Here is a 144179-nt window from a genome sequence, read left to right as displayed (position 1 = left end):
AACCTGTAAACCCTTATATTGATGCCTCAACTCTTCAATCCACCATTCAAGGATCCTGACACACTGTCCGGAAGGCACTACACAGCCATATGCCCAAGACATGTTCTCCAAGGAGTCCTTTCCTTCCTGTCAACTATCATCAAGTCTGTGACTTTGACCATTGACCATTGCCTTTAAATCATCTCTATTGTTCACGTGTCTAAATATTATTCACTCTCTCCTTATTTCACTTCCCTGAATACGTTTATTCTTTAAGATGAAGCTAAAGTCTCACGCTTTCAATGGAGAACCACCAGATAATCCTGTTCCAAACACACTGGTTAGCCTGGAAACACTTGCAGAGAAGAGGCTGATATACTTTTGATGTTTCATATTTTGTTTCCCTCGTAAGTTTTAATAATAACCTTCTCTACTGTGTTCTAGATAGTCTTCTAGAAGCTGCATTTATAATGGTAAACAAAACTTATGTGGCTCCTTACTTCATTGGGCTTCTGGTCACAACTTAATATACTAGATAGTTTTCTAGTGTATGAAACAGATTTATTTGATTCCAAATAAGTTGAAAGCAAACAAGAAAGAAATCTTCCAGATTATCGACTCCATTTCCACTGGAAGTTCTTGAAGATTCTTGAAGTTCAAGGGCAGTCCTCAGACTTGAATTATTCTTTATATAATAACAATCCATTTGAGAAAATCACATTCTGTGCCGGCAACCTCAACCTGCAAAATAATGGGAAAAGAACAACAGGTAATGTAATAGAAAATTCTTCTATGGGATGTTTTCATGACAACTATGCACCTGAAAAGTAAACTTCTAGTTTCTAGTTTGAATTCATTATTTTGATTAATTTTTACGTAATTAATGATATAACATTAAAGCAATAACAGCTGCCAAATTTATGACAAATTTCAGCTACTCATCTTAGCCACAAAAAGTTTTTAGCTTTTAATATAATTTGAATTATGTGTACAAGGGAACTTTTTGAAAAGTAAACTGAAGATGGTTTATGACTGTTAGTAGTCTTTCTCAAAAAAAAGAAAAAGAAAAAAGCAACAACCACCACTTGACTGTAGTTAAGCCACATAAAACTCTAATCTAAATTAGGAGTCAGCTGGTACTTTTCCAGTGGAAATGGAGTTGATAATCTGGAAGATTTCCTTCTTGTTTGGTTTCTATGATTGTGCAGCCAAGTCCCAAAAGCTGTAATTTTAAGAACATTCGAAAAGCCTTTCTGACCTGAATGTCAGAAACTAGTCAAGCAAATAAATGTAACAAAAGGAAGCTGAGCGAAGAGGGAAAAAAACGGAATAGAAACTATTTTTAAATAATGTGAATGTATAAGAGAACATTTGAAGTATGTGTATCTTCTTTGACATGCTTCCTAGCAATGGAATACAGTTTGAAATGTATAGTTTTTGTAATTATTTATGTTCTTCCTAAGTCTATCAATATTAGTTAGCTAGGAATTTATAAATAATTCAAATAATGTTGGTATTGAGACGATGCACAAGATGAAATCAAATGATACTTAAATTGAGACACCCTGTTCAACTTTTGATTGACATTTGATTACCAGCAGGTGGATATATCTGTCCTCCCTGGTGTCAAAACTCAGGTCATGTTTAAAAAAATCAGGTCATGTGTCTTGTCCTTTAAAAACTTGTCAGTTTTTTAGAACTTAGCACATTCTCAAAGGTCCTGTAAAATATGTATCATACAAGTATATATACAATCAAATATTAACCTGCTGATGTAAGATTTCTGATATAAGTATTGCCAATAAAATGAGCGATGGCTATCACTGATAACACATATATTACATGTATGAATAAAAATTCTTATGAATGTCACATTGTCATGTCATGTATATAAGATATACATAATACACACAGAAGAAAGAGTTTACCATTTATATTCTCATAGCAGCAACAGAAAGAGGAAGCAATGCTTCTATGAACTTGAATATTAGCACACAACATTCAGTATAGCATTGCATCAAACTCTGTCATGAATCATCTGGCAACACTACTGATCAGGTGACATGTAAGTAAAACCTAATATAATGACAATAATGTGTTTCTATAATGGGCACATAATAAGTAGTTTGGATAAGAATCAAGTCTTTATTTTTTGGTCTTACCTTACAATATTTTACAGTTGCAAAATGAGGAAAGAAAATGATCAATTCAATAACATGTGAGGGCATTAATTTCACAAACGCAATCGAGTTAAAGAATTACATCCAACATGACCCAGGTGAGTTCTGTGGCTATATGATCTTATTAGCATCCTCTCTAATTGAAAAATACACATGACACGTTTTATGAATTTTAACACTTTTTCCTACATCATAAATAAAACTTGCAACATTGACAGAATTTCCATTTATCAGCTACTAGGTAGAGGATCTAGTCTATGGGTCTCTGTTTCTGGGATGTAAAATGGAAATAATAATAGCATGACTTCCTGGAGTCACCATTGATGAACAGCACCCAGGAAGTGCTTAGAGTGGGATCTGGCCTATAAGAAACAAAATCAGTAAATGTTAGAAGTTGAATTGTTGATGCAAGAAAATGAAACTCAATATATTCATGATTGTCTTGCATGAAGCAACTAATGCTTCAATCACATACGGTGAAATTCTTTCTTTGCCCAACCTATTAAAGAGAGCAATTTAATTACTCTGTAGACATTTATTTTCCTTATATGTTCCCAAAATGCACTCTTTGACCTAAAACACAAATCCTGTAGACTGTGTGTTTTCAATATTTAGCATACTACTAGAAAACTAACACGAAAACCATGATAACATACAAGTGTATCTTCTTTACTCTAGAATCAACTTGATCGTGTCTGAGAGTCTCTAATTAGGTAAATGCGAAGTATGTGAATGTTAATTTATACTTTGAGAATAAAGTACCATTTCAAGGATTGTCAAGATTTAACTTGAATACAGCTTTTTATGCCTTTATTCACTTATATTTTGTCTAAAACAAATGATAAGCATAACATCAAGCGTGTCACATGAATTTTTATTCTTTAGCTAGGAAAATACAATGTTTCGGTCTACAAAATGTTTTTTAATTAAATTATTGCTGTCAAATGTACATATTTTAAAATATTTTAATGCTTATTCACTTTTTGAGATACAGAGACAAAGTGTGAGCAGGACAGGGGCAGAGAGAGAGGGAGACACAGAATCCGAAGTAGGTTCCAGCCTCTGAGCTGTCAGCACAGAGCCTGATGTGGGGCTGGAACTCACGAACCATGAGATCATGAGCTGACCAAAAGTTGGACTCTTAACCGACTGAGACACCCAGGCGCCGCATAAATATTTTTATTATTTTTCTTGGCTAAAGCCTCATTGTTGGCCATCTGCTTCATCTCCAACCAGATGTTATTTTGAAGATACCCCATGTATCTTAGTAGGTAAAAACTCACATGTAGGAAACAAAACCCTACCTAAATTTATTGTTAAGACACAGTCCTTTATTCACTATTTCATGTATTATAGGACGCCACCACTTAAGACTTTGTTGCCAGTAATAAGCTAGGGAGAGTATCAGAAAAACTATCTGTCTTGTGGCCCCCAAAATGGCCAGAAAACTTTTTTTCTTTTTCTTTTTCTTTTTCTTTTTTTTCTTTTTCTTTTTCTTTTTATAAATGATTAAGTTTGACAAGGACAGGCGTAGTTACAACATATTATACCATGTACAAGATCACCTTCTGTCAATAATACATAAAGTAATAATTATAGCAATGTATTACTGTTTCTACCATATAATAATAATAATAATAATAATAACATTTATGGGAGAAGAAGGATATAGCTATATAAGAGCAATACCTCATTAGAATTAAGTTAATATAAATCTGACATCAATTCTGATAAGATGTATATGGTAAACCCTAGATTAACCACAAGGAATAACTCAGAAAATACAGTGAAGAAGTCATTAAAGGAGCTAAATCGTAACACTAGAAAATATTCATTTAATGAAAAGGAGGGCAATAGAGGAGGGATAGAGAAACCAAAAATACATAAGCATATAGAAAACAAAAAGTAAAATGGCAATCATAATCCAGTTGTATCTATAACATTCTATGTGAATGGACTAAGCAATCCAATCAAAGGCATCATTTATTGGACTAGACAAAAATCGAGATGCTGTGTGTATGGGAGGGGGCGTCTAGAAGAGGTACAGTATAGATTCAAAAATACAAATAGGTTATAAGAGTAAAAGTATAGAGTAAAAATAAAAGTATAGAAAAAGCCATGCAAGTAGAAATATAAGAAAACTGGAGGAGTTACATTAGTATAAGACAGAATAAATTTAAAAACAAAACATATATATATTATTGAATACTATAGTATATATAGTATTGAAGATAGGAAGGGATGTTAAATAATGATAAAAGACATAAACAGGCACCCAACAACATTACCCAAAAACACATGAAGCAAGAACTGGATGGACTAAAGGGAGAAAAAAAATTTTAACCATAATATTTTGAGACTTCAATACACTATTTTCAGTTATGACAGGAAAAGAAGACAGATGATCAATAGGAAAACAGAAGACTTAAGCAATATAACTCGGCTAGACCTAAAAGATATCTATAGAACACTCAACCAAACAGGAGAATACACACTGTCGGCAACTTTTGGGAGGAAGAAATAAATCTTCCCTGGAAAAGAATAAAGCCGATATACAAAGGGAAAGAGACTGGAAATATATTGGGGGAAAGGAGAAAGATTTCCATAATGGCCACTGGTTTGAGGATTTTCAAGGACAGATGCTCCTGTCTTTTCTGTACATTGTTATTTTAATCTATATAGTATCCATTTTACTTAGGCTAGTTCCAGTCAAGTTTCCATCCCTTACTAACAAATAATTCCCGATGTTTCTCTTGGTAATCAAAATCTATTGGTGGGCCCTCCATAATGGTTTAGTGATTGAATTCACAAATAAGAAACAAGGAAATAAATGAATACTCTAAAGCTAGTTGGCAAGCTAAATGAAAATAATTTGATACAATTAGATAGTAAATGACACCAAAATAATTTAAGACAACTTTAGAACTTTTTAGTAAGCATCAAAAGACTGGCCAAAGAAATTTTGAGTGCCATATGCAATGGGCATTGAGCGTCAGTGTACGAGCCCTGACTGATAAAAATCAGTGTTACTGGAAAGAAAGGAGATTTTGTAGGAACACTTGCAAGGGCTGAGGTAGGAAAGACCACAAGCATTTGGGAAAACGTTTACTTGTGAGAACCAGAAGCATGTTAGGGCTTTGGCCCTTGGGAGGGTCAGAGGTCACACAGTGGTTAAAGGTAGTGAAAACAGAGAAATATTGCATGGCTTAAAAACAACACTATAGGTAACGGCATCAGGGAGGAGGAGGAGAATGGCCAAAGATAGTATCTTTCATGGGGGCCAGACATGAAAAAGACTCCGATAAAGATGTATCCCAATGAAGTTTCAACTAACAGCTAGAAACATGTGGCAACAAGCTGCCTGGCAGAGTGTCAGTAGCTATTGACACAGCTTATTGACAATAAGGTAACTGGGGAGTTTAAGATCAGAAAGGAAGATTGGAATAACAAGCTTATAAACCAGAGGGAAACCAAAAGGAAGATCTACAACCTGAGGGTAAACAACATCAAGTATAAGTACGTACAAGCAAGGAGAGAAAGATGTAACGTGAAGAAGGAACAGAGTACTGCCAACGCAGAAGACAACACACTTTTGAAATAAATATATTGAAGGAAATGGAAGGAAAACATAGAAAATGTCTGTTCTGGGCTTTCAGTAAAATTTCACTGAATTATAAAATGGATATGAGCTGCAAGGTGATAAATTCAAATCCAGAGGAAACAAAAACCATGTAAATAACTATGAATGATTTTAAAATATCCATAGGACAGAAGAAATGTGTAGGAAAACAAGAATGCAACTATGTAGCTGAAATCTTCATTAGAACAAAGAGCAGAATAAAAATGACAGACCATGTGATCATTAATGTATAAAACAAGATGCTTGAACAGGAAGAAAAGAACATCATGAAGAAGTTGAACAAAGTATCAACGACTTAGAAGACATAACAAAGACAATTTTTAGCTAAATAACATGCTATAAATAGCAAACAAACAATGAAAAACACAACTGAACACAACCAGAACTAGATAAAGACCAGGAGACTTGATATTAAAATGGCTAATTGGATATTTATAATATTTAATGAAAAGATGCCAATCCTTGGACATTTGTTGAGTTTTCTTTTCCTTTTGCTTTTTTAATTCAAGAGTAAAGAAAGAAAAATTAGCCTATTTTTTTTTTCTTGGGAATTCCTTAAGATTACTTAGGAGAAAACAATGATCAGTAACTATTTCTCTTGATTTGTTTTCTGTTCTTCCTTTGTCAGTAAAATTAATCACTTGTTTTGTTTGTTGCCAGTTTGTTGTCCAGATTATGTAATCTTTACATTTCGATTTGGGGTTCTGACATTTGATTTAAACTTACTATTAGATTTAAAACATCTTAATTATAGGTTTCCTGCTTTTGAATATATCAATAGTCACTTCTCTATCTTAGTTTCATTTCTGTTGCTGGACGTGAATATTATCTTTAGGACGGCTGCTCATTCATCGGAAACTTCATGCTAATATGGCAATTCTTCTATGATTTCTTCAGCATGCTATAGGCCTACACATGGAATTGTCTGTTATGAAAACACTTTGAGCCATAAACAACAAAAACAGTACATATTTTTTCATTCACTAAAAGAAAAATTATATTAAGCTTATACAGAAAAGATCTTGTTTTACATGTTATTACCACTTCTCACTTTCTTTTTTTTTTTTTTAATTTTTTTTCAACGTTTTTTATTTATTTTTGGGACAGAGAGAGACAGAGCATGAACAGGGGAGGGGCAGAGAGAGAAGGAGACACAGCATCGGAAACAGGCTCCAGGCTCTGAGCCATCAGCCCAGAGCCTGACGCGGGACTCGAACTCACGGACCGCGAGATCGTGACCTGGCTGAAGTCGGATGCTTAACCGACTGCGCCACCCAGGCGCCCCACCACTTCTCACTTTCTTGATAAAAGTTAATTATTTTACACAATGGACTCAGTCTGCTCACAGATTTTGGTGCAATTTTTTAGAACAACAATGGCATATTTACTATGTATATAAAGTATGTGTATAAATTACTATGTATACAGAGCACATTTGTAATTTATATAGATTTTATATTTTAATGTAACAGGTTTTACAAAATGTGGATATATTATTTTTATTTTCTTTTAGTTAAATATTATATTTTCTTCTCTTACTCCTTAAATAGTCATATGACTTGAGGTGATTTTTAGCGTCCCTTTAATTAAATTCTTTATTTTAATAAATTATTTTTTTTAGTTAATTATTTTCAGGGTAACTCTCCATCTCTGTTTCTGTCGAAGGCGAGACAAACCTTCCCTAACTTTCTTCAACGTGTCACTTCCATCAGATAAGAGCATCACTAATCATTCTATACACCAATTCCAACTTCACAATTTAATTGAGTATTGTGTCCCAATTATTCAAAACATTCTTCCCAAATATGCCTGAAAGAAGAGAGTAATACTCAACTCTCTGAGCCCCGAACGAATTATCCCATGATTTTGATGCCCACAAAGGTATAAAACCTGTACCGTTGAAACACATGGTCCTCTATTGGTCTATGCGTTTGGAACTCTATGGAGAAGCGTGCTTCACTAAGTCCAAGCAGTGTGGGACCCTGGAGGTGGAAACATTCCCTTCCTTTGGTGCTCCACCTGCTGGACTGTAATTGTGGGCATCCACTTGTTCACTTACTTTCGGTGGAGCAAAGCCTACCATGAATGTGTCCAGGGGCGTCTGGGGAAGAGTGCAGATGGAGAAGGCGAGGGAATAGAGAGTCGCCTGTCTGAGACACCACGCGGTCTTCAGCCTGCAGAGAAGTGCAGATGGAAGAGACAGGGATCATTTTTGAGAAGCTGGTGACACTCCAAGCGCGAGCTAGGCAGACATCCAAGACAAATCTGCAAACATCGGAAAGCGTCTGTGGGTGCAGTGGTCTGGTGATCCCCTCCAGTGGCTTGTTCGTGGACTCCTAAGAAAAGACCGAAGCTGATGTGCATGCGCTGTTTTGTTCCTGAGCACATGCCAGACTGCCTCTATGTAATGTTAAAGTGAGTCAGAAAGACACAGAGTCAGCGATTAGGGGGGACGGTGGTTTGCAGGTTTATAACTACAGTGGAGGGGGATATGGACCCAGAAGATACATGCATTTTAAAGCTAATGATTAATCAAGACATTGATGTTTTAAGGCAAGTAATGGATGTTAATATGAATACAAGGGGTAGGAGAAAACAAATCACAGAATGATAAGTTGAGGACTGTAAAACTCTAGTTTACAAATTAAAAAAAAAGTTTCAGGAGCAACTATATGTTGTTATCCTTTGTACTAAGTGCATTTTTAGAAGAAAGAAAAAAAATGTATGAATCAAATGTTAACCATCTACAGTTTGGAAGGAGTGGACCAACTATTTACTCTCTTGAATCCAAAAAAAAGTTTTGGAGGCAATAATATTTTACCCTTGAGAATCTCCATTCCAGGCTTGCGCACACACTCAACTTGGTATGTTTTTGTTTATTAACAATCTAATTCCCAACAGGTGTAACTTGTGACTTTTATATTCTTCCTAGTTATTAAAGATTCCCTTCATTTTATTTTTTTTTTTCCTTTTGGCTTTTCTAAGTAGACTAATGGAAAGCATTCATGGCAGCAAAAATTCTATGGGGATATTCAGAGTGTTTGAATAACATATGGTGTGTTCGGATATATGAAATGAATCGAAATGTTTGCAAGGATATTTGTGTTTCAGAATTTCAGATGATACCAGAGTTTATCCAAATTCATGTCACATGAATAGATATTATATATTTCAAAGGTTTGCAGAATACACATTACAAAAATTTAGAAAAGATATTCCAGTTTTAGAGGAATGTAATTTACATGATAGTGGGTAACAAATCAACCATAAAATACCAGGCTGTCCAGCCAGGTGGGAAAATTTCCGGTATTATACAGAATGCATCATGACATTTGTGACTTGTAACAGAATAATATTTTCTGTTCAGACCAACTATAAAACTTTTGTTCAGTACTGGGATTTCCTGAACCTGAAGCAGTCTGGTAGAGACTCACTAATATGATATGAAGGGCACCCAGAGAAAGACAATGCTGATTGGAACAGTAGCTTCAAGCAAAGATACGCCAATGGAGGGGAATAACCAGGCTGACGAAGTGCAGAATTTAGTGGAAGAAGGCAAATTTCAGTTAGTCCCTCTCCAAGGGACTTGCTTAGTCTTACTGAGTCTTCGAAGAGCCTAAAATTCTCTTTAATTATTATGAAACGGCACAAGAGATAAGAATATTCCAAAGAAGATAGCAAAGAAAGTCCTAGAAGAAGAGAACTATCAAAGACTTTTCTTCGTTTCAGTCTTTGATAAGGAGACCATGAATTCTCAAGTGTACATAGATTAGAGTAAAAGAATGAGAAAAAATAGATGTATTATGTACTATACTTATAATTATACTTATTCAATAAGTGCCATAATGAGGTTTTAGCTATTTTGAATTGATTCTCTTATTGCTATTGTGGTTTAGATACAAATCATGTCAAGGTAATTTTAAATGAGATGTTTGGACCAGAACCAGAAGGGGTTTGGTGGTCTATGAAGTATACAAATGGCTCTGGGGTCAAGAGTATGGATTTCAAAGTGCAGTCTGTCAAATGATACTGTTTATTATGAGTAAACAAGTAGCTAATGCTTTCACCTTTACTCCATGTTATTCTGTGAGATTAAAATAATATCCCTCTCACCTTCTTGGAAAGATATTCTGTACCAGTAATAATTTTAAATCGTTGTAAACCAAGGGTATCATTTGAAAATGTTTTACATGTATGTATAAAATAAATTTCCCACTTTCGAAAACCCATCTTGTCTTAGCATTTTGTATTCCAGATAAGTACCCTTCCTCTTTGCTTGTATTCTTTAAATATCTATACACTGTTGACAGTGGCTGGTTAACCTTTGCTTACTGTTTTAAGCATGTTTATTTCTATAATATTGTTTCATAAATCAATATCTCCTGCTATTGATTCTGTTAAATTTCCTAAATTCCCTATAGTTTATCTATGTCTCTCTTATCACAAGATTTCTTATTGTCCAGCTGTGTCCCTTGGTTGTTGCCAAAGAGACATAGGTCTGTAAACCTCATCAGATTAATTTGTTAGTAGTTTCCTTATTTTTTATATCCTAGACTACTTTGCAATATGCTCACATGGTTTAAATTTTATAAATTTTGTTTAATGTTTATTTATTTTAGAAAGAGAGACAGACAGACAGACAGCGAGTGGGGGAGGTGCAGAGAGAGAGGGAGACACAGAATCTGAAGCAGGCTCCAGGCTCTGAGCTGTCAGCACAGAGCCTGACACAGGGCCCGAACTCACAGACTGCAAGATCATGACCTCAGCTGAAGTGGATACTTAACTGACTGAGCCACCCAGGCGCCCCACATGGTTTCAATTTTCAAAGAATAATGAAAGAGAAACAAATTGTGTTTTAAAATATAATTTTACTTGTAGATAATGAGGATAATTGGATCGTGGATAATAGTTTAATATTAATTTCCCATTTTCTGTAGTTAGGTAAACAATTACATTTTCTAGGAACTCAATTTACATAAATTTTGCTAATTGTATTTCATTTTTTCTGAAAAGCTTAAAACAGATTTTTATTTTATCAAATACTGATTTAATTTCTCAAACACAAGTTTATTTGAAAATATTAAAAAAAATTTAATGTTTATTCATCTTTTGAGAGAGAGAGGAAGAGAGAGAGAGCGCACAAGCAGGGGAGGGGCAGAGAGAGAGGGAGACACAGAATCCAAAGCAGGCTCCAGGATCTGAACTGTCAACAGAGAGCCCGGTGCAGGGTTTGAACGCATGAACTATGAGATCATGAGCTGAAGTTGGACATTTAACCGACTGAGCCACCCAGGCGCCTCTATTTGAAAATATTTTAATAACCCTCAGGATAACTTTGTTTTGCCTTTACTGGAAATATTGATATATTTTTTTCTCCTGGTCCATAATTAAGTAATTTGCTGTATGTCAGCACTGTTTTTCTTCATGTGTTAACACGCAGATCATTCTACTCTGACAATTTCTAAATTTTCTGAGTGGTGTCATCACTCAATAAATTTGTTACAAAGTTAATTTATTTTAATTTTATACCTTATCTTTTTATCAAGAGCCCTACAATTAAGCTTATTTTTCTATTTCTATGTATTATGTTAACTAGCAAAAAATATTTCTAGTTTGTTAGATATGATGTCTTAAGTTATATTTCTTATACTTTTTTTTTTTTACTTTAAACTGTTTACACTGTTTTCCTTTTACATATTGCATATGTTTGGTGATATCCACAACAGACTTTTGACACCACCTATTATCTAAAATGCTCATTTTTTATTTCCTTTTCATTATAACAAAGCCATGTTTGGGTTTCCTTTTGTTTAAATGGTTTACATTTCCAAAGTCTCTACCAGGTGTGAATGTGTGGATGTTCACTTTTTCATCGTTCTGTCCCCAATGAGCTGTGCATTGCCAAATCCCAGAACCATCTATTTCAAAGCTTCTTTTTTTCTTATTCCCAAATTCTGCCCTTTTATATGCCAAAGTCAGGCAGCATTAAGAAACAAAAACTCTGTTTATTTCCAATTACTGTTAAGTTTAATTGCCGTGTGTACGTGGCCTTATTTTTCATATTAAGCTAACCTGGAATTATCTTTCCTACAAAGGAATCCTGAGAAATCACTTATTGTCAAAAAGCCATACTATCTCTCAACCTCTGGCTGATCGCATGATAACACGAAGCTGAATCCCCATTATGGGAGATCCAAATTCATACAGATTTGATTCTGATTTTTTTTTTTTTTGTTTTCTAAGCAGGGCTGTGCTATGGAACATTTAAACTTCATGTTTTGCCATTATCGTTTGTATGTTTCTCAGTTTGTCCCTTCTGTTTGTAAATGTTGCTCTTGTAGATTGCCAGAGTCTAGCTATATATAATACCTATTTTTTTTTTATTTATGTATAAATGACATGCAACTGTGAATTACAAGACTGCAGGAATGGAATAATAATGAACTCATTTGCAGTGAGGTGGACTCATTATCATGCCAGCTGCTGATACTTTCCCACCCAGTATTCTTCCCGGCAAACAAGGTCCCAGGGGAAAAGTCTTCCGTCTGGCTAAAGAAAACCACCCTCCGCTCTGAAAGCCTCTTCAAAAATCTGGTATTCGTTGCTTTAATAGTAATAATGTTTTTAATCCCATGCTCGCGTTTCAGATGGTAGCTGGTTCTCTACTGGATTCAATATATACACACGCACCTCAATATATTTATTATAATGTTGCTTAATCTTAGGTTAAATATTGCATGTGAATGACACAGGAAACAAAATTTCCCAAGAGATGCACATAAGTGTGTACACTTGCCATGTAAAATATAAACTATTTAACTTCAGAATGTAATAACTTATACAGTGGATTGGTAAATTTAGATCTGTATGGATATATTGTATGCGTATACTTTGGATGCATGTATGTTCTCGGGTATATGCTGACATTGCAAAAACCATTGCACTCTGCAGGGAGCGTCATAAGAAAATGGCAATCTTTTTTGTTCTTTTTGTAGAATTCCAATTCCGTTAAGTCTTAGAGAACACTCACTTTAAACCTCTGAATAAGAAATCCTTGCCAAGTAAGGATACGAATATCCTGAGAACACCATGTAAATAACTCAATTTTTTTTCCTTTAGATTTAATTTCAATAGGTGTGTTCTTGAATATGCTTGGCATTACATGAAGGGAGCTCTGCCTTTAATTTTCAATAGCCTATGGGAAAACGAAACTGGGGGGCTTTCATGTGTCTTTATGTTCTGTATTACCCAGTGATTATCACCAGCACAAGCTGCTGTTTTGTGGCATGTTAAACTCTTTCATTCCTCAAAATTCTCTCCAAAATAAATTTGCCACCTACACTATAAAATATTTTTGAATACATGAAAAAGATGTGTTTATAGCAAAGTGCCTCAGCTCTTCTATTTTGTATGAACCTTACAAAAGTGTTGTTCTGGTTCTTTCTAGTCCTTTTTCTCTCTTGGCACAGTGCTCCATAATATCTAAGGAAATAAGAGATATGTCTAAAATAAGATAAGAGTTTTTAAAGTTTTTCTATCTCTAGATAAACAAAAGCCAATATTGTGAACAATTGATGACACATTGAGGAAAATAATAGTGTAGCCATTGTACAGAATCGAAAGTAATGTGGTTGTTGAAATTTGCCCTACTACACTAAGATGTTTTTCTTCAATTCACTGGCTTTGGTAGGAAATACTGTCATGCATTTAACACACTTCAAAATGCTATTTGGATAATGGGAAACTATAGTAGAAAGAGTGTCAATGATTTTTAATTCTTACTAATACATCCCAGCATTCTCAATTACATACAAATCAATTAACTTCTCTGTGGTACGAGCACTTGCCTCAGGATATAAGATACAAAATGCACAGATTACAAATCAAAAGCAGGTGCATTTGTTTCTTGAGCTGCACATTCCAGAGCATATCAATATTTTAAACACATGATTAAATTTTAATATTTCACCCCCTTTGTTGGAGTCCTAGAAAACAACCTACGAAAGGGGTTGAGGGAAGAGAATGTATACGCACGGATAGCGAGAACTGGCACCGATGAACGGTCGTTGGCACTTTTATGTAATAATCTATTTGAGTGAAACAAGTCTATCTTCATACATACTATTTCCTTCTCAGGCCATACCAAAAAAAAAAAAAAAAAAAAAAAAAGCACTGATTTCCTCGGAGAATAAAATCAATGTACACAGAATAATCACATTTGCCCCATAAGAAGCAAACTATTTTTAAATAATTAGCTCAAACCATATGGCGGTGTGGTGTGAGTGATACCTGTGGCTGTGCCAGTTGTAAGATGCCCGTGCCAATCTGTAGGAGATAATTTAGCAGTAGGAGCATCTGGATCCTTGGCAACTCTTGAGGCATTTATTTGGCACCCATTAGTTACCTCCAGGTTGATCGCTTGATAATACATTTTAAAAGGTCTATGGATTATTTGGCTACCATTTAACCTGTGTTTACCCTTTTTTTCCTTTTTAATCAAAGTTGCCTTTATCAGGTCAAATGCAGTGTGTGTGTGTGTGTGTGTGTGTGTGTGTGTGTGTGCATGCGTGTGCACGCACATGCACGTGTGCACACACAGGCACGCAGGCATGTAAGTGCCTCTGAGTTTTAGTTAAAGTCTGAAATGCGAAAAATATCTGGAGATCATATTGTTATAGAAAACTCTTCCCCAAATCTGTAACTTTATGGAACACAATCCCAAGGGATGATATTACAGATACCTTTAAAAAATTGGTCAACAATACAGCATTGGATATACATCAGATAACAAATACATTGTTGAAGTTTCTCACTATCAAACTTGGGTAGAAAAAAAGTAAATGAAATAGAAGACCGCAGTCTAGATTCCTGAGTGATACATGGGTTCTACGTCTTATAACTGAGCAGACACGGATAAAAGTAGTTCAGTGGTGAGACAGTCCAAGTGGGGTAAAGCAACTATTGGAACGGATGAATCTTTTCAGTTATATGGGCATGGTTCATTTTCTTATAAAACTTTTCCGAAGACTCATACTTAAAGCAAGGTATAGAATGTGACTTTTTAGTACAGAAGTACTAATTTCAGTCTTTGTAGAAGAAGTTTGCTCTTTGGAGATTGTCTCTAAAAAATATGATTAAGCATTTGGCAGTCAACAAATTCCACCATACTTTCTGTTTATATTCATATATACTTATTCTCATGTGAATGTGTGTGTATTTAGATGTGTATATACGAATTAGATGGAATCATAGGGCTATTTCTTTACCCCACCCTCTCCACATGCACATTGCATTAAAGCCTCTCCGCTAAAGGTAAAATTTTCTTCCTCAGCCTTGAACTTGATTATCAGCCCCTGACGTACATTGGCCAAAGGAATGTTTGCAAACCTAATGCTAGTTGAAATCTGAAATATACTTTTGCAGTGAAATCTCTCTTTTGCGCCACGGTTGTTGCCACAAAGAGAGCTTCACCTGGGCCACAAGTGAAATGTAGTAGGTCAGTCCACAAGCCCACAGCCAACTCCAAGCTGCAGGAACATGGAGGCCTCAGACAACAAGAAGATCCTCAGGAAGAAAATGACTATTGTCATATGTCGCTGAGAGGTTTGGTTTTGGTTTGGGTTTTGGGTTTCGATTTTTGGTTTTTGTTTGTTTGTTTTGTTTTTGGCTACACAGCAATTGCTGACTGATATAATGCACTTTACATTTTTAACACATTTTCTACATGCTTACAAGCAACGTGGTATATTCTTAAACATAAATCACTATAGTCAATGCTCCATATTAATATTATAAATGTCATTTCAACCTAACAATTTTCTATCATATGTGCATACACTTGGAGTTGGGAAGAACTTCTTTCTCAGGAAAAGGAAAATTTAAGTCACAGCAGGAAGGAAACTTTAAGCAACGAGAGAAAATATATCGTGTACGTGTCTTCCATTTTCTTACAGTGGAAGGAAATTTTCTTACGATAGAAGAATCACAGAAAATCAACTGCTTTAAAATACGTGTGATATACATAAAAAGCACACAGAAAAAGAAAGTGGTATGCATGAAATGGTAAAAAGTTAATATAATATAAAGTTTTATGTATAACTAAGAGCAAATAAATGAAAATTAGTAGAGAACCTGAGTTAGCAATTCATGAAAAAGGAAATACAAACGGTCAAAAACTATGAAATTACAATTGGGCCTCACTGATAAAAAAGAGAAAATATGGCTTGTTTCACCAGCCATATTGGCATTAACAAGAGCACATATAATTGGTCACATTTTTTTTGGTAGCAAACACCTAGGGCATGGGCTATGCAGAGTGTAAAAGGTTGTCGAATCTCTGGAAGTGGGATGTTCTTAAATTGGGAAACTTAAGCACATGAAAGTGTTTCTCACAGTACCAATTCCTTCTTACTGTATCTATCATCTATCTATCTATCTATCTATCTATCTATCATCTATCTGTGTGTGTGTGTGTGTGTGTGTGTGTGTGTGTGTGTGTATGGTGAGGTGGATATATAAATATATATGGAGAAAAGGTGAAATACAAAATACATTTCTATCTCCTGGAGAGTTGGGTGGCCTAAAAAAATGATTGCAACATTATTCATTCTTCTTGCCTTTGTGGATTTCATTATTCAAATCCCATTCATCTTGCAAACCCTAGTTCCATGACTCTTCTTCAATCCCACTTCCTTGTGATGCCCCTTGTTTACTTCAGCTTCTTCTCTCTTTTTCTTGTTTCAAAATGTGTTGTAAATATTGTCAGAAACATCGAACCGAATGCTCAAGAATCCTCTCATCAACATTATCGCCATCTCATCTCCTGAATTGACAAAAGCTGGGGTCAACTCTCGCTTCATTCCTCTGATCGATCACAGAGCAAAGCACATGGGCAAGTATAGAAAAGGCATTTGGAAATATTTTATAATGTTTGCGTGATTTATTTGTATTGCTACTCAGATCAGTCAAGAAGCTCATTAAAAAAATCTTTTCTTAAAGACTTCCTCAATTTTTCCTTCAACATGATGTTAAAACATTTGGAAGCATTGTTGGAGCAAATAATACAATAGAAATATAAAATTAGAAAATCTAGTATTTCCAATGGCTTCTCAAGTTAACTGCTAGGCTTGGGGACATGAAATGCACAAACTATAAAGACAAATGTTATTTTTGTTACATTAAATCTTATTTGTCATCTATCTGCCACATCAAAATGCTGTTTTGACTATCAATTGTTTAGCATGATATAATGTTACATGAAAATTTCCTCTGAGCTTTATTTATTCCAGGAAAGATTCTAGTTCAAAAGACAATTTAAGGAAGGAGATACTTACCACCTTCCTCCTAACACTAAAAAAAGAGCATCCTATTATATACATTAATAGACAATCACAATACTTAGTACAACTATAAACACTTGGTTCTTAACATCTCATTTACCCTGTGTCTATGTTCTTATCAGTTTCTCTTTTATTGAATTACGAGAAGAGTCAAGGTTCACTTTCTGCACTGCCCCTCCCACATTTCTCAAGATGTGTTCCCCATTACCCATTGCCTTATAATGGCACAAAGTCCAAAGGAGGTTATTACGTACATTAACTTAATTATCATAACACACTTAAGAGGATGCTCCTATTTTTATACTGTTTTTATGAATGGCAAAGTTGGGATATGGTTAGGTTAAATAATATATCCAAGTTATACTTCAAAAGTTGAATAACCAGGAGTTTTACCAAATTCATCTAATTCCAAAATTCAACTGTCTTATGAAACTTCCCTTTGAGAATAACTTCTCCTCACTCCTAACCCAACAATCTCAAGGCAAACTGAAACATGTGTGTGCACACACAGAATCACAAACACACACTAACAGGCACATAAAGGATAAAACTTGACCCAAAACATGATCGATATTTCTTTCTTTTTTTTAAGTTTATTTACTTATTTTGAGAGAGATAGAGAGAAGGGAAGGGTCAGAGAGAGGGTGAGAGAGAGGATCCCAAGCAGTCTCCATGCTGCCAGAGCAGAGCCCCCGCTCAAACCCACACACTGGGAGATCATGACCTGAGCTGAAACCAAGAGTCAAACATTTAACCACCAGAGCCACCCAGGTGCCCCAACATGATTGGAATTTCTTACAGTAGATTATATTTAAATTCACAACCCTGTTCATAACCTTGGATACACATTAAACTCGCCTCAAGAACTTTGATGAAGTACCTCCATCTGGTCCCTACAGAAATCAAATCACACACACACACACACACACACACACACACACACACTCAATCCTTGAGTAGTACAACCAGCTTTGAGAAGCAGTGACTGCTACACAGTGACTCCATTTATGCCACAGGATGCTTTTCTAGGAATAACTTGCCGAACAGAGTTTTATTTTTTAAATAGAAAATATCTGACCTGGGACACCAGGGTGGCTCAGTCAGTTAAGCGTCCAATTTTGGCTCAGGTCATGATCTCCTGGTTGGCATGTTGGAGCCCCACGTTGGGCTCTGTGCTGACAGCTCAGAGCCTGGAGCCTGCATCAGAATCTGTCTCCCTCTCTCTCTGCCCCTCCCCCTCTCATTCTCTCTCTCTCTCTCTCTCTCTCTCAAAAATAAACATTAAATTTTTTTTAAATAAAAAAAAATATCTGACCCATAATCTAAAAGAGTTTTGTCTCCTTTTCTCATGAGATTCAATTAGCTAATCTGTTATAAAGGAAGCCATCTTTAACAGGAAATGTTCTCTTTGCTGTGACTCTCAGAATTTTTGGATCAAGGTTCTTCTGAACTTTACAACATTTTATGTTAATCCACTTTGTCTAAATGTTATTTCTTGCCTGGCTTGGAATCCAGCATGGGGGAGCCCTAACCCCCTTCTCATGCAGCCCTTCACAGATCTACCTGTTAAGTACACAGCTAAGACTAGTGTTAATGGATTACCAGAACTATACTGAGTCTCAAAGATCTCTTTACTCAGGACCACGTTCTTCACGAGTGCTATCCACTTCTGCCATGAAAGTGCCCAGGCTGCCCTCCTCACTGCCCCTGCCTGGTTTAACTCCTGCATCCAGTGCATAATAGGAACTTAGCACATGTTTGTTGAACAAGTGATAAAAACTTAGACATGTGGGGGTTTGTCTGTTCCTGTTCATCCTGAACTATCCTGTTTAGCCATTATCTGTTTTCAGTCATATTTGTAATTAGTAGCTCAAGTTGGAATTGTAAGCAAAATAATGACATAGGAATTCATTAGAAGCACCATCCAATGGGGGTGTTTTACAAATCCTTCTAAGTGTACCTGAAAAAAATGCAGAGAATTCGTGCACTATGTGGATTAGGGCAGGCTGCTACTCTTTTTAGAGTTTTGGAGAGAAAAAAAAAGTTGTATTCGGATCATCATATTGATTTTTCCAGCTTAAATGTTGTTTGCTTTCATCCCTGCTTAAAGACTTTATTTTCTTTCTCTTTAAATATCTGTATCGGATCATTTTCATTTTTCCCATGGTCTTAAAAAAAAAAAACCCTCACAAATATTCAAAACAACATACCATGTCCTATTAGAGCCTGCTCCATATTGACTATAGTATCTTTTTCAAATTGCTTATCGAATTTTGATTCACATTCAAACTGTTTAAAAGTGTTTAATCCAATTATTTTCCCTCTTGCCTCCCTCTTCCCCTTTTTCCTTCTTTCCCTTTCCTTCCTTCCTTTTTATTTCTTCCTGTGTTTCGTTTGCCTGTGTGTCTGATCAATGATTGTGTCCAATCTCTTGAACACATATTACATAATTAATCCATGGATTTACTGAAACAACACTTATTTAAGGAAGCACCATCCACAACAAACCGCATTAGGTAACAGAGCAATGCTGCTATCATATAAAGCATGATGGGAGTAAAGAGCAAAACAGCGTGAAGTAAGACCAGACTAAATAAGTTATTTTTGTTCCTGCACCTGTTCTTTCAACAGCAGTCATCCTTTTAAAACTTAACCTTGTTGCAAATGTACATTTTAATATATATTCTTATGGCCTTGACTGCCACTCTTGCCTACAGAGTTAGAAACAATATATCCATCTACCGATGACCCACAGTCCTTTCTCATAGCAACAAAATAACTGAAAACAAAATCAGTAAAGCACAACCCCAGGCTATATATGCCCCCAGAATCTATATTGATATATTTTTACGTGGATGGACTTAATTCATTTCTAGTAAATTTAAATTTTTATTTCATGGATTGCTGTAATTAGCCAGAGGTACATTTCACATTCCAGTTCTTTCCAGCAGTTAATGCTGCCTAAAGCAGCTTAAATCTTTCCCTTACTGTTTCTTGTTCCCCCAGCTGCTCAGCTAGCCCGCCCATGTGTGATTCAGTAGTCATTTGTATTATCTGAGTATTAAGATCTAATCAAATGGCTGCTGATTGATATTATCAGTGTATCTCTTTATGACTGGTGGATAAAAGAACAAATAATTTTTTTTCTAATTAACATTCTAGAACTAATCACTAGACTATCTATGGAGGTTTTCCCAGGGTGGTTCTTTCTAGTTTATTTTCTTTTTAGACACTTATTGATGAAGCTAAAGTCTCTAAACTCTCTCAGTTACTATAGAATGCTGGGGTTTCTTTTTAAGCACTCTGCGGTCTCTGAAGTATCAACTCGGTAATACTCAGTAACATCGAAGGATATAATTCTCCCCCAGAGTGGGATGGCCTCTTAACTTGTTCTCAACTCCATTTTTGTGGGGTTCCTATTTTCTTCTTTCAAAATCTTTGATTTCCCCTTTAGGGTGTTGTCTAAGCCTGCCTGTCTCCCAGCCTCCCTCCTGTGATCACTTTCACTTCCTTTCATCTCATCTATCTCTTCTTTTCCTTCCATGTTTTTCTCCCTTTTATCTTTTGTATTGTTTTCCTCTTATTTTTAAGGCTCCTTTGTTTTCCTCCCCATTTTCCCTTTGCCTTCTCCTCCTCCTCCTCCTCCTCTTCCTTCTTCTTCTTCTTCTTCTTCTTCATCCCTCCTCCTCCTCCTCTTCCTCCTCCTCCTCTTCCTCCTCTTCCTCCTTCTCCTCCTCCTCCTCCTCCTCCTCCTCTTCCTCCTTCTCCTCCTCCTCCTCTTCCTCCTTCTCCTCCTCCTCCTCCTCCTCCTCCTCCTCGTTAACCTTTTCAGAGTGTTCCCTTCAGCTGGTCATGGATATTTGCATTGTGGCCTTTTTCTGTTCCTGGAAGTGTGATCTCTGGCTTCAGAGTTGGCCTTGGCCTTCTTTCTATTCTTCTCATTCTCTTGTGCTCTGATTCTCTCACTTCCTTGAATTCCCCTCTTTCCTCATTTTCCCTCCCCCCAAAACATGCATTCTCCAGTTGTGTTTTTTTCTGTGCCATTGAGTGGCATATATAAGGGCTGTTATGAGACAGAGAATTGTTAGTACTTTAAAACATGTAATTAGATACACAGCTCCATACCTGTGGGGCTTTGAGAAACATTAACAAGCAGGAAAGGCAGTGTTGTGGGACTTAGATCGAAACCGAGAGCAAATAAACCATACATGGGGAAAAAATATTTCACAGGATCACCAATAACCCTTCTCCAAATGCCCAAATTACATAAATTTAGGGGAGACCCCTTGTATAGCAGCCCTGAGATGATCATTTTAAATGTCACTGTACAATAGGATAATCACATTAAAAAGTTATAGAGCCAACATAGAGACATCCTGCTTACTAAAAGACAAAGATATTCATATCTTTAATTAATTAATGCAATTAATAATAATCAGCAGGCTCTAGGAGCTCTGGATTGCTCTAAAATACAGAGGCATGCTTCAGGACAGCCTAGCAGTTGTTAAACAGTGAATAATTCACGGCTGGCTGATAAGCAGCGCCTACTCCCCGGAGTAAGCTACCACCTCCCCAGTCCACGTGGACCACCGCATACCCTCCCATCAGCCAACAGCTAAGGAACTGACACTTGGGTCAGAGAGATCCAATCAGAGATCGGAAAGAGCCTCCATACACCTGCTACTATGCCCATTCTGAGCATCTATTCCAGATATATTGCTATGTTGAATTTTACCCTAGAAAACTGGAAATAAAAACATTATCCTATGAGACACAAAGCGGTGCGTGTAGCCAGCGCACCTCACATCCGACTATGCGCAAGTTATGCGAAAGTACAGAGCTAATGGTCATAAAAATATAACCTGTGCCTTGTTCTTTGCTCATACATCATTTCATTTCGTTCTGGAAGGAATCGTCCAGCGCGCCTGGTTTTGAGCTACACAGGTCTGATTGGGATGTGGTGGAAGGTGCCTGCTCCTTTTTGCTCCCGCTCTGCTCATTTACATGATCACTTCATTGAACAATGGATTGTGCAGGGGTGTTCCCAGCTTTTAAAAAGTGTGAAGTCTCCAGGCATAGCTTCCTTCTTCCTCCCAATATTCTGTTTTACATGTGGATGGCTGTCACCAGCCGATGATAATAGCTCAGATTTCTAAAGGCAATAGGACCCATAGACATTAAAAATAGGGGCGCCTGGGTGGCGCAGTCGGTGAAGCGTCCGACTTCAGCCAGGTCAAGATCTCGCGGTCCGTGAGTTCGAGCCCCGCGTCAGGCTCTGGGCTGATGGCTCGGAGCCTGGAGCCTGTTTCCGATTCTGTGTCTCCCTCTCTCTCTGCCCCTCCCCTGTTCATGCTCTGTCTCTCTCTGTCCCAAAAAAATAAATAAACGTTGAAAAAAAAATTTTTTTAAATAAAAAGTAAATAAAAATAAATAAAAATGGGGGGCTCGTGGGTGACTCAATCGGTTAAGTGCCCAAGTCTTGATTTCTGCTTAGGTCATGATCTCACCATGGGTGAGATTGAGCCCCACCTCGACCCTGCGCTGTCAGCATCGAGCCTGCTGGGGATTGTCTCTCTCTCCCTCTCCCTGCCCTTCCCCTGCTCACTCTCTCCCTCTAAATAAATAAATAAACAAATGGATAAACATTAAAAAAAGAGATATAAAAGTGGGTAGCTGGAATATCAGCTATGTACGTACTCTCCATCTGGGTGCGATAAATCGTTCCCTTTAAACATGAAAATAAAACCATTAGATTTTAAATGTGAAAGTGCATTAATAAACAGTCTAAATGAACAACTTTCAGATGAAATTTCTAAAAATAAATCAAAACTAGATGTCACAGGACTCACTATTAACTAAACAAGCTGGCTTTAAATTTTTCCTAAAGAAAATATGTCGTCTATTTTTATATATTTTTGTCCTTCACAAAGAGATATCAACAGAAAACTCATATGCTAACATTTGTTGTACGCAGACTCCAAATAACTATCTACCCTTCAGACTGGCATTCACAGTCTTACACAGTGTGTCCCCAAACTCTCTGAGCTCCATACAAATACTCTACCTAAAGCTCACATTTGGCTTATTCTCAAACGTTTGCCATACTTTGATTCTTTATTAATGCATTCCACGAGACCCGGAATGTAATTTTCTTCTATCTGTCCATCCAAATCTTCCTCATTCATCAACACTCAGTTTGAATGTCACTTCTCCTCAGAGCCTTCATCCTTCCTTGTAGAGCAGACAGACCTGCCTCTTCTAAACTTACTCTGCATTTAGTGCCCACCTCCCTTCAGGTACTTATCACAGTCAGCCGGGCATTGTTGTTAATTGAGTCTATTTCAAATCTTCCCTTCTAAACTGTGACCACTTGGAGACCAAGAATTAAGTCATTACTCATTTGTACAAGGTAGCAGTGAATAGCATAATGCCATGTTCAGAGGAGGAACTTAATAAATAATTAATGAACACATAGCATCAACAGTATAACTTGGCAGGTCAAGAGCACCAATCTTTTGTTTGTGTATTTATTTGGTTTCACACACACACACAAAAACACACACACACACACAAACAGCCTAAAATATTTTCTCTATTGGACTAGAGCTTAGACCTTGGCATACCTAATTGCTCTGCTCACCACAAGTGGCCTTGAATAGGATGATATTAAACATTGACTGTGAAAGATAACAAAAGATTCATAGTAAACCAAAGGGGAAATTGGACAAAAAAAAAAAAAAAAAAATTAAGGCAGTATTAAGGCATTCAGATAAGCACATTGTAAAATATTACTTTATTTTTTCCTCCCATTTTCGAGCTCATTGCATTAAACTTTAAGAGGAATATTGGCTGATTTTGCAATACAGAATGAAATATTTCACAGATTTAATTATGCATCACCAGCTTCAGGGTCCTTTAGGTTTTTTATCAGAAGAGATAATACATTTATGAAAAGTGAATTATTTTGGTCAAAATTTTATGAAGTTACCTGAGGTCCCCTTTCCCTCAAATCTAATTTTATGGTGTATTATCGATATATCTTATGCTATCCTAAAAATTAGGACCGCATTTTATGCAAGAAAGAACAGATAGGTGGAATATAAGAAAACAAGGTTTTGTTATAAAAATATTGATTTTATATTTAAATATATCAATAACTTCAATATCAGTCTTGATCAAGTCACAGGAAATTTGGGACATCATAGTATGTCATCACTGCAGTGTTTCACAAAAGACATGAGCTATTTCATATAGGAAATGGCATAATAGTTGGAGCCTCTTGTTTTAATTCTTGTTTCTGCTTGACTCGTTACTTCCATTCCAGGTTGGTTAGATTTTTTTTCCTTGATTTCACTACCAGTGGTCAGTCTTTCTCTCCCTATCTTCCATATTCGTGTATTACATATGGAATGAAATATATAATACATAATGCATGTGGAATTATATACAGAATCAATAAATGTACATATTGGATATATACATGTGTATAGGTGTATATGAATGTGTACATAAATATATATACATATATATATACGTATTTTTATGCAATAACAAAATCCTACAAATCCTTGAACAATCTATAATTGGGGTTTCTTCAAAGGTATGAGATGTTAACTGAAGACCCTCAATATTTATTTTATATGTACATTACACATAAATCTTATATATGTGTATTATATATATTACACATGCATTATATATATTATATATTTATCTATATGTGGAAGAAATGTTGATTGCATATAGAATATATATGTATATACATATAAGAATACATATGGAATGTATATTCTATAAATGTATATCGAATATATAGATAGAATAAATGCCATTTGGATGTCTTCTGTTAACATCCTATACCCTTGAGGAAAACCCATTTATAAGATGCTCAAGGATTTTTAGGATTTTGTCAATTATATCGTATAAAATTTTTGTGTATATATATATATGTACATATGTATATGTATATATATGTACATATGTGTGTATATATATATTATATGTGTGTATATATACACACACACACCCATATATGGACATAAATATGTGTTTATTTACCCCTATGTTCAAATGTTACATTTTAATATTTATCTGACAAAAAATGGTCTCTGTGCTTATATTTTTTTCCCAATTTACTTGCCCTTACTATCCAGGAAAAAAATGCACCATTTTCTATAATTAGGCAAAGGGTCAATGAGTTCATATTTAACACAGTTTGAACACCATCTCTCTTGGGTTGAAAATGTTTACAGTAAGCAACACTGAGTTTAAGCTCTAAAAAGAGTGTTTTAACTGGTAACTGAGTGAAATCAAGAATTATCTACAAACCCAGTATTATTAAAAATTCCATACCCACAAGCAATTCCTGAAGGAGAAATAAATAGATAAATAAACAAACAAACACCCTGACCTGAGCCCAAGAAAACTTCTGCACAAAGACAGGAGAGCAAATGCAGAGAGAGATGGTGATTTTGATGGCAGAGCATGAATGAAGCGTGTGCTAGAAAACATCTGTTTTGCATTCAGTTGAAATTGCTGAAATGTGCTCTTAGGAAACAAAAGATGAAAACGAGAGGATTCATGATTCTTTTGTCTTCTACCCAGACAAGTAAGCTTACTGAGTTTCAACATGACAGAATTGTAAGGAAAATAAAGTTGTTTAAATATAATAGAATTGCAAGGAAAATAAAGATAAAACTGTAGAATTAGAATTTGTGTTTGAATGTAAATTGAATGGAAAATTGATACCAAAGAGAAAATTAAATTAGTGATGTGAAGAACAAACTTGAGACAGCTCTTCCCAGAATTCACTGGACCAAAATATGGAAGGCGTGGGGGACGCAGGTGGAGATGTACATATAATGAAGAGACAGCAGGATGATAATTCATGAAGATGAGTCCAATAAAAAAAGAAAAATAATGGCAGTGTATTTAGAGATTATGGCAATAAGAACCAAAATTTTGTTTGAGAAAGTAGAAACAATAAAAAAAAGTAATATAAACGTCTCCATTTCCCTATGTGTATATTTTGGATGTTATTAAAAGAAGTTTCAAATGCATTTTTTAAAAAAATTAACTTGAATTAGAAATAAAAAGAATATATATATATATAAATATATATATATATAAATTCCTTGTAGAGTAAAATAAAGAAAATATAGCCCATATAAGGATGATAGGAAACAAAGAATAAGTCCATGTCAGAAGCCATTAAAAGATTTATTTAATTTTTTTTTAATTCTTTATTTTTGAGACAGAGACAGCAAGACAGAGTGTGAGTGGGGGAGGAACAGAGAGAGAGGGAGACACAGATTCCGAAGCAGGATCCAGGCTCTGGGCTGTCGGTACAGAGCCCGGAACCTGCTTCGGATTCTGTGTCTCCCTCTCTCTCTGCCCCTCCCCCATTCATGCTCTGTCTCTCTCTGTCAAAAATAAACATTAAAAAAATTTTTTAAGATGACTGTACAGTTTATGGTTAATTTACCATAAGGAGAAAAAACACACAAAATTCTTTATGGGAATTTTGATTTCTGACTTTTTCCAGTGGTGGGTTCACAAATCATGAGGCAGTTGGCAATGCAAAAGATACATCTTCGATAGAAAGGTTTTTTTTGTTTTGTTTTGTTTTGTTTTGTTTTGTTTTGTTTTGTTTTGTTTTTAAGTGTCCGGGAGAGTTTCGCCAACTTTGAAGTTCCAAGAAACAGTCCACACTAAACCATCTTCACTTCTGACACCAATCGCCGTTCAGGAGGTTCCCCAAATGGCTCTTGGGGTTAACAATTCCCTAGGACGCGTAGACCTCACTGCAAGTGGTTTTACTTGTGGCTGTGGCTTATCATAGGGAAAGAATAAAGATTAAAATAAATGCAGGGAAGAAGAAAGCCAGGAGAATACCAAATGTACAGCTTCAGGCCCTGCTCTGTCTGTGCAACAATATGCATGGCAGTACTTGTCGTCCAGGGTATTTATAGCGCTCCATAAGGTAGGCATGAGGGTCTGTCCACGTGGCAGCTGTCTCTAGAAGTTGGCTTCTACCACGTGACTCAAAGCCCCAGCCCACATCCCTTTGTTGGTGCTGCCCTGAGCCTCACTGTAAAGCACACTGCTACTGTCTGGCTGGTTCATGGCCCCCAGGCAGACAAAGCCACTCCAGCCAGGCATGACATTCGAGCACTTAGAGATGCTCTCCCAGAAGCCAAAGGCAGTGGCCAGACGTCTTTGGTACAAGGTTAAATTCCTGACTACGTGGTATTTTCATTCATCAAAATAAAGTTTATGTGGAAAATTGATGTTAGAAATTTTGCTGCTGTCCATAATGTAGCTAGTTGCAACGTAAGTTTCAGGGATTAAATTCTGAATGGTTCTCTCAGTTGTGGTTGTTTTTTTGTTTTTTGTTTTTTTTTTAATATTCAGAGGATTCTTAGGAGCGATTAAATCATCATAACTAGCATGTAACACAGTGTCTTTGAACTGGGACTTCAATTATCATAGAAATGAAAGAATATTAACATCAGAAATATACCCAGTTTCAAGCAATTATTCCATAGCTAAGGCTCAATGCATTTTAAACCACTCCCCTTTTAAAAATTCTGGAGTAGAAAATGTCCTTAAAACATTCTTTCAAAGATGCTCTAAAATTAAAATGGCCCATCTTAAAAAATCACTTTTTAAAAATCGTTCTTCTCCTTCTGGGACCTGATGAGCCAAGTTGTTATTTTTTTTTCCTCCCCCTCAGAGGGGAGGGACACTTTGTGACTAAGTTGTAAACCATTAACAGTATAGTATGGTAATTGAAGGGCTGACACAGTCTTAACTGTGATGGTGAAATCTACATCACTTTACTCCTAGCTGTTACAGGGATATACACCCAAGTACTAAAGACATTATCTGATATTTTGGCAAATAAGGAGGGGCAGTAATCTTGTTTAAACCAGTACAAGCGGATTCTCTCCGAGGTACCTCTAGCTGTGCGCAAACGTTCTGTGTGTCTGCGTATGCATATTCTATCCATTTTAAAGAAAACAGCAATGTTTTATTCTTTCTTTAGACTTCAGAATTGGCTTCACAGAAAACTCAGATGTGCTTCCCCCTCATATAGTCAGAAGGAACCAACTCAATCTTTAAAAAGAACTGTGAATATCAAGATATAAAACAAGCAACCAAACATTACAGAATAATTCCAACATTTTCGTTTCAAACCGTGGTATACTATATACAGTATACTATACTCGTACAAGACGCAGGTGGCATTCTATCTATGTGCATATCGCACACAAGTGGCATTTTATTTCCACTATAAATATGTTAGCATATATATGTATATACATTCTTCATCTAACTTGTATTTGTTATTTCTATTCGCTCTCTGTGACCACCACTTTGTTAGCCCTTTAGAAGACGGAGGCCGTGAGTTAATCGTCTGTGTATTCTGTACGGGGAGAATTGGTCTTTATAAACGTCCATGAATAATGTTCCTAAAATATTATTATTAACTTAACAAATTTATAGCATGGGTATAATAATACGTTAACTTGTTTTTTCTCCCGATTTTTTAGTGAGTGAACTTTTTACATAGTTTGACATCTTGGTTCTGTTTGTACCATCAGAACTACGGATTGCTTGTTACATTTTAGACTCTCACGCCGTTTTTGATGGCCACGAATACCTAGCGGTATCAGCAGAAAATGTCCAAGTATTAGGCCTTTTAAGTGCTTAATAATCAAAAGAGAGGAAAGTGCAATGTGGACAAAATTATCTTCAAAACCCGCCCTCTGTTCTACAGAGAATGTAAATTTCAAAAATGTGACTGCCCAAACATCTGCTCCGTAAGCAGCTGAGGCTGGCCAGGGTTCTTACAGGCCTCTAGCTGCCAAAAGTGGCCTATGAGGGGGTGCTAACGGCTGGCTCCCAAAATGGAACGGATCAGAAAGGAGGCCAGAGTATGCAGGTTCATGAAAAGCAGCAGCGCCGGGGAGAAAAGGATGCCAAGTTCTCTCAGAAATCACTTACATATGTCCATTTCCTTTGTAACTGCAGTATGGTTTATTCCATTTCAGAGGGCAAATTAAGCCGCAAGAGAGGGTTAGAGATAATACTTCCTCTCCATGGAAAATAAAATTAGGTACAGATGGTGAGGATCCGCTCGTCTTCTATTACCTGGAGTTGTAAAGGTGGTAGTTTGTCACTGAGTCACCCGATTTGGCTGAAGTCCTACAAATCACAGTGGGTGGTTTTAATGTTGTAGGCAATTACTCTTCCCAGCCTCTAATCCCTCAAACGATTTCTGGAGGAAAAAAAAAAAAAAAATGTCATTCTTACAGCAAGAAAGTGAAATTGTGCTGACTCAAGTTTAAGAGATGAAATAGAAATTATTCATTCAAAATACCATTCGACATTTAAAAAAAAAATAGTATAGAAAAGGGGGGGGAACTCAACGTTTTTACTCAATCTATAAAACTCCAGTAGATGTTTTCATTACATGGGTAGAGGATTGGTAGTTCACTCCATGGTGAGGACTGAAGAATAAATGTCGTGTCTTATGTCATAGACACTTGCCTTCAGAAGAAGCAGTGAAGAAGGTTGGGATGTGTTATTTTCTCTTTCTTCACATTTCACTTATCCTTAAATATAAAATAAAATATTTCATCATGAAAAATTTCAAAAATACAAGACAACAAGGAATATCAGACACACTTGTAACTACCATTTATTAAACGATGCTATAATGGATGGGTGTGGTGTGAGTTCACATTCATATATAGGAAAATCTTCATGTGTACGTCCTATTAACGTATTGTTATATCCACTAAATATAAATAATATTGTTTGCATTTTTACATAAAATACATTGTAATATGTCATAAAACAGTATTTTTACAAATAGTTAACTAGATCTTCTTTTGCCCATTGATTTTTGTTGATATCTTCATCATATTCTAAGTGCCTATACCTATAAGGCTTTTTTTCTTTCTTCTTTATAAATTTTATGTCTCTCCTATGCCACATAGTGTTTGAACTACTGGCTTTGTAATAAACTTTATCTAACATGGCAAGTTTTGACCATGATTTTTCTTGATGAAACTTGTCTCTTGATCATTTCCTCTTCTATGCAAACTTTTGGATCGGCTGGCCTGATTGCACTGCAATTATGAGATATTTGGGGGGAAAAAAGTGATTCTCTTTGTGATTTGGGATTTATGGATATTTGTATTTTTACTTAAATTTTTACATGTTTATTTAATAAAATGAATTTTTTTTTTACAAAACTGGAACGATTTTGTGAAATTTATCCCAATGATTGTTTTGTCACTATTAGAGATTGATTGATTGATTGATTGATTGATTGAGTTAGTAAAGCTCCATGCCCAGTGTGGGGCTTGAACTCACCACCCTGAGATCAAGAGTTGCATGCTCTACTGACTGAGTCAGCCAGGTGCCCCTAGAAATGTATTTTTAAATAATATTCCATAACTTTTTCTAGTATATAAATTTCTAATGGTTATCATATATTGACTCTTTATACCCAACAAGCTTACTGGTCATGTTTATTGTCTTTAGAGTTTCTCTGATGTTGTATGCTACAACAGATCACATCATAGAAGTTCCGTGACTATTTTATTTCCTTTATTGTACATTTTATATATTTTTTCATATCTTATTTAGTTGAATTGGTTTTCCAGTACAATGCAGAAAAGTGACAGTGACAGTAGACATTGCCTTTGAATGGAATATTTTGTCATTTCACCAAGTTCTAATATCTGCACTGTAAGATTCTGCTAAGTTTTATTTGGCAAGACTTTGGATGGATCCATTTTCCTGTATTTTATTTTCCCCTTTTGATCCTTCTTGTTTGGACATTATACACTCTATTTACCATTAAAACTTTTAACAACCACTCTTGGCCTAATAATATTTAATGTTTTCAAGAGCTCTGAAGTTTTTCCTTCACATGATATTTAAATGTGATCTTTGGTTTCCTGATTCATCTAGGATTTTAGCTCCCCTTTTATAACTAAATTACCATTATCTTTATATTGACTTTTGTGGTTGATGTTTATTTAAATTTAACATGAAATTTACCAATTTATTTGTTCAGTATCATGTCTTTGATCCCTACCTTTTTAATTAGAAGTTTGGTTTCCTTCTTATTAACTACATCCCTTATAACTCATTAAATTGATGTGGCCACTGTGGAAAACAGTATGAGGTTTCCTAAAAAAAAAAAAAAAAAAAAAAAAAGAAGAAGAAAGAAACAAAAACTTGGGGCACCTGGGTGGCTCAGTCGGTTGGGCTTTTGACTTCAGCTCAGGTCATGACCTCGTGGCTCATGAGTTCCAGCCCTGCATTGAGCTCACTGTTGTCAACACAGAGCCTGCTTCAGATCTTCTGTCCCCCCTCTCTGCCCCTTCCCCACTTGCACTCTCTCTCAAAAAATAAAGACATCTGAAAAAAAAACCTAAAAATAAAGCTATCATATGATCCAACAATTCTACTGCTGGATATCTATCCAAAGAAAATGAAAACACCGAATCAAAAAGATGAAAACACCTTAGATGGTGCATACATTTGGAGAAGACAGTATGATATTAATATATGTACTAATTGTTCCTTGAATGTTATTAAAATCAATGCAAATAGCCTTCTCATTAATTTTATGGAAAAAAATAAGTCTTCAAATCTAGATTAATCCACGAAAATCACCCCAACTATAGCTGATACACTTTTACCTTTATAGAGTTTCAATTTCCAGTGAATTATGAATGTGTTCTTAAGAGGGAGGTTAAATTAGATTCTTCCAGAAGACTTAATACAAAATGCACCTAGAAATCAAAAGAAATAACCCATCCCCTGCCCCTTTAACTACAAACCTCATTGGGGACAAAAGTACTCACATCTGCAGTTAAATGCAACTGTGTCAAGGAGAGAAATCTTCCCTCTCCAGGATCTTTAGCAGGGCCACAGACTCACGTAGCCACTGATATTGGCAAGTACATTTAGGAATATTCTGGATTTAGGAATATATTAACTAGAAAACAGAAAAAACTAATTATCTAGTGGTTTGTAACTGTTCAGACGCTAACCACTGACTTGCAATTTATTTTATTTTTTAAGTTTATTTATTTATTTTGAGAGAGACAGAGTGAGAGAGAGAAGAGGAGGAATAGAGAGAGACAGAATCCAAGCAGGCTCCACATTGTCAGTGAGGAGCCTGACGCTGGGTTTGAGTTCATGAACCTTGAGATCATGACTTGAGCCAAGATCAAGAGTCAGACACTTAACCGACTGAGCTACCCAGGTGCCCCTGACTTGGGATTTATCGATAAGTGTGTAATTGAAGATTCTGAAAATTGTGTGAATTTGGGCAAGATCCTGATAAATGACCTTTTATTTTAATTACAAAGGGATTCATTTAGAGGTCATTTATCCCAAGACATTCACTATTTGGGGGGCAATGAAGCCCAAAAGTTCCTCCAAATCACAGTTGGCTGATGACAAAGCTGGGACAGAACCCACGTCTCCTTCACCCTATGTCTCCGTATCTTGAAAGATAATCTAAAGGTAATAACAATAAGCATCAAAAGTGATCATCTGGGGCTCAGAAATTTGGCAGAATATTTCAGAAATGAATCCAAACTCTCAAGTGCCAAATTATTTAGGAAGCAACTTAAAGTTTAGCACAGAATGCTTAGAAATGCGATTTTCTTAGAAAATCGCAGTAGTTCCCTATTACAATGACTTACCATGACATTGCGAAGTGAAATCTATTTCTAATGCATGCGAATTTGCATATGCAGTGGCTCTCCCACCATGGCCCATTTTATTGAGTTTTTGCATACAGAGGTAAAATTCTGAATTGTCATGTATTTGAGGCTAAAAATTAATGACTTTGGTTTAATTGCAAAGTAGGCTAGTGAGGACAGGAATTGAAATCTTTATCTATGACACTGATTTTTTTTTCCCTCTGAGTTTCAAAAAGCAATAACCTACCTTCATCTATATGCACTCTGTCAGTTACTGATGACTATTCAGTAGAAATGCTACAGAGTCATATTGTGAATGGAGTCCTCTTTCCTAAAATTTGTCTCCCTAACTTTATTCACCACCGACCAACGTTTCTTTTTGTTTCCTAACATGATAGTAGGTGCTTAAAGTGTCTTACTTGCTCCATGGAACTGTGATGTATTCAGTAATCTCTACAGTGGTTATAAATGATGAGGGAAAGACACTGGTGGAATATTTGAAATGTAAATTATAAATATGTAGTCCTTACAGAAACACAATCCCAAACAAATGCATGAATACTGAAAGTAAAATATACACAGTGACTTTTACAAGATGAATTTTGCTACATGATAAACTTAAAAAAAAAAAAAAAGGATACTCTCAAGACATTTCTTTTCTCAAACGATCTTTATGTATCTGCTAAGAACACTGTGATTTGAAGGTCATGAAGGTGGTTTGGTGAAGCCTGTCAAGATAACAGTATCTAATTCCACACTCTGAGTATAATAGGCTCTAAATGAGCCAGTTCTTTGCAGGATAAGGACCTCCAAATCTTTAAATCTTGTCCAGCATCCTTTGATGTTGCCCTGAGACTTTTCCTACCATAGCTAGTGTCCTGAAGGAAATATAATGCTATCTTTTAAAGTTTTTATTGTATTTTATTTTGAGAGAGAGAGAGAGAGAGAGAGAGAGAGAGGGAGAAGGAGAGGTGGGGGAGGGGCTGAGAGAGGGAGAGAGAGACTCCTAGGCAGGCTCCCCAGTGGAGGCTCAAACTCATGAACCGTGAGATCATACCAAAGTCCAATGCTTAACCGACTGAGCCACCCAGGCATCCCGGCATGGACATGTTATCGATGTCAGCGCACATCAAGGTAGCTGGCTACAGACAGCATATAACACAGGTATCACAAACACTTGAAAATAATAGCTAATTAAACATGAGCAGATTTGAGTTTTATATTATAAATCTTTACCTCCCTGATCGCAAAGTCCAATAAGCATACTCTGGAGAGAACCAAAATCTTCTCTGACTAAATAAAGTTTGGAGCAGATTCTGTCACAAGTTTGATTTGGGGATCCTGTTTGAAAAAATCTAAATATGTAAGAAAGTATCTTCTTTTCAATATAAACTTTATAGTAAATGACTATGGGTCAATCATTTTTTTTTTAATTTTTGCTGTGAATATTTGCCAGCGTAATACCTGGGGTGTCTTACAGGAAAAATTGGAGCGTGTTGTATTCCAGAAAATCTAAAGTAGCATCAGATTTCTTAGCATCAAGGATGAGAAAAAATGTTCAGAATCTAATTTTATAATACAAGTTATAAACCTTTTTTTGTTGTTATGCTGTCTTCTTGTATATGGATTAAGGTATACTGATTAATCTTTGTTGGCGGTCGTGTATTGTTTTGTTCTCCATTTCATTTCCAAAATCATTTTTTCCTGTATTCCCATTTCATATTCATTATTACAGATTTATTTTAACATTAACAGTTAATTTGGTCTATCCTAATATTTCACTGGCATTTTATATAATATTAGACTTTTTGCCTGATGGCTTAGCTCAAACTTTGTAGAGAATTTGTTTAAGTATGTAAACCTTCAGAAATATGTATAAGATTTCTCATTTTGTAAACTTAATCAAATGCAAATCAAATAAGTTTACCATTACACATTTTAAAAATTCTAAGTTTAAATTCAGAAAGTCTTTGAAAATAAAGCCCAGAATAGCATGTGTTGGCATTTATCGGTATCAATCTTTAAATTAGCAGGTGTCATTTTCACCTGAGTACTGAATACTGGACACTTGAATGTTCCTTGACTTGGAATCCCATGAAAATCTGGTTTGCTAACCTGCAAATACAACTACATATTGTTTTGTGTGTATGTGTGTGTGTTTGTGTGTGTGTGTGTGTGTGTGTGTGTGAGAGAGAGAGAGAGAGAGACAAAGAGAAAGAGAGACAGAGACAGAGACAGAGAGAGCAGCAAGAGACAGACAGACAGAGACAGAAACAAAGAAAGACTGGCTTTCACAGTTACCTCTATAGGGCAAGAATTCTACCCAGATTTCTTTCCTGCATGGACCGAAGGGTGGCCATTCTGGAGACAAGCTCACTGAAAGAGAGATGTCAGAAGGACTGAGTGCAGAGGTGACTTGTGCGCTTTTTTTCCCTATTTCACTGATAATATTATTCCTCCTCCCTCATGAGGATTACATACCAGCTTCCCAACTACTCAAAACTTCTCACTGTAGGAATAAAAATAAGAAGGCAAGAAAAGGACAAAGATCGCTCCTCCTACATAAGCTGTATGCTGTTTATACAGTTTCTATAAACTTTATTATAACACTGGAGCCTGATTTATAACCAAACGTCTGTGCTTCTTAGTCCACTATAACTGTCTCACTAGCAACATCAAGGGTCTGTCCCAAGACTCAATTGCACACTTTAAGATTCCATCCTCCCCAGAGCAAGTAGCACAACGACACCACATACACGACATATGCTGGAATTGATAATCCCTCTGACATATCTTTTTTCACCCTAAACACAGAATCTGTTGACATGGAAGATGAGAAAAAGAAATATTGACAAGGTCATTCATCTTCTTCTCCCGTTGAATCTGAGTTTACTAGCAACAGATGCAGAGATTTCCAGTTGATAGAAAGTAGTGCCCATGATGCTTTCAGTTTCCGAAACACAGCTCAGCTGTCATGATGAAACATTATAGATGGAAGTGTTTACATTAAAATCATATGGAAAACGTTTTCAGTGAAAGGAGAAAAATATACTAGGAAGTAAGATTCATCATGATCAAAAACCTGTATAAGCAATCAGCACATACCAGGAAATAGGATAGAACCGAAAAGTATATTTAATCTATTTTCCCAAATGTGACCAGTTAATCTGTACAGAGGGGAAGTTGTACTTCACTTTGTACAAGTGGCTTTTTTCTCAGTTCTCTTTCTCCTTACTCTTGATTCATTTCACTAATGTCCATTATGAGGAGAGGAAATTAAAGGACCTAGACTATTGCAAAGGTTTGACATTCAATAAATCATATTTCTGAAAATATGCCATGTTTTATTCATTAATACAAGCATTCACATGGCACACTGGGAAGTCTCCTCTGTGGGATTTTTGACCTCAAACACTAGTAAAGAATAACCACATTGGTATTTGTTCAAACATTTGCCTAGAATTATTAGATTTCCTAATTGAGTGTCTGGCTTTTTAAAATAACTGTGAAAACAAGTCAGATGATTAAGGGTAAAGTCGAATCTTTACAGAAAAGCGATGGAGAAAGATTTACAATAATGTTTACTCACTGGTTGATTATTAAGGGGGATTGTATGATTTTTGACCACAATTTATGTGATAAAAATAAGGGATCAAGAATCACGTCACTAGAAACTTCACAGACGTTTAAGAGAATACTCAAATTAAGCTATATACAAAAAATGAAACTTAGGTTAGATAATAACATACGATACTCTTCTAGATAGGAAAATAAGATATTCTTCTGTGTGATATTTTTCCTTGGCAAGATCCACAATGCGGGCAACTCATTTCAATAATGGAGAGCAGAGCATGGTAAGTTTCACAAAGTTCGTTAAGGGTTTTCATCAAGGGCAAGAATCTCCCTTTGAGGGTAGAAAACTGAAGTCCAGGTTGGTTCAGTGACTTCCTCAATGTCTAGGACCAGTTAGTAGCAGAGCCAAGAGCACACCTCGGTTCTCCTGATGCCGGCCCTGGTCAGTAATGGTCCCAGCCCTGGCTGTTTTCTTGAGCCAGCCTGAGCATGTACGCACACCTTCAAGGCCATGATTAGTCATGATCATTCAGAATGGATTGTCATGCTTAAAACAAACACATTTTAAATTGTGTTCCAAGCATGCGACTTCCCTGTGATTCCAGCAAAAACCTCCGTTTTCCATCCTGAGAATCACTTACTGAATTCTTCAGGTTTGAACCACAGGCACCCTGGCGCACCAGCATTTCTATGTGGAGGGAGGGTTTTAGGGCCCGTGAGCTGCAAGTGATGCCTGCGGTTCAAACAGACACCGTGGTGGGGAATACGGCAACTTTTCATATTAAACAATGTGTGTAGCCGTGGTGTGGTTGGGGACTGTGGCAATTCAACGAGTCCAACCAGCTCCTTGCTGCTGACTCTTCGGTGAGTCCTTTCTGGCTGGTTGAAGTCAGTACTGTGTGGAAATACTGTCAGAGCCCTTATCTGCCCTGCCCCTCCCGTGTCTCCTCTACTCAACCTCTGTTATGCCACTCTTGACTCGACTCTCCTCCTGATAGTCAGACACACACACACATGCATGTGCACACACATATATACATGCACGTACACACACGTGCACACAGGCAGTGCACACAGACTCACACCCATACACACATGCGTGCACGCATACACACATACGTGCACACACGTATGCATGTGCATACACATGCGTGCATATACACATGAGTGCACACACACTCACACACATGCACACAGACACGTGCACACAGACTCACGCCCACACACGCCCACATACACGCACACACTCACACACATATACACATAGACGCCGTCTCTTTCACAGAGCTTTACGCACCTCTTTTTCGGGGGTCAAAAGGCTACCATTCTCTCTTTACCTCTCTCTGAGCCAAACTGTCTATGTGAGGAGTGTGCAATTTTTACACTAGTTGCATTTCAAGGATATGTGAAATCTTCCACAGAGCCTGGCATCAGATCAGCAGCAAGGCTACTTTGTTGGCAGCTTGTTCATGATGATTGATCTTAAGGAGAATCTCCTTTCATCAGCTGGGATCATTTGGCTGATTTATTATGATGGCTCATCACCTTGGAAGTTTCCTTAAAGGACCTTTCCGTGTGACATGTAATCTCCATCAGCAAATACCCTTACATGACATCTGCAGTTTGATACATACCTGGAATATAAACTGTTTTCAGGTTTTCGTTCATGTTCTGCATGGCACACATGGCCGTCTTAGCATTTATTGCTTGGCCATTTTTTCCTCCCTCAGTGCCGTGGGCCTGTCTAGGCAACGTGGCCCGATCAGGTGACTTTTCTAACACGGCTCAGATGAGATCTGTTGCATACTGTTTTCAAGGCTTTCTCATGGCTGGAGTGCATCCAAAATGATGCAGAAAATATGAAACTCTACAAAAAATCAGATAAATGGAGTAAATGGACCGATCTTAAGAAAAAACATTTCATCTCCCTCATGCACCAGCCATTCTAACAAGTCTGTCTAGACTATTCTGTCAATTAAACAATCTTAACATTTTATGTATTGTGCTACAGAGTTTCATATAAAGCAAGAATTAAGAAATAGATTTGTCCTTATCTGTTTTTACTTTTTGCTATCAAAATACAGAAATTAATTTTAAATAAGTGTTTGTAAAAGTTATTATTTTTAAATAATAAGATCTTATAAAAGGCTGGTACATTAAAACAATTAACAAAGAACTTTTTAGCAAAAAGAATTCCTAGGAGTCTATTCTTGTCACATGGATGGAGAGAGTGAAGACCTGAATAAGTTCACACAGGTACAGAACCATAAGTGCAATGCACATATCTTCACTTACAAGGTTTAAATAATTTAATAAACTGTACCATGGATAATATATGCATGTATGCAGTATATGCATAGACACATACACATATACTATGCATAGTATATATAATATAACATATATTATAATACATAATATCAATTATTTGTAATATAATATACAATCATGCTATATATACCATTATATGTGTATATTATATATATTCAGAATATATAACATATGCTATATTTTATATATTCAGATACCAGATATCTATAGTATATCTAATGTATTATGATATATAATACAAATTATATATATATATATATATTATGTGCATGTAATGTAATATATAATGTGATAAGTGTATGTGGGTATATATATATTACCCTGTATAAACACATTATACTTTAGACATAGGTTTATTCTCATGTAAAATATTAACATTGTAAATATATAAGAATATATTATAGATATTGATTAGATATATTTTTGTATAGATTGAATGTATTTCCATCGTACTTATACTCTGTGCAACATGAATGCGTTCGGAAAGGAAGCCCAAAATACTGTGGATAAGCACTATGTGAATAAGATATCTACCTCACCTCATTCTTCATTGTTATTTCTATTAAACATACAAGTTTATGAAGTTGCTCGGACTATTGGCTAATGATTAACAAAAAGTAATAATACATTATAGGAATACAGACATTACTTAATAGCTTCATTTCCTCAAATTTTAATTTTGTATTTTAAGTCATTTTAATCTAATTCTTGTATTCAACTGCACTTTAATTGCAAAGTTACCCTCGATTTCATCTCTAGCTACATTTGCTCTGCTAATAAATTTCAGGAATTGGAGCACCTCTATGTAGGGAATTAGCTGTTTAAAATTGATTTTGTAAATTTGATTTAAAATACCAATTGGCTCAACATATAATTCAATTAAAGACAATGCAAAAAAATATCATTCACTATTGACATTCATGGACCATATTTTTCACAAAAGAATGAGGAACAAAAAAAACTTTGGTCACTCTTTTGAAAACCAAGAAAATACTCCACTTTTTCTCCACACTTTCCAGACTATTCTATTATCTAACATTGAAGAAAATAGGGAGTCATTTTTAGGCAACCAGAATATGTAGTCTGTAAGGGAATTTTGTGAAGAGCCAAATCAAATATATTTAAATTTGGAAGAACAAACCCATATCATTAAATGCAAGAATTTGATATCATGGAGAAACATTCTAGAAGAAGGGTCAGGGCACTTTGGTGCTACTCTTAATCTTGAAATTACAAAAAAAAAGTGTGTGTAGTTTCTTTCACATTCTTTTTTGATGTATTTATGTTAAGATTCCATGACAAAAAGAGCTGAACAAACACACCAACTGAGAGTTATTTTATATTTGTTTTTTTTCCCATGATACAAATTATAGTCTCAAAGACATATAAAATATTGAAAGTAAGGAAATGTTTCACAACCAGGAACTTTATTAATATCCCCTTGTAAAAAAAGGATTTCATGAAATTTTAGTAGATATAGCTGTTCTACTTTTTGGAAGTTGTGGTTAAAACTAATTTCAAGATTATTTTTAAAGTACAACAAAATTCTGCCTTTGATAATATATAATCATAAATTCCAGCATCTAATAAAAATTGCTATACATTTCCAAAAAGAGAAAACTCTGCTCTATGACCATGATAAAAATGTTAAGAAATAGAAACAGAAACAGAAAATGATAGAAACATGTTTTTAGAGAGACAAGAGACAAGAGACAATGCCCTTTTAAGAGACAAGGGCAGTTAAGTACCAATTATAAATATACTCAATTTTTCCAGTATGTTAAAAGAAATCATGAACATAGTTAGAAGTGGAAATGAAGTTGGCAAAGACTTCTCGATAGAAAAAGAAAGAAAAACAAAAAAGAACAATTACAGGTAAAGCAGGTTTCATCGAATTTAAAAATGTCATTCTTCGAAAAACCATTCACAAATGACTAGGTGTTTGTAATATTACTTAATTCATAGTTTCAATATTAGAATACTGTAGAGTATGTTAACGATTGGCCTTTTTAAATTTATTTTTCTTCTCTAATTTTAGCTAACAAAGCCATTTGATCTTTGTAAAACTCAAGATTAATATGAGCTTAAATTTTGCTTCTCATCTGGCAACCTCTCTGTATTTTCATCTGTAGAAGTGATTTGCAGAGTTGATGCATTTCTAAGTTTTCTCCTATTTATACCATTTTTTTGGACTGAAAGTTCTTAAGTGTAGGATCTTTATACACCGAACACCAGAGCACATGGAGATTTCAATAGCCAAAATGCACAGCTTCCAAATGGTATCTTTCTGCCCTGCCCACAGAACTCAATTGGTCAGATTTTCCTCTCGAATTTCTTGTTTCACTCCAGCAGTTCAATCTTATTTCCTGCTTAATTGCTATTCGGAGTGTCATGTTCTCAAAGACAAAAGGTGAACAGAGAGTCATCATCTGGCATCAGCATTTTGGCTGATGGTAAAATCCATGGTCATGAAGTGGAGAAACGTGTCCAAAGTTGCACTTGACTCTACTAGATTCTTGGGAGTGCCTGAAAAATGTGGGGCAGGGAATTTGAAAGCACAGAGTACCTCTGACCTAAATGCAGATCGTACTGTTCTTAGATTCTGAGCAACCTCATTTAGCTAGACTCTCCTTTATTTAATTCTTCCCTGATTCTGGTGATAGGACAACTTAAATCCTGGTTTCTGATTTTCTCTCATGAGTTGCTCTCATGCATTTTTCTGTGTGGCAGATGGGAAGGGTGTGGACAAGATGAAAAGACCTTTGAATGGGGCTGCTGACCAGACATCATTTTTCCGTTAGAGGTTCCATCATTTTTTACTTACTTTAAGTATTTGTGCCTTTTTTTTTTAAGTTTAGTGTGGCATTATCTTTGATAATTCTGTATGCCGTCAAGCTATCCTTCAAACTTTTTGCTATTTGTTTCAAGTGTATCACCTACTAATCTGGTTCGTGGCTTTTCAGTTTTCTGACATAATAGTAAAAGGAATTCTCACCTGGAAAAGGATCACTATATGGTTCAATAATGATGAAATTACATTATGAAAAGTTTCACGTGTACATATTGTTTTATTAAATTAGATGGGCTTGTAACTGCTAATACATTCTGAATACAGTATCTCAAAGAAATGTCTTGCCTTGAAGCTTTGAGCTGAGTATGTATAATTTTTTTGATCAGTTTGCACAACAATTACATTGGGCGTATAATTTTGGATACTGGACTTCACTATAAATCAGAAAATAGTGAATATTCTGCTGGAACATTCGGGGCACCATGCAGCACTTAATATGTCCCAGGAAAATTTGACAGGAGAGAACACCGGATTTTGTTGAGTCTTATTTGAATTGATTTTATGCAAAAGCTCATGATTGTTTTTTTTCCTTCTAATTATTTGTTTAGATGAGCTCAGTCAAGTTTATTACAACCAAAGCAATTGCATCAACAAAAATAAAATGATCGTGCTGATACAAATTTTGTTTCTTTGAGCGACCATATGATATTAAAAATGTTTTCAAGACTCTCTTTGTCTCTGGTGACTTGTGAGGGTCTCCATTTTACATCATTCCTAACAAAAGTGAATTTTATTCAAAATAGACAAAAAGAGGGGTGCCTGGGTGGCTCAGTCGGTTAAGTGTCCGACTTCGGCTCAGGTCATGATCTCGCGGTTCGTGAATTCAAGCCCCGCATCAGGCTCTGTGCTGACCGCTCAGAGCCTGGAGCCTCTTTCAGATTCTGTGTCCCCCTCTCTCTCTGACCCTCCCCTGTTCATGCTCTGTCTCTCTGTCTCAAAAATAAATAAACGTTAAAAAATTCTAAAAACAAAATAGACAAAAAGTGAAAATTGTTGTCATGACCCTCTCAGAATCATAAAATTGAGATAAATTGCAAAATTCTTCAGTTTCTTACTCAACATAACTTTCTAAATTGAAAACTCGTTCTGAGCTTTGCAGGGAATTTCTCAGGTTCCCCAACAAGGAAGAACTATGGTAACTGGCCATGCATTCACGTGCACAGCGCCCCCTTGAGGAAAGAAGGACCCCCGCTGGAAAGGCCCATCACTGCCTGCAATGCTGTATCTTGGCCCTTTTTATGTACTCTTTTTAAGTTTATTTATTTATTTTGAGAGAGAGAGAGAGAGAGCAGGGGAGGCACAGACAGAAAGGGAGAGAAAGAATCCCAAGCAGGCTCTAGGCTGTCAGTGCAGAGCCCGATGTGGGGCTTGACCTCTCAAACCATGAGATCATGACCTGAGCTGAAACCAGTAGTCCAATGCGTAAGGGACCGAGCCACCCAAGTGGCCCCTCGGCCCTTTTTAAACAATAACTGGCTTTTCCACAGGGGTGATTTCAACTTTCTGATTTTTATGAAGCTGGGATTTTGAACGCTGCTCTCCATTACCCAGTTTGGTGGTTTGATTTTACGTATTAGCCTGTGCGTGCACCTGCGAATACCTATGACGCACAAGAATGACTAATGCAATTTGTTTAGGGGATGACTCTGATAGCTTTCAAGTCTTGCACGCAGAACAGACTGCAAGCCACACATCAGTTTACAAACCTTTAGCCTTGAGTTAGATGCTTCATTTATAACACTGGCTACTCTGCCAAATAGTACTGTGGCTCTGATCCAGATAACTGACTGGGGACCCTGCATAGGGCCGTGGATGTCTGGCTCACACAGAAACGATATCCAAAGCATTCAAAAGCAAAATCCAAAAGCAGTAGTCCAATGCCCGGTTCTGTTGGTGTTAATCAAGTGTTTCCTTGTTCACTGTTTCACGTAATGTGCACAAAAGTTCTTACTGGGACATCAGAGCCATCTGATAGTCCTATTTTATTTGACTAGCTACTTCACGGTCCCCTTCTCATTCAGCCAGTTAGCGCTACCTTCTAGTCCCAATTTAGAACATTAATCAGAATTTCTTATTCTCCTAGGGGCACCTGGCTGGCTCAGTCAGGAAGAATGTGTGACTCCTGATCTCAGGGTCATGAGTTCAAGCCCCGCATTGGGTGTAGAGATTACTTTTAAATAAATAAATAAATAAATAAATAAATAAATAAATAAAATAAACTTACATGTTTTTTCTTACTCTCCTAAAGCCACCCAGAGCTATTCAAACTTATTACTAAGGCAAAGTTTATTTTTAGTCAATTTTCCTCATATCTTAGTCTGTCCTTCAATCGTCAGCTCTAGCAGAATTCCAAAGACAATTTGCAGTAAACATTTTATTTTTTTAAAATGTTTATTTATTTATTTTAAGGGAGAGAGCAAAAGAGAGGGAGAGAGAGAGAGAGAGAGATCACAGTGGGGGGGGGGGGCAGACACAAAAGGAGAGAGAATCCCAAGCAGGCTCTGCACTGTCAGCACAGAGCTGGATGCAGGGTTTGACTCTTCCCTCCAAGAGATCACTACTCGAGCCAAAATCAGGAGTCAAAGGCTTAACCGACAGAGCCACCCAGGCGCCTTGCATTGAGCATTTTAAAGTCAAGGCATTTTAATAAGTCTACTTACTCATCAAATTTCTCATCCTAAACTTTTGCAAAAGGAAGGGTTATCTCACGATTCTCAGAAAGAAGTGACGGAAACACAAAGTCACGGGCACTGGGCGTTTTGGCCTAAATCTGTACCTGGTACAAAACAGAACGACATACTTATCTCTGTTTACCTAGAATCAGAAAATGTTACTTAGATGTTCACTTAAATAACATTTTGATAACTTAACTGTGAGTACTTAATAAGAATTAAATTTCCACCCTTAATAATTTAAAATATCACACTCGGAATTTTCACTTTTGTAACTTCTATTAATTATCGACAATTCATTGAATACAAGATTTTTAATATTTAGCTCACAAATTTTAAATAGTGCTCATAAATAGGGATATTAGATAAGAAGATGCATATAATTTCCCAAGCATAGAATTAAGGACCACAGTACTTTTAATTAGCATCTGCCTTTTTAGAAATAAGAGAAAAATATACTAATGTGCTTCTCATTGACCTGATCTTTCTCAGTCTATGAAAGCTTATCACACTTAGAATTCAGTAAAACATTTGTCTCTGAAAAGACTTGAGAACAATGCATCTTCTCCTTAGCGAAACGAATGATAGGTGAAAATGTCAGTTAAATGTCTTTTATTACTGTAATTAGAATTAATTCTCAACAATGAAACAGATTGTACACACACTAATGTAATTCTGTATTGATTTTCACTATTAGTTATGTTTCCTCTATTACAAGAATTGCTTTTAACTTTATTTGGATGAATATACCTAATGCAGGGTAACTAGGGCCTCCTAAAACAAATATCAGCAGATTAGAAAGCAAATGTAACCACTTTAAATTGAATTTATGTAATGGCACTTAACATTTTATTCATATAATACTTTATCCACGTGCATTAATTTAAAATTCCTACCATAAATCCTAAAATTACAAATTACCTTTAGCCTTAAAGGCAGAGATAAAAAGAAATATATTGCCTAATACCGATTATGGGACAGGAATAAAGTACACATACTCACACGCCTTATGTCAAACTTCCCACTAGTGGTTAAAAATAAATCAATTAAATAACAAGATTCTTTTCAGCTTCCAGGACGCATGTTGCTATCCCTAATCACCCAATCTAATGTGGTTCCTCAAACTCAGTCCTCTCAGTTTTGTCTAGACTCTCCTGCCACATATTAAACCTCACTTTGAATACAAACTTCTCGCTTGGTTTAAAATCCTAGGCTATTTAATCATGGTTGTGTCTCTTTCTTCCTCAATGGTGCTTTATGTTCTATGCAGGCCAGGACCATCCTCATACACTGGTTTTGTAGTGAAACTGCAGGTAATTTCATGTTCTTAAACCAACATGTAAGTGAGTTTTTAACAACCCTAGTGTCTGAAATACCCATCAACAGGATGGCAGTAAGGTTATCTGAGCATGGTCATTACATCAAGTACTTTACCAATTTTATTTTTTTTTAATGTTTGTTTTTGAGACAGAGAAAGAGAAGGAGAGAGAGTGTAGGAAAGGGGCAGAGCGAGGGGGAGACACAGAATCTGAAGCAGTCTCCAGGCTCTGAGCTGTCAGCACAGAGCCCGACGCGGGGCTTGAACACACGAGCTGTGAGATCATGACCTGAGCCGAAGTCAGACACTTAACCGACTGAGCCACTCGGGCGCCCCAATTTCTTAATTCTCTTTTTTATCACTTTCAGTTTCTACTTCGGTTTTGTCTTTATCCTAAGTGTTGATCCCGAGAGTTAGTGTCATTTTTGGAGAATTTGTCGTTTTTCCTGAATACGTGTGCTGCTTTTTTGCAACAAGAAGCTAAGTTCCTAAGATCCAGGGTTTGTTGTTGTTGTGGTTGTTTGTTTTGGTTTAAAAGAGTTCTCTTCTCCACAATGAACCTGATTCTTCTATTAAATCTTTGCAAGTGGGTATTTTATAATAAGAAATGGCTCTTAGTCCATTGTTTAATTCTGCTAGCGTTTTTCTTTTGCTAAACTCTTAATTATATTTAACCGACTACCACATTACTCATAAAGAATAAAATAACAACATAATGAATATACTGCACTTTTGCTTTAGAGTCAGCAGGATGCTAACGTAATAAACTGATCATCTAATTCTATAAACACGTGTTTATAAGGTGACTTAAGCCACTTATGCGCAAACTTATGTTGTTAGCACAATTAAGGATTTGGTGTTTTCCATTAGATGGGAATGGATTTGTCTGACTGAAGATGCCACTTTGCATTTGTATAAACAGCAGCGTATCTTGAGGGAATACAGCAAATTTCCACATGTTATACTGAAGTGAAGTAAAATTGTATATTTTCTGTAGTTGTTTTCTAATGTTACTTATAAGAACAAGCTGCAGGTGAGTATGTCCTAATCATGTTGCTGAGCTACAATTTATAGAAAAAGCAACTTTCCAATGAGAGGACGTAGTCTACATAATAGTAAGAGAAAATGAACTTCAGCTCAGGAAAACTATTCCATCTTTAATTGAGGCATTGGCAGCTCAAAATATGCTGTGCTATTTAGGCTTATTCTTCCTTAATAATGTCTTATTAATCTTCGATTCTCGATTTTTATCACCTATAACAGAGAGTTGTACTTATTTGCAGACACGTGAATATTTGTTAATATGAACAAAATTAAAATAGAAAAGTGTCTAAAAGTTTCAGAATAGGGCAATAATACGAATTATCTATATCAGATTGTTAAGGATCTTGAGTATCTTAAAATGTACGTAAAAGCCACATTAACTTTTTCAGGCCCCACAATTATGCAAAACTTTACTGACAAATACTATTTATGGTAAATAATATGGCACGGTATGGAAAACAATATTCTGATGTCAATTAATATGAGCTACATTTCGAACATCTTTTAAAGGGGAACAAATGCAAGTCACTGGCTGAGAAGGCCATCAGATAAAATGTTGATATTTTCTGGCAGATCTCAATTGACTAGGTGACCAAAGGAATATGGGTTATCTTTTCTTGACTAATTTAGGTTGCAGCCAGTAAGGAATCACACAGGAATAATTTGGGTAAGAATGCACTTTGCCTTCCTATTTTTTAATATAAAAGTAATGTAGAGTTATTATGGATAATAATGGATAAGCAAAAAAGGAAAAAAGAAAGGAGAAAGAGAAAGCGCGAGTGGGGGAGAAAGAGAAGAGCCACTAAATTCTCTACCATTGAGGAAATAAGTGTGAGCTTCTTAGGATGCATCCTTCCCAATATTATCTGTGTATATGAAGATGTGCGCATTTGGGTACATAAGTCTGTCTTTAGTGTCCTGGTCAGACACACAGCTCCGAACGCGCCTGTGGACATCTGCGCTGCCAGGAATATGTCAGAGCTTTGTCAGACCCTCCTGTGAACATCGCATTTCCTAGTTCTTTAAGGTTTTTTGGTGAGTCCCATAGTAGTTCCAACTGGGAACACCACCCGAGGCAGCGGTGATGTTCAGCAAATTCCCACTGATTGTTTTCTACAAAAGTCCTAGGGCCATAGCTGATCACACCAAGGAAGTTCTGAGTCAGGTCAGCTAAGGCAAACCTTGATAATAGAGCTTTCCTGTGAGATGCCAGATGGGTCAAATGGTGACAATTATCTTGGGGTGGTGCTTTCAGAGGCTCCAAGCCCATTCTTCCCCTACTGGGGCGCTAGGCTGCTGGTTTTCACGGCCTCTGTGGCTGTGAGGCTGTTGCTTTTCAACGCTATCTCAGAAAGGGAGAAGGGCATGAGATAAAAATGAGTCAAAATGCCACAAAGCTCACTGTTCCAAAGAATTTCGGCAGTATTTCTAGAATAAAGGTTCCCCCTACTGTTAGTTTTCAAAGTTCAGAATGCATTGATTTTGAGGATTTTTGCCAGAGCTCACACTCTGTTCATGGAGGGATACGTTTGCAGAGGTCCATACTCTGCCGTCCTTGAGAGGTTTCTTATCTCTCAGTATGATTTAAGGATGTGAAGTCGTCCTGACACCAAAACGTTTAAGAATGGAGGTCATAGATGAATACAGAGACGGCAAGGAAATTTTGTCCCCAGACAATCCTGGCAATACCATTTGGTGGCTGTTGTTCTCTTCTCTCAGCAAAATGATATGCTTCCTTTAACGTCCAATGCATCCACTGATTCAATAATAAAACTCGCAAATGCAAAGACATGTGAAAACACATCAAGGTACAACCCTCTCTAAATACATAAATAAAAAGACCGTTGCAATTTGATCTATTGCTTTGGATTATTTTTAGAGTACAGTACGCATATTGATTTCCATTATGATTATCCAAAAAAGAACACTCATAAGTCCTGATATAAATAATAATCTAAAATAGATCTTATTTCATATTCTACTGTAAACTATCATTTCAACGAGGATTACTTTCAAAGACGAGTTGATTTGTTTAACTTGAAAAAAACTCAGGAGAAACACTGAGGATTTGGTATAGATGCTAAAATTTAATTTGTTTGAATTCTGTGTGTGCCATCGTTAAGCTCGGCATCAGTAGATACTGACAACAGTCCTTCATTATGTTATTGCAAATAACATTCCCTACTATGTATTCCTTCCATATATGAACATTTGTGTGGGAATATTTAAGCTAAACAGAACATGAAACTTAATACTAATATGGACATTTGATGCTCTTTTATCATGCATGTAAATACAAATTGTACCTAATGATTCATTCAGTAAAACATATTTGGTATAATATGTTATGTTCATATACAGTATTTTATCAACAAGAAAAATAAGTCTCTGATGTGATCTGAAATGAGGTATGACCCTGCATGTCTTTTAAAAGCTACTGTGACTGTATTTTAAAACAAATTTAAGCACTATTGTGACCAGAACATGTTGTGTTGAAAAAGAATCCATCTGACAAATCACTGGAACACAAACAAGAAATAAACACGTGTCTGGAGCAGGCAGCTCTCAGTAATGAGCTTATGACAGTAGGGAGGCTTAATAGACTACTAATTACCAGGGTACGTGATGTCACAGCCCCTACTGAGAGGAGTTCCTGGCACTGTACCTTAATAATCATACCTGTGGACTCTGCGTATTCTCTGACATCATGACAACTGTAGCCACAGCTTTTCCAATGAAGCCTTTCTCTGATGTGGCGGTGTTCACGGAGAACTTAGTAACACCAAAGGACTGAAGTCAGCTCCGATTCGCATAGCCTTCCTGAAGCAACTCCATTGGGATGGTCTCCAGAAACCAAAGATCTTGTATTTTAATATAAAGAGTAACATATAATACATGTATCCCATCTCCCGGAGGCCTAGTAGCATTCTTTTCTCACACTTTGTCAGCTTTCAAGAGGAAATATGGTTTATCACAACATGAAATAAATGGCATAGGAGGAGGCCACAGTGAAATCACTGGCACACCAGCTCAGGAAATCACAACAGAGGGTATCCTGGCTGAAAAATGTTTATAGTCATTGAAGCCTTGTCATTCCTTTGTCCAGAGTATAGAATAGAGCCCTTAAGCTAGTTGACATTAGTTACAGTATATGCTAGACCTGAGAATATGGGGATAACATAACCAACTTATTAAAGTTGATTATATATACATATATAAACATACATATATGTATATACATATAGATATAATCTATATGTGTGTATATGCACACATTTATATATATAATTTTAAGCTAATTCTACAAAGCATATAAGATTTATAATGTATTTTAACACATATGTTATTTTCAACAGAGTATGCATGTGCATTAATGTAACATCAAATTATTAGAGAAATTATTTTTTCAGTGTTGGCACAAGGTAAATTATATCTATATCTATATCTATATCTATATCTATATCTATATCTATATCTATATATGTATCCATATGTATATATAGATATGGCTAATTACATAACTGTAAGTGCAACTATATATAGTTATTTCGTTAAGGCCCAACCCAACATTTCACAAACATTACATCTATACATCTTGCCAAGGGGTTTAAGTCTTTCAAAGCACAATCTCATACTTAAGTATCTGTTAGGATGCCAAGAAACGAACCAGCAAGTGAATAAATCACCCAAATCCTCAAAAATAATACTAACAACCATCAAAGTGATAAGACTTTAAATAGATGACCAGGGAAACAACATTTAGACAAAAACATATAATCTATGTGAAGAAAAGCATGGTAAAGTTATTTCCTATAACTCAATAAAAATAGACAAAGAGTATAATGAATATTTTGTTAATGGAAAAGAATGGTCCATAAAAATAAAAATATTCAATACTAATGGTATTCAAAAATCACAAATGAAAACTATTCCAAAGTAACATGCTGTGTAATTTTTTAAATTTTATTTTAATAATTAGTGCTGGTGATGCTATAAGGAAAGAGACATTTTTTAATGTTATTTGGGAGCATGTAAATTGATACATTTCTTGAAAGAAGTTTGACTATGCCCATCAGAGGTCCATAAAGTATTATTACAATTTGATCTAGCAGTTCTATTTTTAGAAAGGTTCCTAATCAGAAAATGTATTAAGATAAATGTGAATAAGGGTTTTTCATGGTTTTAAAATAAAAAGAAATTTAGAAAGATATAGTCAGAAATATAGAATATGTTTAATGTATTTTGAAGTCACTTATGAGACTCTTAAATAATTTTAAAGATAATATAGATGCATATTTAAAATTGAAATATATTATGTTAAGTAATGGTGTAGATATATCATTGATTGAAAAATGTTTTCAGTGAATGAAAATAGTAAATTTTATAAATACTTAAGTGTGCGTGTGTGTGTGTGTGTGTGTTGTGTGTGTGTGTGTGGTTTTCTACATAAAAGCCCAGGAAATAGAGTTGTAGATCAAAATTTTCTCATTATCTTCCTGAGTGAAGACTTGAAGCAATGATTATAGTCTTTTTTTTTAATTTTTTTGAATATTTTCTGAAAGGAAAATTAACTAATTACTTAATTAGATAAAAATTAGAAATAATTGAGATCAGTTCAGATATCAGTTTATCATAATTCACTACCATGATCTTGTTAATAATTAGTCTTTGGCTACAGTGAAGGATGATGATCTCAAAATGTTATAATAATTTGATTCCATTCTTTTTAATCTAAGTTACTTTATATTTCATTATTTATTCAAAAAGGCTTATTAAAATTTTCTATTACATAGAATTTAAGGAGAGAATTTGATTTTACCCCTGTTTCTAGAAGAACATGTGAATGAGTATCTGCATATTTATTTTCTGCTGCTGTGTAGTAAAATATGACAAGTGTAGCAGCTTTAGACAATGCACATTTACCACCTCAGTTTCTGGGATTAGGAGTGTGAGCACAGCTTAACTGGCCCTTCCGTTCAGGAGCTCATTAGGTTTCAACCACAATGTTGGCCAGAACTGTGATGTCCTCTGAGTCTTGGAATTCACTTCTAAAAACTGACGAGTTATTGGTGAAATTCAGTTCTTTGACGTAGTAGGACTGAGGCCTCAGTTCCTGGAGATTGCTTGATATTCAACAACGGGGGACTCTCTTCTTAACATGTGAGTTTGCTTCTTCAAGGCCAATAGGAGCGAGTCTCTGTTGCTTCCTGCTTTTGATCCCAAGAGGTTCCATTAACTGATTAGGTCAGGAGTCCCCAAGCTAATCTCCCTTATCAGTTACCTTCAAGCCAATTAACTAAGGATTTTAATTATGTCTGTAAATCCCTTCATTCTTGCCATATAACATTACCTAACCAAGAAAGTACCACATTATACTGGTTTGAAGCAAATCGTAGGTACTGCCTACACACCAGAAGAATCCAGTACAATATTATGACTCAATGGGGATTATCTCAGGGTATGCCATAAAATATATATGGTACTTAAAAGACATTCATAAAATTCTCAGTGAGTATCCCTGTTGTCCCCATCTGCTGAAATTGACTACTTGATATATTTTATCCACTAGTTTCTATAAAATTTCTATAAAAGTTCTCTGATATTTTAATAGAATCACAATATTTATGGAGTACTCTTGATGTAAAATTTTAAAACACCTTCAAAAGTCTCATAGCAACTTCATGAGTTATCTGTTTTTATTCACTTACACAAATGACTTAACTGACCACAGTGCGAAAACTTAAATGCTTCATTTAGGTCTATGAAAAGTATTCGAAGAAACCGACGTTGAGCTCCAATGTGTTTGGATGAAGCAACACCGTTATGATTCAAGATAATTATGGATGCCAAAAGACTATGCTACATTGCACTTGAACATCAATTATCTTTATTTATAAATAATAAACTCTGTTAAATGTTACTTTACCACCGTATCTACATTCCAGCTGATAGACATTAGTGAGAATCATAAAAGTTGGTTTTAGAAAGCTTCATGCCAAGGAAATTCAACCATAGGAAAATTGTTTTACAAGTTAACAGAACCCTTTTAGCTTCAACCTACACCTGAAGTGGAGATTCTCATTTTATAAAAACTATCCATTTTCAGAACTTCAGGAGTAATTGATTTCAAATGCATTAAATTACGAAATGCATACTTTGTAACAAAAGCCCAAAAGTCATTGATAAAAGCACTCCTCAACCATTCAGTTTTTCATTATAAAGTGTTTAATTTGTGTCAAGCACACTATAAAGTACTAGAGATTCAGAGATGAGGGTTTCTGCTGCTAATAATTCGGATCAAGTCCTTTATTAGAACCAACTTTCACAAGGAAAACAATAAAACTGCAGGCAAATAGTCTTAATGACCTAAATGCATAGAAGAGCTGTCAGGATAATGGAAAACTGGTCGGACAAATTCTCAGGAAAGTCCTAAAGGAAGAGATGTAGGCAAAATCCTTGAGCATAAAAATGTTTTTGTCCTCTTAGCCCTGATAAGTCAGCAAAGGTAGGTCTTGGTTCAGAAGTCTCATGGAGTGGGCAGAAAGAGAGTGATAATTTAACTCTACGATGGAAATTGTATATGAACTCCTCGCCATATTAAGCTGAGGACTCAAAGGGCTTTCCTCTCCAGGTAACAGTGAGCTACATGTAATTCACTTTCATAATCCCTGATCTCCACAAATCTCAAAGGAATTGGGGGATTTATTTTTTACCTGAGACTGAGTTAAGCAGAAGAAAAAATCAAAATGACAAAATAATAGTAAAACCAATAACGAAATTTATTCATAATAGCCAACACAATATCGAAGAAAAGTTAGAGGACTGACACTCCCCTTACTTCAATTCTTACTAGGAAGCTACAGTTATTAAGATACTGTGGTATTAGTAAAAGAATAGACAAAGAAATAAATGGGATACAATAGAGATCCCAGAAACAGAGCCACATTAACATAGCCAACTAATCTTAGATAAAGGAAAAGGCAATACAATAGAGCAGACATTTTTCCCATAAATCGTGCGGAGCAACTGGGCATCCACATGCAAGAAAAAAAAAAGAATCTAGACACTGACGTTACAGTCCTCACAAGACTAAATGTCAAATCAAAACTATAAAACTTCTAGAAAGCAACATAAGAAAAAAGATCTTAACTGAGCATGATGATGACTTTTTAGATCTAACACCCACTACAGAACTAGGAAACAAATAATTGGTAAGCTAGACTTCATTAAAATTAAAACTTTCTGTTCTTTGAAAGGCAATGTCAAGAAGATGAGAAGATAAGAGACACATTGAGAGAAAACATTTGCAAAGAAAAAATCTGATAAAGGACAATTATCCAAAATACACAAAGAACTCCCAAAACTCAACAATTATGAAATGAGTAACCTGACTGAAGAATGAGCCGAAGACCTGAACAGACCTCACCAAAGAAGATACAGTGATGACAAATGAGCACGTGAAAAGATGTTCCACAAGATATATCATCAGGGAATTGGAAATTTTAAAAAATGATAGATCATTTCATACCTGTGTGATTGGCCAAAATCTAGAGCACTGACAACACAGTGTCATGGAAGAAATTCATTTATTAAGAAAATAGAGCAGGAGTGCCTGGGTGGCTTAGTTGGTTGAGCATCCAACTCTTGATTTTGGCTCAGGTCATGATCCCAGGGTCATAGGATCGAACCCTGCATCAGACTGCATGCTGAGTCCCATTTGCACACTCTCTCTCTAAAATAATTTTTTTAAAGAAATTAGACTATAATAAATAGCAAATACATTATCTTTAAGAGGTTTTGTGAGATATAAGGACTTGAAGACATCTGAATATTCATGGAAAATGTTTTACATAATAAACACAGTGCATTTCCTTCCAAGCTTTCCTTCTGCCTAGGAAACAATCTGCATTTCCACTCCCATTCCCCCATCTTACCTGTATGATGCCAGATTCTTTTCCAAGCCTTGATTAAATACTATTTATTCACAGAGAATTTACCTGAATCCAGACACTTGGTTGAGTTGCCACCTTCTACACACTTATGGCAACACGTAGTTGTTTTTTTGTTGTAAAAGTTAATCACAACTTTCAGAATTATATGTATGCTTACTTATGGTAACAGGGCCCTCTTTTCTTCTTTTCTCTACCTTCTGATACATTTTTTTTCTCACTTCACGAACTCTCTCAGGAGTCCCTTTAAGTCCTGACTGCCACAAAATCCCATGAGAGAGAGAGAGAGAGCACCTGAGTGGGAGAGAGGGGCAGAGGGAGAAAGAATCTTAAGCAGGCTCCACACTCAGCACAGAGCCTGACTCGAGGCTCAATCCCATGACCCTAGGACCATGACCTGAGCCGAAATCAAGAGTTGAATGCTCAACTGACTGAGCCACCCATGCGCCCTCAGACTTGAGGCTGGGATAGGCTTCTCCTTGCTTCATGGCCTCATCTCCTTCAAATCTTTGCTTATATATTATCTTTACCACCTAGACATTCTGCATTCTTCCTATAGGAGAATCTACGTGGGAATCTAAGTGTTAGTCAAAACAATACATGTTGTTCCCTACAAATTAGAATTCAGGAATTTGATCAGATAATTTTAATTGTGAATGGAATTAAACTAAGGTATTCATCCAGTTATTTTTATCTTTTGTGTTAGTTGTACCTCCCCCCCCCAAAAAAAAACCCCTGGATGGTTATGTTAAACTGGACATTTTTTATGAAAACTGCTGAATTTTCTGAGTCTCATTGACATTAATTTTAGGGCAAAAAATGAGTTTCCAATTCTACCTCAGAAAATAACTATCAAGGTTTGATTTAGAATGTCTGCTACCTGTACAGTCTAGTAAAGATTTTAAAATATGGCTATGACTTGAAACAGATAATATTGTTCTCAGTATACTTATACTGACAAATTCATAAGTCATTCTAAAATAGTCTGCATCAAATATCTGAATACAGAAAGCGCTCACTAATGCAACTTTCTTCTGTCATAATGCCCCTGATTCACCTCTCACTTTGTATATTTTATACTCCCCATTTTCAACAAATGGAAGTGAGCTTGATTAAACAGATTTATCAACTTAAAAGATACCTGGTAGTAGTCAGTAGCAATGTTTTTCATTTTCTAGCCTACGTTTAAAACGCAAATGGTGTAATTTACTGGATAAACGTATAAAACGTGCTCCATATTTTGTGTTATGGCCTTAAAAGCTTTTTGAAAATAAATATTAATATTGAGTAAGCATTTCCTCCCTGTTTTAAGTAAAATTTATATTTAGGAACTTCACGGAATCAATTCATAGCAATGGAAGAACAGCGGGGAAAGCGGAAAGCTAAATAAATTATACGCAAATTGTAGAAAGCCACTGAGGAAGTGAAATAGCATTGCCATTCACATTTAATGCTTTCTTTATCAGGGTATATAAATTGTACCTCTAATAGTTTGACTGTACACTTGACTCACTTTAGCCCATCTACAGGCCATTTCTCGAAAGCAAGAAAGTTGTTTAAGACTGTTGAAGACTTAAGGTGCATGCAGAACATCTGAAGTCAAAAGATAGTCAAAGAAATTGATCAAATACATAGTTTGCCCAGCCTACTGTTCTAGCTGCTGGCAACTAGGTAGTTGTAAGTGTAAGTCAAAACCCTTCCAAGCTAGATGTCCACCACTGTGGGTACTCACACGGTATTTTTATCAAATCGCATTTCACTCGTCCTTTGAATGGGATGATTGATTGATTGTTCACAGCTTGCATGACTGTGCTGCCCTAGATTCATCTTGACTCTCCACACTCCAAACGGAGTTTGCATCATTGACTTTCTGCCAGCCATTTGGCTGCCAGGACACAGAGTGACATTTAATGATCTTTCAACATGGCAATATCACATTCATCACTCTTGATCACTTGTGACAGACCTAAATTCAAATGCAAACATGAAATGGAGACTGACTTCAACCCAAACCGGGATATGCTTGTGAATTGACATCTATCAACACAGACTGACAGGATACATGGAAGAGGACATAATCTGTTGCTTGTACAATAATTAAAAAATACTAGTTGTGAGACTATCCTGAGAAGTCAAGGATATTTTAATTTCATGAAGCAATAGTTCTTATAAAAAGCTTTGAGGTGCAAATAGTGTTATCTCAACTGTCATATCAACTAACATCAAATAATCTATAACTTGGAAAAGATAATTTACTTTTAATGTAATCTTCTGCCTTATAAACTAAATATCATAATATCCATGCACGCTCCTCAGAGGGTTCTTAAGGAGAGAGGGGGGAATTATAACAATCATATAGAAGAAAAGAAAAATCAGGATAATTATACATTTTTCTAAGCTCCTTTTTCCTCTGACTTGGCTTACCCCGCTCTAGGCACTCTTAGATTTTACACTGCAGTATTTTGTTTTGTTTTCTAAATGAAATATCCCCCTGATGCTTGCATTCTCCAAATATCCACTGACGTTTGGGAATAATAGAATATTGGTAATGTATTTTAGTACTGCTTAAAAAGTAGTTGTTAAAATGTATACAAATAAAGATAAGAAACGTGTGCAAGGAATTCCTATTTTTGCAGCCCCTCACCTATTCTCACTCAGTAAAACTTCACTTCCTTTCTAGAAACTAAGAGAATCTTTGTTAAAAGCAATATCAACAACAACTAAATCGCCAATTTAAAAAAATCGCTGTTTAATCATTTCAGTTAAATGAAGATAAAATTACTTCAAAATAAAATGTTGACACTAACTTCATGAAATCAGCAACTATGTATTTTCCTATATACTTCTATATCCACAGAAATTGATGAGGAATAAATAAATACAGAAGTATATTGAATATCATAAAACTATCATAAAACTGTTAATTTCATAATGAAGGACAGTAGCTTTTCTTATATGTTGCAATATAAAAAAAAAAGCCCTCTTATTATACTACGAACCCTCTAAAGTATATCTCTAAAAAAAAAATTCTCTGGCCTAATCTTCCTGTACTTTAGGCCTATGGCAACTTCTGCCTTTTGCCCTAACTTTGATAACTGGAGTACCTAATTTAATCTTTTGTTCCACTGTCAAATTCTGTAAGAATAGAGAACTATGCTTTGTATGTAAGGTAGGGCCAATTACAGAATTTATCATACTGTAAGTGCTCAGTGAATAATTATTGAGTGAAATCAATGCCCTAAAAGCATTTAGCCTCAGGAACCACAGAATGCTTATGGTGTTATACTTCCAAAGTGGCTGCTAGGGGAACCCCACCAAGTTCCCTCTTACCAGCAAGGGCATCTGTCCCTCAGCCTGTTGGTGTTAACTGTGAAAAATTCACAGCTGCCTCCTTTCCCAGAGAATTTTCTTCAGCCAAAGAGAGCAAGCTCACTCAGGGAACCATCCCTCTCCACCTGGAGTGGACTTTGGATACAAGATGCAGGCTCTTTGCCTCAAGGCAGGACCAACTCTGTGGAGGAATTTCCAGAGTCCCATTTCTCACTGGGAGTACTCCCCCAATAAATCACTCGAACAGGGAATTCCCATCTTGCACTCTGTTTCTAGGGAAGCTGATATAAGGCACTCGGTGCTGTAAGTGCTCCTAGAAAACAGACTCAAAGGATAATGTCCTGGATCATCATCACTTGCCAGCTAATCACAAGGACTCCCCCCTCTCTGGTGGTAGGTGGGTAATGAACGTCTATGGCGTCCATAGCAATGTGATTCCAATGTGTTTGAATTTGGATTGGATACAGGTGCCAGTCTCAGAAACTTGAGAAGTATGGAAGAAATAGCAACTGTAGAACCGGATGGCTATTTCTCAGCATGACTTATTCATTTAAGAGTAGAAATAACAACCTTCAATAATCAGATTAGCAATTGAAAGCCAAGTGTGAGAGACAGACTTCACGGTATTTATATAGATCCTCATCTCTGTTCGAAAACAGAGAAAGCCCAGGACCGGGTACAGCATTTAATTCTGAGAGTGGCAAACATTCAGGGAAGTCTCACACATTCAAGTCTCTTTGACAAGGAAGGAGCCGGGCCCTTCACGATGGTATGAGAATATCTTGGTAGATGCATTTGAGAATGTTGAATCCTTCACATCTCCTGTACCATTTGAATCTCCAAATATGGTCCATCCTCCCTTGTAAAAACAGAGAGACACTCTTGCTGAAAGAAAAAGCAGAACATTTAAACTAGGAAGATACTTTACAAGAAAATTCTTTTCCACCACAGAGTTTGTCCTCTCTCCCCCTGACCATGATAGAGTAATTTGGATCAAATTGTAGCATAACTGTCCTGGGGAAATGGCAAAACTATAAATGGAGAAGAAAGATTGTATATTAAAGGTGCTGATACTGTGAATAACACGCACTAGTGAATGTGTCTGAGAATGAATCCTGTGGTTGTTAGAACAAGAAAGGGGGAATATAAAATTGTAAGGAAGAGTTTATACAGGAACGTTATACAGGATCCAACACATTGGCGAGGACCCAGTTGACAATTTTATTATGCTTGGCTCTTGCAAGCTTAGAAAAAGTGACAAAAGTGATGGTTAATAATAAATGGAGGACAGACGCCAGAACTGTCATAACAAGCTAGCAAAATGGTTCAAGAGTCTCAGAGAAATCAGTGTGTTAGAATCAATCCATCATAAATCCAACTTAGAACATGGTTCTAAGTGGACTCTGCGTGGGCTCTGAGCAGCTTCCAATAACCAGTGGGTAAATGCAATGGGAAGAGAGATTCTAAAATACCAGAAAATCTCAGTAGTAGCTGTTTCTTTATTTTTTATTTAAAAAATTTTTTTGTTTAATTTTTGAGAGACAGAGACAGAGCACGAGAGAGGGAGGGGCAGAGAGGGAGACACAGGATTGGAAGCAGGCTCCAGGCTCTGAGCTGTCAGCACAGAGCCCGACGCAGGGCTCAAACCCATGCACTGTGAGATCATGACCTGAGATGAAGTTGGGGGCTTAACCGACTGAGCCACCCAGGTGCCCCAGTGGTAGCTATTTCATCCGCATGGAAAAAAATTCAGTTGAGTAAATTTAAGGATGAAACTGGCTTTATCCAACAATTCCTGAATTGGTCGTCATCTCACGTAACAACAGAAAAAAAAGCCCTGTCAAGCTGCAAAAATGGAATAGTTTTTATTTTTTTATTTTTATTTTTTAATTTTTTTTTCAACGTTTATTTATTTTGGGGACAGAGAGAGACAGAGCATGAACGGGGGAGGGGCAGAGAGAGAGGGAGACACAGAATCGGAAGCAGGCTCCAGGCTCCGAGCCATCAGCCCAGAGCCTGACGCGGGGCTCGAACTCACGGACCGCGAGATCGTGACCTGAGCTGAAGTCGGACGCTTAACCGACTGCGCCACCCAGGCGCCCCAAGGAATTTCTTGGAATTTCTATTTAAAAATAGAAAGTGAGCAGAAAAGAAGAAAATCATTAGTAGAGAATACACCGTTTGAGGCAAAATCAACTTCCTAAGGGGAAAAGAAGGGGATCTACTGGGTGGATTATCTCACTAGTGCTGACCAGGTAACTTAACGTTGACTAATAAAGTATTACATTCCTGGAAGGTTGAAACTACAGTTAGGTTAGGTACTAAGTCTTAGGTGGCCCGTGTGTAGTTTAGTACAAGTGATTCCATTCGGGGCCTCCCGTATCCCCAGTAGCAACAGGAACAGTAAGATCCTGGAAGAGCGGAAGCCAGTTGGCAGCATTTAACCATCAGAAACAAGGTGAGTATGACGGTGTTAGCCGGAAACAAGCTTGGAATGTCAATCAGGGATATGACCAGCGAGTGTCTGTAAAGATGGGATTATAGGGGCACCTGGGTGGCTCAGTGGGCTGAGCGTCTGACTTTGGCTCAGGTCGTGATCTCGCGGTTTGTGAGTGCGAGCCCCGCGTTGGGCTCTGGGCTGACAGCTCAGAGCCTGGAGCCTGCTTCGGATTCTGTGTCTCGCTCTTTCTCTGTCCCTCCCCTGCTCACGCTCTGTCTCTCTCTGTCTGAAAAATGAATAAAGCATTAAAAATAATAATAATTAAAAAAAAGATGGGATTGTTGCACTGCGTGTCTCTGAGAGCTGCACTGATGGACAGTGAAAAATATTTAATGCATCATTAGAAGAGATTAAGAGTGAAGATGCTGAGGCCAACATTTTACCCATTTCTAGATCTAAGTCAGTTCCATGGATGGAGAGGTCCGATCCCCATTAGATGGCCCTTGTAACACTAGAAGAAAGTTACCTTTCCAGGTGTTATCTTCCCAGTCTTCCAAGAAACCTATGATCATTTTCTGGGGTAACCATACACTGGGCAAGTCGGCTGTCAAGTTCGAGGGCAGTGGGATATAGGGCAAACATGAGGCTCGAACAGTAATTGGAGTTTTAACCCAGAACCATCCCCAAATCTGCCTATTGCGTACATGGAGCACCCCATAGTCATTTCTTCAGATGACAGATAAATGACTTACATGGACATTCTTGGTTGTTTATAACACTCTCAATAAGACAAGAGCTACTATAATGGGACAATACATGTGGAAGCGTCTGAAACTGCCCCTTCCCCACTCTCGAGATAATACATAAAAAGCAATAATGTATCCCAAGGGAATGACCCAAGTAGATACCCACACTAAGAGATTCAAAGGATGTACTTAATGTAGAAGTCTGGCCACATGCGTAACTGGGTAGGTCGTGCCAGGTAATGGGAGACTACCGCAAATTACACCAAGTAGCTAAGGTATTTTTAAAACACCTCTTGTGATTTTTGATATGGCTCTGCCCCACGAAAGTTATGTTTCAACAATTAAAGCAAACTAAAGATGTCTCAAGATACACAAAAGCTAGAAGAGCTCATCGCCAGCAGACTCACACTGTAGAAAATGTAAAAGAAAATCCTCCAGGCAAATGGCTGTTAACGAGACTCAGTGTGCTGATAATTTTGCAATACGTACAAATATTGAATCATTGTGTTGTGCACCCTGAAACTAATGTAATATGTCCTTTATATCCCAATTTAAAAAAAGCATGATACTTAAATATCAATATAAGTAGAATTAGCTCTTATTATCAAATAAATGATCAGCATTACCTGACTACAAACTTAATTTTGACCAGAAAAACAATAGCTGGCTTTATTTGTATATTAAAATTGAAGAATCCTTGTATTCATTGTTATGGGATAGCTAGGAAAATATTTTACCTAGTTGGTGAGATTATTGCTGTGATTCTGCATGGAAATGTGATTATATTAATAATTTATGTAGAAGCTAATACGTCATTTGTGAACATTATAAACTGATACTACTAAATAGTCTTGAGAAATAAGCCTACATCTTTATATAACTATTCTTGAAGGGCAGATACTGAGGTTTTCTGAAATATTGTAGCATATTGCAGCAAGAACATCTAACTTAGCATATGAACCCAATGGTATAGATTCGCTCAAGGACTCTTGCTGTGAAAAGTAATTGAAAATATTGTCAATTCTCCCACTTGGACAAGACATGTAATTTTAGACCAACCTCCAATATTTTCACAGTTACTGGTTCATTCTTTATTCCACTCATTTAATGTGAGAATTTGACAAATATGATTTTTTCCTATCCAAAGTCATTGCTTGAATCAGTCTTCTCATTCGATCAGTATACATGTCAAAGACAAATATTAATTTACACATCACCACAAGCTAAAATATTGAGTAGGAAATAACATGATCAATGTAAAAATATTGCGTACACTATATTTAAAAAATTGAATCAACTGAGATCAAACACGGAATTCACCACTCACTCTCGGCACAGGTACAAAGTATTTGAAACACTTCTCTGCTTATCAAGACATGCTTGACTTTGAAGAAACCTAAGCCATTCGATTTTTATTAAAAGCCTTATAACACTCCCCCCCCCCCACACACACATATCTTCCCATGTTAACAAATAAGGGCAATAGATGTGAAATATCAACTGTTACCTATCTGTTTGAATTAATTACCTTGGACTAGTAAGGATGTAATTTCTTGTAATTTTATTTGCCATAAGCTCTTTTGATTTGGTCCTGTCAGTGATGATTGCAATTCACTGAAGACCGTTTGTTTGCATCCCTTATTTAAAACGGAAAACAAAATAAAAACATTCTGCTATGCCTCTACTTTTGCTTGATTTGGGGACAAAAAGTGTAGAAGATACACTGAACTTAAAATAATCAATCCTATCCAAGAAAAGACCGAAGTCTGATTTAGGGAGCAAACACTTCAATAAGTGCTGCTTTGATCAATTATGTGTCAGAAGACAGTTAGATAAAGAGTAACGGAACTTGAGTGAAATAGCAAATTCTGTTCTGAGGATTCATGTCATAATTTAGAAAGGAGGTACTAATTACTCTGGTCTTGTTAGCACTTATCCCCAGAGCCAGAAAAATATCGTTACGTGTTACATGTTCAGTCCACACAGTGGATGATTCTCCTGGTTCCTAGTCACGTCTTGCCTGATTTGCTGCAATAGCTCTTCCCCCATCTTACTCCCATTTATTCTACTCTCTCCCAAACAGCTGTATCATTTTTCCAAAACTATGTGAGGTTGTATCATTCTTCTACTTAAATATAAATGGCTTCTGGTTAAACCTCGACAACCCCCCAGCGATCGTTCATGGTCTATGAGACTTTCCATGACCTGGAGCCCCCCTACCTGGTTTTCCAATCTCCTCTCATGCTATTATCCATTATGCCCCAGCCATTCTGGACTTTTCTGAGATACTTTAACACACATTATCGAGACTTATAAAAACTTTAATATTTTCTTTCCTTTTTCCCTGGGCTAGTTTGCTTCCAAACGTTTGTGTGACTCATTTCTTCTCAACATTTAAGATATTCGTCAACTGTCACCTGATCACCTGTTTGGAATGCCTCTTTTGTGGCCTTCAGTCCCTCTCCCTTATCCTACTTTGTTTTTATGACACTTATAGCTAATTTTAAGTTATGTTATCATTTATTCATATTGTTTATTATATATATTCCTTATGTTTTGTTCTCTGCCATATCCCCAGCACTTAGAACTATGGCTGGCAATACATATTTGTTTTATTTAAAATTTTTCAAGCTTTTATTTTATTTTTTTCGAGAGAGAGCATGTGAGCAAGTGGGGGCAGGGCAGAGACACAGGGAGACACAGAATCCAAAGCAGGTTCCAGGCTCTGAGCTGTCATCTCAGAGCCCAACGTGGGGCTCAAACCATGAACTGTGAGATCATGACTTGAGCTGAAGTCAGGAGCTTAACGAACTGAGCCAACCAGGTGCCCCAGTAATACATATTTTTGAATGTCTGTATCTAGTTTTGAAGTATGATGAGAAGAAAAAAATAACCATGTAGATATATGAAATATTAAAAATAAGGCATGCAGTTATAATAGTAAAGCCAATATATAACACAAACATTTGGAAGTTTGCAATGACTTAAAAAAATAAATAATATGCCAGCTTATTGAATTTTTGCACTTGAAAAATGTGGCAGCACTTTTTGGGTGTTGGTGAAAGTCATTGGAAGATATAAGCAAGTACCATATGTTCATATTTAGTTTAGTAGATGTTGTGGCAACCTGAATAATGGTTTACTAAGATGTCCCCATCCTAATCCCCAGAATCTGTGAGCATGTTGTTTTATATAGCCAAAGGACTTTTGCAGATATGAGGAAGTCGAGTACCTTGAGATGGAGAGATTATCCTGGATTGTTCATGTAGGCTCAATGCAATTACCAGCATTCTTATAAGGGGAAAGCAAGATAGCAGATCAGAGAAAGTAATGTGATGATGAAAAGGGAGAGAAAGGAGAAATTTGAAGAAGGTTTGTTGCTTTGATGGTGGAAAAAGGGGCCAAGGGCCAAGGAACACAGACACCTCTGGAAGCTGGAAAGGGCAAATAAACAAGATTCTGCCCCAGATAGAGATCTTAGGATGAAACAGCCCTGCAGCACTTTAATTTTGGTTCCTGGAACTGATTGTGGACTCAGAAGTCCAAAATACCAGATATCTAGAACTGTAAGTAATACGTTTGCTTTGTTTTAAGACACGAGTTTGTGGTAATTTGTTACAGCAATGATAACAAACTCATACAGAAAGGACAGCTGTGTTATGCTGATAGACGTTAGAAGACGGTAGAGAGGGGCGAGCAGATTGGAGGCTTCTGCAATAGCTCAGAAGTGACTGTTATGTCTCGGAAAAGTACAAGGACAGCAGTAATGGGAGAAGACTGTGAATGCAAAACTTTTTCTGAAAATGGACAAAAGTTGGTGATTTATTTGATGTTGGGCAACTGGAGAATTCACTGGAGTAAGAAAATCAAAGATAAAGGTATCGATTTCTGGCTGGGGCAAATCGGCAAACGGGAATTCATTTACTATGCAAGGTAAGGAATGAGTTAAGAATTGAATGTTACGAATGCCATTTTACATATTCTGTTTGAGATTTTTTCTGGATATTCAAGAAAAAAGAGGCTCAGTACGAAGTTGGAAATAATGGTCCTAATTTCAAGAACTTAAGACATAGGGGAAGTTAACAGGAAGATACGGGTAAAAAAACATATTATCCCAGTGAAATATCAAAGATTGATATACCATTGTAAGCATGTTCGTTGCGAGAAATGGGTAATATCAGGCATGAGAAAAAATATATATAACATGGTGGAAAGACACTGAGATATCTCATAGAACTGAAGGAAAATTTAAACATTCAAAGGTTAACCTCTCTGTCTCTGTGCCCACCATTCCAAATTTGAAGGCGGGGCATCCTGTTTCTCTGATAAAGCCACAGTCATTGGCAGGCACCGTGTACCCACTCTTAGGTTTATAGCATTACAAGTTCTGTCCCTTTCCCAGAGATGCAGTTTGGGTTTTTTGTTTCTTTGGTTGGTTGGTTGTTTTCCTTCCTATTCTCTTTGTCTATTCAGTTTCCAGAAGCCCTAAGGGTTCTTCTTCTTTCCTCTGAATAATAAGGCTTTTGATTCAAAAGGTTGAAAAGGACAGGACACATGGAGAAGAGTAGGTTTTCAGCTTGGCTGTTGTGCCTACCCTCAGCCAGAAGCTGGAGGAAAGCTTCTTCAGATTCCTCTCTATGGCTAGTGGGTTTAAGAGAGAAAAGGATGGTAAGAGCAGGCAAACCTTCTTATCCCAGAAGCCCCCAGAAATCGACATTCTCACACCAGCCAGACTTGGTCATTACTGATTCATTAAAAATATTTAGCTGGATCTTCTCCCTGACTTAGATGGCGTTCAGCAGCACCTGTCCCAGGTGTACATATAAATGCTTAGGTCTTTCCCTTGTAGGGACCTATCTCTCCCAGATGCTGACTTGCTGGCCCTGAATCTGCTGTGCTGATCCTTTCAAGAAATGTTATTAATTAGCAATTTGTCGCCCTTTTTTTTTCTTTTTTTAATCATTGTGGGGGAAGAGAATGAGGCTTTTCCAAGTCTCTACATTTCTTAGATGGAATGTGATGTCTTGAATAACATTTGGATTCACATGAATTGTTGCAACTTTCTTACAGTTAATTCTTCAAAAACCAAGGAATGACAATATAGAAATATACTATAATTTAAGATCTGATGCCTCATTACAATGGTTTAATCCCTTATTTTTAGACATGATTCAATAAATGTGCATTGAGCGTTTATTGTAGATGTCATGTGTAGTCTGCCCAGATGGTAACAGCCTCCTTCAGAAAGCAGTTTGTAAGGTATACTGATGTATTGTCTATCCACTGAGTGGAGTAATTTTGGCAGCAATTGTAATATGTAAAATTTCCAAATATCATTTCTATTTTTACATATGCAGTTATATTTGGATGTGTTCCAATATAGCTTTAATAGCTGAAGGAGTTATTTAACTCAAGACAAAAAAATAAATAAATAAAGAGAAACGGAAAGAAAGAAAAATTCATTGACAGTGCCTAAATCTACTCTCTATAATGAGAACAGGATGTCATTTTCTAAGTTACCAAACAGAAAAAGAAAGAGAGACAGATGGGCAGAATACTATAATTAATGAGCATCACGGCTCCGTGTAAATGTATCTTTCTTCCTCACTCGTGTTAGAGGGACACTTAGGCATGTGGTTAGGGGACACATTCCTGTCCCGCTCCTAAAAGTCCCTTCCGGATTGCTGGCTAGCTGCTGTCTGGTTCTGTCTCACAGCGCCCTTTAATTTTGCCTAGGAGTGGCTTTTCTCCTCTGCCAGAACAAGATATCGAGCCTGGAGAACTTCAGCTGCTCCTTCTGCAGTTTCCGAGTGTTCTCAGCCGACTACCTCACCCACAGCATCTGCACTTCTGAGAGTACCTGTTCTCATGCCAAGCGTCCTGTACCTGCCGGCTAGGCTAGACCCCGGGGGTGCTTTTCCTTCTTGTTTCTGAGCCTTGACCAAACCAGGACGAGGCCTGTTAGAGGGGCCTTTTTCTCCTTTGAAATTTATTTCAATTTTGTCGTTTTGCCAGGAACAGAACTCCTGTCTTTATAAGCGAATTCTCAAAAATGCGCTCCCCACGGCACAGAACCCAGTGAATTTCGAACCAGCCCTCTTCCTTCAACTGAATTAACTTCTGCGGAAGTCTCGGCAATCTTACTGGTTGTTCCAGAGTCTGTGCCCACTGTGTGTGAACTACGCGTTCATATTGGATAAAACACTATATTCGAATGTTGCCTATCTTTATGCTTGACCCTAAGTACAGGTAGCATTTTAAGAATTACTTTAGGGGCGCCTGGGTGGCTCGATCAGTTAAGAAGCTGACTCTTGATTTCACCGCAGGTCATGATCTCAGTGTTTGTGGGATCGAGCCCCAGGCCCGGCTCAGGGCTAACAGCGAGGTGCCTGATTGGGATTCTTTCTCCCCGCCTCTCTCTCTGCCCCTCCCCCCAAACTCTCTCTCAAAATAATTAAATAAACTTCAAAAAGATTATAAATACCTAAATTATTTTATAGTATACATAGACTTGTTCCTTCACGCAGCGTGAAATAAACACTAAGGAAAAAAAATCAGAGTTAACTTGAAGTGTCTTTAGGTATTAATTTTAAATTACATGTTTTATACCCCTTCAAGGTTCGCTGAGTTACCTTCTAGCAGACAAAGTCCTCTTCTGTTAAATGAGAGTCCAGAATTCTAAAATAAACTCATCAGTACATAGTTGCATATCTTCATTTTATCAAATTTTTAAGTGAGGAAACAACAAAATTGTGTAGAGCAGCACTGGCCAACAGAAATGGAATGCATGCTACAAATGCAAGCTCTGTGTGTCATTTAACTTTCCAGTGGCCGCATTTGTAAAAAGGTTTTTAAAAGATGAAGTTCATTGTAACAAGTTAGTTAACCCTAAATATTATCATTTTAATATGAATCACTAATCATTAACAAAATATTTTTCATTATTTTTCTCATGTTAAGATTCTTTGAAATATGACCTCTAATCTAAGCCTAGAGTTCCATTCTAGGCAGACTGGTGACGTTTTAAGGGGTCAATAATGTGGCCAGTGGTTCGTACAGATGCTAATTCAATGCATGTGCTGTGATAAGGACTGCATGTCTAGAGTCTCTTCTTCAGACCATGGCAAGGTGGTCATCATCCTAATATTTTGGCTAAAACATGGACAGGGGCACCTGGTGGCTCAGTCAGTTGAGCGTCTGACTCTTGATTCCGGCTCAGGTCTGGAGCTCAGTTTTGCGCTTTCGAGCCCCGCGTCACGCTCGGTGCTGACAGGGTGGAGCCTGCTTGGGATTGTCTCTCTCTCCCTCTCTCTCTGTCCCTCCCCTGCTCACGTGTTGTCTCTGCCTCTCTCAATATAAATAAGTAAACTCAAAAAACTGGGGCGTCTGGGTGGCTTAGTCGGTTGAGCGTCTGACTTCGGCTCAGGTCACGATCTACCAGTTCGTGGGTTCGAACATGGACAATAGCTGTTAAAATACAAATACTATTCAAAGGAGTAATGTACAAACAACACCAACACCGTTAGCAAGCATTAAACATGTAAGGCAGATAACTTTACCCAATTAGTTCTCAAATCTTGTACTATGGCTCTTGGAAATAGGCTATTTAGACCTATATGCTTGAATATTTCCCTTTCCAGCACCAATCTTAGCATATTGTAAATACTAGTTACTCAGATAAACATGTGCATTGATTATCTCATGAACCAAGGGAAGAAAAAGTGCTGCACATTTGGAATATGTAAAACATGGCATGATATTATAGGATATTTTAAAAGCCCTAGTAACTCAAGAGAGAGAGTGTGTGTAGGCAGCGATGGATTAGAGAAGACATCTAACAACATAGCTCTAACTGGTATCCGGGTGAGAAGGATAACCCGTAAGAAATTTCCAGTAGCAGAACTACTTAAAGAATTGTGAAAACGAGTGATGTCTTGAATGAGAATGCATTTCTTTATCTGGCCTCCCTTTCTACTGTAAAAATGGTTCCACGTTTTCCAGTTTGCTATAGCTGTGTCTCCTTTTTTCTAACTTGACCGCTGACCATTGTTATAAGAGTTCCCCACTTCTAGATATCAAATAGTCATGATGTTTAGGTTACAGAAAAGCTGTTGTATTAAAAAGGCAAGAATATAGTGATTTAAACATGAAAGGTGTTTGTTTCTATATTACAGCAGTTGGCATGGTTCCTGGCTGGGGTAGGCTACCCCAAGCCTTCCATGTTCCCTCACCATGTGTATGGTATTACCCTCTATTATACATAGATGAGAAAGGCTGCAGCTACATATCTACATTCCAGCTTGTGGAACGTGATAGAAGAAATAAAGGATAAGCTCTTCTACACTGAAGAGTGCAAGTCCACTAAGTGTGTCCGGAAATGTAGATTTAAAGATTTCATTCATATCCCCTCTGATCAGCTGGGATCTATTTACATGGCAACATTTAGCACCAACAGCTTAGCTAAGTCTCTGATTACCATGGAGAAAGGCAGACATATGGGGACATCTGTAAGCATCTACCATTCATGCACACATATTGCGTATGTAAATTTATCACTATATACAAATGTATATATACATAATTATATGTATAGATGAATAACCATTGTAGATTGCACATATAAATGCTCACATATGCAACCGAGTGTAGCTAGAAGACTACCCCTTTTTGTTTCCATTTTCTGGTTTCAGAATAGAAATAATCACACTCTGGTCTTCTGGTAGTCCTGATTTAAGAATTGAGTGGCAAGGGATAGCATTGTATAAATTCTTTCCTACACTTTTCAAATGAAATTTTCCTGAAAAATATTGTGTTTGCTTTGTACATTGTCCACAGAGCATAGGGCAATATTTCAAGTACGCATGTATGTTTAGGAATTGAAAATGAATTTCTTAAAACAAAATAGAATAAAATATAGATTACAATAGAATGCGTATTCTAGTTAGTTTTTTATTACTGTAACACCTTTTAAATATAAAGTCTAGAAAACAGAGCATAAATAAATCCAATGATGAATAAAACTGCAAATACTCAAAAGGGGACAGATGATCTATAGAAGAAATGACAAGTAAGAGAGTTATATTTTAAAACGTCTGATCTCATTAATTACTTTTCAAAAGCATGCAAAAGCTAATTTTTGAATGCCATATTTAACTCTTCCTAGCTCTTTAGGTACCGTGTGTTTTGATATGATCGTATAAGCATTGTTTTACCGCAGTAAGAACACTATGTTAAGGTGGACTCATAATTTGAAACAAACGAGGTAAAAAACCAGCGCAGAGCATTGTCTGATAGTGTCACTTTTCACTGATAAATATAACCTCCCAAATTATGCATCATTCTTTTACTATAGGAAACATAGTTAAACTTTGCGGGAGCTAAAAGACCAAAAAGAAGCATTTTTTTTTTTACTTAAACACCCTTTATATCTTATAAGATCAGGAAGCACCCACAGATATTTCAACGTCTGTATCCTATGTAATACAGACTTTTACTTATACTCACTACTTGTAAAGCAAGGATTTTTACTTCCTATAATTAGGAAGGTAGTCCTCTACAAACTACGCAAAAAAAAAATAATAAATTATATCATAATAAGTCAGTCCAAATGTACGTTCTGTTTTTACATGCTTACTTTTCTTTAATTCTGCATTGTTTATAGTTAAGTACGGGCTGTGAAGCAAAAGATATTAAAATTGAAATGTTTTCAAAAGCCAAAAGGGCTGCAAACATTTTTTTTTTTACTAAGTCAATAAGATACTAAGGGGATCAAGCATAATCCACTTTAAAACACAGAAAATTCTTCCTGAAATGGAGGTTTAGTTTTAATGCTTATGATATTTAAATATGCATATTCCATAACATTATTAGCTAGAAAGAGTAGACTGAGGCTTTATTAGAATAGGAGAACCCTGTGAAAATGAGTTTAAGTGCATATAGTTAAAGATGTGGGATGAATCACAATAAATCTCATGATGTTAAACTTAAGTTTCCAAATCAAATATTCACAATTCAAATTTCGAAATTGTTCTTCATATGTAGTAGCAATTTCATCTCCAGCAGAAATCAGAACAAAGACAAAAGAAGAACATTTAGGGATTTTTAACACATTTATTTGTGTTCATGTTTACATTACTCCAATTATTTTTTTTAATTTTTAATGTTCTTACATATTTTTGAGAGAGACAGAGAGAGACAGAGGGCAAGCAGGAGAGGGGCAGGGAGAGAGGGAGACACAGAATCCGAAGCAGGCTCCAGGCTCCGAGCGGTCAGCACAGAGCCCCATGTGGGGCTCGAACCCACGAACCATGAGATCACGACCTGAGCCAAAGTCGGATGCTCAACCCACTGAGCCACCCAGGCATCCCACATTACTCCGATTTTCATATGCTGCGCCATAAAACATATGATGGATCTGGGAAAACCATGCGAGCTCATTGATTTGAAGATGGTATTGCCAGAATAAGGACTTGTGTTCTCTTGTATGATGCCAGATTGGAATCGAAACCCGTAATTTCTGAGGGAAAGGCACCAATCTGAGGGACTTAGAAGCTTTCTGAAATTGGGAATTATTAGATTCCACTTTGTGCTTCTGGTTTGAAGTAAGGTTTGTACATTCTAGAACTGGCATCACATATCGAATTTTCATGCTTTTTAATTTTTTCTACAAACTTGTCATCAGTTCTCTTGGCCATCTATGCATCTATATCTATTATGAATGCATTTTGAATTTTTTTTTCAATGTTTATTTATATTTGGGACAGAGAGAGACAGAGCATGAACGGGGGAGGGGCAGAGAGAGAGGGAGACACAGAATCGGAAACAGGCTCCAGGCTCTGAGCCATCAGCCCAGAGCCCGACGCGGGGCTCGAACTCACGGACCGCGAGGTCGTGACCTGGCTGAAGTCGGACGCTTAACCGACTGCGCCACCCAGGCGCCCCGCATTTTGAAAACAGTATCTACTGATAGAGTGTTCTGCTCATTTTCCTTCTATCAGTGTCATAATGTCTGTCTCGGATCATATGAAATTCTCTGATGAGAATAAATGCTTGTAAATTTGTCTTTATAGAACAATATAAATACCACGAAGTTTAGAGGTGCCTGGGTAGCTCAGTCGGTTGAGCATCCAACTTTGGCTCAGGTCACGATCTCATGGTTCGTGAGTTTGAGCCCCGCATGGGGCTCTGCACTGATGGTGTGGAGCCTGCTTAGGATTCTCTCTCTCTCTCTCTCTCTCTCTCAAAATAAATGAATAAACTTAAAAAAAATAAATACTATGAAATTTAAATGCTTCTTGAAAAGGATGCCACAGAAGTAAATGGCAAAATAGAACATGGTGATACATATAATACTGAGAAGTTGGTAAATATATGTGTGTATCTATCGGATGACTGTGTATTTATGTAGGTTGAACATAAATGTTTGTCAAATCATACAGAAATCATAATTTGCGAGATCACTTTGATTCTTTACTTTAAAAATGGTGCCAAATTTTTTTTTTCCTTTGAGTCCATATTTTAATGCTTTCCTTTCTAAAAATACAAAGTTATATTCACATATGGGACACTTTTAACATAGTCTTTGTGATAAACATTTTGGAATTCTGATGGAACTACACACTATCCCTGCCAGTGGAGGATGTCGGGGGTGGGGGTAGAAAATGTGAAAGAAAATATTTCTCAAAGAGATTATGTATTGTTTTTTTCTTTTCACAGAAAACCAGCCACTGTTAATTTTGAAATCATCTGTTTTCTGAAGAGGGCTATATGCCATTGGCCAGCTGGGCAAAACCAATAAATACTCTTCAGGACAGGGTGCTCAAGGTTGGTAACAAGCAGGTTTGGATGTAGAGGAATAGCAAAGTCACAGACCTTGAAGTGACAGACACCATGGAGCTGAAGCAACTATCAAACTCTAAAGGGTTTATTCCTGCACATCTTGATGAAAGGCTTAAGGCAAAAACAAACAAACAAACAAAACATATGCAGTTTACTTCTCCGATAATTAAAGTCTTAAATGCCTTGGACTTTAGAAATCCATTGGTTATATTTTCGTTTCTTTAATTTGTTTGTTTCATGCCTATATGGACTATTTTTATTTAGATTCTTCTTTATATCACTTAATCTGTAAGGGTTTTAAGGTTTCTTCTTTATTTAGATATTCTATTCTTGAGAAATAGTTTGGGCGCATAGAATCTTCAGCTTAGAGATAAATGGGTCATTGAGAGCTAGCTTACATTGCACTGCCCCCAAGGCTATGAAATCATAGAAGCTCAATACAAAATAATTCACAAAAAAACTCTGCTCTTACGTATTACCTTTTTCCATTATTACTTTTAGTAAACATTTTACTCCAGAAGCTAGTGAAAAAATAAGTACCATTTAAATCATTCACTGTATAAGATACTTGAATATGGCAAAGTTAAGATATAAGCCAAGGGAAAAAAACAAATGAAAATTTAACATATTGCATTAAAAATGGACACTTCATGAAATACATCAACCTTTCAGATTATATACAAAAATTAAACAAGCAATTAGTATTGTAAAATAACTCAGTAAAGCACAGGTCAGCATTTCCCAGGGCCTGTTTTGAGTAAACTATTCCCTTTAGATGATCTGTTCAAAGTGGCTCACTCCATTGCCAAACACTGTGGCAAACTATGCACACTGCACTGTTTGGGGGACAGATTTTTCATAGAATCATTTCAAATAGAACAAAACACTTTTCCTTATTGAGACCTGTTAATTTTATCACCTACAACATTTACCAAAGTTATTTGTTCACCAGATCACTTTTTCCTTGAAAATCTACTGCCATTTCATGAAATATATGTCTTAAGAAAGAACTCTGGCGGTGGGGGGGGGGGGCATGCCTGGATGATTAGGCAACTAGTTAACGCTCACTTCAGCTCAGGTCATGATCTCAGGGTTCATGGGTTCGAGCCCCACATTGGGCTCTGTGCTGACAGCTCAGAGCCCGGAGCCCGCTTCGGATTCTGTGTCTCCCTCTCTCCCTGCCCCTCACCTGCTCACTCTCTGTCTCTCTTTCTCTCAAAAATAAACACTAACTTTAAAAAAAAAAATACATTCTGGGATATAATGTCATTTATTCAATTTATATATGTCAAAGGAAAAAGCATTTAAATATATAATATACTGATTAATTATTGTTATTCATGTATTAGTTGCTAATTAATAATATAATAATATATACATTAGTAATCTTTTTGTTAGACTCATGGATGTAAAATCTTATCCCCTAAGTATTTTAGTTACAATTATTTTGATGTTTCCTCCAGATCTTATGTTGTTTCTGTATCTTATGAGTTTTGTGCTTTCAATTTTTTTTGTCTCTTTCTTTCATTTCAGAGGGTTTTTTCTACAATATTTAGTGCTCCGTGGACATCAATTCTTATTTAAGAGAACAGCATTAAAAATTGTTTGGAACACACACACACAAAAATTGGTTCCTTTTTCTATTAGCCCTCTCATTGCTTTTCAGTATAGTATTTTATCAATTAAAAACAGAAACAATAAAAAAAAAACATCAGTTATAAATGCTGATTTAAAGACACAAACTATCACAAGATGCTGAGTATTTTTTTCAAATATTAGCATATCAGGTTCAAATGATTAATTGAATATGGTTTGGTATGATCTACTTCAATCACCAAGTTCTTAAATAACAAAATATTAACTTATTTTAGTGATCTTGACTATCTCATATCTTTCATTCCAAATTCTTCATTACAGGACAAGGACGTGGCTGGGTCCACATTTAGGCACACATGGGCCACCAGTGATATCAGATATAAAGGACGAGCATTTCTTTTAAAAACTCTCCTGTAATTTGAGTATTTTTTTCTCTTATGCATTAAATTTTCACATGAAGCCTTTATCATTTTCCCCATTTTGTCCTGCTTTTAACAAAATAATTTTATCGACATAAAACTCTATTTTTCTTGAAAATCTGCTCCAAGAGAAGATCCAATAGAACATTTTTTTTTTTTAATGATCCCACACCTCAAACACTTTTGGATGTTTTCCCTTGAATGAAGAAAAATCCTCTCATTCAATCCTCATTCAATCTCATTCAATCCCAAAACCCGCAATATTACAACATAATACTTGCAATAAATATAGCTATTTAGACGACCCTTAACTACTCAAAATCACAAATGTTTCAACCACTCTGCCAATGTTATGTATTGGCGGGCTGATCATCAGTGACCGTGAATCATTTGACATGTAAGTAACCGAGCTCCTGGCAGAAGTGGTTGATGTTAGAAAATCCTAGTTTATTCCAAAACCACATCATGTAAGTAAAGGTGATCTCAGTCTCCTCTTACGCTGTCTCTCACAGCACTTATGTTCAGCACTGTCTCCTTCCCTATGAAATCATTCAGTCAACATGTAAGGTGTTTTGATGAAAAAATCAAGGACAGTGAGGAAGGTCAAGTGTAGACTCACAAGTCTCCTTCTCTAAAAATTAGGCAAAACATATCAACATAAGGATTGAATGAGTTTAAATGGAACAACCATAATATATTTATTTTTAAAGGGAGACTAATTCTGAAAAATAATATCCAAATATGTAACAAAACTGGAAAGCATATGAAAATATGGCTTAAAAGAATGATGTGACCAGCATTTTCAATTGTGAGATACATGTAAAAACTCTTCTGCAGTTTATAACTACAACACTATTTATAGAGTAGGCTGCTACTGACACTTTGGCTAATAGAACATTTTCCTTCCCTGAAAATATAACCACTGTCTGAGGTGTACCAGATGCCGGGCTGCCTTATTTATTGGTATTCCCCAATTTTATATTGATTTCCTCAGTTGCTGTTCATGTGTTTTAGGCACGACTACCCAGAAAACAAACAATCAAAAACATCCAGAATTGAGGTCATTTGTTTTTTGTTTTTCTTTTCTTTTTTGGAAAGTTATTTGTCTCCTAAAAATCAGCCTAGCACTTAATTAAAGTTTAGTTACCAAACAACTTTAGTTTGGATTAATGTTATGAGGCTGTTTTCCATGTTGTTCACTTTTCCCCATATTCAAATTAATTTTGGTGGTTCAGTTCAACAAAACATTTTGCAAATGACTGTAAACATTTTGCCAACTGAGTATCATCCACACATCATGTATTCTTTAACAAGAACAAAATAAGCATGCTTATTCAGTCATAATTATATTCAGTCAATCAGAAACATCACCTGCCATCTTTTTAGGGACAGACCCACCAGGGAGTCTGAAGAACTTTCACGAGGGCAGATTGTGGAATGCCAGCTTCCTCACTTAATGTAACTGTAAGGTGTTCCTCAATTACCTCAAGAATCCTACGTTTTCCAAATAACTTTAAGTGAGGTTTAGAAAAATTCCTGAAAAAAAAAAAAAAACTGAGTAGGCTCTTGGATTCAATATCTATTGAAATCAGTTCCAAATGTCATGGTGTTTCATATATTCAGTCCATAGAAATATATCTTCACAATTGTTTGTTTTCCGAAACAACTCTTAAAGAACAACTTGCTGGAAAAGAAATAAAGTACCACTGTTTATTATGTGAATTGATAAGTGAAGAAACTTTTATAAACAGATCCAAATAATTCTTTTGTTTTATTCCTAAGGTTCAAAGGGTATGGTTTAAAAGCATACCCCATGATTAGATAATTAGAAAACACAATTAGATTATTTTCCAGAAAAGAAATAAAGAGGTCACCTAAGAGTAATGATGTGACAACCTACAGAATTATCTTTCTTCAGATTGTCATGGGGGTATTTCAGAGAGGGATATATTGTAAGATTTAGCATAAGAATGTTTCTTTTTCTCTCTGTTCCTAAATTATACATACCATTCAGTGCCCTGCAATGACTAGAAAGAAATCACCAGGATTTTTAAGTCAAATAACTAAAAATTTGCAAGAACTATCTTTCTCTAATCTTTTTCCCAAATTACACAAAGATGATTGGCATAGAGTTTAGATGATGATACGAAAAAAAAACAAAAAACAAAAAAACTTGTGCCAATACAGTTGCTGGACTCACGGACAAACAAAATGCTCTCTAAAATGCCATATATTCCAATAGAATTAAACGATGTATTTCATGAGATGCTTTTCTTAAGGCAGCGTATATAAAAGTCTCCTCTATTTCCCTTACACCGATGTGAGGCAATCTGTTTTCAGAGTCAAAACCACTGAAGATATTCTGAGAGGAGGGAAAGAGAGCTTCTAACAGCACATAGTTTCCAGAACACCAGTTTACTCCTCCTCTGGTTCTTCGGTAGCGAGCTGTCGAGGTTGAATAGCACCCTCCTCAAACTCTTACTTACCCAGAACCACAGAATGTGACCTTATTTGGAAATAGGGTGTTTGCAGATTTAATTAGTCAAGTTAGAATAAAGTCATACCGGATTCAAGTGGAGCCGTAAATTCATTGACTGGTGTGTAAGATGAAAAGACGCACAGACACACACAGGGAAGACCACGTGATGATGGAGGTGGACTGGAGTCTTGAAGCTGCAAGCCAAGGAACCTATAAGTGGAATTAGTACAGCTCTTATGCCAAAATATTTGCTCTTAAATATCTAAAATAATGCTGTCAAATATTCCAATACTAGTGAAGGAAACAGTATGTCTATCTACAAATTCATACACATACTGATATATACTTACATAGGTAATACCATTTCTTAAATTAATGCGTATTTCTAATTTACGTGAGCACATTAGCCAAAAAGAAATATGTTTATTGGGTTTCTTTGAATTATCTTAGCAAGAAAATGAAAGGTGTGTGGGCACTGGGGATCTTGCAGGCACCAGAAATTCTCCTTAGTGAGATCCTGGCAGCTATGACTTTAACTCTTTTGTGTATGTTTCTAAATCTATGAAACCGAGCTCTTGGGAAAAATGTGCTCTAACAGACTGTCTAATGAACTAATCACATGATTTCCCTACTAAACAAATATTAACAGTTTTATATCTCTGAGAACTCTGCATAATATTTCTTAGGTGAGAATTTTAAAAATATATTTGACTGTATTTCATTCCAATTTTCTAGAAGGAATAAAATATCATTGCCATTTAGAATGTCTACTTCTATTGATCTGACGAATGTCTACTATTTCATATATATTAAAGTCACGTTCCTTCTTTCACAAATATTCGTAGTATAATAGTGGCCTGGTGCAGTGGCCAGGTGTCATTAGTGTTTCCCTACAGCAGAATGTTCGTGTAAACAATAGTATGAAAAAATGTATTTTAGATTATATGAGACGACATAATGTAGTAGGTCAGTAATATGTGATCATTTGTCAATACGAAATCATTGTCTCAGCTGTGTTCTTCAAAGGCATTTCTGTTCTTTCTGTTTCAATTACAAAATCACTTAGCATTCAGTGTTTTGCAGGTATTGGACTAAGGGGCTTCATCGAAGGACAGTTGGTCAAAGCCATGCTAAATACTTTCTAATGCATAGCTCCCTTGCCATCCAGGTCAGCAACTTCAGGGAGGAACCATAACACGCAGCACCGTCCCTTAACTGAGTCGGTGCAATGTCCGAAACAAATGCCACACGTGTAATCTCATCTGTCTTTGCAAAGCCGGCAAACAGGGGATTGCTTGCATTCTTCTGGGCGGATGAAGGGGCAAAGGAATTTATAATTTTGTTCCTTTGTTGACACAGGGAGCCCCAGGAAGAGAAAGGCTGAGGTTGGCATGGTGCAAACCTACCTTCCAAGACCACCTGGATGCCTGAAACCATGGATAGTACCAGCCCCTATATAGACCATAGTGTTCTTATACATACATACACATCTATGATAAAAGTTAATTTATAAACTAGGCACAGTGAGAGATTAACAACAATGACTAATAACAAAAGAGAGCAATTGTAACAATATACCGTAACAAAAGTTATGTGAATGTGGTCGCTCTCAAAAGAGCTTGTTGTACTGTACTCGCCCTTCTTCTTGTGATTCGGTGATAAGATGCCCACTGATGAGATGATGAGATGGGATGAGATGAATGGAATAAGATGGGATATAGTGGTTGGCTACTTCTGAGCTTTTGATGACGTGCCAGGAGGATCATCTGTTTGTGGACCACGGTTGACACGGGGTAACTGAAACTACAGCACGTAAAACGGTGTTCGGGAAAGTGGGTAACTACTGTATACTGGTGAAATCCTCAAAAGAGATAGGCCCAAACACTTCATTGCACTTTGTATGGCTCTAAGGGGAACTATAAAGAGATTATGAAATGAGTAAACTCTTAAAAATTTGTTCACTGGATAATTTTTTTAAACGCTTTTTGAGTTTATTTGTTCTGAGAGAGAGAGAGTGAGAGAGAGACAGAAAGAGCATGCCCACAGGCATGTGTGCGTGAGTTGGGGAAGGGCAGAGAGAGAGAGAGGGAGAGAGAGAAACCCAAGCAGATTCCATGCTGTCATGCAAAGAGCCCAGTGGGGGACTCAATCCCATGAATCCCGAGACGATGACCTGAGCTGAAATCAAGAGTCAGACACTCAACCGACTGAGCCACCCAGGAGCCCTGTGGATAGCTTTTTAAAAATATATTTTGTGATAAAGAAACCTATGTCTGATGGTAAGCACATATATTTATCTTCCCCTATAATTATTTATTTTTAAAATAATTTACTCCTTTATTATGGAAATACTATATATAAGAAAATAATTTAAATAACTAACACTGATAAAATGACACTTCAATACATACTGACTGTGTATCACTATAAAACTTCCACTTATTTATTTATTCAATTACGAGTATTTACATTTAAATTTGAAGCCATTAAATGGAAAACTATAATACATGAACAGTATTTTGCCACTTATTCTTTAGGTGGCTGTTAATAGGTAAAATATTAAAAATGGTTGAGAAGCTTTTTGCTGTTTACGTTTTTTACTCTATTAAAATGTATTCTTTTTATGACTGTCTACTTATGCAGGCTTTCTGGATTTGGGTATTTTAAATATCATAAATATGATGTAGGGAAATACATTCAATGCAAAACCTTCAATTATAAAACATAATCATCTTGCCTTGTGTGATTTTATTCTGGGTGTACATATGCAGTTTAAATTTATACATGCATGCACATCACTTGAAATTGTTCTCCATTTTTAAGGAAAGATAATTTTCCAGCCCTTCAAGAAATAAATATGAATGTTCCTTTACCCAACCCCCTGTTGCAAGTTATCAAATCCTAGGAGAATTAAGGACAGCAAATTTTGTATTAGTTTGTAGCTGTGGCATTTTAGAGCAGGCAAATTCAACTTGCAAATTGGAGCCCAGCTGCTGGTTTAAATCAGCTGAAAATGAAATGGGAACATCTTATTGAAATGTTCATTTGATATAGGTGAATATCTTTCCAAGAGGAATAATGTGAACCCAATTTATAGGGAGGACTAAGACGATAAGTCAGGAGCAGTGTCTAGATCCCAAGAACACATCAAAAAGGACAAAATATAGATTATAAAACATTGAAGTATCAAAGAGATTATGCTCTGATAGACTGAGAAGCAATCTAAAAGGTATTTGCTTTTTGTGTTCTCTCATCACTCATGAGTTAAGTGAGGGATGACTGGAGTGGAGATTCATTTATTTACCTATTGCCAATGAAGCCTGACTTTCGTCAAACGAACCTCCCTGCACTCACCTGGGAGGCATTCATATCTTTGTTTCTCATGACAACATAATGGCATGTTCTGTTTCAATGATCTCATATTTGTCAGAATTATCATGTTGCTCAAATTTCAAAGCATCTTAAGTGAACACAGATGTGCTCAGGCTTTGGAAGGCACAGCTCAAGCAGAAGGTCTTGAGCCACTGGCTACAGCAGGTCTAAAGGAAATCACAGGACATGTGTTAGAGGTTAACTGCATTGCAAAACAAAACAAAACCTGAATACAAAATCATACACTAAATGTGTTCACTTGTTCAATCATGTTTTCACGTATTTATTGAAGCCCCTTGATGTGCAAGGCAAGGTTATTAACAGGTGGACACTTAGCAGGTAAGAAGTAAGTGAATTAGGTGGTCATCAAGACATGGTCCTTTGAAAGTGGCCACTCATTGACTTCCATCAGGTTGCTGATGCCACAAAGAACATGTTCGTGGATGCTAGGCTGTCTTTATTGAAGGAATTAACTGAACTTTACTGTTGAAATTCTGACATCCAATGCACATAATTCCCTAGAGTCTCTCTAGGGGGTATGAGCCCCAATTGCCTCCACTGGAAAACCACCCATTCATGCACTCTATTGACTTTTCCTCCTGCCTCTTGTTACTATCCCTTTGCCTTCAAACCGGCTCTCTGGGTTCAACTTCCAAATAAATCACCCGCTCCTCTTCTCAGAGTCTCCCCTGATACCCAAACTAAGGCAAATATAGTATTCCATCAGGATGATATCTCAGTGCATGCATTCCCTCCCCATCAGTGACATTTATGTTGTTTGCACTGTTTGATTGCTATGAACACTGCTCTTGTGAGCATTCTTCTATGTGTCCCCTCAAGTTCAGCATATGCCGGCAAAGTTTTGAGGAATAACCCTCCACTATTAGCAGTGGTTATTCCTCCTACGTAGGATTAGAGAGCACTGAACTCTCTATGAAAAAAATTCTTATACTGATTCTTTTACAATGTACATGTATTTGTAATGAGGATTTTATATATGGTTATGCATATGTGTATGTACATAAATGAATGTATATGAATGCATATTCATATACATTAATAAAGAAGAAAATTAAATACAGAATTAAAAGCTACATAAATTTCTGAATATGTGCCTTTTGTCATGCAACTGGCAGAAAAGCATAGGGTGTAGAGTGTGCAATCTAGGAAGATTGCCTAGGTTAAAATCCTACATTGGCGCTCTACTGACGGCACGACCAGGGGCAAAGCACAGAACTTATCACTGTCTCAGTTTCTCCATATGTAAAGGAGTTAGTAACAACTCTCAGGTTTACTACAGGAAATAAATTATACGCATGTATCACTAAAATGATAAATTATATGTATATATAAATTATATGTATATATCACTAAAATGTTTGTCTAGCACTTAGCATTACGTGAGTTGCTATTAGTATCTGATTAAATTTAACGGAAAATTATTGAAAACTTAATTGGCAGGCATATAGATAAACAAGATACTGCTTGTTCCTTTGAAGATACTATTGACTAGGAAAGATCAGGCACAGACCCAAACTCCTTTAACATACACGAGGACACATGTGATTAGTGCAGTGAAAATGATATAAAAGAAAATGCTGTAGGATTTCGTTGGAAGAGATCTTCTGTCATGGCAGATTGAGAAACACTTCAACGATGGTGTAGAATCTAATTTATCTTTATAGAAAAAGTATCAGTCAGGACCCAATGAAGGGGAATGGTTGTTTTTAATGTTTTTTAATGTTTTATTCATTTTTGAGACAGAGAGAGACAGAGAATGAGCATGGGAGGGGCAGAGAGAGAGAGGGAGACACAGAATCCAAAGCAGGCTCCAGGCTCTGAGCTGTCAGCACAGAGCCTGACGTGGCCTCGAACTCACGAACCGTGAGATCGTGACCGGAGCCGAAGTTGGACGCTTTACCAACTGAGCCACCCAGGCGCCCCAAGGGGAATGTTTTGAAGACAGAATCACCTCTGAATAAAATGACTGTTAACTCCTTTATAAATTATTTTAAATATTGTCCTTGCCTAAGCAATAATTTTTATACTTGAAGATTGTATCCTTCTCATTCTAGGGAGCAATATCCATTCAAAACTATATTTAAGTTTTTAATCTCTTACTTAAATGAAGTTCTATTTTTCTAGGTGAAGTAATAATGGATTACTTAAACATATCTGCATATTTTTGTGGGTATCATGCCTATATCATGAAATAAGATTACTGTTTTCAAGTTAGGAAACACAAAGTTATATAAATAAAAACTAAATGGGAAAAGCACGTGCAATTTGCCAATTTCTGACATCCATATTCCAGTCTCTTTTTTCACTACATTCTACAAGCACAGACTGAAAATCTGCAAAAATAACTGAAACCCCCAAAAGTCTTCCCCTCCAGCACCATTCCTTCCAAAGCATAAGATTGTATCAGACCACTGCTTAACAAGCTTTATAAAACACCAACATCCCAAATGTGGGATGGTGTCGCTGTCCATCTTTAACACATTAGTGTTGAAGCTAAAATTAGTTTATCACTTGTGAGCTGAAATAGAAATTAACTTGGAAAGAAGGTGCTATAGACCAAATGTTTGTCCCCACTCACAGTTCATATGTTGAAACCTAATCCCCAGGGTGGTGGATTTTGGAAGCGAAGCCTTTGGGAGATAACTAGGTCATAAGAGCTCCACTCTAATGAAGGGGATTAGTGTCCTTATTAAAGAGACGCCACAGAGGGCTCCCTTTGTCTATGTGAGGGCACAGGAAAAGATCTATTAACCAGGACTCCAGCTTTCACCAAACACCAAATGTAAAGGCACCTTGGTTAATTTCCCAGCCTCCAGAACTGTAAGGAATACATTTCTGTTATTTTTTAAGCTACCCACTCTACGGTATTCTGTTATAGCAGCTCAACCAGACTAAGACGGAATATCAAAACCGATAGAGAACTTAGGGCCCCAAATACAGAAGGAGGACAGCATTGGGTCTGTGGGGGCAGAGGCATATTCTAGAAGGAGAGAACTAATTCCACCCACTTCCCATTCTCTGTTGTTCCCATCATGCCAACGGTTATTCTGGTATAAATTTAATGCCTTTATTTATAGGCTCACTTGATATATATGCCATGTTTCCATTGGAAATTGTTATGTACCTGGTGGCATGCCAGGTACATAGAACACAGGCGGATCTGATAGAAACAGTCTTAACCTTCCTATATGTATTGTTTGAATTATTTTACTCAAAAACCCCCAGTGTAGACAGAGACCTACTAACATATCATAAATATAGGGGATTAAGTGTTCAAGGTAGTTGCCATGATCCTGCCTTTCCCTTTTTAACAAGAAAGGGGAGAGAGAGCGAGAGAGAGAGAGAGAGAGAGAGAGCATTAGCTCTATTCAAATTCATTCTGTTCTTCTATTCAAATCATGAGCAATGTCTTCCAGAAGCATTGGGAGCTCTTAGAGAATAAACGTGTATCTAAACTTTCTCCTTGTATTATGACTAGCGTGGCACCATTCACAATTAAGGCATTTTTTTCTTTTCTTTTTTTCTTTTTATTTATTTATTTATTTATTTATTTAGTCAATGCATTAGAAAGTAGAATCAAACACTCTACCAGGAATTTTCAGACTGGAAATCAATTGTGACTTCCTTTACTTTTCTTTCCACAGGCATACACATTCTAGAATATCAGTGTTCTTTCTTTATATAGTTTTGAAAAGCTTAGGGTTTTGTTTACTATTGTCACAGTCATATCAAAGTGCAGATTTTGAAACATTTCTGCTCAAAAATAACTTTTGTCCTGTCTACTACCTCAGCAATTCTTGGGAAAACGATCACCAAATCAGTAGCTCAGACCCATTAAAGAAGGCATAGGACAATCAAAATAACGTGGAAAACTTTAAATCAGGTTTTATTACTTTTTGAAAAGTAAATTATTTCTAAAACTTAATACAATTACATGTTAGCTTTGTCAAATATACCAGTTTATCAATTGGTTTAACGGGAAACTATTGGTCTAAAAATAACATAAGCTTTAAGATTCTTGTCCAGATAAACTTACCTTAGTTTTTCAATGTGCTGTAACTATTTTCAGACAATCTACATCTTTGCCAGAATGTGCCCCCTGCCATGTGCTAAACAGTACACCTATTTTCCGCTTTCATGATGGCTCATGTTCATTATCACTTTCCACAACAAAGGATGGTCTCCAAGTGAAGAAGAGAAAGTCAGAACTATTGAGATTTGGATGTGTGGTTTAAAGGGCATCGTTCATTGCAGGAGACTGATTAACATTGGGTACGAATCGTAACGCAACAGCCCAGGATTTGTGAAAATGGTAAGGTTAGGCTTTCGGCCAGGGTTTCAAATAATTTTAGCGTACAAACTGTCCGTTGATGTTTTCCACTGAAGAGTTAGTTGTTGGGAGTGTCAGGAAATTCCAGTAACAAACAATCAAACCGGTTGCTTCTAGGACAGTCCTGGAAGGGTGAATAAATGTGAGTGAAGCCAGAAATAGCAAAGTCCTGTTGAAGTATACTGTGAATTTGAGTTTGGGTTTCAGCACCCAGGACAAGTATGGGGTAGATGGCCCTGGGTCTCATTCTGCTTGTCGACATACTTCAGGGAATTTTGTTACGATATAAAAGGCTAAATTCTACCCTCACATGTTTATCAAGTCATAAGTCTTTAGGAACTCTTCACTTGTGGCCAAGAGAAGCAAATAAAAGCAAGACAAAATAATACAGAGGCTAGAAAGTACCGGGAAGTGACAGGAATTCTTTTTCAGCAATTCATTTCATAGCCGATGGCAGAAATAACGGTCATATTGACTATTTATAAAATATTATCAAGTCTTTCCTCATGATTTTGTCATTAAAAAACAAGTGGAACCCTTCTGGATGGAACTCTCAGTGGCAAAATATTATAACAAAGTAGTACCTAAGTATGAAAAAAGGTTTTTGGCAAATGCTTCTTGAATACTGATTACACAAATAATTCGCTTGTATATATAATCACAACTAACATACAACTATTTGTGTTTGTTTGTTGGTTTTAGATCCTGAATCAAGAGTTCACATTAAAAAAAAAAAGAGTTCACATTGCAAGGCAAAGTTTTATCTTTGTAAGGCATAGAACCCAATTTGTGTGTATAGATAGATGATATAGACATAGATATAGATATAGATGATATAGATATAGATATAGATACAGATGATATATATAGAGAGATAGATATAGATATAGATGATATATAGATATAGTTATAGATTAGCTATAGATAGAGATAGAGAGAGAGAGAGAGAGAGAGAGAGAGATACACACAGACACCAAAAAATATATAGGACACAAGGATAATATCTATTAATGTTCTTGATTGTGAACTTTTCACTTTTTTTAAGCTGGAGAGGGCGAAAAGGAAAAATTAGCAGGCATGTAAGTGCCTACTTCACCTTTTTTTGTTTAATGCTTATTTATTTCTGAAAGAGAGGGAGCAGACCGGGAGGTGCAGAGAGCGAGGGGGACAGAGGATCTGAACCCAGACTCCACACCGACGGCAGGGCTTGAACTCACAAGCCTGTGAGATCATGACCCAAGCCAAAGTCTGAAGCTCAACCAACTGAGTGACCTAGGCACCCTTAAGCAGCAACCTCCTCTTTCTCACATCTGTGACCAGGAAAAGAGTACTTTAGCTGCTAGGCAGAAATGGTCATAGATGTTAAATGGTGAGAATATGGTCCCTTCGTGAGCATTTTGCCTTCTCAGCTTCAAGGAACACTAGCGCTTACTTCTTCGGGATGCTTATGGAGGCAGTAATGAAATAAGTCAGACGGAAAAACAAATACTGTATGATTTCATTAAAATGTGGAATCTAAAAAAAAAATGAGCGAATAAAGCAAAACTCGTAGATGCAGAGAACAGAATGGAGGTTGCTAGAGAGGAGGGGAGTCAAGAGGTACAGACTTGCAGCCTAGTGACTGCGGTCCATGACATTGTAACGCACCCTTGAAAACTGCCAAAAGGGTCAAAGCCTAAAAGCTCTCATCACAAGAAAAACAAACTTGTAACTTTTACTGGCAGCAGACGCCGAGTAGATTTGTGATTATCTCCCAGTGTAGACAAATCTCGATCCGTTACATTTGTACACCTGAAACTAATATGCCGCAGGTCAGTTATGCCGCAATTTAAAAAAAGGAAAGAAGAGATAAAAAAATAAAAAATAAATAAAAAAGCAGTGCTGCTGTCAAGGGGGCCTCGTGCAGTATGTTGAAGCTGGACCTTGAGTGGATCTGTCTTCGTTTGCTTAACAAACTCACCTCCTTCAGGAACGGTCACTTTTGTTCCTTTTCAGCATTCTAATTCCCTCATAACAAAATTTCCTTGCAAGAGAGGATCTGATCTCGGGCATCGATGGCATAGAATAAATATAAATCACTGAGCTACCTCTCCGATGTACTTGTATTTTTAGTTTCCAGTGGTATTGTGGAATCAAATACTATGTGTCCTCATTAAAGGAATTGCAGGCATCAGCTTTGCAGATGAGGAGATATTCTGCCGGGGAGAGTGGTCTTTCATGTATGAAATCAGGCCGCCTACGTTGGGTCTCGCTGTTCTCGTGTTCTCAATATAACCTTTGGTGTGTAAACCTAGAAATAGTAGCCTTTGAATTTTGCTTTAATTACCAGAAACATTTGAAATGAATTCCATCTTCAAATAGATTATTGCACCCAATTAAGTCTATGTATTACGAATTGCAGAATATAGGATTTAGGGGCAGCCTGGGTAGTATGCAGAGGGGTCATTTAACTGTACAATAACGTTACGTAGGCCGGTGCGTATGATGATACTAATAATAATAACAGCTAGAAATGCAGTGGAGAAAGAAAGGTGTTGATGTCTTCCAAAGACGATTGGGTGCGCTGAGGTCATTAGCTGCAGTGTGCCGCTGCATAAAAACTCAGAACTGAAACGTGTAAAGCACGACAAAGCAAAGGCTGATTCCCATTGTGCCACATTTTAGATCACTTCTGAAAAGGAAGCCCATCCAAGATACATTGGCCTGGAAGGGAAATAGAGAAAAGAAAGCTATTCTGATTAATAAATAGAATTTTAGCAGCTGATGTATAAATCAGGGTAAAAGCTGAAAAGAATAAATCCAGAACAACTGGCTCCTTTTTTTTTTTTTCACTGTAAAATTTGACTTTCTTTGAAGATGTTCCAAATTGGTTTCTATTACAAAATCAGTAGTTAGGAGGTAAAATAGTTTCTTTTTCTTTTTCTTTTTTTTTTTTTTTTTTTTTTTTTTTTTTTTTTGACCTACTGAACACATGGCAGAAATTACACCCTGACAAATAAAGCGAACATGTTTTGATAAACAACACATTTCACTAACGGGAAAAGATGAGTAGAGATAACAGGTTGGTAGAGTTTTTAAGCAAATACTGTCCTTGGCAAATAAAAATGCTCCCCATCGGAAGGAAAACAGAGTCTGGCTTCAGCACCAGGCATGCCTCTATGCTTTCCATGTGCCAGTCTGATTTAGTCTTTTCATTCCGTGTCCCATTAGATCTATTTGTGATCTAGAAACAAATTTCTAGGCCCAAGATGGAGCCGCTTCTGCCTGGGAAGCCACATCAGCAAACCGAAACTTCGATAACTTCCACGTCCCTGTAAATGCATGACAGGAACCTGCATATTCAGTCAGCCAGTCCCCAGATCCCAAGCCAACTGGGCTCTACATTCACTTCCCTGTTCCTCATTTGTTCGCTACTTTTCCTATTAAAGCTTCCTGCATTTTGCCCTAGTTTGCAGTTCTCTGGACCCTTGGGGAACAAGACTGCCCTCTCCATAAAGTATTAAATTAAAGTTGGTTTGTATCACCTAAATTGTCTTTTTAAGTCACTTTTAACAGAACATAACCATTTACCCACATTCAGTTATTCTTTTTTTAAATTTTTTTAAGTTACATCCAAATTAGTTAGCATATAGTGCAATAGTGCCCCTGACCCATTTAGCCCATCCCCCCTCCCACAACCCCTCCCGTAACCCTCAGTTTGTTCTCCATATTTATGAGTCTCTTGTGTTTTGTCCCCCTCCCTGTTTTTATATTATTTTTTGTTTCCGAGGACCGCCATTAGATTCAACAAAAACCGACCATCAACAAGGCATATCGTAGTCAAATCCACATTCAGCTATTCTTAAATGTTGTACTTATGGTTACGCACTGTTATATATTGGTATATGTATTTCTCTCTCTATCTCTCTCTCTCACACACACACACAGAGATGGAGAGAGAGAGAAGGAGAAGGAGGAGGAGGAGGAGGAGGAGGAGGAGGAGGAGGAGGAGAAGGAGAAGGAGAAGGAGAAGGAGAAGGAGAAGAATTCAAAGCAAAAACTGTAAGAAGACGTATTGTTTGTCAGAAACTCGGTAATTCCCTCATTTTTTTTCTTCCTTTGACCAGTATGTGTCTGACCTAATTTTTGCAGGAGACAACTTCAGAAAGAGCTATTTTAAAATTCACTCTGTCTATGTGAAGAATATAGCTTACAGAAAACCCCATGAGGATTGTACCATATATTACAGGGGACAGGAGAAAAGAATATATTACAAGAGAATGTAGCCACAAGTGATGTATTATATTTCATAGCTATGTTAACATGATACCAGATACTTTCTCAAGTGCCAGCCTTTTCATGAAACTTTGTCTAAAAAGATTTCTCCCTTTTCCAAACTCCCCCTTTCTTAGAGACATTATTACTTGCACTGACAAAATTAAACATTCATACTCATCTTTTAATTGTTCCATAAACATTAATTTTGTCTCTTTAATAAAGACCGAAATCTTTAGGGACAGCAACTTGTCTACACTTCAAAAACTTTAATTAAAGTACTTATGGTGTGGAGCACATACTGAATTCTTAATAAATATCTGTTAATGTTGATATGCTAAATGTTTTTTTAAAAGGGATAGAGGAAGGGAAAAGGGAAGAAAGAGGAAGAGAGAGAAAGAAGAAAAGAAGGAAAGGGAAAAAGTAAAAATAGGGGAAAGGAGTGGGGGAAAGAAAGAAGCAAAGAGAAAAAAGAAAGAAAATACATAATTTAAAATAAAAGCTTTCTGGTTGCTGGAGCGTGGGGGGGAGGGTAATATAGGTGAAGGGAGACCAAAAGGTACAAACTTCCAGTTATAAATAAATAAGTCTTAAGAATTTAGTGTAAGGGATAAGGACTATAGTTAATAATACTATATTGCATATTGGAAGTTGCTGAGACTAAATCCTAAAAGTTGTCATCAAAGAAAAAAAATATTGTAGCTATTATGGTGACAGATGTTAACTACAGTAATTGTGGTGATCATTTCACAACATACACAGGTATCGAATCATTACATTTTACCCTGGAAACAAATATAATGTTATATGTTCGTGCTACCCCGATAAAAACCATAACTGTAAAAAATAAAATAAAATAATCAAAACGAAATCAGAAACCCATTTTGTAGTCTGGCCATTATCAAAAACATCCCAAAGCATCTCAGTAGAAAGGAATTCCTAACCCATCACACATTAAACTGTATATGGAATATAGAATATGTCTGTGTGTAGAATATCATGTGAATGGTGAATTTTACCTCTAAATTTGTCATTGGTAATGTATTCACACAGGAGTATTTTCTTCTAACTCTTGTTACTAAATTGGTATTCGTTAATTAATTAGTGGTGATTTAAAACATATACTTGTTGGGGCACCTGGGTGGCGCAGTCGGTTAAGCGTCCGACTTCAACCAGGTCACGATCTCATGGTCCGTGAGATCGAGCCCCGCGTCGGGCTCTGGGCTGATGGCTCAGAGCCTGGAGCCTGTTTCCGATTCTGTGTCTCCCTCTCTCTCTGCCCCTCGCCCGTTCATGCTTTGTCTCTCTCTGTCCCAAAAATAAATAAACGTTGAAAAAAAAAATTAAAAAAAAAAAATAAAACATATACTTGTTGAAAGGCAGCATTTACATTCTATATAGTATAACACAATATAATAAAGTTGACCATTCAAATCAGTTATATAAAAAAGGAATGGCTAGGACAAAGTAATACATTTCTTTACTAAAAATGTTGTAGACTCGGCAATTCCACCCCACGCACCCCGCCTCCCCCACCCCGTGCATTCTGTAGGTTTACCTTCAGAATGTTTCTGGAATCCCGCCATTTTCCACCATTTTCTCAATATTCCCACTATGTCAGCAATGTATCCAGCTGCCCATTCACCACCATCTTGATCTGTCCGTGCCCCTGACACATTCCCTCACATCGACTCAGGGACATCACCACAGCTCATCTTTATGCTTTCTCTTACCTCACATCTGTTTCTTTGTTCTGTAGGACTATACATAGGAAGATACTGTTATTTCTATCATAGTGAGATACTTTTTCTTGATTCCACTCCATGCATCAGCTACTGCCATATTTCCTTATTCTCTCTATTAATCAGAATTATTCAGAAGCACAGAACAAATAGAATGTGTGTATATACATATAAGAAGAGATTTATTTTATGGAATTGGCTCATAGGATGGTGGAGGCTGGGTGAATCCAAAACTTAATGAGGGGGACAGGTAGGCTGTAAACCCAAGAAAGAATTGTAGTTAGAATCCAAAAGAAAAGACTATGGTGCAGGTAAAGTCAGAAGGCAGTCTGTTGGAGAATTCCCTCTTGCTGACAGGAGGTAAGTCTTTTTTTCTATTCAGACCTTCCACTGACAGGGTGAGGCCCACCCACATTATGGAGGATAATCTGCTATACTCAAAGTCCACTAGTAAATTATCTTGGCATCCATAAACCATCTATTAAATTTTTTTAATGTTTATGTATTTTTGACAGAGAGAGAGTCAGAGCATGAGTAGGGGAGGGGCAGAGAGAGAGGGAGATACAGTTAGAAGCAGGCTTCAGGCTCCAAGTTGTCAGCACAGAGCCTGACACAGGGCTCAAACCCACAAACTGAGATCATGACCTGAGCTGAAGTCGGATGCTTAACCGACTGAGCCACCCGGGACCCCCTGATAAACCATCTCTTAGACCATACTTAATCTTCGAATAAAGGCAATAATAAGTCATATTTCTACCTAACATGATACAACTATCTTATGTACGATAAAAAATGCACTAATCTCCTTCCCATGAGGAGGTAAAGTTCTTCAGTGATGTTTACTCTTCTCCTTGATATTCCATATCTTAAATGTAGTGATATGAAGTTACAAAACTTGGGCTCTTGTGTGGCTCAGCTGGTTAAGCATCCAACTCTTGATTTCAGCCCAGGTCATAATCTTCTGGTTCATGGGTTCAAGCCCCACATCAGGCTCTGTGATAGCATGGTGCCTGCTTGGGATTCTCTCTCTCCCTCTCTCTGTCCCTCCCCATTCGCACTCTCGCTCTCTCAAAATAAATAAATAAACTTTAAAAAATTAAATGAAGTTATGATACTTAAATATAAAATATAAAGTCAATACATCTATGTTACCTATTAAAGGGATATTGTATGTCTATTATCTATCTATCTATCATCTATTATCTATCTAGCATCTATCTATCATCCATTATCTACCAATTTATCTATCATCTATCAATCTATCATCTATTATTTATCAATTTATCAATAGATCTATCATCTATTATCTATCTACCATCTATCTATCATCCATTATCTATCAATTCATCTATCATCTATCAATCTATCTATCCATCATCTATCACCTATTATCTATCTATCTATCTATCAATCATCTATCTATCCAAATATCTAGAAACACAAAGATAAGAAATAAAATAAGAAAAATGTTCATGACAATCATAGTTCTCAATTCTGTAACTGGTCATGTGGTTGTGGCTGGTATGTGTAACCACCTTATTCCATTATCCATTCCAAATTCCCTTTAACATCAACAAGCACTCCAGAAAGTTGTGTTTGTGTTTTGGTTTTTACCCGGTAGGATGACTCAAACCTTCTCCTGAACAGTGTGGGCCATTAGTATCCTGCTTGGATCTGATTGCTATAATTTCCCATTGACTTTAATAACAGGGCATGGGAATACCAGGAGACAGTCCACAGGATCTGTTACACTTCAGAGACCTCTTCCTCAACTCCACGGTAGAGCACTAGCCCAGTTTCCCCTGGTGGTCAGGATCACTCACCCCAGACAACACAGAAATTCTCTTCTTTGCCTATTGACTTGGAGCCATCAGTCCAACAGTCCTAACGTCCCCTCGATGGGATTATTGTATTTCCTGGTGGAAGCATTCCTCTCTCTGGAAATAAGAGCTCTAGGCACCAGTTCATAAAGTCACAGGGACAAGAAGCCTAATGTGACAACCCTAATTAATACTGTTCACACTAATCCCAGCATTTCTCTCATACATGCTGTGATTTTTCTTTATTCCATAACACAGAATCTCATAATGTAATATATGGTTTACTTGTTTTTCATGTTTCTTACTTGAATTCTACCATGTCAGGCATCATTTTTTTCTGTGTTATCTCCAGTGACTTGCATAGTTCTTTCCTACACATAGCAAGCATTCAGTGTGTTTTGAATGAATGAATTAGTCAATAATCAAATAAATTTATGATTCTACTTTGCCATTCTGGTTTAATCCATCATCCTCTCTCACCCTGAATTATTGCAGTTCCCTCCTAACCAGACTCTGCGCACAATCTTGCCCGCTTAACTGAATTCCTTACTGACACTTCTCTCCTGAGATCACTACTACACGTTCAATGTATTCTCACTCCACTGGATTGGATGCTTCATTAGGCCAGAGAGTTTGGATATTACTTTTACCACTGATATATTCCTCACTTTCTGGACCCTTACTTGATGCATAACAAACACTGAGTGATTGAATGGAGGAATGCAAAAATTACTTTCTTCCTCTAAGCAAACTTCAATTTTTTTTCAGATTTTTGTCTCCAAAAAATAATTCTAAACTGAAGCACAACTTCCACTTTCTGCCTAGAGGAAGAGAATGCATGGAGCACAATGTATCCATCAGAATATGGGGTGTGAACATGAGCAGTTTTAACAGAAAGTATTAGAGACTTACAATACCTTTTACAGATTAAGGGAACAGAGGTCAGCAAAGCTGTCCACCAGTGATATGAGCCTGCTGCACTAAAGCAGGAAGTTCTAAAAATCTCACCCAGTGATTGCTGAAAATCCAAGATCATCTCACCCAGAAGCCCTTGTCAATCTCACCAACCTCAGGAAAGTTCTACCTTTTATTTTGATCTCCATCACTTACATCAGTGGTGCTTAAGAAAATCTCCAAGCAGCTATTTTGGACCTCATATCTGCTCACGGACACCTAAAACTGCATCTGGAGAATCATGACCTGCTTTTTTCTTCTGTTCCCAAATCTTTTGTAATCGCCTATTGTTGGCAGATTCTACCGTGTTCTTTGCCTGAGGAAGGGGATCCTGGGGGATTTGACTTCTCTGCAATGCAGGGTGAAATGGTGAAATCTCAATTTCTGAGTGAAATCTCAGAACCAGCACTGTGGCTGATCTGAAACCAAATAACCAAGCACAAATTCTTTGCCAGGAATTTAAGGAGTCTTGGGAAAAAAGATACTGTTTTCCCTCACTCGTTTCTTTTCCTTCGTGGGGTATTGTGGTTGTTATTCTTAGTTTAGTTTTGTTTATGATTGGCTTTCTACCTTATTCTGAGCATAAATCTTGGATGACTCTAACTTAGATTTATTGCCCACCAGGCATCTAACTCAATTATCTGGTCCCAGCTGTTGTGTTAGGTGTAGAGTACTTTGGGAACGTTACGCATCTTCAAGGAAAGTGTTTGATTTATCTGAAGTCCTAACTAGGCTGTGTATTCCAGGATGCTCTGAGCTTATTTTTCTCATAAAATCTTCTGTTGTATCAGAAGAAAAACTATAAGGCTTTCTTGTGGCAGTACATATATTATCTTGTAGAAAGACAAGGCATTCTTGCTAACATTAATAAATATGCAAAAATTATTAGGAAAATGTGAATTGTGAAGAAAACAACCCCAAGCTGACTACTGACTCTTCTTTAATATAATTAATTTAGGTTAAAAAATACCTGCTCGAGTACTTTTTTGTTTTCTTCATCCTGAACACAGTATTTACTTCATTTTGGCTCTATTTTACTTTTCCCCACTACCGGCCATATATTAATAGTTAGATGCTGAAAGGCCTAGAGGGAAAAGAAGAACACTCATTAAATAAGTGTTAATAGGCAATTAAGAATCCCTGTAAATGACTTGTTGTCCCCAGCAATTCCTACCCATATTTTACAGTTGCCAAGAACTATTGTCCTGAGATCAAAATCACTCTGACCCTCAAGGTTCACAGGAATACAGAGTTACAAAATACATTATACATTTAACTAAAGGTGAACATTTATCACCATGTGTATGTGCCCTTGAAGTGTCTTCTAGTTGCCTGCATAAAAACAAAAAGTATTTCTGATTAGAAACTTCTCCAGCGGTATTGACCAAGTTGGTGTACATTTCTGGATTGAGACAGAATTATCACCGGACCTCTGCCCTTGCCCCATTTTCAGGCAACCCCTCTGTCCACCATTGGCAATGACAACATTTTTGCTGCTCAGTTGTCAATAGAAATTATTGCATCAGTGAAGAGTATAATAGGCTACTTATCAACTACCTTTGGGCTCTAACTGGTCACAGCTTTGGGCCTTTCGTAGATGACATACAAGCGATGAGCAGTCTGCCTTCGTATCCAGAGACACGTGAGGTTTTCCCTCTCCTAATCTTTACATGCACTAATATACAAACTCAGCATTCCAGTCGCGTTTTCATTTTTATTTTCACTTAAAGGAAAACTCCTGTGAATTAATGCAATTCTGCCAAATACCTCATCAGCATGAAACAAGAGCTAGACCGGTTGACCCTTTGCATCTTTTCAGGGTGAAGCCACCACATAGTATATGCTTGTTATTCTATGATGTGTTCAGCCTTTCTACTCTGCTTGGAGTATTTACTGGAGCCTCCAATTTAAATTTTACTTAATAATGCCTGCTTTCTCCTATGGAATACAATGCAAGTATATTCACACTTCACCTGCGTGAATCACTGTATCCACCATGTCCCAGGGTGATTGGATATATGTTCACAAATTAAAATACACATATATACCCACAACAGCAAAACACCCATATGTACACAGGGGTGAAATACAACAACCAAACATCTTTGTGGAAACAAAGTCCTGGCATGGCATTTGTTTAAAACCTAATATGATTCATTTTATCAAAATTTACGATTTCTCTCAGTGATTAATAGTGCATGCACCATCTCAGATGGAAAAGTGATTGATGTCTAATGTCAAAAAGAGTTGGGCACAGACCTTTCACCGTGTCACTAGCTGTGACTATGATGTGAAACTACAGTGCTCTAACAGGGAGGAAGCGTGTCTCTTTGATTAAAGCCCCCACTGTTTAAATGCAGGGCACTGAGCACTAGTAAGGTCGACGACCTGTCACCCTCAAACAGGTTCTGATAATGAACTTTCAGGCATGAGGGTGAAAGTGTTCTGTAACTTTAATTCATGCCATTGTTTTAAAAGCTTATGTTCACACCACTCATGGAAAATAACTAAGGGTGCTAATATCATACAAACTGCATAAATTAAACTATGACAATAGGTGGTTGCCTTCTTGGCAGTGTTGAAATGATATTAGGTAAAGGTGTGATGCTTTGGAACCAACTCAGGTGACCTTTCCAGGTGTGTAAATTCCAAGCCTGCCTATTGTAATTATGTCTGATGAGGGAACAGACACTACACGTGCAGGAACTGAATGCAAATAAAAGCCATTGTAGATTCTATACTAAAATATTCTAGTCATCACAGCACACAATTTTCAGACACAACAGGTAAGCTTCCAGAAGAAGACCATATAAAGAGGAACAAATTGTTGGGAAAAGCATGACAAGAAAAGACCTAATCAGAGAATCATGCTCATCAATTTGTTGGTATATGAAATCATAGATATACATACCAAGCAGCCAATATTCAGCAAAGGCAGGAGAGTAATACCATTATCGTATATCACCACAACACATGACAAGTTTGCCATTAACTTCCCCGCCCCACCCCACCCCCGCCAGGAAAATTACAGTAAAACCTTGGATGGCGAGTAACTTGTCCCGTTAGTGTTCTGCAAGACGAGCAAACCTTTCTAAATAAACAAGCGATATCTTGCGATACGAGTAGTATGCGATGCCCAGTGTCGCATGATCACAACTGAGCCAATGGTTCTTGAAATTCGCTTCGATATATCAGGGCTTTGGATATACGTTTTTGGAATGAATTGTGCTTGCCATCCAAGGTTTTACTGTATACTGTTCCCTAGATGGATCTTTGACCCAGGTAGAGCTGGCACACGATTTTTACCATCTGAGTCGCCCCTTGTTTACAGACCTCACTTTGATTTCTGATTTTTCTCAGGGGCTGAAGACTGAAGGTGTCTTCTTAGCACATGACCCATAGAAGAAGAAGACCAATATCAAATAAAGAGAACACTCTATCACTTGACTTTAAAACAATCCTAGTTGGCCGCTGTAATTAGCTGTATTAACAGTGGATAACCAACAACAAACAACAAAAGTGTAACAGAAGATCATCCCAAGGCTCCCTTCACCTTCAGATGGGATGTGTTGGACTAGGGATGCCTAACTAAACTGAAATATCAGATTATTCTGGTTGTTAAGTACTAGAGAAGAGAGCTGATAATAAGGATAATTATAGCTGAGGTTATTTGTAGGCTGGTGGAAAGCACGTTGCAAACAGTACTTCCAACACAGAGGGGAAGTGATAAGTATCCCTATCTTTGCACGGGACCTTGAGGCTTAGAGAGGCCGTCCTGGTAATGACACCACGTGGTCCTCCTATTGAGGAGCCTGCGTCAGAGCCTGCACTCCAATAAAAGATAAATTGAGGCATATTAAAATTTTTAAGAGTGTATTTGAGCACTTCTCCATTTGGATCAGGCAGCGCCAGACTGCAAGTTGTTGGTCGCACTCCGTGGACAAGAGCCAGGGGGAAAACCCTAAGGAAAAGTGCAGGAGCAAAGAAAGGGAATCATTTGATGGGCTGCAGCTTTAAACTTGGTTGGCTGTGCTTGGTTGCTCTTGGCGTTCTGATTTCCCAACCTTGTGACATTTCCAGGCTTAGATTTGGGTTTGCCATCACCACGTTAAAGTCACCTCACTCTACTGGCTCCAGACCCAAAAACCGTGAGGTCATGACCTCAGCCCAAATCAAGAGTCAGACCCTTAAATTACTGAGCCCCCCCCCCAGGCACCCCTATTGTTTAATTAATCTAACACCTCCCGGCACCCACTACTCCATAGAGACTGGAAGAATTGAAGACAGTAACATGGGAATAGGAAACTTCTTAGGTTTTCCAAACACATTTTATTGCATAGGGAAGGATTCTATTGTTTCGAAATTCAAGAATACGACTTCTAGACAGCTTGAAAATCAAGAAATGGAATTTACTTGTGCTGTAGGCATTTTAAGGTGTCTAAAAAAGCCTAAAGAATCACATTATGCCGCATTGCTGTGGTATTATCATTGTGAGTGTACATGTTTCATCAATATATAGGATATGATTATTTCAAGTATGGGAGAAATAGGACAGAAAGAAACAAAAAAATCACCATGGTTTAGGACTTAAAGGAAGCTTACAGTTTAACTTCCCTTTAATTTTACATAATGTGTGTTTTTTTCTTTTAAAAAAATCAAAAAGCCTTTTATGCAATGGTATCCAGTGGGATGTTCTTTTACTCTGAAGTGTGCAGGTATGTGTCTTTGGGGGACATATTTGTTCTCCTTTTTAGCACATTCTATCCATTCATACTTTGCATGTTGTGTTTCTGTTTTAATATGATAAGAAAGAGATTTATGTAAAAACAGACCAACTCATATGTACATATTTAATTACAATCCCTTCAGAAGTGTTTTCTTAAAGATTCCTGCAAAAAAAAAAAAAAATAGGTTATATGACATGATAATTCACTCAATATTATTCTAAGAAGCATAGCAAAGATAATAAATAAATATTTGAAATTGTGCATCAGAAAACTCTTTGGGCATCAATATCTACTTCATGGTATACTGTTCCATATATAGTTGAATAATTATACATTTAATTTTATATCTCAGGAAAAATTTAGAATAACTGGCTGTTACTTTCCCTATATTTTTATTCTATTAAACTGTTCTTTGCTTTTACTAGGAAAAAGAAAAACTAGTAGTAGACTACAAATCCACAAAGATTGGCAAGATGAATGCATTTTGAGTAGCAACAATGGAAGGACTAGGGTATTTTATGTTAAAATAAGCAAAAGATAAATATCCATCGTATATTCTATTGATGGAACAGGTTCTTGAGTCAGTCTGCATTATAGCCTGGTTATTCATAAGGTAAAATATAATTTCAAAAGTTATACTCCTACAACATTTTTTGACATCACCCACCTGAAGCCACTGACACAATGAATAATTTCCAACAGGAATATGACACTTGTAGAATAAAAGAATCCAAAGGCCGACAAAGAGAATATGAGCAGTTGCACTGAACCAACCAATTCCCTCTGAGTCAGTGCCGCACTATCAGAAAAAGTACAAGCCAAGAGATCCCAGGATGAGCCCTACGGGGTTGTGGATAATCCTACCATTTTAGATTTGATCACTGCTCACATATCAGATTCTTAGAAGTAGTAGCATATGGTAAATTACACGTGTGTGTGTGTGTGTGTGTGTGTGTGTGTGTGTGTGTGTGTGTATGCAAGTATATACTGATGTTACCTGGAGTTATTTTCCTTCTCATATGTGCTGAAATTTAATACATTTATCTCATCAGCTCATGTCACTTTTTGTGTTATTAAAGTGCCCCACATAAATCTTCATCAAATTTAAGTGAAATGATTTTCTAGTATTTTTTGACTAATCTTCCTGTAAAAGTGACCACTTACATATTATATACTCAGCACAGGATCTTACCAAATAGATGTTCAAGACTAGCTGTTGAGAATAATGACATCATCAATGTGAATCACATTATCTTATCTAAATCTGCAAATCATTTGGTATCTTGCATGCCTTAGAAAGCAAGCTATTCACAGTAAGATTGCATTTTAGCTGATTGAGAAAGTGTAAGGAAGGAAGATAGAGGGGGAAAGGCAGAGACTAAGGAGAATAGAATATGGGTAAACAGAATAATAAACATATTAAAAATGTCCCACTGAGCTTCTGGATTCAAGTGCAATTATGCTGGGGGGATGGAAATAGACAAATACAAGAACAGAAATAGGGAAGAAGGGAAAGAGGGAGGGAGAGAGGGAATGAGATGATACAGAAAATATCCAACTCCTAATTCTTTTCCATCAGAATTTAATTCATTAACTGTTTTAATTAGCTGCCCACATCTCCTCTAGTCCTCCAACCTTAACTTATTCTGTACTAATTCCACTGCCTAAGCAGCTCTCAGACCACAAAAGTATGATTTAAAATTAGAGAAAGTCTTTCCCATCTCTGTTTTAGCTTTCCCCAGAGTTGCCCAGGAACCTCTCGTGTGAGGAGTGTTGAGATCAGATGGGTTACAACCCATGAGGAGAATAGCATTCAGGTAATGGATCCTTGATGGCAAGCTAACATTGGAGCAATGTTTAGCCCAGGAGGTCTGAGACAAAGAAGTGGAGGGAATTGGAAAGATAATCTGGGAGAAATACAAAAAAGGAAAATAAGGAAAGCATTGCCGACTCTGTAGAAGGCAGAACAAGGTCAGGAGCTGAATTTGAATTATGATGCAACTAAATGACTTCTTCCCTAGGCATCCCACAATAGCTTCCCAATAGAAATCCCTAGGACACTTCTGCCCTCCATGCTATCAAAGTAATCTTTTTTAAATGCAAATCTGAATTTACCTCCCCTGTTAAAACAAAAGATATTGAATGCATTCTCATTGTTCTCAGGATATAGACCAAATTCTTAACGGTATCTCGGAGATCTTGCATGTGTATTTTGACATTTTTTTTCTTGCTGCTTTTAACCATGCTCTCTATTAAAATCTTTCTTCTAACACTACTAATTCTTTTTTCTCTATGAACTTTGCATTTACGAGACCCTCTGCTTGGAAAGCTTCTCCCGATCCTATAATGGTTATATGTTTTTGTCTGCTTAGAATCTGTGATAATTAATTTTATGTGTCAGTTTGACTGGGCTGGTGAAACATTATTTCTGGGTGTGTCTGTGAGGAAGCTTTGGATGAGATTAGCATATGAATCGGCAGACTATCTTAATTATTATAGCTTTACAATAAGCCTTGGATTCTGATAATTTGAGTCTTTTAACTTTGTTCTTTTCCAAAATTGTGTTGCTTACTTTAACTCATTTGCTTCTCAATGTAAATTATAAAATCAGCTTTTCAATATCTTAAAAAAAGGAAGGTTGTTTGCAATTTTGTAAAATTTATAAATCAACATGGAGAAAATGTGCATTTAACAACCATGAACAAAGTTGCCTTTTTTTGTATTTATATTCTATTTGCTTTCTATCAGCAATGTTTTATAGTGTTCAGAAGACAAATTTTACATATATTTTGCTAGATTTATACCTAAGTATTTCATATTTTGGGTGCTACTGTAAGTGGTATTTTTAAAATTCCACACCTAATTGTTCATTTTTAGTATGAAGAAATACAACTGATTTTTACTGACCTTTGTTTTACAACTTTGATGAGTTCATTTATTAGAAATAGAAGTCTTTTTGTGGCTCATTGGTATTTTGTACATAGATGATCCTGTCATCTTCAAATGTAAACAGTTTTATTTCTTCCTTTCCAATCTGTATTCCTTTGCCTCTCCCCCCCCCCCCCCCCCCCCACACACACACACTTTGTCCTTTGCCTAATTATGCTGGTGAGAGACTCTGGGAAGATGTTGAATAAGACTGATGAGGGCAGCCATTCTCCACTTGTTTCTGAACTTAGGAGAAGAAAAATAAATTATATTGATAAACATTTTGTAGATTTTATTTTTTTAATTTTTTTTTAATGTTTATTTACTATTGAGAGACAGAGAGACACAGATCGTGAGCAGGGGAGGCGGAGAGAGAGAGAGACACAGAATCCAAATCAGGCTCCAGGCTCCAAGCTGTCAGCACAGAGTCCAACGCAGGGCTCGAACTCACAAACTGGGAGATCATGACCTGAACCGAACTTGGATGCTTAACCAACTGAGCCACCCAGTCTCCACTTTTTTGTAGATTTTAGCTACTTGTTTCTTAGAGTTTTAATTGGACATTGAATATTGTTCCATGCTATTTCAGCATCCACTGAGATCATTATATGATTTTCTTATTCACTATTTTATGGACAAATCATACTGACTGATTTATTTTTATATTTTTATAATGTTTTTTTAAGTTTATTCATTTTTGAGACAAAGAGAGAGACAGAGCATGAGTAGGGGAGAGGCAGAGAGAGCAAGAGAGACACAGAATCCAATGCAGTCTCCAGGCTCTGAGCTGTCAGCACAGAGCCCTACGCAGGACTCGAACTCACGAAGACCTGAGCTAGAAGTCATGACCTGAGCTGAAGTCCGAAGCTTATCCAACTGAGCCACCCAGGCACCCCTTTACTAACTGATTTTTAAATGTTGAACAAAGCTTGCCTCCCTGAGGAATTCTTACTTGGTCATGATGTATTATTTTTTTAATATGTTATCCAATATGATTTGCTGATATTTTGTTGAGGTTGCTTACATATACATTCATGAAAGATATCAGTCGCCCTTTATTTGTGCAATATCTCTGTCCGGTTTTGGTATTAACTTAATGATGATCTATTAGAATAATTTAGGAAATATTCCTAGTATGTTTACATCAGGAAGAGTTTGTTTAGAATTGATATAATATCTTCATAACATTATTGGTAGAATTTGCCAGTGAAACTATCTGGGCATGGAATGTTCTTTCTTGACAGTGATTTTATATTAGCTAAAAATTTAATGATTTTAATAGAGACAGAAATATTCAATTTCCCATTTCCCTTTGAGTAAGACTTTGTGGTTTACACTATTATTTTATCTAAGTCATCAGATTTATTGGTATAAAGTCATCCATAATATATCCTTACTATTATTGTAATGTTACAATTTGTAGTGATTTCTCCTTTTTCATTCCTAGTATTGATGATTTTTTTCACTCTTTTTCTTAAACAATCTTGCAAGAAGTGTATAAATTTTCTTTTTTCAAAGAAATGTAGTTTGTTTCATTGATTTCCTTTATTGTTTCAAACTTTATTATCTTATATTACCTTTAGTTTTTCTATTGGCCTTCTTTTTAAAATTTCCATTGTTTTTAGTTTCTTAATATGAAAGCTTATATTGCACATCTTAGGCCTTTTTTTCTAAGGTAAGCATTTAATTCAATAAGATCTATTATATTACATTATAGCATTTTAATTATATAAAAACAGCTACTGCAGCTGTTTACTAGAAATTGTGAAATACTGTGTTTTATACTTCATTTAATTCAAAGTTTTTTTTTCCTTTTTTGATTTCCTCTTTGAATATGGGTTGCTTTAAAGTTGTACCATTTTCACATATTTTAAACTTTTTCTAGCTATCATTCATTTGTAGTATAATTATATCGTAGTAAAACTATTTAGCATGTTTTAATTTTTTTAAAAATGTTTTTTGCTTGCTTAATGGAACAGAATGAGCTCTAACTTATTAAATGCTTCACATAGATGTGAAAAGAATGCCTATATATCATCTATTGATGTGTATATTTTGTCTAAAGGAGCAAAGGCAACACAGTGGGTAAATATTCTTATCCTTATCCTTTTTTCTTATAGATATTCTCTTTTTCTGTTCAACAAATGGTGCTAGAACAACTAGGCATCCACATACCATAGAAAAGAGAAGAGAAGAGGAGAGGAGAGGAGAGGAGAGGAGAGGAGAGGAGAGGAGAGGAGAAGAGAAGAGAAGAGAAGAGAAGAGAAGAGAAGAGAAGAGAAGAGAAGAGAAGAGAAGAGAAGAGAAAAAGAAAAAAATATATCTCAAAGTGAATCATAGACTGTAATGGAAAATATAAAACTACAAAATGACTAGTGAAGAGAAAACTTAGGAGACTTTGGTGACTTTGATGTGACAACTACTTTTTAGATATAAAAACAAAGCCATAATTCATGTCAGATATAATTGATAAACTGGACATCATTAAAAAATGTTTGCTCTGAAAAAAAGAAACATGTAAAGAGAAAGAGAGGACAAGCCATAGACTAGGAGAAAAATCTTTGCAAAAGACATCTAATAAAGGTGAAGAACTGTTACCCAAAATATACAAAGAGCTTTTAAAATTCAACAATACAACAGACGACCCAATTAAAAATGGGCAAAAGATCTGAATAAATATAGGGAATTGCAAATGAAAACAATGAGATAGTACTATAGAATCATACATACACCTATCAGAATGGCCAAAACCCAAAACACTGTGAACACCAGATGATGGGGAGGATGTGGAACAAGAGGAACTCTCATTCATTGCTGGTGGCAATGCAAAATGAGAAGTCCACTTTGAAAACTAGTTTGGCAATGCCTCACAAAACTAAACACACTTTTATGAAACAATCCAGCAATTGTGTTCATTGGTATTTACTTAAATAAGCTGAAATTTATGTTCACAAAAGAATCTGCACTTGGATGTTTATAGCAGTTTCATGCATAAATGTCAAAAATGGAAGTAACCAAGATGAGCATCTATTGATGCTTGAGCAGGTGAATAGAATAACGATGGTACATCCAGTTAATGGAATATTATTCAAAGCTAAAAAGAAATGAGCTATAAAACCATGAAAAGACATGGGAGAAATGCCAATGCATGTTATTAAGTAAAAGAAGCCAATCTGAGAAGGCTACAAACTGTGATTCCAACTATATGACCTTCTGGAAAAGGCAAAACTACAAAGACAGTTAAAAGATCAGGGGTTGCCAGGGGTTGAAGAGAAGAAGGGATGAGTGGGTGAGCACAGAGGATATTAAAGCAATGAAACTATTCTGTGTGACACTACAGTGGCATCTACATGTCACTATACATTTGTCAAAATCCATGAAGTGTACAACACAAAAAGTGAACCCTAATATACACTGTGGAGGTTGGATAATGCTGATAAGTCAGTGCGGGTTTTTAAATAGTAGCAAATGGAACATTCTGGTGGGGGATGTTGCCAGTGGAGGGTGTGGCTGTGTGGGTGTGGAAACGGGGTAGATGGGAATACTGTTCTTCATGCTGAGTTTTACTGCGAAACTAAAACTGCTGTAAAAAACTAAAATCTGTTCCCCAGAAAAGTGTTGATTTTGCTGGTGCTGGTTGGAGTTTTCCATAAATCTCAGCAAAGCTTTCTCAGTGTTTCTGCCTCTCCTTACCATGCTTGGCAAGTTTTGTTATAGAAATGTGGTATGTCTTGTATAATAGAGTTTCCTGCCCCTCTGTCTGCAGGAGGATAGCTCTCGTAAAATTATCTCTGATCCTAGGGCGCCTCGGTGGTTCAGTCAGTTAAGTGCAGGACTCTGGATTTCAGCTCAAGTCATGATCTCACGGTTGGTGAGTTTGTACGTTCTTGAGTTTGAGCCCCTGCTTAGGATTCTGTCTCCCTCTCTCTCTCTGCCCCTCCCCTGATGGCTTTCTCTCTCTCTTAAAAATAAACATAATTTTTTTTTAATTATCTGGGATCCTAGGCTCTTGAGTTTTCTTCTCCACTCTGTTTGGTCTTCTCCTGATTCTTTGCCTAGCAACACACCTGTCCTTTACTGCAAGCCTAAGACATTTGAGAGAATCATCTGAGCAAGAGGGGTGGGCAGGGCTTTCTGCTTTTCCTTTCAAGACAGGCAGTCCCTCCCCGACACTGATCATTGTGTGAGAGGCTCTCTCTGGTCATTGCTCAGATCCACAGTCTTTCTCACCTGCCTCCAGTAAGAAGTCTGTGGAATACAGCATGCAAGAGACTGCAGACTTGCCTTTTCCTTGATCCTTTTCAATCACCTTTTATTATGTAGTCTCCTGGCCCAATGTGGGGCTTGAACTCACGACCCCAAGATCAAGAGTCAGATGCTCTACTGACTGAGCCAACCAGGAGTCCCTCCTCACTTTTTTTATGTCGATTTTATTTCTTAGTTTTTCTCATTTATATCTTCTATGTCCCTTATTATACTTTTAGTCAAATCTACTTTCTTTTGGGTACCTTGAATTTAATATTCATTTCTGAGAATTTTTTTTCCTGTACTTTATGTCCTGGGTTTTGTCATCTACCATATCAAAATATATTAGTTTATGCTATATTTTCTGAAATCTTGCATTTGTGATATGTTTCCTTTTTGTTGTATTTGCAATAACTTGTGTCATTATTCTCTAATGATCCTGGACTTTCATGTTCCTTTCTCTATTTTGCTGCTGGATTTCTCTAGGTTGCTTTTGTCTGCCATAAAGGTTTTCCAGATTACTTTTTTTGCTGCTTCATTTTTACTGTTCTTTTGTTTCCTTTTCTTTGGATAGTATTTATATTTCCCAGCTATTCCATTATAGTACTTCCCCCTTATCCATGGTTTTGCATTCTGTGGATTTAGTTTTCCAAGGTCGACTGCAGTTTGAAAGCAGACCGATCCTCCTTCTGACATAGGGTCAAATTAGCCTAATGTTTACATCATAATGCTATGTCATTGACCTCTTTTTTGTTGTTTTTTTGAGAGAGAGGGGGAGAGAGAGAGAGCCCACAAACATGGAGCAGTAAAGGGAGAGAGAGAATCTTAAGAAGACTCCACATCCCGTGCAGAGCCCACTGTGGGGTTCCATCTCATGACTGTGAGATCACGACCTGAGCCAAAATCAAGAATTAGACACTTAACTGCCTGAGCCACACAACTGGCATCCACTGGTGGTCTTGGAATGCATCCCTCAACAATAAGAGGGGACTACTGACTTTTATATTGTATTATATTATATTATATTATATTATATTATATTATATTATATTATGTTAGTATTATTAGCTGTTATTTAGTTTTATTTTATTATTATTACTTTTTATAATTTATTATTTATTATTATTATTTATTTTTAGTTTATTATTTAGTTTATTTAATAGTTTTCCTATTAGGTTTTTAATGTTTTGAAATTCTTTGAACTAGTGACTATCAGGAGAGTCTTATGGGTAATATGGGGAGAGAAGTTTGGTTTTCTTTATATTTCCCTTGATACAGTAGTTCATTGGTCTGTCACTAGGATGTAGAGCAGTTTCTTTATGATATGTTCCCTTCTATGTGTGTGTGTGTGAGTGTGTGTGTGTGTGTGTGTGTGTGTGTGTGTGTGTGTGTGTAGGTGCAAGTGAATATGGTATGTCTTAATATATATATATATATAGTCTTAATATATATATATATATATATATAGTCTCTATTCTATTATATATTCTTAGATTTTGCATTGTTCAATAGAGCCTTATTATCAGCCAGGTTTTTTTTCCTATCCTTCTTTAGGGATACTGCTTTTAAGAGGCACAGCTTTCTAAGATGATTCTATGTCTTCTCCAGAAGCGGAATCTTTGAAATATGGTCATTGCTTATGCCCTGAACATTCCAAGAACCTACTCTTTTCATTGACTTGCTCTGAATAGCCAACTTTCTATCCAGTCCTAAATGGTTCTATCTTTCAGTGAGCTCTCTCTTTGTTGTTATCTGGGTCATTCTACTATAGAATACATTTGCCTTCTTCACTCTGCATTAGACCGAAAACCTAGAAATGCTGGATCGTCCACAGTCAATTCTTCTCGTCTTGCTTGTATCTATATTTACTTGATCATATATAATCTCCTTCCTCTAGCTCTACCCAAGACTCTAGTTTGAAGTGATTTCTGTTTGTTGTCATTTTTTTCTATAAGGTTCTTGATAAGAAATGGAGTGATTTTAATATGGGTGGCTGCTTTTAACATAGAAAACTGGAAACCGTCATTATGCTGTCCAAGACTTATTTGGGTTAATTTTGTAATATGCTCATATGAATGATTTAAAGGTATTTATTATCCATTAGGATTTCCTCCAAATTTATAAACATTTGTGAATCTTCATGATTCTGTCTTTGCTACTGTTATTTGTTCTTGTGGAGTGCTTTAAGTGCCATCATCATTATGAAAATAATTTGAAGCAAATAAGATTATGTTCGAATCCTACCTTCATTGCAAAAATACCCCTAATCCAATTAAGTTATTAAGCAGCACAGTGCTTGAAACACCGTAAGGAGATGTGTAATTTGTTTGCTCCTCAGATTTACTTAAACACACGGTGGTTTGTAACTTTGTCTACAGCTTGTTTATGCGATGCATATGAAAGATGCTCAAAACAATAAATGAATGAATAAATATTATGTGCTTCGTATAAATTTCTCAAAATGGAATCATCGATTTGTAATGTTGAAAACGTGACAACAGAAGAATTGTAAAAGGATAACATTTGTTAAATGCCTCCAAAATGCCTATGGCACTTCTGATTCATATCAGTATTTTATTTTCCCTTATTTAATTGAGACTGAAAGTCCTCTAAAGGAAATATTGTCCCAAAAGGCCATGCCCCGTTCACTCTGGACACAACCCCAGTGGCATCAGCATTAGCAGAGGAAAGCTCAAGGCAAATGTCATTTCATATCAAATGCAGCATCCAAATAAAAAGTGCCCCAAAAGACCTCAAAGCAAACCCACAAAGGTGAGATCATTGCCAAACTTTCCCTTAGGTGGCTTCTGTTTATACTATGCCTCACAAGTTTGAGAATAAGCATTCATGTGAGCCTAGCATGATGTTTTAGGAATCTGATGTTTTTTCCAGGACAGAAAAGAAGAGTAGATAATAAAGGTTGTCACAGCCATGGAGAGACAGATCTATAAGACTTATTCACAGAGGTATAATGATAGAGGTGCCTTACTTACTATTTGCAGGCGTGGGCAATACGAGGCAAGGAGAAATAAATGGTTTAGTGCAACTGCCATCTAGTTTTCCAAGTAAAAAACATTTTATAACTCAAAGAGAAATTTCCTGGCAGTCTATGCAGACCAATTAGAAACCTGAGATAATGAGAGTAGATTACAACTGTACTTTAATGCCATTAATTCGTACTACAGCGACCACAGTTTTCCTATGGATGTGTCAAAAAAAGGTTCTTGTTTCGTTGTTGCTCTGAAGATTAATCGACAGTCTGATAATTTGAGGTCTAATTGTAATAAGGTGGAAGTGATCAATGAAAAAATTTCCTGATTATTCTGGGCGCTCTGCAGTTAATTCTGAATCGCATGATTTTTCAAGAAGAAAAAAACTGAACTTAGACCACCTGCGTTTAGACAAGACTGTTTTGAAAGAAGTATAGCTTGCTTTTTGTCTCAGATCATTACACTGATGTGAAAGTGTTAAGTATATTCAGGTTCTAACACACTGCCTGAGATATAGGAGAGACCCAATAAACATTTGTTTAAAAACAATTGAATAAATGAATATATTGCCTCGGAGAATCCATTATTGTGAATATTCTGTTTCTTATGTTTTGTGAGAACTCTGATGTACTTTAAAGACTTAAAACAGTTTAGATTATTTCATCGCAGCGTGATGCATTTGTTCTGCTACTTCCTAGCCATTGTAATTGAGGCTAAAAACTTCAAATTGAATTCCAATGTGTCCTTTACTGGCTTGCTGTTTTCCTAGCCAATCCATAAGGCCATTGTTTTTGCATTCCACTGCAATCCATTATTATCACTTGGCTAAACAAACACAGCTGGGTGGTAATGAATGAAGTTTCTACATTTATGGGTAAACTTAGCTGTAATGCTACTCCACAGCTCACTCTCTAAGACCGAGAGAAGCCATACAGCAATTCCACGCACTAATTTGGCAACACAGAAGATACGAATGTTATGTTGAAATCACAGAGACAATTCCACGCTGGTAAATGTCTTTGCTCTTACTATTAAATGCAAACTAATGTTAGATAAGAAGATAAATGAGTGCAATGTAGTCATTCCATCCTTCCAACATTTACTTTATTTCAGCTTTAAGAAAAATTATACATGGCTTTGTTATCAACCTGGAAAACAAATAGTAACAAGGAATTACTGTACTGAAATGCACAAATGTAATGTAATGTACTGAATGTACATGTACATGTCATGTACATGTAATGTAATGTATTGAAATGTACAAATACCCTGTTAATTGTCTAGATTTAGTTTCCCAGCCGTGAAACTATTTTAAAGTAATAAGTCATCAAATACGAAGGCTAACCTTCATTTTCAATACCTAGGATTTTGATTCAGTGTAATCTCATAACCGTATATCTTTAAATCCCACGGAATCTATGGCTATCACATGATGGCTTCTTCACTGTAGTCTGCACATAACAAAAGGCTCGAGTTAAAATTTAGAAACTGAATTTTTTGCCAATTAGAAATTGCCAGCTATTAGATAGATCAGAGACAAGGTACAGGTGTCATGAATTTTACCCTTTGCTGTAAATTAAATGCTCTTTCACCGCATGGAGTTCCCAGCCTGAAGTCTCTAACATTGTAAGCAATTAAATGTGCGTGCTCAGTTAATGCTGGCACCTGGGAACTTGATAATTTGCATGTATACAAAGCTCGGTCTTCCGTTCACAGTCTCCTCGCACAAATAAATCTGCACAACCAAAAAGACCAGAAGAGATTTGATAACCCCAGAAAAACTCAAGCCTGCAATGTGTTCTCTGCTTGTCAATTTGCAGTTGTCACAACTGTTATCTATTAAATAAAAATACTAAGAAAGACTCCTGCCAGGGAAATTCTTTGGGGAGCACCCAAAGGATTCAGGAACAGTAATTGACTCATTTTTGAGAATTCCCATGCTTTTTAATCTTTTCTGTCTTTGGAATATGTAGGCCTGGGCAGCCAACATTCTGTGGCTCTGAAAACAGCATTCCTTCCTCGCACAATATGCAGTATGGAAAAATAAGACTGACAAATAGCCAAGCAAGATAGAAAAACAATTAACGTTGATCCACTGATTTTTAAACCACTAATCAGCTAAATAACTTGATGATTACTTGATGTTTTACCCTCATTTTTCAGTTTTTTTAAAATTCTATACAAAGCTTAACCAATCCTTTCCTATAATGTACGTATGTTATCAAATTTGGTAGCTGTAACAGGAATAGTAATGGCACACTGAAAATAAAAACGTGTCTTTTTTAGTCATATGCATTGCACTGTCTTCCTTCAAGTCCTTCACTAAATTGTGCCTTTTTCAGTCGTCCCTACTTTTGGATAGCTTTGTTTTGGACCATTAAATGTAAACCTTAAAGGTTACCTCTAAACAATGTCTCCTGTTATTCATAACTTTCATCATTGCCTAGAGAGGAAAAGTAAAGGTACTACAGGAGAATTAAAAAAATGATGGTGAGCTCAGTGAAAAATAAATTTATTAAACTTCCAGTTTAAATGTAATGGTTCTGAAACCAATAGATGACTTTTAAATCTGTGAAAGTACCTAAGTAGCTGCATCAGGTAAGAGATAATAATAAAGCACTATGTACTTTTACTTGAGACAAGTGTGCTTTTGATGAAGAATACCGACTCAATCTATAGGTGAAATCCAACTGTATTTTAAAAGTGTCATTAACCAACAATCTTATTTGATACACATATTGGGAAACATTGAATGGACAGATAACCAAAAGTGTCATCAAAGCAAAAGTTGTAGCAAAGTTAAACAGGTAAGGAAGACTTTATTCAAAGCTATTGCATTGGGGGAGGGAGAATTCACGAAGCAGAACTCAGTCTGAATTCAATTCTGCTAAAACAAAAGGATAGGGAGTTTTTAAGAAATAGGGTAGGGGTGAGGGGGTCACAAGCCATCTGTCTTTACCAACCGGTGCCCACCAAAGTTAGCTCCTACCCTCCCACAGAGGCTGGGTGATACAGACGCTATTTTTCCGGCTTCTGGGGACTTGAAAAGACAGAGTCATGAGGTTATAAAATATTTACATCTTAACGGGGCGCCTGGGTGGCGCAGTCGGTTAAGCGTCCGACTTCAGCCAGGTCACGATCTCGCGGTCCGTGAGTTCGAGCCCCGCGTCAGGCTCTGGGCTGATGGCTCAGAGCCTGGAGCCTGTTTCCGATTCTGTGTCTCCCTCTCTCTCTGCCCCTCCCCCGTTCATGCTCTGTCTCTCTCTGTCCCAAAAATGAATAAACGTTGAAAAAAAAAAAATTTAAAAAAAAAATATATTAAAAAAAAAAATTTACATCTTAAAGGGACAGAGAAAGAATTTACAATGATGAGTTTTCTAAAGCTCTAAGAAAAGGGAAGTCAAGTGCCTGGTGTCTAAAGTTTAGTCAGGCTATGAAGGCCTTTCAGGTCAACTTGCTCAGTAAAGATGACCATGGATAAGAGAAGCATATATGCCATTTTGCAAACTGTCCTACTGCTCTGTGCTATGCTGTGAGCTCTATGAGCACAGAGCCTGCATGGGATTCAATCTGTCTCTCATTCTTCCTGCTCCTCCCCCACTCACATTCTCTCTCTCTCTCTCTCTCTCAAAGTAAATAAATAAATATTTAAAAAATGAAAAATGAAAAAGTAATTTGAAGTATAACATAATAAAATATACAACCACAATTTGATCTGAAAATTGAGTTGAAAAACTATACCAGTGTCTTCAACAGCAAATACAGAAAGGTGAAGAAATACATTTTTTGTACCTGTGTACTACAAAAAAAATTACAGAAAAGTATGCAAGTCACAGTTCTGTGATTTTTTTTTCCTGAAAATTAAAGTAATATGATACATTTTGTTGAATTCATTTGCTCTACCTTGTCATGGTAGAGCCATGGCCACTGCTGCTTATCAACGCTTGCTTCTTCCCAGCTATTATGGTCTGAATGTGTCCCCCCTCAAAACTCATATGTTGAAATCCTAAACCCCAAAGTAATACCATTAGGAGGTAGTGTCTTTGGCCTTTAATGAATACCTTTATAAAAGAGGTTCCAGAGGGATCCCTATCCCCTTTCACCCTGTGAGGACGCTGGCTACCAATCAGAGAGGGCTCTCACCAGGCCTCAGTCATACCGGCACTTTAATGTTGAACTTCCAGTCATCAGAATGGTGAGCAATAGATTTCTATTGTTTATAAACTATTCGGTCTGTGGTATTTTGTTACAGCAGACCTAATGAACTAGGACGTTGGCACTCCATGACATTTCCCGGCTCCTGTGGAAACTTCTGGGGGCCCCGGTGTACATGAAGAATAGCTCAGTGATGAAATGACAGCACAGAGGAAAGTTCCCCCCAAACCTTCAATGGTTGCAATGACAAATCTTTATATATTAAACCACTGACATGTTAAGTGTGTTTATTACAACAGTTCATATCTGATTAATATATGAGAATACAGTTTTATTGAAATAAGAGATGAGTGGTTACACATCCTTTAGATGACCTCCATTTAGATTTTTGTCATGGGACAGAAGGTGGTTAGCAAACAATTTCAAATAGAGCTTTACTTATACTTACCCAAAATTCAGTTATTGGAGTTATAGGAGGTAATGTGGTTTATAACAAAGTAATGCTATAACAAATGCTATAACAAAGTAATAAATATTTTCATTTATGGGAAAATGTATTAAAGGTCAAAGACAAAATGTAAACTATTTTTAAAAAAAGTTCGCGTGTAGAATTGAAAAGTTATGCAGGAGGTAAATCTTGAACACATTATCTCCTTGTTTCCATTTTGAGATTTAAATCTTTTTTCAAGTGTATTCATTTATTTTGAAAAAGACAGAGACAGCATGAGTGGGGGAGGGGCAGAGAGCGAGGGACACAGAGAATCCCGAGCAGGCTCCACATCGTCAGTGCAGAGCGGGATGTGGGGCTCGATCCCTCGAACTGTGAGATTATGACCTGAGCCAAAACCGAAAGTCCCACGCTTAACCGACTGAGCCACCCAGGTGTCCCTCCATTTTGAGATTTTGAATGGTAAACTTGACATAGAAACACTCCCAGTTAACCTTCACCTTTCACGTGGTAACAAACCCTGCTCTTTAAGTTTGTAACACAGCTGCTTAATCAATACAGGCAGAAAATGGTGAGGACAAAAAAGATAACTTGTACATTTGAGGAACTTAATGTTTGATGTGAGAACCAGGATAGTAGGGTGGTATAGAAACATGAATACACATGACAAATATTTTTAAAGAACTGAATATAAAAGTGTATGGAACTTACATATCGAAAATTAAAGTTGATTTATTTTTATTTTTAGTATCGCAAGATCTACCTTCAGACCTGTAAATTGGTAACTGTCACATGCCTGTAATAGTTTAATTTTTCGTTTCAAAAAAGCAAAAGGAAAGCTTCATAGAATAATGACATGGACCTGGGCATCTCTGGCAGAATTCACAATAGAAACCATCTAACAAAAGTTTTAGCCTTCCACAAAGTTGTTTGCAAGAGCCAGATAGTCAATGACAGATTGGTTTAGTCTCAGACAAGCGGCACACAAGGAGATCTAATCAAGATGAGAAAAGCAGTAGAATAGAGAGACTCAAGCCACTGCTCTTCCTCCAATCACTGAAAATTAAATTATTCCCAGCTGTATCTTAGCAGATATCTTTGTAAAACATAAAACAAGTTTCTCCTTAAATAAATGATAACACCTATGATTGTCCAGACCATTTTAAACCATTGAAGACTCTTTAAAAAAAAAGTTAGGCTTAACCTCCGAAATGGCAGAATCGTATGCTTGTGACGCTAACTCGATTAGCATTTTCACATATAAAAAATTGAGGGGCGCCTGGGTGGCGCAGTCGGTTAAGCGTCCGACTTCAGCCAGGTCACGATCTCGCAGTCCGTGGGTTCGAGCCCCGCGTCAGGCTCTGGGCTGATGGCTCAGAGCCTGGAGCCTGTTTCCGATTCTGTGTCTCCCTCTCTCTGCCCCTCCCCCGTTCATGCTCTGTCTCTCTCTGTCCCCCAAAAAATAAATAAACGTTGAAAAAAAAATAAAAAAAAAATTGAGATTAAGCTCTGTATGTGTCCTATGTGATTCATGTCTTACATATCATGAGTATAGTATGTACTATAGTCTCGTATATGCATATATGTTTGTGCTGCATGAGTAACATAAAGCTTCTCCTACACAAGTAGGCATAGGGATGTGGACTCTTCCAAATTTTGCATCAATATTCTATGTTTGGTAGCATTCCAATTTATAAAGAAGCCTAGGAAAATTGTGATCTTCACTGAGTGACATAAATTGTTTTTGTTGACTACTGTGTCTGCTTTGTGTTTTACAAGGACTAAAAGTCAAGGAGAAGAAAGGCTGCCAGATGGAAGCTGAATGCCCTGAATGGCCCAGAGGCACTGGAGGAAACATGATTTAAGCATCTCTAGATACTGCCATTGTGCACTCTTGTTCTTTTACTTATTATTTAGCAAGCAAGGTGTACTTATTAGCTACGAAGTGCTTTAGACCTTTATACCTAGCCATAGGTGATGACAGCTAATCTGATTGATCATCTCCAGCATTGGAAGTCGTCTCTTCATTTTTCAAATTAAAAATCATCCAAAATTATTTTTGCCAAATTTCAAATATTCTTTTTTTCTGGGAAGTCTCAGAATAACATAGACTTTTAATCATTCTGGGGCCACGCTGCTTTCTTTTGAAAATAATCTGGTATTTTCGATAAATCAATGGTTCTAAGGGCAGCGTGGGCTATAAACTAGAGAAGGGCTCTGCAGTGCATGATTCCTGTTCCCTCTTACTGAGAATTCCAATTTAGTAATTTATATGTTCATGATGACCTAGGTTTGCCCACTAGTATAACTTGAAAATATTTTGTTAAAGGATCCCTTATGTCAGTAACATAACTTTGTCAGTAACAAAACTTACAGTAATCCTATCAGAGCGAAAATTACAAGTTAGGCTCACTAATTTTCAATGTTCTGTCCAAATCCAATAGTCCATACATTTCATTTTATATAAAAAATATCACTTTAAAGATGGGTTATATATATCCATGATCAACTCAAGAAAACAAAAATGGGGTATTCTTGGCGTGCCTGGGTGGCTTAGTAAGTAGCTCATGAAACTCTTGATCTTGGGATTGTGAGTTTTAGCCTTACATTGGGTGTAGACATTACTTAAAGATAAAATCTTTAAAAATGGGCTATTCTCTACAAAATATAAATATAAGAAAGATGTTAAATCTTACCAAATTTAATGGAAATTTGGCAGCATTATATATAAACGGTAAGTTTGCCTTTGCTTGCCAAACTAATGTCCTTCTGGTTTACACATTGCTCGAAATATGTAAAAATTCATTAAAAAATACATGAACGCTTGTGTTTAATGAAACTATGATAAAAAATAATTTGGCACCTCACCAACTTAGTAACAGTTTAATAGTCAGAATCTGATTAATACCACTGCTTACCCAGCTCTGTTTTCAAGATTGCTGGGGGGCGGGGGGGAACCACATGTATGTTAGATTTTGTTTGCTACTTTTAGGACCAGAAATGGAGCACTTGCAGACAATGTAACTGAAAAAAAAAAAGTTAGAATGGGAAAGACACGAAACAGGGTACCAGGAGAATGGCTTTCCTATCAATGACATGTCAACAAATGAAATATGTACTACTTAGAAATCATGCTGACACCGTAAGTAGTTTCAACAACTTTTTTTTGGTGTGGTTTTTGTGGCAGTTTTCTGTGACAGAGCCATCTTCCTATGTTGTGACTCAGCATCCTGTTCTGATGCATTGCTATACTGACCTTGGACAGTACTCTGGGACGTTCGAATAATCCATTATGTAGAAGATAGTCCAAGGGATTAAAAACATTTTGCCTCAAAAAGAAACCTCTGCAGCAAGCTGGCATTTGCAAGCAATACCATTTAATAACCAGAAAAATGGTCAGAGAGGAAATGGAAAATTTCCAGGACCCCAGACCATAAGAACTGCTGTGGCTCCCAGCTGAATACTGTGCCCCAAACCCAGAACAGTAAATGTTTTGTGTTCTTTAATGAGACGGTCAGCCAGATACGGCCACGGGAGGAGACAGGAGAGAGGCTCAGGAGGACAAAGGTTATTATACTCACACACAGGTCCTAGGGACAGGAGTCACAGCACATGCGAGGCCACAGAGGAAAGACACTAAGGTGATCAAGAGGCAGAAGGTGGGAGAAGTCGGATCCTTTATTGAGATTTCCTTGAGAAAGGAAAACAGTAAAGACTCTAGGATTGGCTACTTTGAATAATGGTGGTGGACTCAGCTATAGGGGTGGTCCCTAGTTGCCTGCCACCCAGGGTTGCTAAATGCCCACAAATATTGTCTCCAGCCACTTCATGCACCCCACAGAGGAAGGAGTATGGCTGTAGAATGATTAGTTTGCATGTCAAAGACTTGCTTATTCTGAACCCTTTGAAAGTCTCTATGAGTTAGCTAAACCTAGAAGAGGAATTCAGTCTCTCCCCAGCCAGAAAGATTTTAAGATCTCAAAACATCATAACACGCAGAAAACGAATTTATATATATAAAGAGAGAGAGAGAGAGAGAGAATAATAATAATAATAACAACAATAACACCTATCAGTTACTGAACATTTACTTTTCGCTAGGCCCCCTACTAATCATTGTATCAACTTTTAAAAGTTAGTAATGGCAGAGCCATGATACAAAGCCGTATAAGACTCCAAAGACTCCCTTTTAACTACTGTTCTATATTCAATATATGCAACTATATTATTGTCCTTAAAATTGAGGAAAATACACTCAGAAATCATCCATTGTTTATTTGGTCCCTATATTATGCTTCAATAGCTATGCCACAGAATTGATGATCACTTATTCAAAAACGATACCTGTGACTTATAATAAATGAATTTAATAATAGATTAGTTTTAAATTACTTTCATGTGTAAAAACATTTTTAAAAATAAAAAAATTTTCGGGGCACCTGGGTGGCTCAGTTGGTTAAGTGTCCGACTTCAGCTCAGGTCATGATCTCGCGGTTTGTGAGTTTGAGCCCCGCGTCGGGCTCTGGGCTGATGACTCAGAGCCTGGAGCCTGCTTCCAATTCTGTGTCTCCCTCTCTCTCTGCCCCTCCCCCGTTCATGCTCTGTCTCTCTCTGTCTCAAAAATAAATAAACGTTAAAAAAAATTTTTTTTAATAAAAAAATAAAAAATAAAAAAATTTTCTATAACATGATGCAAAAGGCACGTTAGTAAACTTTTCTAAAGTGATCCACAGGAAAAAAATCTGTGAAAAGGAGATAATGGTTACATTAACATAAGGAAGTAATGGCCACACCAGGATGTGGTGGTGAGAATGTAGGCTAGGGGAGAAATACGTAGAAATATTTTCTATGAAGAAAAATACTGGGATGATGTTGGATTTAGGTAGAATCACAGTTGCTGAACCTGGACAGTTGTGAGGACAAGGGTAAAAAATACATGCTAATTTTTTTCTTATTTTTTTATGTTTTTTTAAAATTTTTTGCAGGGGGACAAAGGATCTGAAGAGGGCTTTGTGCTGACAGCAGACTTGATGCAGGGTTCAAACTCAAGAACCATGAGAACCCAAGTCAAAAGCTTAGCTAACTGAGCCACCCAGGTGCCCCTTTTTTGGCTTAGTTTTATGGCACATAAACTATATACATAAATGCAGATCTGTAGAGTGGTTTGGACTAAAGAGATGACAAAGAAGGAGGAGGAGGGGGAGGGGGAAAAGGGGTGGGGGAGACAAAGAAGGGGAAGGAGGAGGGAGAGGGGGAGGAGGAGGGAGAGGGGGAGGAGGGGGAGGAGAAGAAGAAAAGGAAGAGAAGAAGAGGAAGAAGGAGAAGAAGAAGAAAGAGAAGGAGGAAGAAGAGGAGGAGAGGGAGGATTAGGAGGAGGAGAAAAAGAAGGAGAAGGAGAAGAAGAAGAAAGAAGAAGAAGAAAGAAGAAGAAGAAAGAGGAAGAAGAAGAAGAAGAAGAAGAAGAAGAAGAAGAAGAAGAAGAAGAAAGAAGAAAAAGAAGAAAGAGGAAGAAGGAGGAGGAGGAGGAGGAGAAGAAGATAGAAGAGGAGGAGAAGAAGAAGAAGAAGAAAGGGGGGGGAGGGAAAGGAAGAGGAGGAGGGACAGTTGTTAAGTACATGAACAGTGAATAAACAGTGCATAGCCCTGTCCAGGTCTGAAGAAGAAATATCAGCCAGCAAAAGAGAGTGAGACAAAGAAGGCGCATGTATACAATGAAAATGTAATAATGCAAAGACCAAGGAAGATACGCTTTAAGGAGGTGGTCAATGACATTTATGCTTCAGAGAAATGTGCAAAATGAAGATCTAGAAAAAAAATGGTTATTAGTTAATACAACAACCTTTAAGAATCTAGCCATTTTTATTTTTTGAAAAGTTTTATTAAATAGTACTAAAAATTAGAATTTTATTTTGTGTGTATGCAAAAGACATATTTATGAACACTTCCTTATTCACACAGACTTGAGCAAACATTTCTAACATTCTGCTTATAGGAGTTTTTAGCCAAATGTTTTGAATGCAACGCTGGCTCTTTGGCAAAGAAGAAACTTCTTTCAGAGTGGGTTGCCTTATCTTACAGACACACTGAGTTTACCTGTCTTATATTTCATTTCAGCCTTCCAACACTGAGAGTCCTAAATGGCAAAGACATTCTGCTTTCTCTAATAGTTTACTGTACTTCCCCCTACTCCACCTGTGCTCATATCACCATAAATTAACATCAAGATTCCCAGAGGTTCTAAGTTGGATGGAGAATTATAGTAAAAAAAAAAAGTGGCTCTACTCTCAAAGAGCTATGGTCTGACCTGAAAAAAGAACACCTATAATTAAAAGCATACACTTTCTCAGGGTGCCTGGGTGACTCAGTCTGGTTGGCATCCAACTCTTGATTTCAGCACAGGTCATGATCTCACCATTTGTGAGATAAAGCCCTGTGTGGGGCTCTGCATTGACAGACTAGAGCCTGCTTGGGATTCCCTCTCTCTCCCTCTCTCTCTCTCTCCCCCTCCCCTGCTCACACATGCTCACTGTCTCTCCGTTGCCCAAAATAAATAAATAAAAATGCATACACTTTCTTACATTACAATTGCATTAGTCATAGAAACTACACCTCATTGTTTTAATCTATTCCCCTACAATGAAGTTCAAAGGCATAGTCACTGACTGTGGGAAGACTAGAAGAAGCACGTTGCTCGTGGTAATGCTCACGTGCTTTTTTCGCTGCTAGCTTGTTTTAAACTTGCATCAGTTTTTAGCAATAAGTTGGAGTGAAGCTGTATTGCTTGTATACCATGAATTTTGGCCGTTCCCTTATTTTAACTATATTACTGTGGTATTTCACACAACCATATTTTAGAAGTGGAACAAAGTATACATATAGGATAGTAGTCCTCATATGATCACACAGTGTCTCTGTTAAAGATATAAGCTACATTGGCAAACTGATTTATTTCCACCACCATGTACATATCTATCTGTCATACAAATTAAGCATATTTAATTGGAAGACTTTAGCTTAGAGAAAATTAAATTTATAAAGTTGAAGTTTTGAACCATGTTATCAAAAAGGAATCCATGATTAACAGAGTAAAGCCCTAGCAACCGATTACATTGGAAAATGGTGAGTGAATATTCTACTGAAAGTTTGGAATAAAATAAATGTAAACTAAGACAGCTTCTGTATCCCTTATAGCCAAGACACATGTTTTATTACCTTTGCCTAATGCATGACATCGTTTTAGGCTCACAATTTGAACGTAATGAATATTTGCGAAATTGACAAAACACATGATATAATGAAGTGTAATCTGTTTAATCTTCCTTCATTGTTTCATTGCCCAGAAAAGCAGAGCTGAGTTTTATACACAATTTCACTAGTTTTTCTTGTTCTGGACTTTCTAATATACTTATTTCCTTTCTCTCCTTTACTACCATCATTACTTACTCCATTTTTGCCTTTTTCATTTTTATTGATGCCTTATCTTGTAAGAGTGCTCAAGTATTCTGGACGTCAAGAAGGAAATAAATAATTTTAAAATACATATATTTTAATTTTATGTGCATCTGAAAAATCCCTGCTACCACCATATTGACCAAAAAAAAATGTATCTCCTACAGGATTAAAATTTCACATGGTAATACATTAAAATTTATGTCACATTCCCATCTGATCTCCAATATACAGGTTGGCCTCAAAGTTCGCATTTGAACTGAATGTCACTGAATATATTTTGGCTCAGAACTTAGGTCTCTTTTTTCTTTTTATGTTTATTTATTTATTTTGAGAGAGGGAGAGAGCAGGAGAGGAGCAGAGAGAGAGGGAGAGAGAGAGAGAGAGAGAGAGAGAGAGAGAGAATTCCAAGCAGGTTCCACCCTGCCAGCCCAGAGCCTGCCCACGGGGCTCAAACTCATCAACCCTGAGACTATGACTGGGCTGAAACCAAGAGTCCAACAATTAACTGACTGAGTCACCCAGAGGATCAGGTCTCTTTGGTGTTATTGCCAACTAGTCTTTTCTCTCACTCATCAAACCTGTTCTTTAGAGTTGTTTTCCAATAATTTCTTAACCTCTCTGGAGTAACAGACCTGACCTTGTTCTCCTTGTCCTGTTCTTTCACTTTTATACCAATTTCCATTTCAGACCCACAGTAAGAAATTTTGGTTTCATTCGCCATGGGAGTGATGCGTAGTGTTCCGTTTACCTGTGTGTGCTCCAAAAGCAGAGTCTCAGAAAATGCCTGGACTTCAAGAAAATGTAATAGCACCAAACTTCACAGAAAATTCAAAAACAATTATAAGTATTAGGCTTTTAAAAATTTCTCAAATATATATTTCTTAGTATTAATCTTACTTGAGCTCATGAAAAAGTATTAAATCTGAGAATGTCCAGTTATTCTTCCCAGTCTGTAAACTTGTGTGTGTGTGTGTGTGTGTGTGTTTTAAATTTTTAAATGTCTATTTATTTTTGAGAGAGAGAGAGAGAGGGTGCGAGCCGGGGAGGAGCAGAGAGAGAGGGAGACACAGAATCCCAAGCAGGCTGCAGGCTCTGAGCTGTCAGCACAGAGCTGGACATGGGACTTGAACCCATGAACTGTGCGATCATGACCTGAGCCAAAGTCGGACCCTTAACCAACTCAGCCACCCAGGTGCCCCAGCTTTTGTGTGTTTTAATTGCAAAAAAACACATGTGTACTGTAAAAAAGTGAGTTTATAAAAACAGAATCTTAAGAAGGGATTAAGCAATCAACTGTAGGGACACTGGCAACAACAATGATATTATTTTAAAGAAATCATTTTGGCTAAAAAATGTGGTTTAAACTATCAATTTGTTTGTAATCCATACTATCGTCCAGGCTGACATAGGTATTATCCACAAAATAAAGATCAACAAAATGTTGAAGGATAAAGTTAATGTTACATTCAGAAAAGAATATAAATGTATGTATTTCCTTATATCTAGTGGGTGCTTTGTTATATTTGAGAAACAATTTTGTTTAATCTCAAGATTATATTTTCCTGATTTCCAGGATTGAAGTAAAATGAAATCAGGATACTTTCCAAATCCCAGGTTAATTTTGGTGTTTCTCCCTTACTTTTGTGGCAGTCCATGTTAAAGTTCCACTTCCTTCATAGCTGTAAGAGAGTCCGCCATTTACAATGTGTGATTTTCCAGTGCTTAGAAATGAAAATAAAATAGGTGTATGGCCGCCAATGCTCTCTTCAGCAGTCTGTATTAAAGAAGAAACCAAAACAGTTAAGGATCAAAACTGTTACGAAGAGTGACAGAGAAATTAACATATCTAAATGCTGCTTCTTTGAAATCCATATATAATTGTTGTTTTATTGACACCAGAATGCTCATATACGTACCTACCTTCCTTTAAGATGGAAGGAAATCCCTTTGAATATTGAGAATCAGTTCCCCTTTCTTGAAACTACTTCTTACTCCACAAATTAAAACAAACAAAACAAAACCCAACTGCAAAATAAATAAATAAACAAACAAACAAATGAAAAGCCTCCATAATCCATATTCTCCAAATCTTCCTTCTATAGTGTCTGGAGACATCTTCGAGGTAATTATTTCTTATATTATGTAATCTCAACTTTTGTTTTTATTTCACTTTCAGATTTCACATACAAAGGAAATGGAAAAATTGAAAACGATACACACTTAGCAGTGTAAGAGTAAATCTATGAGGTGAATGAAGAAAATGTTGACACTTCCAATTGAAAGAGATTGTATTGAATGAAGTCATCCATTGTCTTCACCCATCCAAGTCTTTTGTTATCCCGGAAAGGAACACCAAGGAGCAGAAGGTAACTAGAGTGAGGGAAGAGATAGCTTAGCATTTGGGAGCAAGAAAGAATGTGCAAGGAATGAAATTACTGGAATTATAGCTCAATTAGCAATAGTTAATCCTATGAAGAGAATGGAAATGGAATGTTGGTGAATTAGTGAAGACTTGTAATAGAAAATGTACTGATCTAAGACTTCTCAAGAATAGAAACAATTAACTGAGAGATCTTTAAAAGGGTGTCAGTATCATGAAAACTGATAGGCAAAGAAGGTTTAAGTAAGCATGTGCTCAATTTTGCACAGTCAAATCTTATTTTTGTAAGGCTCATATGAATTATAATTGATGTTGATTGAATTTACAAGCTTGTTTCTTTTGCAGGAAACTTTTGGAAATAGTATTATTGTTTCCACTTTTTTTTTTTCAGTGTACTTATTTGGATATTCCTAGAAGAAAAATATCTGAAGTGGGGCGCCTGGGTGGTTCAGTCAGTTAAGCATCTGACTATGGCTCAGCGCATGATCTCCTGGTTCATGAGTTCGAGCCCCGCGTCAGGCTCTGTGCTGACAGCTCAGAGCCTGGAGCCTGCTATGGATTCTGTGTCTCACTCTCTGCCCCTCCCACTCTTGCTCTCTCTCTCTCTCTCTCTCTCTCTCAAAGATAAATAAATGTTAAGTTTTTTTTTAAAATACCTGAAGCTTACATACTTACTTTTCATTTAACAAAGGAAGCTTATTTGAATTTCAGAATTACCTTGAAATGTATTCAGTGGAGGTATTTCTCATTCGTGGAAATTGTTAAGCATTTGGACTCTGATTAGGTTCAGGACTGCTCAGATCCCTACATACACAAGGAAGGACAGTTTTGATTACATGGTCGAAAGAAAAGCAATAAACTTCAAGTAATAAATAGAAAGAGCAATTATTGGATAATGTACAAGGCCAGGGACGAGAGCAGCTGGAAGGAAACAGGCACCTGAGCTTTCTCTGCCTGTAAGTGTGGAGGCTTTGTCGAGATTCAGTCCTCCAGACCTTCCTGATAATCTGGGAATAAGAGAATTCATTATAGATGCCTTTACCTGTGATTTATATAGACGAGCATCAAATGGCAAGTCGTGAATATTCATGAAGTATGTTAACATTTAACCTGGCCATCAATATCTATTTTGCAACCTACTCCCTCGATGAAGCCTCTAAACAAGTATGCTGCTGGGACAGCCCAAGACTGAAATGAGGCAACGGAGGCTTTCCCATTCAAGGTCCACTTGGTGCCTGATCCCTGCAACTAAAACGTTTGATCAGAACATATGTGCACTGTTGTCTAGCCTTTTTCAGGCATTCCCAGTTGTCTTTTGATCAGAATGACTCTCTGAATTCTGTGTATATTCCCTATAGTGAACTGTGAGACCCACAAAACTTGTGACTTCCCCCCACCTTTTCGGTTCAATTGTTCACAACTTACAATTGAATGCTAGGTGCTGACAGTGTGTTGTTTAGTTCCCAGAGGGCAGAACAGACGTCTGATTCAGTCTAAAATACTTAGAAGTACATGATGTTGACAACACCTGTGGCTGTCACCTAACAGGAGGAAGATGTGAGAGTTTAGGAATAAGCAAAATACAAATTCTTAGTTGGGAATTTTACATGCTTGATACTGGCTCTGAAAATATTAACAAAAAAAAATTTTTTAACTCCAGAGAGGCACAAAATAAATGAAACTCACTACCCAGGCAAAATAAAAAGAAATGCATTCATGTTAAGGGTAAATGTTACATTTTGTAAATAATTCCCTTGTACTTGCCATGACCAGGAGAATGTATAGCCAAGCAATCCTTTTTTTATTGTTGTGAAAGGTACAATTGTAAAAGCATGTGTTTTTGTTTGTTTGTTTGTTTTGTTTTTTGGGGTTTTTTTTGGTTTTTGTTTTATTTTGTTTTTTTTATCTTTGCTTCCATTAGTACACTTCTAACTATTCCCCAGCTCATTGAAATTACAATAGTAAATGAAAGGAACATTTAGATGCTGTCATTGACTCTCAGTCTCACAAAATCTGACTTTCTACCTTCTGAATTATCTGTGCTTCTTCTTTAGTGAATGGAGGAAAATTGCTGACCTGGAGTCTTCCCTAAGGGAACTTTCCATTGTACAACAATTCCAAAATGGCATCCCAATGAAACTGACCCATCAAGAACATTTAGGCTTCTAGAGTCAGGCACAAACAAGGAAAATGCCTCATTAAAAATGTTTAGTAATCTCAGTAATTTGTCTATTAGTATGTGCTCTATAATTAATATTTTCTCTCTTAGGAAAAATGTTTTCTCCCAAATTAATATAAATATAGGAAACCTGGTATAATATATAAAGTAATTGCAATAATATTGTGATATTATTAATGGATTGAAGAAGCAGCCAGTTTAGTATTTCACTAAAAACAACATAATATAATGATTCCACAGAGCTAAGCAAAATCCTTATCAATAATACCGATATCTACAACAGTTATTTTTACTTAAGCAATAACTATCATAAACTACAATTTCTTTGTGATTAGCTCCGAAAGAGGTTTGTAAGGGATAAAGAATCGGTTTCGAATTTAAAAATGTATACCTATTGTACAAGTACATCTGTAACCATCACATAAAGATTAGTATGTATACATAAATACATACAGAAAGATAGACACGAATATGTAAACAAATATAAAGAGGTACACAGAAATCTTGGACCTTCCATTAAGAGCAAAATTGTATTCAGTTGGAGAGCAAAGTATTCATGAAACAGTCTTCCTGGGCTGGTTGGTGATAATATAAGATAATCTATATAACTTTAAGAGCAGAAATTTAAAAAGTGAAATAAATACCAACTCAACAAAGGAAGCAGCCTGACACAAGAGTAGGGACAAGGGAGCAGGGCACTGTAGGGGGCAGGACAGGACATGGGACCCATTTTGCTGATACAAAGATGCTGGGACTGATAGAAGAAAGGGTCGCAAAGCAGAGGAGATGTTCCCTGGTCCCATTCACCAACTTATGGGAGGTTTCAAGCATAGAGGCGATACAATTGACAAGGCACAGTTTTCCCTACTAAGATTTTTCTCGTTACCTTTAATTTTTTTGGTTTTTGCTTTTTTTTGTTTGTTTTTTGTTTTTGCTTTTAAAATAAAGTGGCAGCCTTATAGTGGCAATCACTGACATGGTAGAATAATTTATAAAAACACTTGGAATACTGAGGTTTCCCAAACTAAGGATATTTGTATTTATATATGTGTGTGTATATATATGTTTGCTTGCGTTTGGGGATTAAAGGAGGAAACAAAAGTTTCTGTTGGCCAAACTGAAGCAGTAAAATGTCTAAATCTCAAATGCGTAAATGTTTTCAGCTGTAAAATATACTAACAGTAATCAGTGTGTTTTGAGTCATGAAAAGGCTAATTACAACAAATGAGTGAGATTGGTTCACTGTGATTATCCAGGTTTTGGGGGGTAGGTGTCAATGATACTATATAGGGCTGCTGTTGAATTCAGTCTGGTAGGTAAAGATCGGAATTTTATAAATAGAACGTATTAAGCAGATGTATTGTCTTTGAGGTGTAAGGTTTATAGAAGAAAAGATTATTTCCAATCTCATTCCGCTTGTAATTGAACAATTCCCTGTGAAGATAAATTTTCACTAAATTGCATCATGACACATTCATGGCTTGCTTCAGTTTCCTTTAATGCCGTCTCAAGTAAGTGCATGAAATATTCTGTTTTATTCCTCTCTGGAAAGCTGAGAGTTTATGTCAGATTTCAAAAGGTGAGCGATATCAAGGATGAAATTAACCTCAGATTACACAGAATCCTGTGGCACAGCACTTGTTCCCAAAGCCAAGAGAACAGCATTCAGCACACACACCCCAGGAGCCTCACTTCTTCAATCGTATTTCTCCAATATGAGGGAATATGGTGGAAACAAGTCGACACAAGCAGACTTACTTCAGGAACATCAACTGCCCAGGGTTCATGGGAAGACAAATCTTTGAATTTTCTCTGATGTCATCTTAAATCTTTTTTAGTAAACTGTAAGTTTCATCAATACTTTCATTATCTGTCACAATTACTGTAACTGTTCTCTTTCGATGGTGACAGAGAGGATGTGAAATGGGATAAAGGTACTTTGTGGTTTTTGCCATCATACTAGCTACTGAATCTTTGAAGGGGAGAGAAAATCCTAAGGAGGCTCCACGCTCAGCATGGAGCCTGATGAGGGGCTTGATCCCAGGACCCTGGGACCATGACCTGATCTGAAATCAAGAGTCAGTCGCTCAAGAGACTGAGCCACCCAGGCGCCCTGCTATTGAATCTTTTGAGGCAAAAGAAGAATGCTCGTTTTGTTTGATTGCTTGTGCGTGTGTGTGTGCTTGTTTTTGGACCTTCAGCAAAGTCCTAAGGGGCGAAAATTTCTATGTTATGTTCCAAGGATAATAGTTTAAGGATCAAACATCCAAAGAACCAAATAGCCAAAGGCTTCTCCTCAGACCTGAATAAATAATAGTTGATTGGGATAAACTCGGCTTTCCCTCCTACTGCTAACGTCTCCACCCCCACCTTCCATTATTTTTGCCAAGCTACTCAGTGTCGTCTGGTTCCGAAACATTTTCCTCCAAACATCTCTGAACATATTCCTTAGATCGATGAAGCTCCCGTCAAGGGCCCACCCTTCCCTGCGACATAAAACTCAATCTCCTTCCTCGCGTATAGAATATTTTAGTCTTTACAAGTTAAAACAACAGCAAGCTCTTCCTTTTAACCATGCCACTCACAGTCCCCCCTACAAGATCGACTTTTTGTGGACTGCAGGGGCCAGGTGTCTCTGCCTCACTTTGTACTGCACCTAACAGCGATACAAGCGGGCATGTGGTTCATGAATGTGCCCGGGTGAATGCGACGACTGTTAGCTGAGGCGGCTGTTATTAATAATTCAGAAAACCAGAAAACTATGGGAAGCCTAGTAGTTAATGGGAAAGAAATTCATATATATTTTATGGATCCCAAGTGAAGGAATCATTAGCATACTAAGGTTATAAAAGTCAGGGCCTGTACACATAACAAGGTAATAACATAACAGCATAAACATAGAAAGAGATGCCTTAGGTTAATTTTATAAGCGCTAAAAGAAAATCTTCTCTGAGACATCAGATTTTTCTACCCTATCAGCACATTTGGGTGGTTACGATAGCAAAGACCTGAAAAGTGACAAAAGACCCCTTCAATTTTTTCTCATAAATTTACTACTGAAATATTAAAACTTCCGTTAAATTCCCAAGATTTTTAAAAGTTCTATTCGCAAAGCCAGCCTGATTTTAGTATATCCCCTACAATTATATGTGAAAGGCTCAGTCAGATATTTTATTTTTTAGATTTAACTTAAGTATAAAAAGTTGTCTCTTCTTTTCTTGCTTATTCTACTGCCCCTCCCTCCCTTCCCCCTTTTCTTCCTTCCTTTCTTCCTTCTTTCTTTCCTTCCTCCATCCCTCCATCCCTCCCTGCCTTCTTTCCTTCCTCCCTCTCTACAGTCCTTCCTTATTCCTTCCTTCTTCCTTCGTTCCTTCGTTCCTTCATTCCTTTGTTCCTTCCTATGGCTTAAAAAAATGTTTTAAAATTATTTGCTCTATTGTGATAGTGTTTTAAAATTACTCACAAGTGTTTTCACTCATCTATTTACCCAAAGTTGCCGAATAATAAACCAAAGCTCAGTGGCCTATGACCAGAAGCTCTCCGTCCCCTTCATATGAGAGTGGGGTCACCTGCAGTGGTCCCACAGCAGGTGAGGAGTCTGCTGGTTTTCAGGGATGGCTATAGACTGTGGTTACGTTCATGTTTGCTTCACCTATTTTTTTAACGTTCACTTATTGTTGAGAGAGATAGCATGGGCAGCAGAAGGGCAGGGGTGGTGGGTGGGCAGAGAACCTGAAGCCGGCTCACCACTGACAGCAGAGAGCCCGATGCAAAGCTTGAACTCACAAACCGTGAGATCATGATCTGAGCTGAAGTTGGATGCTCAACCTGTTGAGCCACCCGGGCGCCCCTGCTTCACCTATTTTTTATACTGGGACTCAGGTTGAAAAGGTAACAGCTACCCCAGGGAAGTCCTTCTCCTTACCAACTGCCAGCGCTTCACAGTTGAGCAAAAAATAGTGGGCTAAACAGACTAAAATTCTGTTGGCCAAAGCAAGTTTATATGGTGCAGTCAACGAGAGGGAAGGGGCGAATACTTACTTAATTCCCACAGAAAGTCTTCGGAACATAATACCTAGATTGCAAAGATACTTATTAATGTATATTAATAAGTACAATTTTAACTTCTATTATTGGAATGTGAATTAATGAAAACACTGACATTGCTTTCATGGTGTCATGGCTGTGAAATTGGCATTGGTTAGGTGGAACCAGATGGCTGCCGGATGGTAAGTCTTAGTTCAACAAAAGACGACAAGAGAAATTGAAAATAGAGTAGTTTCTTACTCACAGGTCCTGGAGAAACTACCTGGAAGGCCTCGAGGGCCACACACAGAGGTCAAAGCAGAGGGAGTATAGGACCTGGGCACATGCTATTATTAGGGTCTGTGGGTGGAATGCTTTTGGGTTCTGACCAGATGAGTCCCATCAAACCAAGAGTGGAGTTTTGTAAGCCCCAAGGGAGTCTTCTGTAAGGGACACCTAAGGCATACAGGCACCAGGGAGTGGGTGGAGACCCATTGGTGATAAGGGCTGTCGAGGACGTTCTAGCAGGAGCTTGGATTTGTCTGTGACTGTGGTTGCTAACCAGGGCGTGCTCTTACACAGGGGAACCTGTGTAAGTTTAAGGTTCCTGCTGGCTGCTTGGCCAGACGGAATGGACACCAAGGTGGCCATACCATGGAGTCACTTAGCTAATCTCCACAGATACACACAACAATTTGGAATTGAGGAATCTAGATCATAGTTACACATTCTGATTCAGAATTTGTACTAAAAAAAAAATGCTATCACATACCAGGTCAGAAAGAAAACAGAGAAAGAGAAAAAAAACTAAGCTAGTATAGTGTTACAATTTTCATAATTGACAAGGCATCTAAAAGAAGTCTATATGTATTGTGCTCAATGACAGGAAAGGAGAACCTTTATGTTGACATCTGAAAATTAAATAAATCAATGAAGTCTATTGGTGATTTGTTTTATTTCTTTCTTAAAATATTCAAAAAATGGTGGCATCTGGGTGGCTCAGTCGGTTAAGCATCTGACTTGAGCTCAGGTCATGATCTTGTGGTCTGTGGGCTTGAGCCCCCCATAAGGCTCTGTGCTGACAGCTCAGAGTTGGAGCCTTCTTCTGATTCTATCTCACTTTCTCTGTGCCCCTCCCTCGCTTAAGCTCTGTCTCTCTCTCTCTCTCAAAAGTAAATAAACATTAAAAAATTTTTTAAAATATTCAAAAATGGGGCACCTGGGTGACTCAGTCAGTTAAGTGTCTGACTGTCGGTTGAGGCTCAGGTCATGATCTCACAGTTCGTGAGTTCGAGCCCCACATTGGGCTCTGTGCTACCAGTGGGGAGCCTGCATGGGATTCTCTCTCTCTCCTTCTCTTTCTGCCCTTCCCTTGCTGTGCCTGTCTTAAAATAAATAAATAAACTTAAAAATTTTTTTTTAAATATTCCAAATACAGAGAGATTTTTGCAAAGGAAATCATAAGCATCCAGCATGCCTGATTTTTAAGGAAACCTCAAGTTCCATGAAACCAACTGTGAGAATTTTACTTTCTTGATTTCAAGAAGTTCTGGAAAACATGTTCAGAGGAGTCACTTTAATCCAACCCTTCAATTTCTCAGGGAAATTCCTGGATTTGAAAATTATTCATGTGAGAAAGAAAGAGAGAGAGAGAGAGAGAAGGAAAACAAGTTTGAGTTCTCTCGTGATGTTCCAAAATGGATATCTCTGGAGTTAGGATGATTTAACTTCTTTATATCAAAATTTCATCATACTGTCTGACCCTCTGTTGAACTATCAATCTCATGAAATAGCCACAATTATATGTCATTAAAAAAATAAATCTCTCCAGCTATGTAACACTACATGAGACATAGAAACAATCTATTAGTGTAGTGATTAAAAAAAAATAAATATAGGATGTCATTTTCTGTTGATAAAACTCCAATAAATTATATAAAACAGTGTGGGGGAGAATAAAAGGTAAGTATCCTATTCTAAATTACTAATACAATATTTAGAAGAAAATAATGAGTACATGTTATTTTTTTAAATGTGCATTTATAAGATTTCTAGTAAATTTTTTCCTTTGAGAAAATTTCTTTTTTATAGATATTTTGCTCTTTGTGTATATCAATGAATGTTACTTTGTCTTAACCTTTTCACTTAAACATTATTATTTGTTATATTGTCTTTTTTAATATAGTCACAATCTAGTAGCTTTGGCAAAGATTCTATTAATCTTTTTGTAAAAAAAAAATTAAACCACATAAAAAACCTTCAAAATAACTGCAAAGTCCATCTTAGAATAAAAGTAATCACCCAAAATGGATTATTTGTCTTGAAGATTTTCTATCCTTAGTAGTTCTCATTCCATTATGTCTAAGTTTTATTATTCAGAATGATATTAAGCCAAATTTTTAAAAGGAAATATGCCCTCGACACAAGTGCCTTCTTTCATTTCATTGAACTCCTTGCCCAGATCCACCAAGTATTATAATTACGATATGGTTCCAATACGGCATCGTTCATTAAACAAATAGTATCAAGCACATATTTGGAGTCAAACACTGCGTGGAGTACAGGAAAACAGTAATAACATCTGCCGCTATAACAAAATAGCATAGAAGGAGTGGCTTGAACAACAGATATTTATTTCTTACAGTCCTGGAGGCTGTCAAATCCAAGATCAGAGAGCCAGCATGGTGGCGTTCTGGTAAAAACTCTCTTTTTGGCTTGCCAATGGGTGGCTTCTTGCAACATTCTCCTGTCTGGGGAGAGAGGGCTCTGGGTTCTTCCTCTTCTTATAAGAGCACTAATCCCATCCTGGGGATGCCACCTTCGTGACCATATCCAAACCTAATTACCTCCCAGGGCCTCACCTCTAAATACAACCCTATTAGGAATTAGAGTTTCAACATAAGAATGTTGGGGGTTGGGGGGGGCAAATTTCAGTCCCTAGCAATAAGGTACCAGTAACACTTTCAAGATGCTTACAGTTGAATGAGGAAATCATGAAAAGTTGCACAAAGCAGTTAGTGTCATATCACAGGAAAGATCCTTTAACTGTGCATGCGTAGAGGAGAATGAGAATATTAGATAAATCATGCAACCTTAAGGAACACAGAAAATGATCAGAGTGTATAATGAAAAATTTGTTATATCTCTCAGAGATAAGATTTACTCTCTATGGCTCTAGAAAAATAGAAATGCCAGAAAACCTTCTCAGTTTCCAATGTATTCATTTTCTCTCTGTCACTTACTTATCTGTACTGACACCGTCCTATCTTTTCCCACAGGAGACTAAAAATGTAATTGTAAAATCTATTATGTTAGCATGGAAAGATCACTGCACTCACTCCAGTCCTAACAAGATGTGGTAGCCAAGTTACTTAACTCAGCCTGATGTCACCCCTTATGTGTAAAAGAAGAGTATTGTCATGAATTGATATTTATTAGGCTATGGTTCATAAACTAGATGCTTTGTTTAAAAAAGGGGAGAGGGGCACCTGGGGGGCTCAGTGGGTTAAGCGACCAACTCTTGACTTTTGGCTCAGGTCATGACTTCGTGGTTCATGAGATTGAGCTCCATGTTGGGCTCTGTGCTCACAGTGCAGAGCCTGCTTAGGATTCTCTCCCTGCCCTTCACCCCCCCTCAAAATAAACAAATAAACTTAAGAAAAAGAAAAAAAGGGAGAAATGGTTTAGAACAACAATAATAATCCTAGAGCCCATGAGACTTCCATCTAGAAACAACTAGAAATGTAGGCAAATTATAACAAAACATCTAGCAACGGATTAAACAACAACAACAAACAAGCAAACAAACAAAACGCCTACTTGACCCTTCTATCCAGCCTTGATAACTCGCTCTCCTTTTTCTACCTACCCCTGCTACTTTTCTTGATCTTCCTCCTCCCTGCTCTCCTTTTTGCTCATTCATCTCAGCCTCCAGACACACTGGCCTTGATAGCGTTCCTCGAATGTAGGCATGCTCCCGCCTGAGAGCCTTGGCAAGGACTGTTCGCTTTGTGGGCTGCACTCTTCTCCCAGATTTGGACATGGCAAGTCCTTTGTCCCTTTTTGGTCTCTGTGTGAATGTCACGTTCCTAACGAGATCTATTAGGGTCAATGCAAATTACTAAAATTACAACATGCCCAGTACAATTTTCTTGTTCTGCTGTTCACCTTCTGGCATGTTTGAAAGCTCACTTATTCCTAAGGTCATTCTATATTTCATGTATCCTCAAACTATAAAGTAAAATAATGGTATAGTCACAAGACAGGGCAGGGGGCATCTTTGGGGGGTGGTGGTGAACGGATACACCTTAAGTGTTTGACACAGATTTGGACTTTAAATATTTACATGTTGGTTAAATGTATGATTACATGATGAATGAATGAATGAATGATTAAACTAGGTAACTACGTTCTTAAGAGAGTAAAAGCAACCTGAAGATCCTGAAATGTATAGATTGTTAGAAACCAGAGATGGAGGTCTTGGACTAAAGATCTGGCTACATGGGGGAGAGAGAAGCGGTGATCTCATTGATGCAGAGGGCTTGTTGCCTTAAGAGCTGTGCAGTGGTCCAAAGCCTACAATTTTCAAAATATGGGAAATTAAGCCTAAGGTGTTCATATAAAGCAAATACGGATCAGAAAATAAAAACGCAAAAATTGTTGCCAAGTAATCTGGTAAAAGTAAGCACAAATCCTCTTTGGAAGGAAACAGTCTTTGCAGCTGTATTAGTCTTCATGGGCAAAATACAACAGGCTTAAACAACAAACAACTGCCTGGGGGCCAGTGTGGGACCAGTGTGATCCAGGCCTAGTGACAACCCTCTTCCTAACTGGCTGACAGCTGCCGACTTGCTGTGTCCTCACATGGTGGAGAGATAGATAACAAGCTCTTTGCTGTTTTTTCCTATAAGAGCACGAATCCCATCAGACCAAGGCCCCTCCTTCCCATGACCTCATCTAACTCTTACTACTTCCCAAGAGCTGTATCTTCAAACACCACCACTTTGGAGTTAGGGCTTCAACACCTGAATTTTGAGAAGACAATACTGAGTCCACAGCAGGAGTATCCCCAAGGTCAGCATTCTCGCGTTACTGTCAAAAATAAATTCAAAAATAGGTTTGTAAAGATAAATAAGTTTAAATATTTACATATTTAAGCACATTCATTTTTATTATTTACCTGTTAATTGCAAGGCGTGTTTCTTGCATGTTTGAATCTGCTTTTTATTGGTTGCACTGACGCGGTCAGTGGTCTCTTTGGTCATGTTTGGCGATTCGCTGTTGTTGTTTTGAGCTCATACCCCTTGACATTTCATTTGGGGGAATTCTTCACATCTTTGCTTTAAGAATATCTAAGAATACTCTTCCAGAGAATGCACGTGTCTGTTCCACCCAAGTGCCAGTGTCACCATCAAGCTATGACTGCTTGCCATTTAGTTGTGGAATTTGTCGGGTTCCATAGATATGGTGATTCTGAGTTGTGTATGTGCATGAGGTTGGCTGCTTGTGATTAAAATATCACATGGCAGATATTTTCCCCTCTACCTAGAATACAGTTTGAAACCAGCAAGTTTTCATACTATCCCCCTGTGGCGTGTGGGTTTTTTTCCAGTGCACACACAATAGGTTTGGCTGTTGGGGAAGATGCCACTTTACATGGTGCCTTTGATACAGCTCATCACATTAAATGGGTCACAGGCCTTGTCAACTGTCCCATTCTTCAGTCTATTAAAATAAAATCTCTGGCACACTCTAACTGTGACCCCGGAGAGTCATCGATTTATTTCTCTGGGATAATCTAATGGATTTTTGTCCTTTGCTATTTCTCTTATCCGTTGTTCACTTAGCTGGATATATCTACGGCAAGATGGTCTTTTTTGCATATTCAGTTAGTCATATTTCCAGAAATGGAAGCTGTTTCATTAACTTTCCAAACTTACTTTCTTATTTGAAACACTAAAAAACTACCCTCCTTCCGTGTCCTTCCTCAAGAACAGTATTATACACAGCTCTTGTGTTGACTACACTGTTCTGTGGCCTTGGCCATGCATGGTAGTTGTATCCTTTGATGTTAAATAATATAGTTTAGGGAAAAAAAAACGTGTTATATGTGTGTTTGTCATTCTCTTTGAGTTTTGAGAATGGAGTATCCTGGTTTTAGGCAAGAAGCTGAAGCCAGATTATATAGCTCTAGCTGAGTGATTTCAGTGGGATCATGGATTATTATAGAAAAGTAGCCTACCAATTCCCGAATCCCTATAATTTGGGGAAGAAGAAGAAAGGAGAAGGAAGTTAAGCTTTTCTAATAGGCAAAAAACTTCCTACTACACTGACCTAATTCGCACACTAGAGCCCAATTTAATTTAACCTTTTATCAGTCCTGGCAACATTAAACACAAAACACAGTACTAAGTACAAATCACATTTCCCTTAGAAAAATCTATTCTATCAGCAGAAATTGCTGTCTCGAAGTAGGGAGAAAATAGGAGTGGAGAAAGGAATGTAGAAAGGCAAGTTGGGAAATAGGAAATGATATAGAGAAAACATCTTTTATTTCTTTCTCAAAATATAGGGAGGCAATAATACAAGGGCCACATGTGTGTGGTTTATACTTAAGTTATGTTATATTAAAAATTCGTCTCCTTAGGAGGCAAGCATATGTACATTGGGACACTAATGTAAAATACTAATAATAAAAGATGAAATGAACACATTTTAATGTTTCAGGAATGGCATGCTATATAAAAATCCTTGAACTGTATGTGAGCATATTTGATTCAAAGAAGTAATTGTAGAGATGAGCTTTTACTGCTAAAGGCTTACTATCCTAATTAAGCAATATGTCATATTAACATCCTTAGATAGTAGCTTTATGCAAATTCCTACTGCATACTATTTACCTACATATCTGCCGATCTCTCTTCATAAGGGCTAACTCTCATGCTTGCATTTCGGAGAACAAAGAGGGAAAAACTGAAGAAAACTTAACTCTACTAGAAAATGTTGTCTTTGATAAGGCTGCAAGATAGCGAAGGTCCGAAGTGTAGGGATCATGAGGGAAACTGAGTTTCAGATATATTAAAATCAGAGATGCCAAAGCCAGTAGACCCAGAAGAAGTGATTAGTAGTGATTAGTAGATGCTCCCAGAAGGAGCGTTTCCTCTGGGTTCAGAACCCCTTTTACTTCATAGATAAAGTCTAGGTGATGAAGACCAGAGTCCTTGGAAAAAATGCTTTTTTAATTCCAAGACTGTCTATAACTCAGAAAAGCAAGTCTTAGAGGAAGTGCTCTGGGCTCGGAAAACAAACTCGGAAAGAATGCATCTAATGCAGCTAGAAGAAGAGAGTATCCTCTGGCCTGTCAAGACCATTAATATTTATAAATATCCCAACTGGTAATTCATTAATCCATGTATCAAATTTCTGTTGAGTCTTATAGGCATCAGACATAGTGTTAGATGCTGAGTGAGATCGAGAAAGAAGAACATGCCATCCAGCCCTCCCAGAGCTGAAGTCAGTTAAAGAAAGTGTTAGATTAAAACAAACAAACAAACAACAACAACAACAAAAAAAAAAACAAAGAAATACTAAATAGCTTTCTAGCTTTCTATATGCTTATGGATCCAGGACAGGTGGGGAGAAAAGGCCGCTTCTGGAGTGGAATGCGGACACAAGAACGCCAATTGGAGGAGAGCAGTCTAGCCCAAGACTATTGCAGAAGGACATGGGGCTCTAACGACGACGGTATCCTGCTGTTGAATCTCGGTGTGATGTTCCAGTGTCAGGTCTAAAGGACAACAGAAAGCCCGAGAGGTTAATTCCATATGAAAGATGTGTGGTTATAATTTGGCAGCACTGAGCTTGCTGTTTAAGATGTGGCGCTTGGAAAAACTCCCATTAGATACTTTACATAAGGGGGGGGGGGCTTTTTACCGACAGCTGCTTCTGTGGAAGGAATAGGAGATACCACTGCCCCATAACTACTTTGGGTACTCTTCAGCGTGTAAGTGTGATTTATCTGTAAGTGCGCATGAGACAGTTAATCAGCTAACCTTGGGGGATCCCACAAACACATTTTGGCCCCAGATGATATGGCTAGATCAGAAGTCAAGTGGAGGAGGTTGGGCTTTGTCATTGGACATTGGGAAGCCTCCTAGCATAAGAGCTTCTGGGTAATGAAGTTTTTAAAGATATAACTCAGCCAGGCAGTCATCAAAAACTAAAGAAGTGTTTCTGGGGCTCCTGGGTGGGGCGGTCAGTTAAGCGTCTGACTCTTGCTTTCAGCTCAGTCATGGTCTCACGGCTCATGACTTCGAGTCCCACATCGGGCTCTCTGAGCAGGGCTCTGCGCTGACAGTGTGGAGCCTGCTTGGGATTCCCTCTTTCCTCTCTCTCTGTCCCTCCCCCACCCGTGCACATGCATGCTCTTTCTCTCTCTCAAAATAAATAACCTAAAAAAAAATAAAGAGATATTTTTAATTCTCCTCCCATAGCCATGGAATTGATCCACTGGTATTTTATATAGGCTTTTTCTCTGGAGCTCAATTCATGTACCTACATCTGCAGATTATATACATATATATATATATATATATATATATATATATAGATACATAATATTATATATATGTATATAAAGGAAGCAAAAAATATTTTTTGTGATACACACATTTAGTTTTAGTGATTAAAAAGGGCTGTAGAAGATCAGTTTGAAACGTATAAGTAGCTGACCCTATGCAGAACCTCAAAGATTAATAGTTAAGGCAAAAATGGATGAGTAACAATCAACGGCACAGTAGAGAAGAGGATCCGGGGCAAACCCTAATGGACAGAAAGCATCTCAGGGAAACCGCATTAGTGCCACGGTCGCTCACCCGAGCCCTGGCGTCAGCAAAAGTATATGCAAGACAACGCAACTTTGGAAAATCCGTGTGTTGTTCATCTCTCAATTTCTTCACATTAATAGCAAGCATCAGATAATAATTTATGAACGTAATTTACAGTTAAAACTAATAAAGTGGCTGGGGCGCCTGGGTGGCGCAGTCGGTTAAGCGTCCGACTTCAGCCAGGTCACAATCTCGCGGTCCGTGAGTTCGAGCCCCGCGTCAGGCTCTGGGCTGATGGCTCGGAACCTGGAGCCTGTTTCCGATTCTGTGTCTCCCTCTCTCTCTCTGCCCCTCCCCCGTTCATGCTCTGTCTCTCTCTGTCCCAAAAATAAATAAACGTTGAAAAAAAAAATTAAAAAAAAAAAAACTAATAAAGTGGCTTACAATAATAAAGCTTCGATGCTGCTATGAGACTCGATTGAACCGATAGATGTAGAACACGATGAAAGGCGTTTGGCATACCATTAACGTTTTGTGACTGCTTTTATTAATGATAAATGGTATCCCAAGGGCTTACCAAAGACCCCTAAACACAGCACGCACTTAATATTGTTTGTTAAATTGCAATTTTATGGGACAAATCAGTCAGACATCTCCCTAAGCGCTACTGGCCCAAGACTTTACAAGATTTCTTCAAGATGCATCTTAAAGCCTCTAGATCTGTCTATAGGCTATGGGGATAATGTGGCTATGAAATGTCTCTCTTTGTGGCTAGAGGTATTTTGGTTCGTTTATCTGGCCAACCCAATGTCTCCTTTCCATTTCACTGCTCCGTGTGATTCTACGAGGAATTTTATTTTGTCAAAAATAAATAAATGAAAATTGGAGCATTTAAACACACCAATCTATTTGCTCAGCATTGTAATCAAGGCATGCTTAGGACATATTAATAAGTTAAAATTTTTTTAACATTTATGTATTTTTAAAAAAAATTTTTTTTCAACGTTTATTTATTTTTGGGACAGAGAGAGACAGAGCATGAACGGGGGAGGGGCAGAGAGAGAGGGAGACACAGAATCGGAAACAGGCTCCAGGCTCTGAGCCATCAGCCCAGAGCCCGACGCGGGGCTCGAACTCACGGACCGCGAGATCGTGACCCGGCTGAAGTCGGACGCTTAACCGACTGCGCCACCCAGGCGCCCCAACATTTATGTATTTTTGAGAGAGAGACAGAATGTGAGAGGGGCAGAGAGACAGGGAGACACAAAATCTGAAGCAGGTTCCACTCAGTGGGGAACCGAGTGGGGTGCCTTTGGAGGTGCTCACTTGTCACAAGTGGGACAAGGAGAGTGTAGGCACTGCCTAAGCCGTGAAGGTCAGTGATGGTTGGAGGCTGAGACTCCACTGTCCCGAATGCCCTCCTCACAGAGCCTTACTCATCCCTCACTGCCCTGTGTCGGCCCAGTGTTTCCATATTGTTGATCCAGGTGGGCCATGGCTAAGCTCCAACATTGAAGTCAGGCTTTGTTCTATTTGAGGCGTTTCTTCTGCCCTCCTCGGTAGTAGCCAACCTCTTCAGGAGCAGACGTGACAGCTGCATCATCCCCTCCTGTCAGCTGTTCTCCTCACGCTTCCTGCCCTGCAAAGTGATGTTCTGACAAACTTTGCACTAGCTCTGGGGACTGGCGAGGCGCCAAGACCATATTGTCTTGTCACTCGTTGTTAAGGATGGCTTGAGGAGGACACTAAATGCGCTTTTCAGTAAACGGCATCTGAGGTAGGTCCACATTTTGCAGTCGTATAGAAATGGCTTGGCACGGCTCCCCCTTCATAGTCCTTTAATTTAAATTGGAACTTAAATCAGCGTTCGTTCCAGAGTCAGCTTGTCCCCAAAGCTTGGCCTGCCACCTCCCTTCAGCCCTTCTCCTCAACCAACCTGACACCACACACGACGACGTCCTGTGGACCGTTGTGACTCAGCACAATTCAAGATGTTCTTCCCACTGACTCAAGTAGGGGGAAAAAATGCACGGAAACGTTCAGGCAATCACACAGAAGCAAGCCAGGATGATAACTGAGAATTAAGGGCGGGGAGGGGGTTGTCTTTATGCAAAAGCAGCTGGAAAAGACTCTCAACAAGAATTCATTTTACACAAGTTTTTAACGTTAACGTAAATACCATATGATTTCACTCATATGTGAAATTTAAGAAGCAAACAAACAAACAAATTAAAAACAGAGAAAAACAAGAAAAACAGACTCTTAACTATAGAGAACAAACTGGAGGTCTCCCCCGGGGGGTGGGGGGAGCTGGGTGAAATGGATGAAGGGGACTAAGTACACTTATGGAGAGCTGAGTTATATATAGAATAAAAAGGGGGTGCCTTTATGCAAAAGCCTTTCTCAGTAAGATTTTGTTTTATACGAGTTTTGATATTAACACCTCTTGCTTGGAATCCAGACAAATGACAGCGTGGATTCTTTTCTTGCCAAAAAAAAAGACTGATTGTTCCATTGCTTTGTGTCACCATTCCCTAAAGTCACACATACATGCAAGGGCACTTCGGAAGCTGGCGGTCAGAGAAAGGTCTTGGTAGTAAGTGCTCAGATCAGAGTTTTAGGCTTTAACTATCAGGAGTGTTCTCCATGACCACATGGAGAGTCGAGGTCATACTTCTCCTTTTCTGATGATTCCACCAACAAAAGGAGGAAGGAAAACCTTTCTGGAAAAAAAGCAAAAGGAAAGTGTACTAACAATGGTTAACATTATTGTTAGAACCTGGTGATGTAAGTTAACAAACTTTAGCAAGACATGTAAAGCAGTGATGAGGACTCTGTGCCTTTCTCGGTTTTATTGAGGTGTTTTGTCATCTTCCTCTTCTTCTTCTTCTATTATTATTATTATTATTATTATCATCATTATTAATTGTTAGAGGAAGCATGAGTGGGGGAGAGGGGCAGAGGTAGAGAGAGAGATAGATATCCCAATCTATATATCTATATCTATCTTTAATAATACTAGTTTCATTTTTTTTTTAATTTTTTTTTTCAACATTTACTTATTTTTGGGACAGAGAGACAGAGCATGAACGGGGGAGGGGCAGAGAGAGAGGGAGACACAGAATCGGAAACAGGCTCCAGGCTCTCCAGCCATCAGCCCAGAGCCTGACGCGGGGCTCGAACTCACGGACCGCGAGATCGTGACCTGGCTGAAGTCGGACGCTTAACCGACTGCGCCACCCAGGTGCCCCAATACTAGTTTCATTTAACTTCTACGTAGGGCCATACAAATAATAAGCCTATGACTTTCAGTGGAATGTTCTGGAAAACTTGCTTTAATTTATCTAGTGGTCTTTTACAAGTTTAGCTGAATTTTGTTGAGACAAGCCTCATTTCCTTTTTTAAAGATTTGTTAATTTATTTACTTATGTTTGAGAAAGAGAGAGAGAGAGAGAGAGAGAACAAGAAAGAAGGATAAGGGGAGAAAGAGAGAGAGAGACAGCATCACAAGCAGACTCCATGCCCAGCACAGAGTCCTACATGGGGCTCAATCCCACAACCCTGAGATCATGACCCGAGCCAAAATCAAGACTCACAGGACTGAGCTACCCAGGCGCCCCGATCATCATTATTATTATTATTATTGTCCCTTAACCACACTGTACTCTTAATCTTATGCTCTATCATTGATTCTGTGTTTCTGTGTATGCATGTGGTGTATACACATACACATTTATAATCTGTGTCCTTTGCAAAAATTGAACTGTAATCACTGATTGGGCACAGACTGACCAAATGAGGTGACCTGTAACACTGGAGAAGGTTGAAGCCTCGACTGCTGCAACTGAGGACATTAGCCCAGGATGTGTCTGAAGTAAGGGTAAGATAGATGTTTATCCCTAAATATTAGACAGGGAATAAAAAAAGAGAAAAAAAAAAAAAAGAGAAGAGAAGAGGAGAAAAGAGACAAGACATCAGAAGGTTAAAATTACTATTGATAAAGCAGTACGTTAATAACAAAAGTTATATAAACACATCTTTAATAAGAAGAACTAATATTTTCTTCTTAACCACAATATTGATACGAGGTTCATGAATTCCCTAAGGGGACACATTCCTATAGCAAAAGTCAATCATTTTCACAATAAAGTAAAATAAAATTGTATTTTTACTAATCCAAATACTTTTAATTCTTATCTCTAAAGTGGGAAAATTGTGAGTAACACTGATGTTATAAGGCTGACTTAGAGATAACAATGTACACAAAGTGATAGAATCATGCGTGGTGCATGTCGGGCTCCCAGTAAACAGTACTTAGTGTCATTATTGTACTTATTTTAATTAATTTTATGTATTTATTTCATGGACATTTCCACTGGAGTTGTTTATTACTACAAATGGACACAGAAGCAGCTCTTCATCTATTTCAAGAGTTTGAAAAATAAGAATCATTTAATAGACAAAGCTCCATAATTAATAATATTAAGAACGGTTATTGGAAATGATAGTGCCTCATTCACGGACCTTCGTTCCTCCCCAGAGTTCTAGGCTACATACCACATTTTCCCACCAGTAATGACACCTATACCCATTATGTAAGAATAACGTAAAAGCTGGAGACAAGATGATAATCCATCGTTCCATCTCGCAGTACGTTGTGCTCTCTCTCATAGAGACTTAGACCCTTACTCCTCGAGATAATCCAAACACGATCAGTATCAACAAGTAGAAGATATTTGTTAATGGGGGAGATTTGGTTGTAGCCTCCATCAACACCACCGGTCCGTAAAATCACCCGTCATCAGTTCTGAAATTGTTATTTGAAAAACTGAGGGAAGAGATTTAAAGAAGGGTCTTCGAACCCTGTATATACAATTCTTTTCATAATACAAACAAAACACTTCTGATTATTTTCTGTTTGTGTCTAGGCGTGGTGAGAGAGTAGAAACCTATCTATCGTCTAGTTCAGGAGCCATACGTAGGAGGCAGCTTTTGCTGACCTAGAAAGTTCACATAAAAAAAAAAAAAAAAAAAAATCCGTGGCTTCCCCTTGTCAGAAATGATGAAGGTTTTAGATTTCCTCTCAGGCCAGTATCACCTATTGGCAAGAAAAAGGAATTATGAGGCACATTTAGCAAGAGAATTTTACCATCTCTGAGAAGATTAAGCTTAATTATGAATTCAATTTATAAAGTCTAGTGTCACCAAGAGATATTTCAGCTCTACACTCTGAGTGTAGCAATATGCTTTAGTTCTAATTTAAAGTGACCGGAGACTCAACTGACAGAGGAAGGACACAGCAGATCAGATATGACTTGGCTGATTTTCTAATTTTTTTCAGCTTCTTCTTTCCCTGTAAAATCTTTATGATTAGCATTGTTTAAAAAGACTTTTATGCCAGTCCTTATGCTAAAAGGCCTCCCTATAATTTCAAACAACTGAGAAACAGAACTATCAAAGAAGACCAAAATGCTAGTTTTCAGAGCGTGCTCCTGCCCACGGGAGACCCACATTCTCTCTCCCTCACCCCCTAAAGTCATGTGACACAGCAAAGCCATCCCGTGGGTAGTGAGGATAACCTGTGTTGAAAGGATAGGATCCTGCAGGCTGTAAATCCATCACATCCCAGAAGGTTTCATCTTAAAGACCTTCAGAGACCCAATATCTGGAGTTTTCCAGAATCTTCCTTCCAGAAATAAAATCACCGAGGGGATGAGTAAGGTTGTTATATTTTGCTTCTTTTCTGGTTCGACTCTGAATCATTTTCCATTTATATTCTTAAATGCTTTACAACCGAAGTGCTTTTCTTGGATGAAGACTGAAATGTGGCAACTGGAATAAAGACAACATCTGCTTCGGGAGCGATT

This window comes from Puma concolor, chromosome D3, assembly GCF_028749965.1.
Source record: "Puma concolor isolate L17-30 chromosome D3, mPumCon1.1.hap2, whole genome shotgun sequence".
NCBI lineage: Eukaryota > Metazoa > Chordata > Mammalia > Carnivora > Felidae > Puma > Puma concolor.
Note: the sequence above shows the minus strand (reverse complement) of the source record.